Raw genomic sequence first — 144,179 nt, 5'->3', positions numbered from 1 at the left:
GAAATTCTGGGCGAGGTATAGAAATTCTTTTTTCTTGGTAATATAATTTCTGGTTTTGAATAATTATTTAACTAATATGACTAGGATTATTTAAAATTTTTAATTGAATATGATACACCAACCCCAGCTAATGTATAACTAAGGTCACCATTAAAATCACAAATTACACATTACTACAAAATCATGACTACTTTAAAGTTCAGTTAGCTTACTATGATATAATAACAGCAGGAATATATTCTGTGACAGTCCACATACCTTGGTTCATACGCTCCAATGGGAATAGCTGCAAGGTCAAAAGGTCCGAATCTTTTTCCTATCTCTTGAAAAGCAGGGCAATACCCAGTGTCTCCTGCGAAAAAAAATCGATTCCAAGGGCCCAACACAGACCAGCTGCCCCACAGAACCTTGTTGTCATCCATTAGAGTCCTTTTACACCAGTGCTGGGAAGGTGTAAAGACAAAAGTGACCTTATCATGTCCTGGGACACAATTCTCCTCCCACCAGTCCAGCTCAATCACATTCTCACAGCCACATTTCTGCATCCAGTCGAGGAGACCCAATGGCACAAACCATCTCAATTCATTACCAAATCGCTCATTCAAAGCGATGACAGAATTGTAGTCCAGGTGGTCATAGTGGTTGTGACTGATAAGGACCGCATCTATCCGGGGGAGTTCACTTATAGAGCATGGGGGATGCCGAAAACGCTTTGGGCCCATGTGCTGCAACGGTGAAGCACGTGAGCTAAAGATGGGGTCTGTGAGAAAGATGAGCTCATCCATTTCCACCATTACCGTTGCATGTCCCAGCCATGTGACTCTTAAGCCAGCTTCACTCACTCCAGCTGCTTCAGGGTCATCGATAAAATACGGCTTAACCACTGGGAGTTCTTTATCAAGTTCCTAAGTGTATAAAAAAAGAAAAGCAACTATTAGAAAAAAGCAAAAGATATTATGTCATCACAGAACATATTTCACATAAATAATAGAAGAGCTATTTGGGGAAAATGAAGTCATTCAATAAATTTGCTATTTTTGCTTTTCTCTTGAAAATACACACTTCTTTCTGAATCTTCCCCATTAATCATGACAATATAGTAATGTAAGATCCTCTTAGCCCCAAATGCAAGTAAAGGAAATATTAAATTTAAAACTGAGCACTACTGAATGTACTAAATATTTAAAGCTCTCCTCTGTAACTACTAGTGGCAGACCAGCCTAACTGCAGTCACTTTGGTACTGCCATTTCAGCTGGCTGGTGCAGCTGCTGCTTAAAAACTGCCTCAGACACAGGTCAGTCCCTGGAAACAGTAAAGAAAACTTACAACCCTTTATATACAGATCTTGGACCTCAGCTATGAATCTGACTTTCTGAGTACATAGAATTCAAAGCAGAGCAATGTGATGATTCCTGGGCAGATCACAATCACAGAAGGTTCTCCTCATTCTTCCTCTTAAAGTTTTCTACCATTGATCTAACCAAAGTAAAACATGGTCTCTACCTGGGAGAAGTTGATCATTTTGGGGGGTACACAGATGTAAAACAATAACTACAACAAAATGTGGTACATTACTCCTTTGGTTATTCCACATTTTATGCTTAAGCTAGACCAAGAAGCAGGTGGGTTGTAGGGCCATAACAATGGCTGTTATAAAACTGCTTTTATAAACTGTGCTTTGGTATCATGCTATACAGCTCCATCAAGGTCTCTGACGAAGCCACCTCATGAAACTTGGCTTGGTACCACCTTCACCTCTATCTTTCCACTCACTCCAGAAACATTTCTCTCAGTTCTTAGTAACAGGAAAAGCTCTTCTCCGGAACAACTGCCTTTATGCACTGGACTGTCATTAGGGAAACTCCAAGTTCGCGGTTCCCTTTTCACTTTGAAAGGATGGATGTTCAGAGTAAAAGCTGAAGCTGCCTCTAGCAATGTGCAGGCCATGATGGAACATATTTCTATACTAACTTTATTCTTGACTTTATTTTTCTATCCTCATAGTCCATTTGCTCTTATATGTTCATCCATCTTTTACTACTACATGTATTTTTGTAAGTTGTTGCAAATCAGTTTTGAAAAGCATATGGTACTGGATAATTAAATATAAGACATGCTATATAGCCTAATAAGAAGAAATGAAGAGCCCTATTGCCACAGGCATTGCAGACACAGTAACCTGTGTGAGTGCCTGAAGAATGATGAGAAGTTCAAGATGCAGAGAAAATGGCATTTCAGGTGGAGAAAGTGCCCAAGCAAAGGCAAAGAGCCAAAACAGGAACTGGTGTTTTGGGGAGCAGGAGAAAAGCTAAATCTATAAAGGATCAGAATACAGTAAGAGCCCTGAATGCCATACTTTGCCCAGAGACAATAAGAAAGCATCTTAAAAATACAAAAAGACATGACCCAATTTCTGTTTAGAGAAATCACTGTCAGAGTAAAAATGATGACCTTGGAGCATGTCACAATAGATGCCATGAGCAATGAAGACCTGAATGAAGGAGATGGCAATGAGCAGAGACGAGACGGCAAATGGAGGAGATGCTGGTAAAGGCAAACTGAGAGCTCACTGAGATAGTCTGAGGGGGAAAATGGCCTGGACAGAAAAAGAGGAGCAGCAGAACCAGACAATAAACATTTCTCTTACCCACCCTAAGTCTTAGTTTCCTCATCTGAACAATGGGTACAATTGTCCCTACACATTTCATTGCTGTGGGGACTGAACTACTGGTGGCTAGCACTCTACAAGTATTCCAAAAGAAGAAAGCCCAAACCCTGACAACCAACCAGGCACCAACCCTACAGATCTCTTACAGCTTACCTGTTTCCTTTCTCATAGTTACTAACCTGCCTAAGATCCTAAGTAACATCCAGACACTTTAAAGTCCTAATTGCTCAACTGTCTTCCTGTCAACTCAATCCACACAGGAGTCACTTCAAAAGCAATCTACATATGGTATAACTTTCTCCCTGCTGAAAAATCTTTCCTGTCTCTCTACTGCTTGACAATACACATCTCACCTCCTCAGGCCAGCAGCAAGCCTGTTTGGACTGCCCCAATCCCCCTTTCCAGCTGTTTCACTCAACTCCTCACTGCTCTGTGTCCCAACTACACCAGCACTGCTCTCTGTTCCCAAACTGAACCGGAGAGCCATGCATAATACTGACCCCATTTCTCAGGTTAAAATGTCTTCCCCTCCATCCCCATGAGTCCTTAATAAAATGGCACACCCTTCATGAGACCATCCCTTGGTGTCCACTACTAGAAGCAAGCATTCCCACATCTCAACTTCCATAACACTTTGTTCATGCATCAGCAATGACTATTCTGTCTTATACCCTGGCTAAATATATACAGGATGTATCTCATGTCTTATTCAACTCAGAATCACTCACAGTAGTGGTTCAGTAATGAAATACAACATGTGTTAATAAAATTAGTTGGATGAATGAGTGAATGAATGTAAATTTTTCAAATCAGTTCTCAAAGTTAGTAGTCAGGGTTAGTGAACAATAACAAATGCTATATAGTGTACTTATCAAGAGTTAAGGCCCTAGCTGGTCTTACTCAGTGATTAGAGCACTGGCCTGCAGACTGAAGGGTCTTGGGTTCGATTCCGGTCCAGGGCACCCGACTCAATCCCTGGCCCCAGTTGGGGCATGTACGGGAGGCAACCGATCAATGTCCTTCCACCCCCGCCTCCCGCACTCTCTCTAAAAATCAATGGAAAAAATATTCTCAAGAATTAACAAAATAAAAAATATATCCTCAGGTGAGGATTAAAAAAAAAAAGAATAAGAATAAAGACACTTCAGACAAGCAAAGTATCAAAAGCTGACTTCCCAAGTACCCTTTTCTCAGGAAGCTCATTAAGAATGTGCTCCACCAAAATGAGAAAATATCCAAGAAAGAGGAACAAGTGAGATGCAAGAAACGGCAAACACTGAAGTGGTAAAGGAGCCAGGATGATGGTGAAGGAAGACCCTAGAACAGAAGCTGGCAGAGCCTGGCGGGCTGTCAGCCCAGATTATAGCCCTGTACTGAAAGAACAGTTCAGGCTCTCCCTCAAGAAAACTGTATGGAGGAGGAGAGAAATGATAAGTCAGAAAGTTAAGCAGATGAAAAAAGAGGTATCATTAAATCCAGGGGGGACAAGTATATAAGAAAGGAAACATAATCATAGTACATTACTCAATTAGTTCATCACTGAAAAATATTGAAAACAATATATACAGTAAAGGGAAAGTCAAATAGAACCAAGCGAGAGAAATAGGGAGGGGGACAGAGTGAGCTAAATCCAATAGAAAATATGAAGGCCCACAGAAACACAAATACTGCACAATTCCACATATCTAAGGTATATAAAATAGTCAAATTCATAGAATCAGAGAGTGGAATGGTGGTTGCCGGGGCTGGGGGGAGAGGGAAATGGGAAGCTGCTACCAGGGAGCACAAAGTTTCAGTTAAGCAAGATAAAGCTCTAGAGACTATTGTCAACTACAATGTACACTTAAAAATTCAAGACAGATCTCATGTTAAGTGTTCTTACCACAATAAAATTTTTAAAAATATGAAGGTAAACTCTAGAGGAAACAATTTAAAAGGGTAGAAAGTTGTTGCACCTGGGGACGGAGATGGAGTAGCAGGGGCTGATTAGGAGACGAATATTTTTCTAATAAGCCTTTCAGTACTAAGACTTTTTAAAAACTGCATACATGTATTTTTTCTCTTCATAAAAATAAAAGAGCAACCCGTTAGCATACTACAGTATAAATATAAAATAACTGGTATGTTTCATTTTTCCAAAGGGCACCCTATTCTTCAATATCATACAGCCAGATTGCATTATATTTTCAAAGTACTTTCATGTGCCAGGTGAACCAAAAACTACTGCAGTAACCTAAACTGTCTTATCCTAACTTTACAGACAAAAAAGGAGTTCCTTGAGGGATTGTGACAGAAACAAGGTCACAGACTGGGCAAGGAACCCTGAGCCAGAATCTGGCTTCCACACTCCTGGTGTCCAACTTTTTCTACCAGGCCATGCTGTGCAGCCTCAGTTCTGTCTCTCACACCCCAATTGACAGTCTCCTGCTCACTTCTATAGCAATAACTAATAAGGACAACCTCCTTCACCTAATAAAACTCAGGAGGTGCCTGGTCCCTCCCTCTTTGAGATTCTCTGTCTCTTTTCCTGGCTGGTGACAATAACAATCGGGCAAGTCACTGAGCCAATTGCAGCCCTACAAAACAATGACAGCATCTGAATAATGCCAAGCCTGTGCACTGCACACTGCTCTACAGGCCCAGAAAAGGAAAATATCAGGAACTGCCCAAATAAAGAAATATCATCAAAACAGAAACAGAAATTTATGTCCCACTCCTCAAATATATAAAATTTGTACAAAAATACTGTCTATGAAAATGATTTTTAATCTGTAGACTTAATACCTGGGAGATGTCTTGATATATGAATCCCATTTTTTGAGGTGTGGTTGTTAATAAATCTGATCTTTAAAATTAAAAAAAAAACAACCCACACTATTCTTCGAGAATGCAACTAAACTGCGTAGCTCTGCTAATGACCCCTTTTCATTTTACTTATACCTGTTCTATTAGTTATATTATACTTTAATCATTATTTCTCCCAAAGCATTTTCATATTTATATACCTAAATATAATGGTATGAATTCTATAATATATAGTGATTATAACCCTGCATATATCATAAAAAAACCCTGAAAATTCAAGCACCTTCCTGGCACCAAACAGAGACATTACAATATTATTGACTATATTCCCTATGCTATACTTTACAAATCCATGATTATTTTGTAACTACCAATGTGTATTTCTCAATCCCTTCACCTTTTTCACCCAGTCCCCACACAACTCTCCCATCTGGCAACCTTCAAAAAGTTCTCTGTATCTATGAGTCTGTTTCTGTCAAAACAATAATTTGAAGTTGCTTTTTATTAAACTCTAGCCTCCCAATGCCTAACAAAACAATTCCCAGAAATGTGATTAAATTCTAAACTGACCCACCAGGCCGGTGTTGCTCAGTGGTTGAGAGTCAACCTATGCACCAGGAGATCACTGTTCAATTCCCGGTGAGGGCACATGCCTGGGTTGCGGGCTCAATCACCAACAGGGGGCGTGCAAGAGGCAGCTGGGGGATGTTGATGTTGATATCTCTCTCTCTCTCTCTCCTCTCTCTGAAAAATCAATAAAAACATATTTTAAAAAATATATTTTTTTAAATTCTAAACTGACCCAATTATCTGAATCAGGTGTTCTTTACATGGTTCTTAATATGTTTTGGTTTTTAGATTTTTTCCCCCCCAGAAAATGTATGACTATCACATTTAGAAGCTGGTAAAAGTTAACAATTTGGGCAATTTAAAGGAATTAAATATGGAATGAATTACAGTTACCTATGAAAATAACAAGTCAACATGCATTGGATCTAGTTCTAGGCTTTTACTGGAACAAGATATAGGTAAGAGAAAAGAAATAAAATATAAACTGGAATAGGGCAAAAGTGTCCTTTCTCCTTTTATGTGATACATATGTAAGTGGTACATATTGAGATCTCCTTTGACATTTTCTTTAAAAAGAAAATCTTCTGAATTAAAAAAAGTTTAAACTTCATTAAAGAATGCAGCTCCTACCTCCATCACCCCTAACTTCCTCCTCTGCTTTATTCTTGTTCAGAACACCAATCATCTTTTAATATACCACAGAATTTACTCACTTGTTTACTGTCTCTCTCATCCACTAAACCAAAGGTCCAAGGCAGTTAAGGGTGTTTTTCTGCTTGGTCACTGCTCTACGTATAGCACCTAGACATTTCTTTAGTTATTGAGCACCTGCTCAGTAAATACTTACTAAATAAGTAAATGAATAAATGAGCTAATGGACTGCCTTAAAAGCACCCAAGAACTCCCTACAATTATAGTAAAAGGCAATGTGTTTATGTGCATGTGTATATTTCCCTAAGAAGAGGGTCTACAGCTTTCATCAGATTTTCAAAAGGGGCCAGTATCCAAAAGAGCCTAAGGACCACTGGCCTGGCGAGTTCTCAGAGATTCAATATTTTCTAGAGTACTGTATCTTCAAATTACTAGACTGCAGAGATGTACTTGTTTTCACATGGTCACTCACTTCCTCTTTGAAATGAAATCAAACTAAAGGCACCATTGCTATCTCTATTTTTACAAGCCGTGGCTCAAAAACCAGGAAGAATTTACCGCAACAGGCAGCCTACCCATCAATGGCCTCCTGCCTAACCCTTCTCTTCACGGTTCGACTCCATGTTTCTCTACACATGGGGTTCTCCAGAAAAAGATTTTTCTTGTTCCTCTCATCCTCAAAATTGAAATATGCAATACGGTTTTATCTATTAATGTCCTAACTCATTCTTAAAAAGTGCTGGTAAGATATTCATGTTAATCAATTATGTCTATTAGGATTAATACTTAGCATCTAAGCAGTGTCAGGTTTTTTATCCCATATCCTTTTAAGAAAAATGGACACACATACCCAGATATAATATCTAACACTACCACCACCCACCCACCTCCTCCCCTCCTGCCTCTTCAGGGCTGCCACCACTCCCAACATCAAGTTCTTTATCTATCAACTCCCCATAAATCCTGGCAGGATATGGGGTTAGTGGAAACTGGCTAGGGGAGATAGGACATAAGAGAGGAAAAGGAATTTAAGAAAGGAGGAAAGAGAAAAAGGTGCTGCTACAATTAGGAGCCACCCATCCCTGCCAAAGTATAATCTCATTCAGCTAATAAACCTTATGAGAAATGTTAGTAAGTTTTAGTCTAAGTAAAATCAGCATATTGAAAGGCCAGTAACCTACTGTCAATTTTTAAAGGTCTGAAAAAGTTATCTGAAGATTTCTTTTACAGATTTAGCAGCTTTATCCAAGGATAAAATACCAAACGCCCTTGGGCCACACCTTAACCCTCATAATTCATATTCCAAACACAGGTTACTACTTTGTGGAACATGCACTTTCTTACCTTCGTGACCTTGTCCATGCGACCTGGAAAACCACTTCCAAATACTTTTTCTCTCTCTAGGCCCACGTCAAATACCACCTCTTCTATGAAGACATTTCCAGCCCCACCAGTGAGAATTAACTGCTTCCTCCTTGTACTTCTAAAGTACTCTGTTCCTGCCACCACTGCCACCAGATCAGTATTCTGCTGCTAAACCATGAATGGGAAGGCACTTTATTCACTTCATCTCCCGAGAGCCTAACCCTCTGCTTTATCATATAAAAGGGACTCAACTAACTTCAGTGTCATAACACAATTCACAGTAAAGTTTTTATATAAAGAGTAAATACAGCCCGGCCTGGCGTGGCTCAGCAGTTGAGCATTGACCTAAGATCCAGGAGATCATGGTTCGATTCCCAGTCGGGGAACATGCCCGGGTTGCAGGCTTGATCCCCAGTTGGGAGCGCACAGGAGGCAGCTGATCAATGACAACTCTCATCATTGATGTTTCTCTCTCTCTCTCCCTCCCTCCCCCTTCCCCTCTCTGAAATCAATAAAGATATATTTATTTAAAAAAAAAGAAAAAGAAAAAAAAGAGAGAGTAAATACACAGTACTCGAAAGGGCCAAACACTACCTCTTTGGAACAAGGAATGCTGCTATGATCTTTCTCCATTATCAGCCATCTTAGAACATTTGGGATAGAGAGACTTTTCCACGTTGGCCAAGGATTAATGAATCTCCCATCCTTTCCTTTCTTTGATTTAGTTACATCTTCCTCTAGTCTGTAATCCAGTTTGAAACTTCTCCTAGAAAACCTAGAAGAAGTACTTCCTCCAGAATTCCGTGCAGCATTCTGGCGTTTTCTTACTGCTTCTTTAGGATATTGGCTGTCTGTCATCAGGGACTGGTTGCTTTCATTTTCATCCATGTCCTTTGGAGAACTAAAAAAAGGAAGAAAAATACTGAGTTTAATATAAAGGCATTAAAACATATTACATAATATATTTCTTAGTCAATAAAAATTTCCTCAAATTTATAAAAACATTATGTCCCTATTAGCTCAAACTGTCTTGCTGTAAAACACAAGTTTAGAATCTAGTATTACTGCATACTATAAAGATGTTTACCTATTCCTGCCAAACCTTTTAAAAATTCCTTATCAGCTGTAATCGAAAGAAACTATTCCACCACCCAGCATTTAAACAAGAAATTTTCCATTGCAATGACATCTTGTAGAATAAATTAAAGCACCTTCATGAATGTGTAATATGTTCATACCTGAATTTTTAAAATATTATTGTTAGTAACACATAGTAAAGAGTACCTTAGTTCCTTGAGGATACGTCAGTAATTCAAGTGATTACATATAGCCCACTAGGCCTATTCATTTTTACTTTGAAGATAATCTGTTTCCATGCCCCTAAAAAGTGCAATGAGTCCAAATCACAGGAGGGAGATAAATAAGGCATTTCAATAATGTAGTTAACTGGTGAACAATACAAATTTGAATTAACTCAGATTTAGAACTGCCAAGTCAGTGCAGTGTGTATCCTAGCTATGCGACCTAAGGTAAGTTTCCTAATCTCTCTGTGGCCCTATTCCCTCGTGTATAAAATGGAGATAACACTACCTGCTGTGGGGTTTATTCAGAGAGAATTTAAAAAGCTATAAAAAGCTAATACAAGTAAAATATTTAGAAATGTGTATATAACAAATGTAGCACACATGTACGCACATGATAACAACTGTTGTTGCTGACCTTGTTATTACTGCTATCACCACCACCACTTAACACAAGGCACTGAAATCCTTGATTTTGAACTATGTATACAGGACTCCAAACACATAAAATAAGCAATGTAATAAGAATATGCACTCATCTGCCATGAATTTCATTTCTTTCCTATTGTACTAAACAAATATTTGCTTTCTGTCTAGTTTAAATACAATGCATACACTTAATACACATAACCCTAAGAAAATAAGTGCAATAACAGGAAGCCAAATATTATTGTTTATGACTTCAATAGTGTTTAAGTAGAAATACTGTCCCAGAGAAAAGGGGGAAGAACACAAACCATAGGATGAACACATTCACTGAACCATTCACTTATTTTTTCAAACTATCCGGAGTAAATAGTCTGCATGTCTAGAGAACAATCCGTGTTCAGAAAAAAAAACACAGCTGACAAAAGCACTCACTGTTGCTGAGCCTTCACTGTCTGTGGGAGACAGTAGCTAAGAGAGTCTAACAAGTTTTATATCTTGAGCAAGTAACTTAACCTTTCTAATCCTCAATTTTCTCATCTGTTAAATACCTGCTTATCCCATAGGGGTTTCAGATGATTCAACGACATAACGCCCATAAAGTGCTTGTCATTCACCAAATGTTAATTCTTTTTTTACTTTCCCTGCTAACTAGCGACTCATCTAAATTCTTTAAATTCTATTAGAAAGCAAAGGGTCTAGGTGAGTTATGTCAGTTATCCTCATAGAATCGATCCACCTGGGTTATTAAGTTCAGGCCCAGGCCTTTACAAAAGGCAGAAACAAAGACCATCCATTTTAACCCCACTTCTTTTAACAGAGGTAGACACACACATTTAGAGACTAAGTTATTCTCAAAATAATATGTCTAACAGATGGAAGAGACAACTTTATGCTACTCCTTGTGATGATAGTTTGAGGCACGTGCATATGTCTGAATATATACACATATATTCATAGTCATAGTGTCCCAAAAATATATATATACACTTTTACAGCTGATAGCTCAATTTTGAAAATGAAATGTATTTTAATAAATGCTGCCTTTATAATTATTCCAAATGTGTGTGTACATTTTTCAGGAGCACCCTATATATAAATACATATATAATTCTACCAACTATATAATAAACTTTGGGCTCATTTTTTCAAACAATCAGGGGATAGGGAGAAAGGAGAAAAGGGCACTCTGAATCAAAAACCACAAACGCAAAGTCAAAATAGGGCTTTTAGACAACATCTAGTAGTCTAATGCAGCTGGGACATAAGCAGCAAGAAAGTCCTGTGAGAGTCAAGATGGTAAAGGTAGGAGTAAAGGATGGGGTCATTAAACAATGGGACTAGATTTGGGGCCTGGACTGAGACGTTAAGGAGGTTTGGCTACACTGTAGGCAATGGAGAAAAACTGAAGGTGCTTAAAAGGGGGCGTATTTAGAGAAGTCCACTCTAGCAGCAGAACAAAAACAAAAGGGTATGGCTAAAACTGGAGCCAGGAAGATAAATTAGTGAGTAGAAAACAAGCCCAGAACATCTACTAATAGTGAAACACTATGCTACACATTCTACACACTTGATTTAAACTACTGCTCCTAGCAAAATTTCAAGGTGGGTAATGTAATCCCCAGTTTTTAACTGAAGCACTGAGAGGTTGTCTTTTTTGTATCAAATTTACCTTTAAAAAGATCAAAAAATGATGAGGCAGTGACAGTGAGAAGAGAAAGAAGAGAATAAATCCAAGAGACAATACAGCCAAATCATTAAGACTACAGAGTCTCTGGATAGCCCCAAACTTTGGACAATTTGTAGGGCAGATGGGAGTGGGGTGGGGGGTACCAAAGTGGGAGGAGTCAGAAGTGGCAGCACCACTAACCAAGTAAAAGAATAAGGGGAAAGCAAGTATTTGGAGTACAGAAGAGAAGAGAGGACTGATTCCCTTTGGTCACAGAATGAGAGTAAAGGTCAGTAAGATAGTGTGTTTCTTACTGACCATTGCATCTGGGGTGGGGGTTGAGATCATGGGGAAGCAAGAATTCAAGCATAAGTGCTCACTGATACCCAGTGGACATGGATGCCCCTGGGATCCAGGCTGCTGTGGGGGAGATAAAAGTGAGAGTAAAATAACAGCAGTTTCCAGGGGCCTAGAGAGTAAAATGAGAGTGAGAGTTCAGTGCTCTGTTTTCTCCCTGAACAATAACCTTCCAAAGTTGTTTATTCATACTATCACCATTTTCTTACCTTCCATCCACTTAGGTTCTCATCCCAAATCAATCCAGGGGAAAAGTCTCTTTATCAAAATAGCCATCCTCTCCTAACATACCCCCTCATCCAACACACACAAAATCCAGTCTTTCTGGAGTGATCTTTTTAAAGGTAAATTTGATACAAAAAAAAACAAAAAGGGGAAAGACCAGAGGATTCCTTTTGGTCTCAGAATGAGAGCAAAGGTCAGTAAGATAGTGTGTTTCTAGCCCTGCCCACACTGGCCTCCTGTGCTCCAAACAGTGGCCTTGGTCTGTTTCCTCAGGGCCACCTACTGCTATCACAGAGCCTTGGCACAAGATTTTTTAAATATCCTTGGGATGGGAGGAGGGAATGTATGGACATGGATTATTCACAGAATTATGAACTACTATGAAAGTTGTTCAAGCAACAAAATGTTGGCACTAAGATGCACCATTTCACAGAATGCACTGTTAACTGTGAAATGTTGGGAAGGAACAGAAGGACATAAAAACCTGAACCATGACAATCTGGACTTGTTCCTTTGGAGGAAAAGTACTGGAAGTCCATTCAGTGAATATGGAAAAGGTACTCCAGTGACAAAGCAAGCCTCAGCCGCTGGGCTATATGGAGCCAGCCTGAGGGCTGGGTCAAGAGATATCAGCCTTCTGGTCACTCTGTAGTGGATACAGCCACAGTCTCACAAGGGTCATCCTTAAACATCAAAGAGAAAATGATAGGAAAACTAGAAATGGGGTGGACAAAAAGGGGGCTACATACTAAACCAAACAAGCTCAGGGGAGGCCTGCATGGTGGGCCTTACAAACTCAAAGAATAAAAGTAATCACATTAGAATAGTCTGAACATAAAAATTCCTAACTAAAAATGAGTCATGGCTGACAGTCACATCCTAGGCCTGTAGCTTCCTTGACAAAGGTCAATCTTTACCGTAAGTAAGGCTGTGCACTGTTTTTTTTGGATCTAAGATAACATACCCTTGGAATGTCAAAGGAGTTCCCTTTTTTCAGACCCCTCAGGGTACACCCACAGCACCAGAGCAAGAGACCACAGAGCCCCTTATTGTTCCCACATACCATCTCTATGTGCTATAAACGTAATTGTTAACTATCCTATACGCACCCATGTAAAAGAAGTATTTGTCTCTCCGTTTTACTCTTTATCCAATCTCAGAGATTTCCCCACTTTGCTTTTTCCTGCCTCCATAATCTACCACCAATGAATCTCATATAACCTCCCTTAGGTCTGTCTCCTCCTTTGATTGTAATGTATGAAATAAGCTGCAAAACTGCTGACATTCTCTAGAGCATTTTCTCAATCCGTTGAGACTTTGCTTCCTGGCAACCGTCATCAGTTTCACTCAAATAACTCAAAAAATTTCGTACAGGTGTGGACGTTTCTTATATCCACATGAGAAACCGCAGGTGCTATCTGTGGTGCTATTAACTAGATTTCAGCCTTGCAAACTCAAACAAACCCCTTAACATATCTAGGCTGGTGTTTCTTTAATTAAATGTAGCAAATTCCCCATTACTTTTGTTATATTCCTGTCTCCAAAACTAACAATGTAAGTGAAAATTCTGCCTTGATTTTAGGCCAATGGTAAGTGAAAGATGAGCACACTTATGAGTACATGCAAACTGTAAACAACCTGTGTATCAACAGGGAGTTTCAAACTTGATAAAGATCTTTACATTTTACTGATTTTTCATCCAATTTAAAACAACATGAATTGTAAGGTACACTGTTATTTATGTGCCACTAAGAAAGTAAAAATGTTATTAATTTAATTATATCATGAATTATGACATATCCTGATAGCACTGGTGTTCAAATGTAAATAAAATGCATGTCTTAAAATTGATGAAATACACCATTTTATATATGAAAATATGTATTTTGGAACAGGAGTAAAAACATTAGCCTTGGTAATTAAATATAATCAGAACCATAACCATAATTTGCTGACCCTCCTTTTCTCTATGAACAACAGCTAAGTTTGAACTACAAAGCTAGAACCCAGAAGCAAATTTAAAGGTAACAAAGACCTATTACAACTGATAAATATAAAAAAATAAATGTTCCTTTTTAAAGAACAATTTGTTACAAAAAGGACAACATAAATTCCACCTAGTAATTATAAACTACATTCTCTACATTTCTTTGAAGATTAATTGCCTACTTAATAGCAGAAGGAATTACCCCATATCTCCTCTAACCATATCTCTGTGACACTTGGTAAAGACAAGTCTTCCAAATACAAATATTTTACTTCAATAACTTGCATACATGGGAAAAATGCTTTCAAAAACCAAGAATTCTCTATTTCAAAAGGAAATGTTTCATCCTTCCTTTCTTTGGCATTTAAGGTTTGCCAGTTGCCTAGAATTGAATGCATTGCTTTATAATTAAAAAAAAACAGGGGGGAAAAACAGCATTACAATGTATGTTCAAGACTGCAACATATTCATAAATCATGACATTGCAAATCATCATTCCTAGAGTTGACATTTAATAAACACTAACTGAGAAACTATCCATTACATACCAACCAAAATAGTTACATTAATTCTGGAAAATATTCAAACTGTATTTTCAGATATCTAAAATAACACTTAATTTAAAATTTTATATTAGCTCTCCTGTCTCTAGTAAAGAAAAGGGAGCTTTGAATATAATGCTAGAGAACATAGTCAATGAAACTGTTTCAATTCACTGAAATGTCTGCAAAGGGCTTTGGTAGGTTAAATTAAACTGTCCCCATTCTTCACATGCAATACAGATTTCCCTTGAGATTGCCATTAAACCCCACAGGCATTTAGGAGACCGGTGGGAGAGTAGATACGTCCAAGCGTGGGAAGTCTACTGAATAACGAAAGGGAGAATGTTCTGTGGGAGGTTATGTACACAACATACATCATAAAGAAAGTACTGCATTGTTTGTCATCACTGAATTTCATTTTTAACTAACATTACTGACTTAACCAATTTTGCCAAAAAGCTAAAGGCAAGGAAAATAGCTTAATATACAGAACCTAAGAGCACACTAAAAATAACATTTAATAATAATCGTTGAGACAAAAATATTAGAATATACATGTATACATAAATAAATATACATTTAAGCATACGTATATATAATATAAATATACATATCTCACCAAACAACTTCTCTTCACAAAAGTGAAAAGAACTTAAGTTGGGAGTCAAAGACAGGACTCCAATTCTAACATTAATCAGAGGTATTAGTTTGGGCAGAGTAATCTGACCTTTCTAAACAAGGGCTTATTCATCTATTAAATAAAGAAAACTCCTAAATATCTCCATGAAGAGCTATAATGCAGAGAAATGAGATCCTGGGTTAGTATTTCAAAGCGCTACACAAATGCAAACAGTTATTACTAGTATTTATGTTCAGTAAAAGAGTAAATAATAACTAGAACCTTTTGATCCAATTGAGTTGTTTGCAGGTAAGAAATAACACTCTAGAGTTTCAGACAGATTTATATTTTTATTTATTTCAGAGAGAGGAAAGGAGAGGGAGAGAGAGAGACAGAAACATCAATGATGAGAGACTCATTGGTCAAGCCCACAACTGGGCATGTGCCCTGACCGGGAATCGAACCCTGATCGCGATTCGAACCCTGATCGCCCGGATCCCAGGTTGACGCTCAACCACTGAGCGACGCCCAGCTGGGCCAGACAGATTTAAAAACTCAGATCACTGAAATTTTTTTCCTTAAAAATATTATGTTAAAAAAAAAAAAAAGGGTACTTTGGTTCCTCAAAATATCAAACTACCATATGACCCAGAAATTACACTTCTGGTTGTTTATCCAAAGAAATCCAAAACACTAATTCAAAAAGATATATGCACCCATATGTTCACTGCAGCGTTATTTACAATAGCCAAGATATGAAAGAAACCTAAGTGTCCATCCATAGACATATAAATAAAGAAGATGTAGTACATATAGAATATTGCACAGCCATAAAAAAGAATGAAATCTTGCAATTTGCAACAGAGATGGACCTAGAGACTACTATGCTAAGTAGAATTAAACAGAAAAACACAAATACATTATGATTTAACTTATATATGAAATCTAAAACAAAATAAATGAACAAACAAAAACAGAAACAAAATAATAGATACAGAGATCAAACTGATGGTTACCAGATGGGAGGTTGGAAAGTGTGTGAAAAAGGGGAAGGGATTAGGAAGTACAAATCACCAGTTCTAATAACAGTCATAGGGATGTAAAGTACAACACAGTCAATAATATTGTAATAACTATGTATGGTGTCAGATGGGTACTTAACTCATTAGGGTGATCACCTTGTAAGGTATATAAATATGTAATAACTATGTTGTAAACCTTAAACTAATATAATAATGTATGTCAACTATAATTGAAAAATAGTTATTTTAAAAGTAGTTTTATAAAAAGTCTAAGGTTCCTTATCCTTTATAAAAACACAATATATTCTCATGTTTAAAAAAAGAACTTTAGGGGATTCCAAGATGGCAGTGGATTAAATGGAAGCTACCCTGACATTCTCCAGGGCCATGCAGGAATTACAATTAAAATACAGAAAAATCGCTCTCAAGAACCAACTGAAGACTAGCTGGAGAGAACCCTTAAAACCAAGGATGTAAAGAGAAGACCATATCAAGTCTGGTAGGAAGTGCAGAGGTACAAGATGGATGGCTGGGTTCCCACAGGCAGCAGCTGAAGTTCTGGGGGGAACTCTCACCTGTGGGGGGGTACTCCCTGAGAAGTCTGGGGTCTAAATCTCAAGCTGGGCTCCCCAGCCCAGAGAAACAGAACCGGAATGGTGCCCACATAAGATGTGCCAATAAAAAAACACCAAGGGTTCTGTCCAGCAGGGAGAGATGGCCAGAAACAGAGACATTCCCTAAAAGGAAGGGCCAAAGCACAAAATTGCATTTGGAGCCACTCACCTTGGGCTCCAGCAGAGGGAGGGCAGGGTGGACTAGAGCTGGATGAGGAGAATCTGGGGTTGGTGGCATGGGGGAGAAAGCTGAGAGGACAGCCACCAGGATCCCTGTGCTGAGTCATTCCCCCATGCTGCAGAAACCATCTTTCTCAAGCAGAACTTTCCCATCAATGCAGCTTTTGCCTGGGGGGAAGCAATTGCTCCACCCACTGAAAACTGTCTCACCCCACCCTGTAGATTTTATGCCCTGCTGAGGGCTACAGCCTGAGGCTCATTAAGAGACTAACAATGAGCCTGAAGACAGAGGTGGTTCTCTGGGTTCTTTCTCTCTGTCTGATCTGCTCCTGGGCCCTGCTAGCAAAGGCAGACCTTCACGTGCAGCTTGATCCTTTCCACACACACCCAGCCTCAGCAGAGGGATCCACAAGCTGTGGATCACTGATAGGTCCAAACAGGGTACTCAGGGCAAGTTACAATCAGCATCTGACACTGGCCAGCACCAGAGACCCTCTGAAGAGGGCAAAATCCAATAAACCCAGTGGCCAGCTTGGGACAATAGAGCAGGATCCAGTAAGATGCACAAACAGTATATTAGCAAGGAGTCACTGGCAAGCTACAAATCCTAATGAGGTGAATTCTGCTTCACATGATATGCACTAGCACATCAGCCTGCACGCTGCACTGGGGGTTGAGCTAGACTGTCGGCCAATCTGAGGGTCCAGCCCACGCACCAACGAGCCAATAGCAATCAAGTCTCAATTACAAAAGGACAGCCCACATAACACACACCAAGGAGCATCATAAGTGCACCCAGGTTTGGTGATAAAGGAGACTGTGACACTGAGTCCCACAGGTCACCTAGTACATAAGGCCATCCTACCAAGACTGGGAGTTGTAGCACATCTATGTAATACACAGAAACACACCCAAACATGCAGCCAAAACGAAAGGACAAAGCAACAAGACCCAAATGAAAAAGTAAGAGCATTCTCTAGAAGAAGAGCTAAATGAAATGGAGATAAGCAATTTATCAGTTCAGAGGAATGATTATAAGGATGCTCAAAGGCATGTAAAAAGCTACAGAAACTGAAAAACAACCAGTCGGAAATAAAGAATGACATAGCAGAATAAAAGAATACACTGAAAGGAATAAACAGCACATTGGAGGAAGATGAGAATCAGATCATCAAATCAGAAGACAAGATGGGGGGGAAAAACTCAACCAACCAAAAACAAAAAACACTTAAAAACAGGACAGTTTAAGGGAGCTGTGGGACATGAAACACAACAATATGAGCATTACAGGAGACTCAGAAGGAGAAGAAAGTAAGCAAGAGATAGAGAACCTGTTGAAGAAATAAAGGCAGAGAATTTCCTAACCTGGTGAAGAAAAAAGTCACACAAGATCAAGAAGTGCAGAGAGTCCCAAGTAAGAAGAACACAAAGAGGCCCACGCCCAGACACATCATCATTAAAATGCCAAAAATTAAGACAATGAGAGAATCTTAAAGGAAGCATGAGAGAAAAAACTTGTTACATACAAAGGAGCTCTCATAAGGCTGTCAGCTGCTTTCTGATCAGAAATCCTACAGACCAGAAGGAAATGGCATGAAGTATTCAAGGTAACACAAAACAAGGATCTGAAAGCAAGAATACTCTATGCAGCAAGGCTATCATTCAAAATAGATGGTGAAATAAGAGCTTCCCAGACAAAAAAAGGCTAAAGGAGTTTATCACCACCAAATCAGCACTGTAAGAAATGTTAAAGGGACTGATGTAAGAAGAAGAAAGAGAGAGAGAAACATGGGCATAAAGAATAAAAATGACAATAAATGAGTACCTATCAATAATAACTTTAAATGTAAATGGATTAAATACTCCAATCAAAAGACACAGTGCCTAGTTGGCATGGATCAATGGATGAGCACTGACCTATGAACCAGGAGGTCATGGTTTGATTCCCAGTCAGGGCACATGTCCAGACTGAAGGCTCCATTCTCAGTGGGGGGCGGCCAGGAGGCAACTGATCAATGACTCTCTCTCATCATTGATATCTCTCTCTCTGTCCCTCTCCTTTCCTCTCCCTGACATCAATAAAAACGTATTTAAAAACAAAAGACACAGGGTAGCTGAATGGGTAAGAAAACAACACCCATATATATGCTGTCTATAAGAGACCCACCTCAGAACAAAAGACTCACAAGGGATGAAAGTGAAGGTATGGAAAAAATGTTCCAAGGAAATTAAAACAAACAAACAAACAACAAAAATTGGGTAGCAATACTCTTATCTGACAAAACAGACTTCAAAATGAAGGTCATTAAAAAAGACAATGAAGGTCACTACATTAACACTAAAGGGATTGATCTAAAAAGAGGGTAACTGGTAAACATATATGCACCTAAAATAGGAGCAACTAACTATACAAAAATACTTCTGGAGGACTTTAAGGAAGAGATCGACAGCAATACAGTTACAGTAGCAGACTTGAACACTCCACTGATTTCACTGTATAGATCTCCCAGACAAAAACTAAACAAGGAAACAGTGACTCTAAATGATATACTAGATCAGATGGATTTAACTGACATGTACAGAACATTTTGTGCCAAAGCTGCAGAATATACATTCATCTCAAGTGCACATGGGACATTCTCAAAGATAGACCACATGTTAGGACACAAAACAAGTCTCTACAAGTTCAAGAAGATCTGAATTTATATCATGCATCTTCTCAGTTCACAACAGCATAAAACTAGAAATAAACTACAATAAAAACACTAAAAAACACTCAAATACATGGAGGCTAAATAGCATGTTATTAAATAATGAATGGGTTATGAACAATATCAAGGAAGAAATTTAAAACCTCATGGAAATAAATGAACACACAACAACCCACAATCTATGGGACACAGCAAAAGCAGTCCTAAGAGGGAAGTTCATAGTATTATAGGCCTACCTCAAGAAACAAGAAAGTTCTCGAATAAGCTAAACATAAAACTTAAAGAATCAGAAAGAGAACAAGAAAAGTCAAAGTAAGTAGAGGAAGGAAATAATAAAGATCAGAGCAGAAAGAAATGACATCAAGACTAAAAAAAAAAAAAATACAAAAGATGAATGCAACCAAGAACTGGTTCTCCGAAAAGATAAACAACACTGATGAACGGCTGGCCAGACTCATCAAGAAACAAAGAGAGAGAACACAAATAAATAAAATCAGAAACAAAAGAGGTGAAATAACAACTGACATCATAGAAATACAAAGGATTGTAAGAAAATATTACAAACAGTGATATGTCAACAAATTAGACAACCTGGGAGAAATGGACAAATTCCTAGAAACATACAATCTTACAAAATTGAATCAAAAGGAATCGGAAAATCTGAATAGACCACTAAGAACTAATGAAATTGAAGCAGTTATCAAAAAAACCAGCAAACAAAAGCCCAGGACCAGACGGCTTCACGGGGGAGTTTTACCAAACATTCAAAGAAGAACTAATACCTATCCTCAAACTATTCCAAAAAATTCAAGAGGTGGGAAGATTTCCAAGCTCTTTTTATGAAGTCAGCATTACACTAATTCCAAAACCAGATAAAGACACTACAAAGAAAGAAAATTGCAGGCCAATATTCCTGATGAACATGGATGCCAAAATCCTCAACAAAGTATTAGCAAATCAGATCCAGCAATACACTAAAAATCTTATTCACAGTGACCAAGTGGGCTTTATTCCAGGGATGCAAGGCTGGTAGAATATTCACAAATCAATAAATGTGATACATCACATAAACAAAGAGAAAGATAAAAGTAATATGATCATATCAATAGATGCAGAAAAAACATTCAACAAAATCCAACACCCATTTTTGTTCAAATCTCAGAGCAAAGTGGGAATAGAGGGATCATACCTCAACGTAATGAGGGCCATATACAACAAACCTACAGTCAACATCATACTCAATGGACAAAAACTAAAACCATTTCCCTTAAAAATAGGAACAAAACATGGATATCTGCTTTCACCCCTCTTATTCTACATAGTACTGGAAGTCCTAGGCACAGCAATCAGACAAGAAAAAATAAAAGGGGTCCAAATTGGAAAGAAGTGAAATCTGTCATTATTTGCAGATGACATAATACTGTACACAGAAAACCCTAAAGACTCCACCAAAAAAACCACTAGATTTAATAAACAGCAAAGTAGCAGGAATACAAAATTAACACACAGAAATCAACGGTATTTTTATACACCAATAATGAACTCTAAGAAAGAGAAACTAAAAAACAAGCCCATTTACCACTGCAACAAAAAAAAAATTAAGATACTTAGGAACAAATTTAACAAAGGAGGTAAAAGACTTGTACACAGAAAACTACAGGATATTGAAAAAGAAGTAGAGAACGATACAAACAAATGGAAGAATATATCGTGTTCATGAACTGGAAGAATTAACATCATTAAAATGTCCATACTACCCAAAGCAATCACTAGATTCAATGCAATCAGCACTAAAACACCAATGGCATATTTCACAGATCTAGAACAAACACTACAAAACTTTATATGGAACCCAAAAAAGACCCTGAATAGCTGCAGCGACCTTGAGAAAGAAGAGCAAAGTAGGAGGGGATCACAAATACCAGATATCAAATTATATTACAAAGCCATTGTAATCAAAACAGCCTGGTATGGGCACAAGAACAGGCATGTATATCAATGGAACAGAACAGAGAACCCAGAAATCAACCCAAGCCATTACGCTCAATTAATATTTGACAAAGGAGGCAAGAGCATACAATGGAATAAAGACAGTCTCTTCAATAAATGGTGTTGGGAAAATTGGACAGGTACATGCAAAAACATGAAACTAGACCACCAACTTACACCATACACAAAAATAAACTCAAAATGGATAAAAGATTTATTTATTTATTTATTTATTTATTTATTTATTTATTTAATTTATTAATATATCTTTATTGATTTCAGAGAGAGGAAAAGAGAGGGAGAGAGAGATAGAAACATCAATGATGAGAGAGTCATTGATCAAGCCCACAACTGGGCATGTGCCCTGACCGGGAATCGAACCCTGATCGCCTGGATCCTAGGTCGATGCTCAACCGCTGAGCCACGCCCGGCCGGGCAAAAGATTTAAAAGTAAGTCATGAAACCACAAAAATCCTAGAAGAAACCATAGGTGGTAAAATCTCATACATCTCTTGTAGCAATATGTTTGCCCATACACCTCTTAGGACAAGGGAAACAAGGGAGAAAATTAACAAATGGGACTACATCAAAATAAAAAGCTTCTGCACAGCAAAAGAAAGCATCAACAAAACAAAAAGGGATCCCACTGTATGGGAGAACATCTTTGCCAATGATACATGTGATAAGGGATGAATTTCCAAAATACACAAAGAACACATACAACTTAACAAAAGGAAGGCAAACAAACCAATTAAAAAATGGGCAAAGGACTTAGACACTTCTCCTAAGAGAGCATACAGATGGCCAAGGTACACTTGAAAAAATACTCAAAGTCACTAATCAGAGAGATGCAAACTGAAATGACAATGAGGTATCAACTCACACCTGTCAGAATGGCTGCCATCAACAAATCAACAAACAAGTGCTAGAAAGGATATGGAGAAAAGGGCACCCTAGTACACCACTGGTGGGAATGCAGACTGGTGCAGCCACTATGGAACGCAGTATGGAGTTTCCTCAAAAAGTCAAAAATTGAACTGACATTTCACCCGGTGATCCCACTTCTAGGAATATATCCTAGGAAGCTCAAAACACCAATCAAAATGAAGTTATGCACCCCTATGTTCATAGCAGCGCAATTTACAATAGCTAAAATCTGGAAACAGCTCAAGTGCCCATCAGTAAATGAGTGGATTAAAAACACTGTGGGACATTTACACCATGGAATACTATGTAGCTGTAAAAAAGAAGGATCTCTTACCCTTTGGGACAGCATGGATGGAACTGGAGAGTATTACGCTAAGCGAAATAAGCCAGACAGAGGAAGACGAGTACCACACGATCTCACCCATATGTGGAATATAATGAACAAAAAAAACTGATGAACAAAATAGACTCAGAGACACAGAAGCATAGAACAGACTGAAGGATCTGACCCATATGTGGAATATAATGAACAAAATAAACTGATGAACAAAATAGATTCAGAGACACAGAAGCATAGAACAGACTGAAGGATCTGAGGGAAGGCGGGGGTAAGGGAGTGGGTGGGGAGAGATTAATCAAAGAACTTATACGCTTATATGCATAACCTATGGACACAGACATTAGTATGAGGAAGGCCTGGGGTGGGGCAGGGGCTGGGAGGAAGGGGGCTAAGAGGGGGGGAAATTGAGGGATACCTGTAATACTGTCAACAATAAAAAAAACTAAAAAATTTTAAAATATTTTTTTTAAAAACCTTTAAATTTGTCTTATAAAGTGCTCATCTGATTATATGCAGAAAGTTACTTTGACAAATAATAAAGTTAATTTGTATATCAGGAACCACAAAACTGGGGCTGCCCAAGTGGCCTGGCCCATTTAACAAAACTAAACCTAAGTTAGCCTGCTCTTATGAGAAACACCTGTCAAGGAAACCTAACAGCTCAGCTTACCTAGCTTACCTTATCCTAGAAAACAGGACAGGTCGGCCTTATAAGGAAAGCCTCAACCTCCTAGCCAATCATGTCCTGTCCAATCATATCTGTGATGCCTCTTCTAACTCTATAAAACTCACTCTTGCTCCCAAACCCTAGGGAAGGGTGCTCTACTGCTTGTGAGGCACTGTACTCCCCCAGCGCATGAGTTGTTTTCCCTTGAATAAAGGACATCAAACTCATTACTAAATTGAGTAATTTTTGTCATTTGACATAAATAATTCACAAAGCAATGTTGACTTACCAAAGCATCATAAACTTTGAGAGGAATGAATGCAAAACATAATCAGACTCTTCAGGACACAAATTAAAACATATGTTTTCTTGCCCAGCCAGCATGGCTCAGTGGTTCAGCATCAACCTATGGTCCAGGACATCATGGTTCAATTCCCTGTCAGGGCATATGCCTGGTTGCAAGCGAGATTCCCAGTGGGGGCAGGAGGCAGCCAATCAATGACTCTCTCATCATTGATGTCTCTCTCTCTCTCTCTCCCTCTCTCTCCCTCTCTCTGAAGTCAATAAAGACATATTTAAAAAAAAAGGGGGGGGAATGTTTTCTTTTCAAAAAGCAGTCAAAGACTTGCAATAAATGTTCTTGATCACAGAATGCCAAAGTCTTGGAAAACTCTTTGCTATTCGACAGAATTCAGTATATTGAACTAAATCATTTCACAGGCTATTCACAGATTTTAAGTCACCAAAATACATAAACAATGTAGGTCATTCCTGTACAGTAAGTTTTTCCTGCCTGGCTGGGCGTGGCTCAGCGGTTAAGTGTCGACCTGGGATCCAGGCGATCAGGGTTCGATTCCCGGTCAGGGAACATGCCCGGGTTGTGGGCTACAGCCGATCAATGACTCTCTCATCATTGATGTTTCTCTCTCTCTCCCTCCTTTCCTCTCTCTGAAATCAATAAAGACATATTAAAAAAAAAAAAAAAAGTTTTTCCTACGTGTAAATAAGCAAGCAAAGCTTTGATTAGAGTTAGAAACAATAAGGAAAACATTCCGCTTAACACCAAAGCCCATTTTAAAATATTATTTACATACTGCAACTAGAATCCTTAGGATAATCAAATGGCATGTTATAGCAAATTGAGAAAACATGGATAAAATAATATGTTTGTTGAAATGACATAGTTATCACCTCCTTAATATTGTAAAAAATACTACTAAACAAGTACAGATTCATTCCTGGTGAAATCAATACACAACTGTTTAGTTGAAATGGCTGAGGAGAATGGGAGGAAATAGAATTAAATTGGTGAATGACTATAAAACTTAAAAATGTATCCTAAATATGTAAAATTATCTCAAACGTTCATTTACTATTCCTAGAGCCAAGAATTAAAAATATACTTTCAAAATGTGCCTCTCTCATTCCGATCTCTGAGTCAATTATAAAAAACAAAACCATGTTTTTAAAGTATAATCCATAAAGAAAATGAATGAAGAAACATGTGTCTTCATAGCTCCTGGACAGAAAGGAAGGACAATGAGGGGAAAAGCATACTCTTTTACTTCTGACTTCAGTTCTGATTCCAACATTACAGGTACTAGATTCTGTAACCTTTAAAAAATCATTTACTATCACTGAGAATCACTTTCTTCATCTGTAAAATGAAAGGACTGAGGGACACTGTTCTTCCAGTGTCTTTTCCACCTCTAAAATTCTAAAAATCTTTGGCTGCACCATACAGCCAGCTTAAGCCACCAGAGCTGTCCCCTCTAAAACAGCAAGACAGCCTTGGCCTTGGGCTGTGTCCGTGACACACACACAGACACCCCTGGCCGAAGTTCCACTCCCTCCTAGGACGTAGCCACTCAGATCCAGCCACTTTCCCTAGGCTGGGTTAGAAAGGGATAAGCACAGCACTTTTCTCCTGAGAACAGCAAACTATTGGCACAAAGTATACAGGGTGGGGCAAAAGTAGATTTACAGTTGTTCCTATGGAAAATAAGACAATAATTAATAAATAATACAAGAATAAACTCTGTTTTGTGTACTCACGACTATAATTCTACCTTTTTTTTTTTTAACCCTCATCTGAGGCTATTTTTTCCATTGCTTTTCAGAGAGAGTGGAAGGGAGAGAGAAAGAGAGAGAGAGAAACATCAATGTGAGAGAGACACATCGACTGGCTGCCTCCCGCATAGGCCTCGATGAGGGTCGGGGATCGAGCCTGCAACCAAGGTACATGCCCTTGGCCGGAATCAAACCCAGGAACCTTCAGTCCACAGGCTGACGCTCTAGCCCCTGAGCCAAACAGGCTAGGGCTGAAATCCTACTTTTGCCCCACCCTGGTAGTTTCCCAAATTTACCAGGAGGTTATTCCAAGAATGAAATAATTCAGGAGAGATTTCATGACAAACCTGATACATTAAACATCAGACTTTCAACCATATAAGATTTCAGATATAATTTTTAAGGACCTCTAATGAAATCACAGTTAAAGTAGTATTTAACAAATGCTGTTTGAATGTCTACTAAACCTAAGTTCTAGCTCTTCAGTCACAATGAACAATGCAAGCATCTGACCTCCAAAGATTTAAAATCCTTTAGGGGGGAAAATTATAAGCAACAAAACAGGCTGATTTTGGCTCAGTATCATGTTTACAGAAATATCAGCTCTAAATAATAAAAATTGTATAGTCTTTAGAATAAGGCATTTCCAAAACACACTGGCCCAAATTCTTGAAATGATTAATACTTTTCCTTATACACTGAGTAGTCCACACTGACAAGAAAGTCCTGTGATCCACGAGGGTCAGTAACACTGAAAAGGCTTCTAACTTCTGAATTTGACCAACAAGTTAAAGGGCCCTGATGTCAACAAAGCAGGGAATGGAAAGCAAGAAAGTCACTAGAGAGGTTACCTGAGCCGATTCATTTATGAATGAATGTGGCAAGAAGGGCAGACATTATCTGGATGTCAGCCTTGCCAGTCCTTTGTGAGAAAAAGGTAAATGACAACAAAACAAACCAACAATGGGGGTTTTTACAAGGAAGCAAAACCCTGGGGCCTGACCTTGTTCAGCCCATCTCCTAACAGTGTAACACCAGGTTCAGAGTGAAGGCCTTAAGACATCCTCAAAATGTCAACTAACAGAATATTGAGGTTTAAAGGAACTTTGAGATCCCTGAGTTCAATTCAGTATATTTTAAGAATACCAGGAAGTTAACTAACATTTGACAAGGGAGCCAAGAATACTTAATGAGGAAAAGACAGGGTTTTCAATAAACGCTGCTGAAACAGTTGGATATTCACTTGTAAAAGAATGAAACTGGACCCATATCTTATACCACTCACAAAAGTTAACTCAAAATGGATTAAAAGACTTAGGTTAGACGTGAAACCATAAAACTTCTAGAAGAAAACAGAAATAAAGTTCCTTGACATGGGTCTTGGTAATAACTTTTTTATATGGCACCTAAAGCACAAGCAACAACAAAAATAAAGCAAGTGAGACTGCATCAAACTAAAAAGCTTCTGCACAGCAAAGGAAACCATCAACAAAGTGGTAAGACAACTTATGGAATGAGAAAAAATAATTTCAAATCATATATCTTATAAGGAGTTAATATCCAAAATAGATAAAGAACTCATATGCCCTAGTCAATGTGGCTCAGTTGGCTAGGACACTGAGGTGTTGCCAGTTCAATTCCTGGTCTGGGCACATGCCAGGGTTGTGGGCTCGAGAGGAGCCAGCCTATCGATGCTCTCACATCGATGTTTCTCTATCTCTCCTTCTCCCTTCCTCTCTCTCTCAAAATCAATTAAAAAAAAAAAATCTTTAAAAAGAAAAAAAAAGAACTTATACAACTCAATAGCAAAAAAACAACCCAATTAAAAATGGGCAAAGGATCCAATTAGATACTTCCTTGAAGATATACAAAAGACTAATAGGAAAATGTTCAAAATCATTAGTCATTAGGGAAATGCAAATTAAAATTACAATGAGATATAACCTCACAGGTTAGAATGGCATCAACAAAGACAAGAGATAACTAATGCTGCTGTGGGTGTGGAGAAAAGGGAAGCCTTGTACATGGTTGGAGGGAAAGTAAATTGATGCAGCCACTATGGAAAACAGTATAAAGGAGCCTCAAAAAATAAAAAATAGAACTACCATATGACCCAGCAATTCTACTTCTGGAAATATATCCAAAGGAAACAACACTAATTTGAAAAGATAGCTGCACCTTTCATGTTCATGGCAGCATTATTTACAATAGCCAAGACATGGAAACCACCTAAGTGTCCATCGGTAGATGAATGGATAAAGAACTTGTGGACCATACTTACAATGGAATATTTAATCAGCCATAAAAAAATTAATCCTACCATTTATGACATCATGAATGGACCTAAAGGCACTATGCTAAGTGAAATAAGTCAGAGAAAGTCAAATACTGTATGATCTCACTTATATGTGGAACCTTTTCTAAAAAACCCAAACTCATAAAAAAGGAGATCAGACTTGTGGTTACCAGAGGCAAAGGGTAGGGGGGAGGTAAACTGAAGGAAGATGATAAAAGGTACAAATTTTTTCCAATTATAAGATAAATAAATACTAGGGATATAATAAGTAGGGATGACTACAGTTAACACTACTGTATGATAAATAGAAAATTTGTTTAAAAAGTAAATCCTAAGAGCTCTTATCATAAGGAGAAATTTTTTCTATTTTATTTTTAAAAAAATTTTTAATTCTCACCTAAGGACATGTTTTTATTGATTTTAGAGAGAGAGGAAGAGAGGGGGAGGGGGGAGGGGGAAGAGAGACAGAGATAAAAACATCAAGAAGTTGCCTCCCAATCTGTTGCCTCCAGTACGCACCCTATGGATCAAACCCGCAACCTAGGTATGTGCCCTGACCAGGAATCAAACCCACAACCTTTTGGTGTACAGGATGACACTCCAGTCCACTGAGCCACACCAGCCTGGGCTCCTTTTTTATTTTTATTGTATTTGTGGTAGGCAGTTAGACAGACTTGAGCACAGCAAAGACGATGGGCTAGATACAAAAGGTCACCAGGGTGGAACACCCTGGGTGCCTATCAGACAATTGTAGGGTGGGACCTCATCCCCAGGGTGACTTTTCTTCCCCTAGCACATTGCTAGTCATGTGGTTTGGATCCCCTGACTTTTCATATGGCTGGTCATTAGGTTTCGACCCCCTGACCTTTCCTCCCTAGAGATAACATCTAGGCCTCAGTTCTGCTTCAGCTCCAGGCCCAGAAAAGCAGCAAAACCAGGCAAGTGATGCCATGGCTGACCTCACGACCAGCTGCATTGACTACTGACCCCTCTGCCCTGGTGCCAATCAATCAGTGGAGACAGGACCCTGAAAGGGAACACCTGGAAAGCTGCTGTATTCTATTGAGATCTTCCCCTGGAACCTCCCTTAAAAACCCCACCCTTAAAACCCTCAGGAAGGTAGACCCAGCACCTCTCCTTCACCCTCCCAGAAACACACCCATGCCTTTCCCTTCCTCCTCCCCCTCCCCATCTCCCCAGGCACATCACCTTTACCTTCCTCACTTCTAAGCTCCAAGGGACCTTCCTTTGTCTCTATAACTTGTTTCCTAAGCCCATTTCTTCTACGAATTACTTCTTCTACCTGTGTGATTTTCTAAATAAATGTTCTCTTATAGTTTGAGTCTTGGCTCTGAATTCTTTCCTAGCCAGAACTCAAGTACCAAGGTTGCTGAGCCCAAGTCAGGTCTGACCTCACTGGTCTAACACCTGGTACTGTTCTCACTGCCACCAACAAACCTATATAAAATTAATGTTAGCTGAACATACTGGTGATCATTCCACAATACATGTAAATCAAACCATCATGCTGTACGTCTTAAACTTATACAGTCATGTCAATTATTTTTCAATAAAACTGGGAGAAAAAGAATGCCAAGAAGTATGTAGTAAATTATAAAAGCATATCAAAAACGGATATAATTAAAATATACTTGAATTGGTTATCAGGGAAAATCACACTACCAAGAAAAGGAGCACAAGGGATTTAAAACATTTTTAAATAAATACTTCTCAGCTTGGCACCCTTGTCATCCTTTCTAAGTCTTGGTTTCCTTGTCTGGTGCCTATTCACTGGGCTACTGAACAAACTGTACATAATCCTTAGCCCATGTGTGGCACACAGTAAGCCCTCAATTACTGTAAGCCACTGTTCAATTATGTTTTAAACACTGTTTAGTAAGGGTTAGTGGAATACATATTCCATTTTGGAATTTCTACATTGAGGGCAATAGCATAAATAAACTGAAATGGAATAACTCTGGAATGTGTTTTCTGTTCTAATATGTGAGTAGAAGCCCTGGTCTTCCTGGATTTCATACAACTCTTAAAACAAATAGGAAAACACAATTCTCCACAGGATTCCTATCTGATCCCACAGCTCCTTGCAGCTTTGTCAACTCCCCTGGATTCACCAGAAGGTTCTCATAAACTTTGAGAGTGGCCTGGTTCTGAAAATAAAAATCTTCTCTACCCTCATGCCCTTCCTCTCCCCTTATTGCCCCTGCAGGGAGCAAAAACGTGCAAACTCAGGATACTAACAGCAGCCATATCTACAACCAGCACTGTCCCCAGAGCCTGAGACTATTACCAAGGTTCTTTGGCTCAAAGGGTAAATTTCCTACAAGAACAGGCAAAATAGGCAAGGAAGGTCAGTTTTAGCTAAATGTCCCCTAAAGCATTTGTGTTTTACATCTCCCACTTGAGTGATTACTAATCTCAGAGCTCTCTCACCTCCTCTCTTCCAGTCCTCAAAACAGATTTTCAAGGAAGGATCTGATCTCCAGTAAGACTGATAAGGACCAAGTGGGACTCCTCCCTAGAGGAGTACAGCTGGGTACAAAATTTAAACCTGTGATTCTCAATGCTAGCTGCATATCGGAATTACAGATGCTCCTTGACTTACAATAGGGTTACATCCAAATAAGCCTACTGTCAATTGAAAATATCAGAAGTCAAAAATGCATTTAATACACCTACCAAACATCATAGCTTAGCCTGGCCTACCTTAATCTTGCTCAAAACACATTTGCCTACAGTTGGGCAAAGTCAACTAACACAAGCCTATTTTATAATTAAGTGTTGAATATGTCATGTAATTTATAGAATACTATACTAAAAGTGAAAAACAGAATGGCCGGTTGATTACCTACCATTAATGTACACAGCTGAAAGCACACTGACCCTAAAGAATGTTTGAAGCACTAAACAAACAACAACAAAATGCTGCTAGTCAGGAAAAAGATCAAAATTCAAAATTCAAAGTACAGTTCCCACTGAGTGTGTATTGCTTATGGATCATACCATTATAAATCAAGAACTGTGTACCTGTGGAGCTTTTTAAACTACACCTGAATCAAAATGTCATGTGGGAGCCCCCTACGTAGTTTTGATACTGAATCAAAATGTCATGTGGGAGCCCCCTAGGTAGTTTTTAAAAGCTCCGGGGGTGATTCTGATATCTAGGAAACATTGAGAACTACTACTTTGAATCAGTCATTGGCACAAAGATAGGGCAGGCATTTAGGAAGGACCAAAGGGACTTTCTGGTACCCCAAATTTATGCCAGCCTGGCAGCTGCCAATCATAAAGCCTACTCTTCATCCCTGTCCCATACTCCAAGTTACAGAGGCAGCTATGCAGGTCTGGGACTGGGAAGACTACATTGCTAAGGACAAAGTTTGGGAGGTCACAGACTTGTAAGCAGTCCAACTGAGTCACAAATTTGACTCTGCGCACAGGAAGCCAAACCAAGAAAAGGAAACACAATCAGTGATATTCACATTGTCTATAATAACCCCACAGCAGCCTGTGCATGATGAGTAGTCAATAAATACTTATTGGATCAATAAATAACAAACAGGAGCTTAAACTTCTAATTACTTTTCATTGGGATAAAGTTAACTGCTTTTGAAAAGCTCTGTTGGGAATCAAATTACAGCAGAAGCAAAAGTGAACAAAGGGCGGTGAGACAAAACTCAACAAAGGACATTCCAACTAACTCTACTAATTATAGAAACAAAAATTGAAAAGTCTTGGGGAATACTTTATTTGAACTCTATGGTGGTAAAGTGCTGACACAGTCGTAAAAACTAGAAGATGCCTACCATAAAATCTAGTCTCCCTTTTCTCCTCAGTAACAGAACTCCAGTTTTACTTAGGACAGCTATGCACCAGCTAAATGACATTTCCCAGCCTTCCAGCTAGGAATGGCCATATTGACCATGGTTTGGTAAATGTGATACAATGAAAAGTTTTATATGGTGCTAATGGGAGTCTCCTCAAAGGGAAAGAGAATCGATTATTCCTGCATCCTGTTGCCTAGAGCCACCTTGAGCGGAATGTGAGGGCTACTTCCTAGGAATGGCACAGATAACTAGGACTTGGGAGGCCACCCCACCAAACCCGGACCTTCTAGCTCTGGACCTCCCAAAACTAATCCTAACTGATACAATGACCATAACTGGGAAGTTCATGAAGTTGTAAAAACATAAAAGGCAGTAATCCAAAATACAGTCTTTGTAATACAAACATGGATACGCTGCGCAGCACATGAGTGCTATAGTTTAGACGTTTGTATACATTCATTATCACATTTAATCCTCACAACATTCCCAGGAGGTAGATATTATCCTTATGTTGCAGGTGATGTAACAAAGGTTCACAGAGTTTAATAGTTTTCATAAAGTCAAAAGCTAATAACAACTGGACCTAGAGATCCAATCAGAATCCAAAACCCATCCTCTTTCCACTAATCATGTTGAATCTGCAAGAAAAACTCTATAAATTTATCTTCAATAGGTATCTAGGTTCTAAAACTAGTGTATAGCCAACAGCTTTGGTTTCAAGGAGAAGACTAGCCATTTTTGCTTTCAACAGCGTCCTTTTTTTCCTTTTTCAAAGTAAACAGCACTCAGTAAATAATAAATATTAGTTCCCTTTTAATATAATTGCCCTTTTAACTTTACATGAACATTTCACACGATGTAACTATTCTATTTAATTGTAAATTGTTCTGTTAAACAGAAAAGAACCAACAACAAATAAAAAATTAGTCCTAGCCCTGGCCTGTGTGGCTCAGCTGGTTGGAGCATCATCCCATACACTGAAAGGCTGCAGGTTTGATTCCTAGTCAGGGCACATGCCTAGGCTGCCTGTTCAATCACGGGTTGGGGTGCATCCAGGCGGCAACTCCGATTGATGTTTCTCTCTCACATCAATATTTCTCTCCCCCCGCCAGAATCAATGAACATATCCTCGGGTGGTGATTAAAAACAACAATTAGTTCTATATTTCAGTCAGATAAAAAGAAAAAATACATGGGGCCTTAAGGATATTTTCCTTGCCTTGAAAGATGTCTAAGTTCAAATGGAAAAACTTACTAATCAAGTTCATTGAAGAGACACATTCAGGCAGGTGGACCAACACATCTGGTGTGCCCAGGGCTTTCCCAGTTTTAGCACTGAGAGTCCTGCATCTTGGGAACCCCCTAGTCCCAGGAAAACCTGGAGAACTGATCACTCTCTGGCCTCAGGGTACCACATAAATGCATGGTTATGTCTCCAACAAAATGTAATAAAATGTAGGCAGTGTATACTAAATTGGAGGTGAGCATACTATAAAGTATGATTTTAAGATATTTGAGCAGCTAGCAAAAAGAAATTATGCTTAACCGAGAATGTTGCTCAGAAAGTTGCTCAGTTTGTCAAATCCTTCACTGTGATGATATTCAGTATATGCAGCCAGTTAAAAAATGGGCTCCGAACAGCACATACACACTTACACACATTGGATATTTTGTGTACATATAAAATTGAGACACTATATAAGGAAAGAATGAGAAAGGAATCACATTTTATCCAAGAATTTTAAAGTATCTCATCCCTGTGAAAAGTGAAAAAGTCTAATTTTGATGTTTCAGTTTTGTGGCATGACAGGTAAAAAGCTGTCGTAAAAGTCGAAAAAAGAAATCTTAGGGTTAAAGAGCTTGGACTGGGCACATACTCTCAAAGGTCCTTTCCAACTTGAACATTCCATGACTCTGTGACCCCTTTACAGATGAAGTCAGTTCAGATTTACACCATTCCAAAGGTCCAGTTCTGGCTGGTGATGGAGCCTAGACTGTTTATTAGCCATGCTCTCATCTTAGGTATGCTTAGAAACACTCAGAACCAAAGGAGTATATGGTGAGCATGGAGAGATAAATGACACATTTCACCTCATGTGGGGTATTTTACTTAGTTTAGATCATAAACAGATAAACTGGCCTCTAGTTTAAAAGAAGGACTTTGAGCCCACAAATTCCTTAACCTGTCATTAGGTATTTCAACCATAAAATTGCACAACATTCTGAATATACATAGCAGTTGTTTCCATGAACTCTCTAAACAAGCCAAAAAAATGATCACAGTAACTTGAAAAGAGGACAAACATCTTTGTAGTTTGAAGGTCCTTCAAAATTCAGAAAACAAGTTTCATAACAAATTATTGCTGTTGTCCAGTTGTCCAAGCATTGGGTCTTGTAAGCAAAACAAGCCCATAGTTGTTTAAAGAGGGCCAATGAAAGCTTTGTGTTTTTCTAATCTGACTTTATTCTTACCACTGAGATTACAAAAAGTCTACAGGCATTTACTGTTCAATCAATATGTTAGCGCTCCTTAATCTGGAAAGGACCCCAAATAAGATAAACACAAATATCTGATGCCTTCAAGGGGAAAGATGGATTGTTCAAAGTAGCAAGTACATAATGAGTTGTTTTTCAATCATGCTTTTGAATTTATGCTGATTTGTCTATATGCCAGCCCTGTACCTGCACAACCAATGGTACAGACCATTTACAACTGGTTTAGGGGCACAATCTTATGGCTGTGATACAGATCAAGGCTTGCTGACCCATACCACTCTACCTTGGCTACACTGGTACCCCTTTCCAAGGAGAGGCAACAGTGTATATATTCTGCCAAAGGACAGTGCTGCTGTGCTTAGGGACCTTAGACAAATCACTGAAATCTCCAAGGCCCTCAGTTTCCTGTTTCCAAATCTGTAGAATGGGATGAATAATCTCATATACTATATGTCTATAAAATCAAACTAAATATGGTTAAAAATACTTGAAGGAGCCCTGGCCAGGGTGGCTCAGTCATTAGAGCATTGACCTGTGTACCAAAGGGTTGCGGGTTCGATTCCCAGTCAAGAGCACATACCTGGATTCCAAGATGGTGGCTGACTGACTGGAAACTACACTGACACTTTCATACTACAAAACTGAAATTACAACTAAAATATAGAAAAACCATCCTGCCTGGCCGGGCGTGGCTCAGCGGTTGAGCATAGACCTAGGATCCAAGAGATCGGGGTTTGATTCCCGGTCAGGGCACATGCCCGAGTTGCAGGCTGCATTCGATCAATGACTTCCTCATCATTGAAGTTTCTATCTCTCTCTCTCCCTCTTCCTTCCTCTCTCTGAAATCAATAAAGAAATATTTAAAAAAAAAAAAAAAGATCAATGAAACCAAGAGCTGGTTCTCTGAAAGGATAAACAAGATTGATGAAACTAGTCAGACTCATCAAGAAACAGAGAGAGAGAACCCAAATAAACAAAATCAGAAACAAAAGAGGTGAAGTAACAACTGACCCAACAAAAATACAAAGGAGTGTAAGAAAATACTATGAACAACTATATGCCACCAACCTGGACAACCTGGATGAAATGGACGAATTCCTAGAAAAATACAACCTTCCAAAACTCAATCAGGAAGAGTCAGAAAGCCTGAATAGGCCAATAACTGCTGAGGAAGTTGAAGCAGAAATAAGAGGGCTCCCAGCATGCAAAAGTCCTGGCCCTGATGGCTTCACAGGGGAGTTTTATCAAACATTCAAAGAAGAATTAACACCTCCCCTCCTCAAACTATTTCAAAAAAATCCAAGAAGAAGGAACACCCAAACTCTTTTTATGAGGCAAGCTTAGCCTAATTACAAAACCAGATAAAAATTCACAACAAAGAAAGAGAATTACAGGCCAATATCCCTGATGAACATAGATGCTAAAATCCTCAACAAAATATTAGCAAATCAGATCCAGCAATATATTAAAAAGTTCATACACCATGACCAAGTGGGATTTATTCCAGGGATGCAAGGCTGGTACAATATTCTCAAATCAATAAACATGATGCATCACATAAACAAACTAAAAGACAAAAATTACATGAACATATCAATAGATTCAGAAAAAGCATTCGATAAAATCCAACACCCATTTTGATAAAAACCCTCAGCAAAGTGGGAATAGAAGAATCATACCTCAACATAATAAAGGCCATATATGACAAACCTACAGCCAACATCATACTCAATGGGCAAAAACTAAACCACTTCCCCTAAGAACAGGAACAAGACAGGGGTTTCCACTTTCACCACTTTAATCAACATAGTACTGGAAGTCCTAGCCACAGGGGTCAGACAAGAAGAAAATATAAAAGGCATCCAAATTGGAAAGGAGGAAACAAAACTGTCACTATTTGCAGATTACATGATATTGTACATAGAAAATCCTAAAGACTCCACCAAAAAACTACCAGATTTAATAAATGAATTCAGGAAGCCAGCAGGATACAAAATTAACACCCAGAAATCAATGGCATTTTTATACACCAATAATAAACTCTCAGAAAGAGAAACTAAAATAACAGTCCCATTTACCAATGCAACTAAAAAATAAGATACCTAGGAATAAACTTAACCAAAGATATAAAACACCTGTACTCGGAAAACTATGGGACACTGAAAAAAGAAATAGAGGAAGATATAAACGAATGGAAAAATATACCCTGTTCATGGACTGAAAGAATTAACATCATTAAAATGTCCATACTACCTAAAGCAATCTATAAATTCAATGCAATCCCTATTAAAATACCAAAAGCACATTTCACAGATCTAGAACAAACACTTCAAAAATTTATATGGTACCAAAAAACACCCCAAATAGCCACAGCAATCTTGAGAAAGAAGAACAAAGTTGGAAGGATGACAATACCAGATATCAAGTTATACTACAAAGCCACTGTAATCAAAACAGCCTGGTCCTGGCACAAGAACAGACTTATAGATCAGTGGAACAGAACAGAGAACCCAGAAACTGACCTACTCCATTCTGGTCAATTAATATTTGACAAACGAGGCAAGAACATACAATGGAGTAAAGACAGTTTCTTCAATAAATGGTAATGGGAAAATTGGACAGGTATATGCAAAAAAATGAAACTAGACCACCAACTTACACCATACACAAAAGTAAATTCAAAATGGATAAAAGACTTAAATGTAAGACATGAAACCATAAAAATCCTAGAGGAAAACAAAGGCAGCAAAATCTCAGACATCTCTCGTAGCAATGTATTTGCTGATATATCTCCTAGGGCAAGAGAAACGAAGGAGAAAATAAACAAATGGGAGTACATCAAAATAAAAACCTTCTGCACAACAAAAGAAACCATCAACAAAACAAAAAGGGAGCCCACTGTACAGGAGAACACATTTGCCAATGACACATCTGATAAAGGGTTAATATCCAAAATATATAAGGAACTCATACAACTTAACAAATGGAAGACAAACAAACCAATTAAAAAATGGGCAAAGGACCTAAACAGACACTTCTCCAAAGAGAACATACAGATGGCCAAGAGACAATAGAAAAACTGCTCAACATCCTAATTATCAGAGAGATGCATATTAAAACCACAATGAGGTGTTACTTCACACCTGTCAGAATGGCTACCATCAACAAATCAAGGGAAGACAAGTGCTGGTGAGGGTGTGGCGAAAAGTGCACCCTAGTATACTGCTGGTGGGAATGCAGACTGGTGCAGCCACTGTGGAAAGCAGTATGGAGTTTCCTCAAAAGATTAAAAGTTGATCTGCCACTTGACCCAGCGATCCCACTTCTAGGAATATATCCTAAGAATCCCGAAACACCAATCACAAAGGATTTATGCACCCCTATGTTCATAGCAGCACAATTTACAATAGCTAAGATCTGGAAACAGCCTAAGGGTCCATCAGATGAGTGGATAAAAAAGCTGTGGCACATTTACACCATGGAATACTATGCAGCTGTAAAAAAAGGATCTTTTATCCTTTGGGACAGCATGGAGGGAACTAGTAAGTATTACACTAAGTGAAATAAGCCAGTCAGAGAAAATCAAGTACCACATGATCTCACCTATATGTGGAATACAATAAACAAAATAAACTGATAAACAAAATGGAGACACAAAAGCATGGAACAGACTGAGGGATCTCGGAGGGAAGGTGAGGAGGGGAGAGTGGGCGGGGAAGAGATTAATCAAAGAACTTACACGTTTAGAAGCATAACCCATGGACACAGACACTGGTCTGGGAAAGGCCTGAGGGTGGGGTGGATTCGGGGTAGAGGGGATCAATGAGGGTAAAAAGAGGACATCTGTAATATTTTCAACAATAAAGAAACTTAAAATAATAATAATAATGAGATACCACTTCACATCCTCTAGGGTGGAATTTAATGAATTAAATGTGGATAAATTGGAATTGAATTGATTGTATAATGATGAAGCTGCTGTGGAAAATAGTTTGGCAAGTCCTCAAACCACTCCTAAGTATCTACCCAAGAAAAATTAAAACATAATCCACACAAAACTTGTACCCAGATATTCACAGCAGCATTATTTATAATAACCAAAAAGTAGAAACAACCCAAATGCTTATTGACTGATAAATGATTAAAACATGGCATGTCAATAAAATAAAATATTATTTGTAAGATAATATTTTACAATCTGTAAAAAATAAATAAATAAATAAGAGCAAATACCTGGCCCCAGTCAGGGCTTGTGCGGGAGGTAACCAATCGATGTGTCTCTCTCACATTGATGTTTCTCTCTCTTTCTTTCTCTTTCTCTCTCTCTTCCCCCCTCCACTCTTTCTAAAAAAAAAAAAAAAAAAAATAGGAAAATATATCAAGTGGGGATTAACAAAAAAAAGAAAATGCTTGAAAGAACTTTGTAAACTATAAAGTTATAATACATTACTTAACCAGCTGAGTTGGCAAAAGACTATATCTCCGCAATAACAAAACTGCCCCCTAAGGAAATATTTATAATACACAATAAATAGCTATTAAATTAAAAAGACAACCCATGTAAAGCACTATAAATTATAGATAGGTAGAATCCTTTAGTTTTATAGCAGTTAGAATGGTGTATTACTTGAACCTCATGCTGGAAATCACATAGGTGATTCTTTTAATGCTCACTTTATACATGCCCTCAAAAGCCTTCAGGACAAAGGTGCTTGTTAACCATTAACTACGTGCAAGCGCAAGTTCATTTCCCCAATACTTCAATGAAAACACATTTTTACTTGTACGCATTTCAATCTAAAATGCCCAGACCAAACAGCCCTCCAGCTACAGCCATATTCTAATTTACATAAAGAGTGAAATGAAATGGGGAAAAAAAACCACCATTATCCACAGCTATCTACCACTACAAAGAAAAAGCAGAATGAAACAAAATTAATGCAAATAGTACTTTTCCAAAGAATGACAAAAATGTTCTTAAAAATCCCGTTTCCCAAACTCACAAATACCCAAAGTAACAAAAACACCCTTTTCAAACACAACGATGACTGTAACAATAAAGCACAACCAAAACCCTTTGATGGAATACTTCTATTAAAATGTCCTTCACACATTTATAACTGGACTAATTTTAAAATTAAATTTTGCAATAAAATATCTATACTGTTTAATATAATTTGGAACTGTCAGTGAAAATAAGGGTATGAGAAATACACTAAACATTTTCATCTCTTGGAGACTTACCAAAATTCCTGCAGCAGGAAAGCCTGCAAATATAATGAAATAAAGTCTTTAAAAATTGTGACTATATTTTAATTTGTTTAAAAGTTTTCACTGAAGTCAACATCTCCCTTAAATTCTTGTTTTAAAGAAGTACACTTGTCCTAAATTTTCTCTAACAGACCTAATATTTTCCTGCAACAAAATCAGACTACTGTGGGATATAGGCAATCCTTTCTTTTTTAAAGATTACATAATTTCTTTCTAAAAGACATCGGTGTCTGAAGCAAAATCAATATAACTGAAACTGAAATGAAACTGCTTGATATCCATTTTTAACAAATATGGAAATTATTCTTACTTTCAGAGAGCTGTATGCCAGGATTAACTTTCTCCATAAATTTATCAGAATTACGTTAAATAGCAAACACTTCATGTTAAGCGAAAGTAAACCAGGTGAGTCATATTGTAACATACACAGGACAACCTGCAGTAAAGGCAAGTACAAGAACTAAATGACGTTTTAAAGCTTAACTTTCCTCATTCTCTTAATACATATTTTCCAGGTTCAACTGAAGTGTGATGATGCATCAGACTCCGGAGCCTGTGGAAGCGAATTTATCTCAACTACCAGAATCCTAGCGATTTCTACTCAAGGGGTGGGGGAGGGACACGTATCTGAATACCTGTTTTGAACAGCCTGCCATAATACCCAATTTACCAACCAACCAACCAACCACAGTACAGAAAACTCAAGAAAGCACCGGCTTCCACCACCCCGGCCCACCATGCTCCATTCTTTTACTCCGCATTTCCATTCCTTGGTTAATTTTCAAGATAAAAGAGGAGAAACCTGTGGGAATGGATTTTTAGAAGATAAATATTACAGATAAAACAGAAATAAGTTGCTCCAAGAAACCCATTCATTTACATACAACCAAAAGACGATACGCCCACGAGTATTCCGGTCAGTGAAGATGCAACCTATGATTTGCGAAGAAGATGGGATCTAAAACAAATCCCAGAGACGGTTTCTTTCCCAAGGGAAAAAATAATAATAACGTGGCTCTTCACCCAGGCAGCTTTAGACGCGGGCTCCGCAACTCGCGAGGTGCGGAAATTCAAACGAAGCCCTGGCGCTCACAAGTGCAGCATCTCCACTAGGAGGCAGGACGCGGGACCGAATCCCACGCACAGCCTGCGCTACTCGGCCGAGTCCACACAGCCCCAGGCCAGGGTCCCACCCGGACACCGAGGAGAAAGCAGCTGCGCGACGAAAACGAACAGGGGACGGAAGAAGCCGCCTCGCGCGAGACCCCAGAGGGCGCGCGGCGCTGGGGCGGCTGGGGGCGCAGTGCGGGCTGGGGGCGGGGGCCGCGGGCTCACCTAGCGCCTGGGACCGCAGGACGCGCGCGCCGGTTCCGCTGCCTCCGCCGCTCCTCCGCGCCGAGACACAGCGCCCCCGCGCCGCGGGAGTGGCCGTAGCGGCAGGTGCTCGGGTTCCTCCGCCCCCGGCTCCGTCGAGCCGGCTCCTCCGCAGGAGCCAGCAGCTGCAAGCAGCGCCTTAGCGCTCGCCGCCTCACCATCCTTGGAGCGAGCCTGTGTCGAGCCCGCGGCTCGCCCGGCGCCCCGGGGCGCGCGGGGCCCAGGCCCCAGCTGGGTTCACTCCACGTTGTCCGGTCCCTCACCCACTGTGACCTTCAAATCTGGTAGCCTTGCCAGCGTCAGCCTGGCGCTGGCAGCGGCTCCGGCCTTTACAAAGATGGCCGCCCCCGTGGACCCCGACGCTGAGGCCATCTTGGTTAAGAGGGCGCCTCGGGGCGTGCATTAGCCCCACTCCCGACCCCGCCCGAGCCCCAGGCGCACTCCGCTGGAGCCCGAAGACCACTTGGTTACGTACGGGTGCTAAACCAAAAGCCAACTCTCAGTTCGCAGGAACACCTTCCTAGGCACCATCCGTAATTGCTAAAACTGAGACCGTGGCGGCCTCTGGCAGCCTGCGCAACCAGTAGCTAAGCACTTGGCGGCAGCATGCTTGTAACCTAGGGCGCCGCGAGCCTGGTGCTGAAGAAACTGAACGGCAATTGAAGTTTACAGTAGGTATTGAATAATAGTGGCAGCACTGACTCGTCAGTGTGCTCATTATCCTTTAAAATGATGTCAGCCTTCTGGTACACATGGTTCTCATCAAAATTTACTTTAAAATTTTTTTCAGGATAAGAGCATAAAATTGTGATTCTGAGTTTCTCCCAGGATTTTATTTTTTAACTGCAGGATGAGATTGTGTGTTTCAAGAAATAATTTAAGTATAGTCAAACCAGAATAGAATTCAACAATGGTTGGTTGGGCAAAAAGATTCCTCCATAAAGTCATCTGGGGTGTGACCACCCGCTAGAAAGAAATGCCCTCTGAATAAAATGTTAAATTAAAAAAGAAATGCCCTCTACATGGGGCTTGAGTTTATTGGCAAAAAGGAAAGAAATACAGGTCCCAAAATGCAGATATGACTGCTGGAAAAGGCAAACCAAACTAATTTGCATTTTGAAAGTGAACCTGACTGAGTAATACTGTAGAAATGTAAAAAAGACTATGCTTGGTGTGACCCTTTGCCCCTCAAGCTAGCTTGCAGTTGTTGCTGACTCTCTTGAACTTAAATGTGATTAAGAACTGCTTGCGCCTGAATGGGGCAAAGACTGCACTGGCTGAATGGTGCCGGAGGTGCAGCAACAATCAAAACAAAACAGCGATACAAACCCAAAGGGTATGATGTTACTTGGCTAAGGAACTTTAAAAAGATGCCCTTTGTTCCTTTCACCCCAATTATTTATTATGAAAATTTTCAAAAATACAGAAAATAGGCATGTTTTTTAACTAGGATACTGTCTATGGCCAAGTATTGCATTTGCTTATTATGCTTAAGAAACAATTTGAAATGTTCACTAGATAACTATTTTCTTTTTTTATGTTTTTATTTATTTTTAGAGAGAGAGGAAGGGAGAGGGGGAGAGAGAGAAACATCAATTGTTTGCCTCCCACACACACGAGACAAGGGCAGGGAGAACCTGCAACCCAGGTACCTGTCCTTTGGGTCCACGGGCCAACTCTCTAACCACTGAGCCAAACTGGACAGGGCTTTTATTTTGGAAAGAGCAGTTTTTAACACCACATTGAGGCTATAATTGAGCTGTATTAAACAGTAATGTTTATGCTTTCTTAACTCCTGGAATACATAAACTTAATGGATTATGTTGGAATCTCTACTAAACCTGCCTTTTAAAGTTCAATGATTGAGTTTTTTTCTAGACAATGAAAAGAAGCCGTTCCGTATAATAATTTATATCACTCCAGACAAAACCTCTAGCTTGTCATGCTTCCCAGTGCAGAACAAAATGAACACTGCACCCTCTGCAGTTTACTCATGGTTTAATTTTAGATCCTGACCTGCTGAACTGGGTTTTATTTGTCCTTTCCTTTTATGCATCCCTAGGAAGTCAGGAACTCAGCAGATAATGGTAACTATTTGTCCTTTAAGTTATTTAATTTTTAAATGTTAATTAATGCTATAAAGAAGAGGTACAAGTTTACACAATTCCTCAAAAGTGACCAGTCAGTGTAACTTTTTTCTGGAGACTAGAATTAAATAAGATTATTTTCATACTTCACAAAATATTAGGTGCTACTTAAACTCCTTCTGGAAAACCACATTTAAAAACAATTTCAGCATAATAGCTCCCATGTTTTAAGTAAGTTCTGTAATCAGTACTGTTCTTCTAGCTACAGGCCTAAAGGGACAGAGGTCTGAAGTAATATGTGACTTGTTACTAGAGGATTTCCGTTCAATTCATATTTATAGCAGCATCTGTGGAAGTCACTTAAATACTGTGTTCACCTCCAGTTTAATCAAAAGTTGTTTTTCTGTCCATTAAGAATCTATAGATAACTCCAAATAGCAATAGGAAGAATCTTGGAAAGTTAAATTGTACTCTGTGCCCTACCATTCTCTACTAGGTACTCTTTGACCTTGGAAAATACCCCTTTCACCTCCCAGTTCCCTCACTCCTACCGTCCAAAATGACTCTATAAGTTTCTGTGGCCATTTTTAGTTGTAACATTTGGAGGCTCTATAAAAAAGGCTTTGGGGAAAATATATGAAGATAGGGTGCTGATTATGTTACCGGACAAGACTGATCCCAGAGAGGGTCTGCCTCAGGCTGGCTGGTAGTGTGTGGGTTCTTGACTGTGCAGGAAAAATTTCACAAGAGTCCAAGTGATTTTGAGAGAATAATTGAAGCTGGGGACAGTGAAACAAAGGAAGGGCTTAAGGTAGAAGAAGCAACAGGACAGCCTAGGAGGGGCTGCTTTGGCTCATTAGAAACATTATAGAAAAGAAGTGGGCCACGTGGGCTGTTGAACTCACTAAGAAGTAAAAGTCACATTGACAGAAGGGAGCCAAGGTGGGGCTGTTGTTAGCTCACTGGAAAGTCAGAGTAAAGGGGGCCTTAGAGAAGTTCAGGGGAGTAGCCTGGGATGCGCTGTTGCTTCCCGCTGCTCCCCTGGTTGCAAGTCTGGTGGGGGCGTGCTTAGAGAGAGGAAAGGGGGGGGCATGGATCGGTTACCTTCCATAGGCACCCCAACTTGGGATTGAACCCTCAACCTAGGTATGTGCCCTGACCAGGATGAACCTGCCACCTTTTGGTGCACAGGATGACACTCCAACCAACTAAGCCACACGACCCAGGGTAGGATTTCCTTCCTTTTTTGAGACTGAATAATATTTCACTGTATGTATATACCACATTTTATTTATTCAGTTATCCATTGATGAATACATGTGGGTTACTTCCACCTCTTAGCTATTGTGCATAGTAGTGCTATGAACATGCGTGTTCAACTATCTCTTTGAAACCCTGCTTTCAGTTCTTTTAGTTGTATACCCAGAAGTGGGATTTCTGGATCATATGTGAATTCTAATTTAATTTTTTGAGGAACCTCCATACTGTTTCCATAGTGGCTGCATCATTTTACAATGCCATCAACAGTGCACAAGGGTTCAAATTTCTCCACATCCTTGCCAAACCTGTTATTTTTCTGGGTTGTTTTTATTTTTTAAGAGTAGCCATCCTGATGATTGTGAAGTGATAACTCATTATGGTTTTGATTTGCATTTCCATGATGATTATCGATGTTGAACATCTTATTCTTGTTAGCCACTTCTACACAATTTTTGGAGGCATGTCTAGTCAAGCCCTTTACCCATTCTTTAATTGGGTTATTTGATTTTTTGTTGAATTGTAAAATTTTTTATATATCCTGGATATTAACCCCTTATCAGATATATGATTTACAAATATTTTCTTCCATTCTGTAGGTTACCTTTTCACTTTGTTGAGTGTGTCTTTTGAATGTGAAAAGTTTTTTTAAGTTTGATATAACCCCATTTGTCTATTCTTGCTGTGTTACCTGTGCTTTTGGTATTATATCCAAGATTATTGCCAAGCTCAATGTCATGAAACGTTCCTGTTTTCTTCTAGGAGTTCCTTAGTTATAGGTCACCACCTGTTTTTGTATGGCCCATGAGCTAAGAATGACCTTTATAGTTTTACATAGTTGGGGGGGGGGGGGAGGGAGTCAAAAGAAAAATAATATTTTGTGACAACTGAAAATTATGTAAAATTCAAATTTCAGTGTCCATAAATAAAGTTTTGTTGGCACAGCCACATTCATTCATTTACATGTTGTCTATGACTGATTTTACACTGTAAGGGCAGGACTGAGTATTTGTGACAGAGACATATAACTCACAAAGCGTAAAAAACTTACTTCTGACTTGAAAGAAAAAATTTGCTGACTTCTGTGTTAGGCTACTTTTTCTTCTAGTCTCTTAGTATCTGAGATGGGCCAGAAAAGGAAAGGTAAAGTATAGAGTCAGATACTTAAAAATAAAAATTGTATTCTACCTGAAGGAAAGGGATATTTAAGAAAAAGTTCCCCAAACCTTCTCTACTTTTTAAAAGCATAATTAATAGCCAAGGGAAATTCTTTATTGAGTCAGATTATGTCACCTTACAGCAGTGGCTTCTGAAGTGGGTTGCCCCAACCCAGTGGGTATTAAAAAAAATAGAACTTCTATCTGTTTTACTTTCTGATTTTGAGTTTCATAATGAACATGTATCAGTACATTAGAACATTATAAAATTTATAAACAAACATATATAGGTGAGATATTTTTATGGCATTCACAAAAATATTTGGAGATCACTACAGATCTCCCAATTAAAGGATGGTGTTAGCAACTGGAGGAGGCAGCTGATCCAAGGAAATGAGTGAAAATTAAACCGCTTTGCTTCTTAAGAGTAATTTCACACACAGTAGTTGTGAGGGCATACTTTGAATTTCATCTAGCATTTATCAGACTAGAAAATATAGACTAACTAGATACAGTATTTCAGTTATGGGAAAAGTAATATTTTTTTTTTACTGATAGTTTTTTGTTTTGTTTTTCTGTAAGTTTGTACCTTTGACCACCTACCTAAATTTTTTTTTAAGATTCCACATATAAGTGAGATTATGCAGTATTTGTCTTTCTCTGTCTGACTTAGTTCACTTAGCATTTTGCACTCAAGATCCATTCATGTTGTCACAAATGGTAAGATTTCCTCATTTTTTACAGCCGAATAATATTCTGTTGTATATATGTACCACAGCTTCGTTATCCATTCACCCATCGAAGGACTCTTAGGTTTTCTCCATGTCTTGGTGATTTTAAATAGTGCTGCTATAAACATGGGGGCATTTTGAGTTAGTGTTTTCATTTTCTATTTTATTTTTTTAATCTAAAAGATTCAGGTGAAAGGCAAAATCTAAGCTCCAGATAGTTAAACTCAGTAAGTAATGCTGATTGGTTTGATAATTTTAAAAACAGGAATTCTAGCTTCTTAGATATAGTGCTTTCCATGTGGATTAATAGCTACAAAAATACAGGAGAGAACTTCAAAAGTGGAGAGATTAAGATGAGTCTGCCATTGTTAATATATATTCTACCTGGAAAATAATCAGGTATCTGATTATCTGTAGACTGAGTAACTAAGGAGGATTACTTGTCCTAGCCCTTCCCGTCTGCCCTTGAATTCCCATGTCCTCTGCCACAAACATCTGCATGACATCTGCATGCTTCCAATTTGGGGACAAAGAATACTGCTCTCTGTGGTAAACTGAAGAATTCTCCCTTCCCCCTAAGATATCTACCTGCTAATCCCCAGTATCTATAAATGTTATTTTATATGGCAAAAGAGACTGCAGATATTATTATTTTTTTAAATATATCTTTATTGATTTCAGAGAGAGGAAAGGAGAGGGAGAGAGAGAGATAGAAACATCAATGATGAGAGAGCCATTGATCGAGCCCATAACCCGGGCATTGCCCTGACCGGGAATCGAACCCTGATTGCCTAGATCCTAGGTCGACACTCAACCGCTGAGCCACGCCTGGCCAGGCTGCAGATATTATTAAATTAAGGATCTTGAGGTGGGGAGAGTAACCTGGATTATCCAAGAGGGCTCTAAATGTAATCACAAGGTCCTTATAAGAGGGAGGCAAGGAAGTCAAAGGAAAAAAGGCAATATGGTAATAGCTACAGAGACTGAAGTGATGCAGCCACAGCCAAAGAATGTGGGGAGCCTCTAGAACAGGGGTGGGGAACATCTGGCCAGCAAAATCATTTGGTATGGCCCTGCCACGGCAACTGCAGGTGGGACTCAAAATTCAGTAAATCTAGGAGCTATTTTCGTAGCTAGTTTTTAAGTTGATCATTTTATATGGCCCGCGAATAATATTATAAATGTCCAAATGGCCCTGGGCAAAAAAAAAGGTTACCCACCCCTGCTCTAGAGGTTGGAACAGGCAAGGAATGGATTCTCCCCCAGAGCCTCTAAAAGGAACCAATCCTGCCAACACCTTGGCTTTAGCCCGGTAAAACTGATTTAGGCTTAAGGCCTCAAGAACTGTAAGAAAACAAATATGTGTTGTTTTAACTGACCAAATTTATGGTAACGTGTTACAGCAGCAATAGAAAACAAATACACTCTCTTTTAAGCAGTCTTTGAAGTCTGGTGACAATATATATAAAACATTTGTCAAGTTAGCATAACATTAATGAATGGACACAGGACTATAGATATAGGCTCCATACTGTGACTTCTAGGTGAGCTCTGAGAGACCAAATTCTCGGGACTTACAGGATCAGTTTTCCTGGTTGGTGCTAGCAGTAGTGATTGGAGGCTTCTGAGAAAGGAGCAGAGGACCTAGTGTTGACAGAGATTGCTTCTGGTCCTGTCGAGAACAAGTCATTAACTGCCCTAACCCTCTGTGAAGTCAATCTACATGACCACTAAGGTCCCCTCCCATTCTAAAATTCTGAGCTGTTGCAAAACATATTTTACCTTTCAATTTCACCTTCCCATGTTACTGCTATTACAGTCTCTCTCCAGCCTACCTACCCAGCCTCCCTCTCCACCACAAAGTCTACATATCAACCATAAGCACGTCGAGCTTGTGCACATGTTGTTTCTTCCCCACCTTCACCCCGAGCACTCAGAATTCATCCTCAACACTCAAACCTTAAATCACCGACCTTGAGAAGCTCTCTCATCTTCCCAAAGCAGAGTGGTCATCTTTGCCTTGGTGCTTTTGGAAAACTAAAGCAGTTATCAAATTATAGTTGAATATTTATTTCCATTTCTGTTCCCCAAAATCAGAATGTGAGCTACTCATATGCAAATATTCTGTCAGATTCATATTTATATCTCTAGCACCTACTTCTGTACTTGGCACACAGCAGACACTCATGTTTGTGGACTGAATACACAGATGAATAATTATTCTCTAAATTCTGAGAACCTAGTTGAAGGTGGGCAGGGTGGGGAATGGGAAGGGATGGAGGTAAAGTACAAGAGGACAGGAAATTGATGATTCAGCAAGACATTCAGAGCTCTGGAGGAAAAGTTGAGGCAGATTTGTATGATGATTCAATTCAAAGTTATCCTCAGATACTTATTGTACATGCAATTTAGCATCTCTCCTGACCTTGCTTCAAAGTCAGTTTCTAAGTGGAGTTAACAGTATGAGCTACTTTGCACAGCAATCTGCTGATTAGAAGCTCTTAACTGAGGCAGATGGCAGGAAGCCACACACAATTTGTCAGCGGCTGCATCTTTGCATGCCTCTAGGCAGAGGCTACAACTTTAGAATTTTATGTTAGCTACTTAACAACTGTCCTTCATAGACCATTCTGAGTAACAACTCATAAAACTGTCGCCCTTCAGTTTTCCTTCTTAAGCATAAAAAATACTCCCCCACCCTCACTCCTCGAGTGCTTCAGATATATCTTCCATTTTCTTGATACAAAATACAAAAAACAAACCTACTCAGAAAACCTCCTTTAAGTGGAAATGAGGCTATCATTTCCACACACCTAGAAAGCCTATTAACTCACTTCTCACAATATATAGACGGATGTTAATTTACAGTGTGCCTTTGATCATTATCACTTTTATGATGTAGTCATCTCTGTGTATTCCTTTGCTATTTTATACTATATACCTATGTCAGTTTAGAATTTTACATTTGAGATTCAGCTTACTTTTTTAAAGTACCACTTATTGTACATTTTCCATGTATCAGACACTATGCTAAATGCTTTACAATCCTCATAACAAACTCAGGCACTAAGCATTATTACACCCTTTTTATGGAGGAGGAAGCCGATTTAGAGAAGCTAATTAACTTTCCTGAGGGCACAAGGATAGTGAGATGCGGAGACAAGGCTCAGGCCCACTTCTGTTGGATGGAGAGATCTAATAATTAGATGATCTTCTTACTTGCTTTTTATAACGCTAATGTGACATTATATTGCTTAAGAAATACCATTTAGCAATTAACAATAGTTTGTGGGTGGAAATAAAAAAATGTAATCCTTATTTCCAAAATCAAAATTTCCACAATTTACACTGTGGAAAGCACTGTCTAAAGGCATCCCATTAGGCAATATATATTTACCATCTAGGTGGGTAGAGCTGTGCCCCACTTGTGCTCAGACTTCCCCCAGCATCAAAGCTGATAGTTAACCCTCTTGTAAAACAAACTATTCTCTGTTTCAATTCTTAAAGATAAAGCAAGGCTAGAATCCTAAGGATTCCCTACATGGATCCAGGCGAAACATGAAATAAAGGTTTATCATATACCTGTCTATGTACATTGAGGGGGACATTAGTGGAAATTACAGTGTTCTTTAGAAATTCAGATTAACCTACAACCTCTGTCATGTTCTGTGCTATTAGTAAGATGAAATTTTGATTGTGAATTAGTTTTATTTCTTTTTTAAAAAAAAAAACAAGATTTATATAGTATCCTGCAACCTAGGTCTTCTATGGAAGGATAAGGATTTGTGTGATTTCCAGTGCAATCATAGTGAGCTTAGGGTTTACAGAATGTCCCAGATTTGCAAGGACAGCCTGAGATTCACTCTTGGATTGGCCATGGTTGTTATAAGAAGATACTCAATGCCCAAAGAGCAAAAATCAGACTTCAGTGGTTTCCCAGTTGTCTATGGATAAGCCCAGGTGATTGCATAAAAATCACTGGAAAAGTATGTTTAATGTACAGACAGATGGGCTTCACCCAGGAGAAGTCTTAGTAATAATAACACATATTTATATAGTGTTTACTATGCTCCAGGCACTGTTCTAAGCACTTTACATTTACTCATTTTGCCTGCTCAACAACCCTGTGAGGCAAATATTGTTATCATCACCAGCTATTGATGAAACTAAGGCACATAGAGGTTAAAGGACTTGCCCACTGTCACCTAGCCAGTCAGAAACTGAGCCAGATAACATAAGCTGCCTGGCTTCAGAGTCTGCGCTTTTAACTTCTGTGCTATGGTTCCCCTAATTTGTATGTATAACAGGTGACTCTGATACACAGCAAGGCATGGAAACCCTAACAACCATCAACTGATGTATGAGTCTTCTCTTATAAACTCACACCTGGCTGTCTCTGCATTAGGGTTGGGAACCAACCACCTGAGACCAGCCTATTTTATTTTTTAAATTTCTAGTCATTAGCTATTGCATCCTCTGTTCCATGGAGACTAAATCTGATCCTGGGAAGAAACTTGATTTGGGAGTAATTAAGGTGGTATACTGGATTGTCTCATACAGCTTGGAAGAACTGTTCGTGTGCATCTCTCCCAACCTTGTGTTTGATGATGTTATATTGGTAGCTTGAAATCCACCTTGATGGGAGTTTTAAACCACAGAAATCAGCAGACACTACAAACCAGGGTTTCTTTACCCTAGAGAGCTGCTGGTTACATTTGCCAGCATGCCACTGGATTTATGGCATGATCCCCAGCTTAACCACTGATTGGCTACATTACCTCAGGTACATGTTTTAAATTCTCTAAGCTTCAGTCTTCTCATTTGTAAAAACAGAAGGAATGACAACTGTAGAAGTCAAATGAGATATTTCTTTTGAGATAAATCAAAAGAAATGCAGAGGCATTTGGCATTATTCTGAAGAGATGAATGAAGAGTAGGCACTTGACAAATAGTTTTCCTTTTCTTTCCATTTCCCAATTGCTCCCAAACAATGAAAGACCTCTATCGTGTTTCTCCATGTCTCTTTCCCAAGCTAAATTTTTTTCAATTATTACTCATTTGTCACTGTTTTCAGACCCTTTTTCATATTTCAAGATATATCACACACAGATCACAACTCTAGCCTCCCTTGGGATGTATTGCAGTTATTTCTCTGAGTCCCCAAGAGGCATCTCATTTGTGCTCTCAGTCTGGTCAGCTGCCCTTCCTGCTGCTGCTTGTTCGGCTGTCACCAGCTCTGCTGCTTGTGCCAGACACCCCTCTCACTATGGGAACCATAACTGATATACCAGAGCCCAGTAAAGGCCATAAGTACATATGGAAGATAATCAACCATATGGGAGTAGGAGTGGGAAGACTGCTCCCATATGGTTGATTAGCTTCCACAAGGACCAAAGATGTGTTGCTTAGACCTCAAAACCCCCAAAGTCTTGAAGAATTTTGGTGAAACTACAGTTTAATTATTTTACTCCTGTCTCCTCTCTGTAGAAATCAGTTATTAATTTGAGGGGGGCAGGGGTGATTGCTTGAATCAGAAAAATTCAAACAAACAAAACTTATGCCCAGACCATTTCTTCCTTTAACACTTAAGGCTTTGTAACCAGGCCAGGGTTAGCCATGTGACTCTTCCTTTTGGTTCTGTTCTATCCCAAGAGGCTCATTTGTCCATCAACCAGCCAGGCACAGCAATGCTACCCAAATTCCAGCGGTGAATTCAGATAGACTTAGCCTGGGGTCTCCTATAAAATTTCTCATAAAGTGTGTAGAGTTGGATGTGCAGAATGAAGAGGGAAGATCTCTTCTTCAGGGTAGAACACTGTAGTGTTATAAAAGTTGCCTAAGTGAACCTGGATGGGTAGCTTAATTGGTTAGAGCATTATCCTGATGCACCAAGGTTGCGGGTTCGATCCTTGGTCAGGGTACATTCAAGAATCAACCAATGAATGCATAAATGAGTGGAACAACAAATTGATCTTTCTCTCTCTCAAAAAATCAATAAAAAAATTTAAAAGTTGCCTAAGATGAAATTATTATTTTCAGTCATCACATTATTAATATAAACTGAACTTTCAATTTGCAAAAAGATTGTTTTTAGGTTGCCGTTTAGTCATATCTTCCATTAGTCTTGATATTTGTAAGTTGCTTCTTTGAACATAAAGGGAGAGCCTATACATATGAAATCACCCTAGCCTGTTGAGGGCATTTTGCCTTTCATGTGGCAAAAACATGAGGAAGGTGATAAACTTTTATTGAAAGATATAAGGAAAAAAGTCCTCATGGAAGACTGGACAAATTTTTATCATTTAGGATACAGCAGTAACTCTCCTGGCCCAAAACATCTTTGGTAGCCCAAAGCAATCCAAATGCGAATGCCACCAACCAGTTTCGAGACCCCAAATTTGTCTTTGTTTCTTTCTCTATCTGCTTTTCTATTAACTTTGCTTCTATTTCCCCTTTTGCTGCTGTTTATTTCTACTGCCTTCCTGCTATATCTGGGATGCAAAATGCCCTTAATGTGAATCCGATGGGATCTGAGAGGCACCACATAGTCTGTAGCACACTGTTGGGCAGATTTCTCATGCAGACTATTCACAGGCCACTGCTCTGCCATGACTAGCTGAACAGATGATTTTGGCTAGAATGGCAATTCCTACTCCATTCAGATGTGGCCAACACAATGGGGTCACTTGACAAAAATGTGTTCGTTTATTCAATAGATATTAATTGGTCACCAATTATGTGCCAGATGTTGTTATAGCTGCTAGTGATATACACTAAGTCTCTGCCCACAGGGACCAGTCATTTTAATGGAACAGAAAGACAATAAATAAGTCAAGGAAAATTAATTTAGTGATAAATACTGTTACGTAAAAACAATGTGATGAGACAGAGCAATCCTGGGCTGGGGGCAAGAATTAGATAGAGTTGACAGGGAAGGCCTCTTGAAAAGATAAAATTGAAATTGATACTTGAATATTGAGAAGGAGTTATTTTTGTCAGAATCTCTGCAAGAGCATTCCAGCACATTCCAGAGCATTCTAGCAAAGGCCTGGGTATAGGAATGAGGTCGGTGTTGTGGAACAGAAAGAAGGCTGGGTTGGTGGAACTATTGGGAGTAAGGGGAAGAAATTAGAAGATAAAATTGGAGAGGTAGGTAGGGCCCTGATCATTTAGCAGTGGCACTAGAAAGCCTCTGAGGAGTTTTAAATATGGAAGGTGTGTTGGGGCTGGGGATAATGATCTGGTTTTAACAAAGATTAGAATACAGTAACATCAGAAAGTATTGCCTGAGGATGGTTTATTCAAGGTGTTTGGGCCTGGCAAGCACTTAGCATTTCATAAATTGTTCATTCCAGTCAGTCATCCAGAAATTTCTGTCCCTTCATCTTTCTGTCATTTATAACTTTATAAGCATGCTTTCAATGTTCTTGTTTGGGTAATAGTATAAACATTGCTTCAGAGAGAGCAGCTGAAGGTCACAGACACCAATGATAATCGTTAAGGTCCAAAACCAAGGTCGAGATCACAGTACAAAGGAAGGTCAGCTGAATGACTAAGGAAATTACTCAACTTTCCTTCCCATATTCTCCCCTTCAATTTCCCCATTGAAAGAGTAAAAGTCTGTCTGAAACTAAAGGACAAAAAAATCAGCTCAAACTGAAAAAGAAAAAAGCAGCCCTGCTATTCTTTTTTTTTTTTTTTAATCAGTGGATGTCCTCTGTGCCTCCACCTATTGCTGTTGGAAGTGAAGCTCTTGGGGTGCCTGGGGAACAAGAATTTCCTGAGGCCCCCATAGGATGGTGAGGTCTTGTGGAAAGCTTTATTGTTGATATAACATTAAGGGAGTTCCCCTCCAAGGTCCCATCTCCCTTCGTTCCACCATGGAAAAAGTCCCATTTTGTCTTCAACAGAGCTAGAATCAAAGCCACTGCCCAGAGTTTCTGCTCCATGTTCAAGTTCAGTCCAGTCCAGTCCAGCATCTGGCTAGCTTAGCTTGTGTTCCCAGCTGCAATCTTTTGTGTGTGGGGTTTGTATGGTCATGGGCCATGCGGCTGCTTAAAGCCATATGGCAGGCAAGTGCATGTGACAGAGCAAGTGAGTGCAAGGAAACGGGAGCAATGTAAGAAGAACAAGAGACAGAGGGAGATTATAACTAGTAACTTAACCAATCAACCCTTCAGGATTTCATGTACTTGCAGTGGCTCCACCCCTCTAGCCAATTATCTTTTCCCCTAGTAGACTGACAGGTAAGTATAGAGTATACTTAATTAAGGCCATTTAGATGTCATTGAAAATGGTGTCAATGATTCTAATGATAGAACTGTTTCTTTGTGTAAGGACCAGTATGCTAGGCCCCATTAAGCTGAGTTGTGCTAGTAAAGACTATTCCATTTTCTACATTGATCCTCTAATGCAGAACAGGAAAGATATCTTATGGAGAATCTCTCTGAATAAGTTTTCCTTCATTGCATTAAATTAATTCATGTCTTTAGTACCATAAAATTCAAGGCCAAGGTTGCTCTGGGAAATTCCTTCTGCAGACATCTTGTTAAGATAAAGCCTTAGAAGAGTGGAGTCCATAAAGCATAGGATTTGGTCAGAGCTCCAGGTTCTTTTCAGCATCTCACCTCGATTTCTTACAAGCTATGTGATCTTAACTTCTCAGAGCCTCAATTTTCTCATCTGTAGGATGGCGGTGATCATATTACCTGATTGCTAGGTAATTGTAAGCACTAAAACAGAAAGGTTTTGTTACCATTGTAGCTAGCTAGTTGGCATTGATAATAGAAAGAGAGCGAAGGGGAGGCCAGACATTATAAGCATGGTCATCTGGGCAGCTTCAACAGGAAGCTGCACCTTTACACTCCCCAGGGAACCACTGGTCCATTCCCTACAGATCACAGGGGAAAGGGGTAAAACAAAGGGGGGAGATGGCACAGGCACAGTGAAGTTGGGATGACATAGGGAAGGTGCTTACCTGTCAATCTAATCTGGGGAAAAAGATAATTGGCCAGGGGGTAGAGCACTGCAAGCACACAAAATCTTGGAAGGTTATAATCCCCAGACAAAGAATTCTCTCTCTTGCTTGCACTTCTGTTTCTCCCTTGCCTGTGCATCTCCATAACAGTGTAGTCTTAGCAGCTGCATGGCCTGTGGCCAGGCAGATCCCACACACAATGGACTGTAGCTAGGAACACAAGCTAAGCTAGCCAGATGCTGCACTGGACTGTGCTTTGATATGGAGCAGAAACTCTGGGCAGTGGCTTAATTCTTGCCTTGTTTAAGACAAGATGGACTTTTTCCATGGCAGGATGAGGGAGACTGGACCCTGGAAAGGAACCACCTTAATTTTACATCACCGATAAAACTTTCCATGATACCTCATCCTCCTTTGGGGGCCTCAGGAAATTCTTTTACCCATGGCACCCGAAAAACCCCACTTTCACTGGCAATAGGTAGGGACACAGAGAGCACTCCACCAATAACAGTTTCATGGGAAACTGTAAACTTTCATATAAACTAATTATTAGTTATATATACAATCATATATACAATTTAGTTTTATATTCTATAATAATATATGGGCCTAGTTCTCCATAGAAACACAACCATATTACCTGCATCCTTTGGCAGTAAGTTGGTCACAGACACCTAATAAAGCTCCTAAGTGTTATGGGACTGAAAATACAAATGTAAAAGATGACCATTATGAAGTTTAAAACCATAACATTGACCATATTTTAAGATAATGTAACATCTCTCGTCAACCAGAAAGGCATACATTAGTATAATACATGAATGAATGTCCCCACCTGATTAAAATTAAAGGTATTATCTTCGATTACTGCTACATCAATGCTATTCTAAATGAAAATAGTTTTAAGAAAAATATACATATATAAGATTTGATGTGAGATAAGTACAAGTAATTGTCTAAAAACAAATAAAATAAACATGTTATTAAATTTAGTCCCATATAAATACTAGCTTTAAAGGAAAATCTCTTCTTAGAGTTGTAGATGAGAAAACGTCAGGATTCCTTGTGTATGTTTGTCTATGTGCATATACACATGTGCACATATCTAGCATATATTTCCCCAAAGAGATTTCCATTTATTTGTTGCAAATAAATGAATCATTTTGTTTGTCATTCCCCTCATCCCTTTACTTTCAAGGTAGGGAAAGGATTTCTCCCCATGAACCATTCAAACTATCTTTTTATGCCTGAGAAAGTTCCTGCTATCTTAGAAGCAGACTGATTTGAGACAAAGTAACAGGTCTGCTTTTTGTGTGTCTTTTAAAATTCTTGTAGCTAATGTCTAGAAGCAAAAACTGTGTGTGTAGACCTTGAGCCTGATGCTCCCTGAAGGAAAATCCTAATCACCGATTTCAAAAGTATGAGTTTTGCTAATGAGCAACACTGCAATCTGCAGCCATTGTGTCTTTCTTTAAAGCAGATTTCCCTCACAAGTCAAAAGTACAAAGACTCAATCTCCATGCCATGAAGACTCTTCAAGCTATTGCTCAGCTATTAATCATGGGGGGGGGGGGGGGGGGGACGACACCTTATTTTCACCTTAATTGGTTGGAGGACAAGCTATAGATATTTTTAAAAATGCAATTCACAGCCCACTAATGAACAGCTTATTCAAGAAATGCACACATTGAAAACTTTATATACAAGATAAGGAATGTATAAAGCAGAATACTGCTTAATTCCCATAAAATCTTTCTGGTCTTATTTGCTTGCTCTGTTTTTTCAGTTCCTATCTTCTGCTTCGATAAGTAAAAAGAACTTCTAGGCTAAAGTATTAAAACACTCACCCAGTGTGTATTGTTATTAATATTTCAGGCTGAATCACCAGTGCTAATGCTGGCAAAGTAGTTACAGCAGAACTAGGGGGAATTTTAGGTGCTTCATCTTTTCAATACTTCTTTATTACTATTGTTATAAGCTTTGGGGAGCAGGTATGGTTTGACTGCCTGTGTAGCCAGCTTTTGTTATGTTTCTTTATATTTCAAAAAGTGGTTGGGAAACTCACTATCAAGGCTTAGAATGATAGAATCTCAAGTTCAGAGGGACACTATATCAGTGACGGTCCTGGCGGAGTTCTATGCAAAGTGTTTAAATGAAGATAGTTTTAATTGCAAGGTGGTTTACAGGGATGTGGGTGGGGCTAAGGGACCGACAAAGGATGAGGAAGCACCCAGGACTATCAGTAGAGCTGTTACTGCCCTGGGTCTGAAAGGCAAGGGCAGAAGACAGTGTTGAGCACTGGGAGAGCTGGAGCTATGCAGGGAGCTATAGTCCTACCCAGAGGAAGGTACAGCCACTGCTGGAACCTAACTGGGGACAAAAGCAAGAAGCAGGAAGAAGAACCTCTGTCTCCCTCTTCTCCCCCTGTTTATCCCCTGGCAGTACTTCCCATTTGATAAACCCCGAGAGAAGCCAGAGGTGGAGAACCTGAATGATCTGTCAGCAGACTCAGCTCCCTCCTGAGTATCCAGATCAGATAGAGAGGGACAGAGAATCGCTGGGGTGGGGGAGGGCAAACAGAGACTAACCAAACAGACCCTTAAAGACCCGTGGGTCTGGTGGTTCTCAGACCTGTGCAGGTGGCAAAGCACATAGAGATTAGCTTACTCCTTGCACAATACCTTCAATCCAACCAATTTAAACTGCATACCTATCACATGCTAGGCTCTGCTAAAAGCAGGTAAATTCAGAGATGCATAATGCATCATTCCCTCTCTTAGAGAAACTCCTAGCCCAATCCAGGGCAGACTGATAATGAGATCATTTCAATGTAACACAGCTTGTACTAACCGATGTGTGTGCAGTCATCTACTGTAGCATTGTTTACAATAGCAGGAAATTAGAAATAAACTATCCATCAATTGGGGATTGGTTAAGTAAATAATAGGACATCAATTCAGTGGAATGCTGTGTCTTTGTATATTTAAAATGAGGATCTTTATGTCATGCTATAGAGTGATCACTGAGATATATTTTAAAAAGCATAAGCTGAATGTCATACAACATGCTAACATTTGTATAAAAGAGAAAGGAAGGGAGGGAGAAGGAAAGGAATAAAGACTATAGAGTCTACCTACACATATGTTTGCTGGTATATACTGGTCAACCTCTCAGAAGAGTCATGAGAAGGAGTCATTGGTTGTCTTTGTGGAAGGGAAATGTGTGGTTAGGGGGCAAGGTTAAAAGAAGGCATTTTATTTACTTTCTGGAGCCTTTTGAATTTTGAACCATGTAAATAAATAACCCATTAGAAATATAAGCTAATGAAAGTTAAAATTTAAAAGTCAATGTAAGAGATTAAAGATGGTAGCAGACTTAGTGGAAGCTACACTGACAGTCTCCCAGGACCAAACTGGAATTACATCTAAAATATAGAAAAACCATCCTGAATAATCAACTGCAACTAAAGACAAGCTGGAGAGCACCCTCATAACCAAGGAGGAAAAGTAGAGACCATGTAGAGACTGGTAGAAAGTGCAGAGGAGAGAGAGGGCTGGCTGGGCCCCCACAGGCAGCAGCTGAAGGTCTGGAAGGATATCTCTGCTGTGAGGGGTTCCCACTGAGGACTCTGGGGCCTAAACCCCAGGTGGGACTTGCCAGCCCAGAGCTCCAGAACTGAGAAAGGTGCCCATATAACATCTGACTGTGAAAAGCAGCCTGGTTTCTGTCTACCAGGAAGAGACAGCTAAAAACGAAGGCACCCTCTTAAAGAGCCAAAGCATAAAGTTTCCTGTGCAGCCACTTACCTTGGGCTCCAGCAGAGAGAAGGCAGAGTGGACTGGAACTGTGTGAGGAGAGCCTAGGGTTGTGGGCTCTGGAGATTGAGATCAGAAGGCATTCTTTTGGATTCCTGTACCAAGTCATATCCCCTTACAGCAGAAGACATCTTTCTCAGACAATTTGCTGCCTTTGCCTGAGACAAGGGAAGAAATTGCCCCACCTTGCTGGAGAACCTCTTGCCCTATCCAGAGGAGTTTCTACAGCCTGAGGCTCATTAAGAGAATCAGATTAATCATCCTGCAGCCAGAGGCAGACCTCAGAGTGCTTTGAGTCTTTGCCTGATCTGCTTCTGGACCCCAGCCTTGGAAAAGCAGACTGAGGTGTGCATCTTGGTCCTTTCCAACCCCACCAGCCCCAGCAGAGGAGACCTCAAGCCGAGGGTGTTGATAGGTCCAAAGAGTGTACTCAGGGCCAGTCACAAACTGCATCTGACATTGGCCTGTACCAGAGACCCTCCAAAAAGACTGAGAGTACTAGCAGATCTACCTAATACATAGAAACAAACCCAAACAGGCAGCCAAAATGAGGAGACCAAAAAATAAGTCCCAAATGAAAGAACAAGAGAAGTCTCCAGAAAAAGAGCTAAATGAAATGGAGATAAGCAATCTATCAGTTACAGAGTTCAGAATACTGATTGTAAGAATTCTCAACAGCATGAAAAAAGATATGGAAACTATGAAGGAAATTAAGAATGACATAGCAGAAATAAAGAATACATTGGAAGGAATAAACAGCAGATTAGAGGAAGCTGAGGATCGGATCAGTGAATTAGAAGAAAGGGTAGAAAAAATCAATCAGAGACCCAAAAAGAAAAAACAATTAAAAAACAGGAGGATGGTTTAAGGGAGCTGTGGGATAACATGAAACGTAACAATATTTGTATTATAGGAGTGCCAGAAGAGGTTAAAAGTAAGCAAGGGTTACAGAACCTGTTTGAAGAAATAATGGCAGAAAACTTCCCTAACCTGGTCAAGGAAAAAGTCATACAAGTTCAGGAGGCACAGAGAGTCCCAAGCTAAAATGCCAAAAATTCAAGACAAAGAGAGAATCTTAAAGGCAGCAAGAGAAGAGCAATCTTTTACCTACAAAGGAGCTCCCATAAGTTTGTCAGCTGACTTCTCATCAGAAACTCTACAGGCCAGAAGGGAATGGCATGAAGCATTCAAAGTAATGCAAAGCAAGGATCTGAAACCAAGACTACTCTATCCAGCAAGGCTATCATTCAAAATAGATGGTGAAATAACAAGCTTCCCAGACAAAAAAAGAGGCTAATGTAGTTTATCACCACCAAAGCAGCATTGCAGGAAATATTAAAGGGACTGCTATAATTAGAAATAGAAATAGAAGCACTGCAAGAAATGTTAAAGGGGCTGCTGTAATAATAATAAGAAATAGAGAAACATAGGCATAAAGAATTAAAATGGCAATAAATAAGGACCTATCAATAATAATCTTAAGGACTTTCAAAGAGATATCGATAGCAATGCAGTCATAGTCATGGACTTTAACAACCCACTGACTTCACTGGATAGATCTTCCAGACAAAAAGTCAACACAGAAACAGTGACTCTAAATGGCACACTAGATCAGATGGATTTAATTGATATTTATAAAACATTTCACCCCAAAGCTGCAGAATATACATTCCTCTAAAGTGCACATGGGTCATTCTCAAAGATAGACGACATGTTAGGACACAAAACAAGTCTCTACAAGTTCAAGAAGATTGAAATAATATCAAGTATCACAGATCACAATAACATGTTATTAAACAATGAATGGGTTACCAAAGACATCAAGAAAGAAATCAAAAACTTCCTGGAAACAAATGAAAATGAGCACACAACAACCCCAAATCTATGGGACACAGTGAAAGCAGTCCTAAGAGGGAAGTTCATAGCACTACAGACCTACCTCAAAAAGCAAGAAAAATTTTTAGTAAACTAACCCTATAACCTAAAGAATTAGAAATCTCCCCTGTGAAGCTGTCTGGACCAGGGCTTTTGTTTATTGGGAGTTTTTTTTATTACTGCTTCAATTTCATTAGTTGTTATTAGCCTATTCAGGTTTTCCAATTCTTCCTGATTTAGTTTTACATGATCTCACTCATATGTGGAATCTAATAAACAAAATAGACTGAGGAACAAAATAGATCCAGAGACATAGAAGCATGGAACAGACTGATGAATCTCAGTGGGAAGGTGGGGGTGGGGGAGTGGGTGGGGAGAGATTAATCAAAGAACTTATATGCATATATGCATAACCCATGGACACAGACAGTAGTGTGGTGAAGGGGTGGTGGTGGAAGGGATCAATGGGGGTGGTGGGAAAGGGGGATATATGTAGTACTTTCAACAATAAAGATAAATTTTTTAAAAATTAAAAAAAAAAAAGTCTCCTTGAGAATGTGCTGTGTGAACTGAACCTCGGAGGAAGCACAGTTTTCAGGAAGGGCTCTGAGGCAGCAGAGGTGGTTTAAGAAAAGGCGCAGAGTCCTGGGTAGGTGGGGGAGGGGTGTACCTCAGAGTGTGAGAAGTTATGGGTGGGTGACTAGAGTCAAAAAAGTGAAGTGGAAAGTGACAGGAGACAGGAGAGCTGGCAAGGCCAGGTTGTGGGAGCCTTGTGGATTCTGCTATAAAGTTTAGCTCTCATCTGGAAGATGATAGAGAGCCACTAAACTTTGGGGTTAAGGATGGGTTTGAGGAAGACGAGACTGAAGATAGGGAGGCTATTGTCCTTGAAACACAGGTACATTTCATCCCATCAGGTGAACTTGGAACAACTGGGCCAGGAGAAAATACAATTGTTTGATACAAATCGACAACGAACAAAAGACAGTTTCCTAATAATATCTTTATTATTTTAATATTAAACTAATATTTGCTTGCTATTGGTTCATGCACTTTGACATGTTTCAGAAGAGAGTTCCTAGAGAAAACTGGAAATGGAGAACATTTTATCAGTTAGCTTAACCTTGCCGACCAGCCATTTCGAGCCAGAACTTGCCTGTGCGGCCTGCTACTTTTCCTTCGTGACCAGTCAGCAAGGTGTTTAAAATCACTTAAATCAATGTAAGTGCAGACACGAGTTATCTCTTGACCAGTCAGCAACCTTTGGACCTGGAAACGTGTATACTTGACTGGTCGGCAAGATGTGAGTATTGGGGAAGATGTTTATATTGATTTCAGGGGTAGAACACCTTGTTAACACAGCACTACTTTTCTGAGGGGCCCAAGGTGAGAACCACAGGTCTCATCTAACCCCCCACAGCTCCTGTGTCACCAAACTTGAGCGACTCAGCATTTGCTGGGAGGGGGAACCATCTGAGCCCAGAGCAACTACCTATCCTCTCCTCAAGCCGTGTGGGAGTGAGGGATGGCTGGATTTAGAGTTACAACTTCAGTTCCTTTTTTTTTTTTTTTGAGAGTATATTTAGTAAAGCTGGGTACAGTGAAGCAAAGAAGGGCTTAGGATAGAAAAAGCAACAGGAGAGAGCCTAGGCGGGGCTCTCCACAGATGTTATAGGAAAGAAATCAACCAAGGTAGGGTGGTTATTGGCTCACTGAAAAGTCAGAGGAAAAGGGCCTTGGAGCCAGGTTCAGTTGTTTTGCTGCCCACTGTTCCCCTGGTTGCAAGTTCAATGGGGGAACCCAGAGTTGTTTTTTTTAAAAGTACATGCCTGAGAGAAGGGCACAGGCATGCTCCAAAGAGGGCACACACAACTTCAGTTTCTTGTCTTAGATTTCTTCCTCACTAATTATATGAACTTGGGCAAGTACTTCGTCAGTCAGGGTCCTAGTTTCCTTAACCATAAAATGGGGATATTTACACCTGCCTTAAGTATCTCACTATTACAAAGGTATACTGCAAGAAGAAATAGAGATAATGTATATGCATTTAATAAGTTTGTCATTATTTTAAAAATATTCACTGGTGACTATCAGACACAAAACAGACTGTTAGGCTCATAAGCCCTGACTTATTAGGTTTCCAATGAACAACCCAAAACAACAAAACATCTCCAATTCATTTCCCTTCTAGTCACGATATTATTGTCATTAGCTAGTTTATTAATATTAATAATAGGAAGAAAGCAAAGGGGAAGTTGGGTGCATGTGCAGTGAAGTCAGGGTGATGTAGGGAAGGTACTTGTCTATCTGTCTCACCTGGGAAGGAGATAATTGGCTCGGGGGATGGAGCCATTTAAAGAACATGAAATCCTGAAGGGTTAATTGGTTAAACTCCTAGTTATAATCCCCAGACAAAGACTTCTCTCACCTGGCCAGAGTGGCTCAGTTGGTTGAGTGTCATCCTGTGCACCAAAAAGTTGCAGGATCGATTCTTGGTCAGGGCGCATACCTGTGTTTTGAGTTCAGTCCCCAACAGAAGGCAACCAATCGATGTTTCTCTCTCTCTCTCTCTCTCTCTCTCTCTCTCTCTCTCTCTCTCTCTCTCTCTCTCTCTCTCTCTCTCCATTCCTTTCTCTAAGCATGTCCTCGAGTGAGGATTAAACAAGAATTCTCTCTCTTGCTTTGCTCCTGCTCCCTTGCTCTCTCTTGCTCTGTGACCTGCACCCCTTGCCCATGCACACTCTCACCTGCCATGCGGCCTTAAGCAACATCTACTACAGTGTCTGGGGAAGCTTCTCTCAAGAAGTGACTTTTGAGCTAACACTTGAAGGATTAGTAAGAGTTAGGCAGAGAAGGGTACTCCAGGCTCAGAGGCGACATGTGCATTACCGGAGCCCGCCGGCAAAGTTGAACAGTCCTGAGGAAGGGGTGAGGATTGAGAAAAGACAGACACAAAAAAGATGGGATCGGGAGGACTGCAGCTCGTGACTGCAGCCCCGAGTTTATTTTCCCAGCTCAATTTATACAGACACTGTTGATTTTGCTGAATAGCACCCCGCCCCGCGTTCCTTCAAGGCCGCATGAATGCTCTTCCAGAGTAAACACTCTGCCACCTGCATGAGCTCAGACCTTGGTAACTATCTTTATCTCAGCTTCTAATGGGAACTTTTGGGGAGGATTGAGTCCTTGGCTTGGGATGTGGCTTAACTGTCCCTTGACCCTACAGGCCAGGGCCAACTTCCTGATAAGCCTTTCTGGAATTTCTGGCTGCAAGCTAAGTTAGTACTGCCTTGGTGCCTCAAGGTCTGAGTCAGGGAGCAGGAGAGGAGATCTGCAGCTCACCCAGGCAGCTCCTCCGTGTGAGGAGCAGATCCTGGGGGCACAGCAGCTCCCCACAGTGCGTGAAGAAAAACAAAAAGATCAGTAGGGCTGGAGAATTGGGAGGTAGAGGAAAAGTGGATCAAGATTATTTTGGGGAGAGCCTAGATCATTTTGGATTTTATCCTAAGGAGAGTGGGAAACCATTGAAAAGTTTCAAGCAGGGAAATGACATAACCTTTCCTCCAATATTTTGCTATCAGTTTGGACTGGTCAGAAATGAGTTAGAAGTGGGAAAGGGGAGATACTGGGAAACCAGATAAGAGCTGGTTTGTAGTTGTCTGGGCTACAAGTGATGGTGGTTTAGACTAAGGTGGAATGGGAATTGAAAGAAAAAGATGGGCTCAGGGTATAGTTTGGATGTAGAATCAACAAAATTTGGTAATGGCTTGTGTGTGATGGGAAAAGTTTTATATTTTAATGGAAGATCAAGGTAAGAATTTATATTTATACTATTTCCCCTCTTTTTGTCTATTGTGTGAAAAACACTGTTATAAAACCTGGTGTTAGGGGTACTTTTTTTCTGTCTATCCCTGTTGGTTGGTAAGGCTACTAAAGAGACTGACAATAAAGCAAAGTAACAAAATAGCCACTCTGCAACGGCCAGCTGAACTTCTGGAGATTAAATTATGTATTAGTTTTCTATTGCTGTATAACAAATGAACACAAACTTAGTAGCTTATGACAACGTATACTTATCTCATAGTTACCATGTGTTGGGAGTCTGAGCATGGTTAACCTGAGCTCTCTACTCCAGGGCCTCACCAAGCTGCAATCAACGTGTCAGTCAGGGCTGGGATCTCATCTGAGGCTGGAGGGTCCTCTTCCAAGCACACATGGTTGTTGGAAGAATTAATTTCCTTTGGCTATACAACTATTGGCAGCTTGCTTTTTTCAGGGACAGCAGGAGAATCTCTTACCTCTAGACCCTTTAAAAGGGCTCAGCTGATTAGGTGAAGCCCACACAGAATTATTTGATTAACAAACTCAACTGATTAGGTACTTCAATTCCATATGAAAAATCCCTTAATCTTTGCCATATAATGTAACCTAATCACAGAAATAATATTCTATGTGAGGGGGATTATACAAGAGGGTCATGTGGGATAATCTTAAAATTCTGCCTACCACAAACTGAAACTAAGAAGAGATCAATAGAAGAAAGTTTCATAACAGCTTATGGATAAGTATCTTTATCATTAAATTTCTTCTTCAGGATTAGAGATCTCTACCCAAATCTGATGAAATCAGCCAGGGGTAAGAAGGAAGAGGGGCATACGGAGATCCAGGTAGGTAGGTAAATACGTAACCAAACTGACTTGACTAAGCTTCTCTCCTTGGAAATCTAAGTTGGTTAATTGGCAAATCATCATCCCCACAGTTTCTGAATCACCTGTTCTTTTCTCTGATACCAGATAACTGAGCAAATGTTGAAAATAGGTTCAATCTACTTCTGTAAGAATCTTACACCAAGAATCATACCCACATCTGAAGAATCACATCTTGGCACCCAAGTGATTTCATATTCTTGCAAGTTTGTTCTGAGGTCTTTTTTGCTCTCCTCACATTAAATTAGAACCTAGACTCTGTCTTTTTTGTCCCCCCTCTACTTTACCGAGCACCACGGACTCTTCTCTTGAACACTGATCAAGTTTAAGTGTATCCTAAAGGTACCACTGGGGACAGATAGAGCAGAACACTTGTCTAGAAGGCACTGAATGCCTCCACTACAGGAAGAGTCTCCAGGAAGGTTTGTGGAGTGAACAGAAACCAGAGGCAGAAACCTTCATTGCATGTTAATCCTGTGTGGATCAAGGAGCACTGAAAGGATGAACAATGGAGAAGCACAAAATAAGGAGGCTATCCATGATTTAAGGACCCCAGAAACACCACTGGGTGCAGCAGGATCCTCCTAATTTGGGGTCATCTAGACCAGGAGGAAATGAGGCTGAGGAAGACAAAAGTCAGATTTTGCTAGCAACATAAATCTGGACTTAGTTTCCCACAGAGGAGAAATGGTGACCTGCATGGGGGTAAGGAATTCAGATTTAAAAAAAATTGCGTTCCCTCTATTATATTAGATTATAATTGATTTTTTCCCTGGCTAATAAGCACAAACCAGAACTTTGAAGGATGTGAAGTTATTTGTATAAAATGTCCTACATTTTCTTCTCCCTTTGTCCTCAAGGACAAGTCAGTTAACCTGTAAAGATTCACACAGGCACACAGGCACACACTCACTCAAACTCAGAAACATTCAGAACATGGAAAAGTGCACAAGAAGGACCATGGCAATAGACATGTGGGGCCATGAGCCACATTCCCAGGGACTGATTGTGGCCTCAGTTCCCATGGCGATTATACATTCAGCTCAGGGTCTGCTTCCCATTCAGTCTAACCTCCATTAAGAGGCAAGAGACAAAAAGAAATAAAGCCAAAGCACTTCAATGAGTCCAGACTGGGCTCAAGGCTGCCAGCACCACAGCTAGACACAGGGAGTTACTTAAACTGTCACATTATGCACTGATCACTCCCTCATCACCAGGGGCCCATTGTAGAAAAGGCTGAATCAGGAAAGCTTTATGAAACATGCAAAGATTTTTTGCTCCAATTCATTTGCAGTTCTCTTTATGACCTTATTAGTTATGGCTAGATGAACAGTTCTGAATTTCTCTTCCTATTTCAATTTGCATAAGAACCTCTGTGACTGGTGTGTGTGTGTTTGTGTGTGTGTTTGAATATGTGATTGTGTAATTGTGATATATGATGATCAATAGATAGAAAGTGTACTTTTCCCACACTCTTCTTCTCTCACAATAAAAAAAATTGGGGGGGGAATATTAACCTCACTTTTTCTTTTAATTCAACCTTTTATTTTGAAGTAACTGTAGATTCACATGCATTTGTAAGAAATAATACAGAGAGATCTCATGTACCCTCCATCTGTTTTATCCGAATGGTAACATCTTGCATAACTATAACACAAAAGCACAACTAGGAAATCAACATAATTCACTGACCTTCTTCAGAGTTTACCAGTTTTACATGCATTTATTTGTGTGTGTTTAATTCTATGAAATTTTATCTCATGTAACCATCACCACATTCAAGATAGAGAATAATTTTATCACCTCAAGGATCTCTCATGCCACCTTTTTATACCCATACTCACCTCCTTCTTTTCTCTGTCCTCCTCTCCATCCCACATCATTCCCTGGCAATCAGTAATCTCTTTTCTATCTCTATAAGTTTGTCATTTCAACAATGTTATATAAATGGAATCATAGTACATAACCTTTTAAGATTGATATAATTCATGTTGTTGCATTTATCAAGAGTGCATTCCTTTTTAGTGCTGAGTAACACAGTTTTGGGCTATCATGAAAAAAGCTGCTATTAATATTCATATAGATGTTTTCATCTCTCTGGGATAAATCCCAAGGGTATAATTGCTGGATTGTGTAGTAAGCACATATTTAATTTTCTTTTAAACCTGCCAGACAATTTTCCACAGTGACTGTACCACTGTGGAATTTTACATTCCCACCAGCAATGTATAAGAGACCTTGTTTCTCCTCATCCTCACCAACGTATGGTGCTATTGCTATTTTTTACTTGAGCTCTTCCGCTACATGTCTAGTGATATCTTGTGATTTTAATTTACATTTCTCTAATGGCTAATGGTGTTGAACATTTTTTCATGTGCTTTTTTCTTCAGGGAAATGCCTGTTCATGTATTTTGCCCATTTTGTAATTGGATTGTTTATTTTTCACTGTTTTGAGAGTTTTTAAAATATATTCTAAACGTACATCAATTGCTCTATGTGTCTTTAGCTCATCTTTTTAAAAAAATTAAATTTAGCCTTGGCCAGTGTGGTTCAGTTGGTTGGAGAGTTGTCCCATGCACTGGAAGGTTGCAGGTTCCATTCCCAGTCAAGGCACATGCCTGAGTTTCGGGTTTCATCCCTGGTTGGGGCACACGTGGGAGGCAACGGATGGCAACCAGAGGCAACCGATAGCTGTTTCTCTCTCACATTGATATTTCTCTCTTCCTCTCTCTGAAATTGATAAAAAAATGAATTTATGGGGGTGACACTCACTAATAAGATTATATGTTTCAAGTGTACAATGCTATGATACATCATCTGTACATTGCATTGTGTGCTCACCATGCAAAGTCTAGTCTCCTTCCATCACTATATATTTAACCTCTTCAATTTCCCCCCACCCCACCCCCTTGTAGTTAGTCTTTTCTTCCTCTAACAGTGTCTTTCACAGAGCACAAGTTTTTAATATTGATGAAGACCAGTTTATCACTTTTCCTTTTATAGATTATGCTTTCAGTGTCAAGTCTAACAGACTTTGCCCAGCCCTACAGTCACAGATTTTATCCTGTGTGTTTTCAAAAGTTGTAGTTTTACAACTTATACTTAAGTCTGTATAACTCATTTTGAATTGATTTCTGTATAACATATGAGGTTTAAGTTGAAGTTCATTTTTTGGAGGGAGGGGAGCCTGGGAATATCCAGTTGCTCCAGCACCATTTGTGGAAAAGGCTATCCTTCGACCATTCACTCACTTTTGCATTTTTGCCAAAAATGTGTTGGGCAAATGTATGTGGGTCTATTTCTAGTTCAAGACAATCACAAAATATATGAAAATGACAAAGTTTCAAGAAATTAGAGAGATGCTAATAAATATAAAAGACAGATAAAGTAATTTAGCATAAGTATAACAGCTATCCTTGAATAAAAAAACCCACTGAGTGGAATGCCAGAAGATTTATTCAAAGAGAATTTTCCTAAAATGAAGGAAGAAGTGAATCTCAGCCCTGACTGGGCAGCTCATTTGGTTAGAGTGATGGCCCAATATGCCAAGTTTTGGATTCCATCTCTGATCAGGGCACATACAAGAAGCTACCATGAATTCATGAATAGGTGGAACAACAAATCTCTCTCTCTCTCTCTCCCTCTTCCTCTCTCTCTCTAAAATTTATCAATTAATAAAAAATAAAAATTAAAAAAATTTAAAAAACTAAGTGAATCTGCAGATTGAAAGAACACGGTGTTCCTTGAAATCTTGATAAAAACCACTTGACAGAAAAAGTACTCAAATTTCAAGAATAAAATAATTTTATATGTATTCAAACAGATAAGGCAAGCCATATTTAAGGTTGGTAAAAAGTGTGGTTAGCCTCAGACTTCTCCAAGGAAATATTCAAGAAAATAATGGAGCTATGTTTATAAAATTCTGAGAAAATGAAAGGGGACCTGAGATTACTCAGCCCAGATAAAATATTATTCAAGTATAAAAAAGGCAAAGGCAGACATTGTCAAACATGAAAAATTAAAGAAATATAGCACCCATGATGTTATATTCAAAACAAAAATAGCAATAACTGTTTGACAATAAAATTCGGTCAAAAGATTAATGAACATAAAGAACTCAGTAATAGAGAAGTCACATAAAAGGGCTGGTGATAAACACTGATCCATTTAAATATTATGATGAGTACCAAACAATTATGGGAATGATGGTTACAGAAGAGAGTATGAATGGGATAATTTTTTTCTTTTATTTTTTGAGGGATAAATTTGAGTAATGCAAATAATAAATAATCTAACAAAAATCAGAAGATGAAAGAGTGATGTCAGAGAAAATGTGAAATTTCAAATGCATTTCTCTTTCAAAGCTGAGAGTTAAGAGCTTCTGTTCAGATTGAAACATGTATTTAAAAATCTTTAGAGAAGGTTTAAAAACATATGTATTTCAATCTAAACAATAGCTTTTCACCTCTAACAAAGTAGTTTTTGGGAAATAATATCTTTTGTGGTAAGGAAGTTTTTGAAATTCAACAATTCCTTCAGTTTCACTTTAATTTCTTTTTTCTTCTATTAAAGTAAAATAAAATACTGATTGATAATACTGCTATCGAATCAGTTTTAATCCTAATACAATTTAATAAATATTAAATGTACTGCTAATTTATACTAATACTGATTAACACAAATTTAAAACGTTGTAGCAGTCTAGTTCCTGACATGTTAAAATGGGGTAATTTTGAAACCGGAAAGGCCGGTGTTTGTGCTGCCCATCACTACCAGAACCAATAAGCAGAGACCAGAATTGACTCTCTATGGGCCCTTTATTCAGATGGCCGGCGATCTGAGAAGATGGCGGGTTATGTACCCCAAAGACCATCTTACATCTCATCTCAAGTCTGCCTTTTTTATGAGGAGAAGAAAAGTGTAGGGAAAGGGTTTGGAATTCAGGAAAAAGTAGGTAAGGGGTTTGGAAATCAGGTAAAAGGTTACTCAGATAAAAGGTTACTCAGATAAAAGCTGCGGTCTGGTCATTTTCCGAGCATCCCTTCCTCTGCTGACCAGTGATTCTTTATCTGCATCCTGGGCAGTGGACCTTCTCTCCCTGGAGCACAAAGGGTCAGATCCCATCTTGGTAGCTTGCAGTCCTTCCAGGGCACAAGGGTCGAATTGCTTGCAGGCCTCCCGGAGTCTGCATTGGTTCAGTCATAGTTCCTGGAACAGTAACTTTTTACATGCATTAATTATCAAGCCTATTACCCATATAATCAAAGCTAATTTTTTTTTAACTTCTTTGAGTTCCCCATCAATTTGAAGAGGGGTTAATAAAGGAACTATTTACAAATGTAGGGGCAGGGTTTAGAGAAACCAGCGAGGGGGATTACAGTATTGCAGAGGTAGCAATAGCTGAGACCTGTATCCACTTAGTCTCAAAGGTAGCTGGGAAAGGAAAGGACGCTTGAACAGAGAGAGGATAGCTGTGTGAAGAAGGCTGGGCCCTTCGTAGAGAAATGCATCAACCGCCAGGGAGAAAGCTGAGGAATAAATGTACCACCTCACTTCTCCAGCCTGCTGTGTCCTGTGGTCGCTTTTACTGACTAAACCCAACTAGAAGCCCAATGAATCAAGCAATCTATGTAGGTCACCATCCTAAAGCACAGAATAAAATGGATAAAGGTGAGGGGTGGGTATAGCCAAGCCCCTTGTGATTTTAATGTCCCTAGTATTTTTGTCAGCTAAAACAAAAGAATTTGATTCTTAATTAGGCCTTTGTTCACATGTTACCCGCTCTTCCTGCTCAACTCTTTTTGTTCTCATGAATCTAGTCATAAATTGCTGATGTGTGCCCTGTTGTTAAGCAGGAGGAGATAATTTCAGGGTCACAAGGAGAATTTATGAGTTTGTTTTGCAGAAATAATGTTTTCAAGGTTTCTGTCACCAGCTGCTGAGTCCCAGGAGTCTGATGTGAAAAAAGTGTTGTCTGTGAGTTTCCTGGAACTCCTCCCACCCCCCAACTCCCATAGCTGCATAAAAACTCCCTACTTTTGCTTTTTTGAGAGAGCTGGATTTGAGAAATTTTGTTCTGTCGTCTTCTTGCCTTAGCCAAATCGAATAAACCTTTCTCTGTCTCCAAGCACCGGTGTTTCAATGTTTTGGCCAACTAGGGCATCAGGCACATAAACCTGAATTTTGGGAGGTGATTCTGCAACATGGGGACAAAAGGAAGATATCCAGATACTTTTTAATAAACATAGTGTCTATTGTATTATCTCATTCTTTTAAAGAGCATTTATTATACACTCAATCAATATAGCTATCCACCCATCTATCCATCCATTTATTCATCCATCCATTCAATCTACCTTTCTAGTCATATACATGCATAGAAAGATATCTGGAACGTTACCATAATATTAATGGCAATAATTTTTGGATGGTGAGATTTGGGGTATTTTTTTTTATTATGTCTTTATTGATTTCAGAGAAAGGAAGGGAGAGGGAGAGAGAGATAGAAACATCAATGATGAGTCATTGATTGGCTGCCTCCTGCATGCCCCCCCACTGGGGATCGAGCCCACAACCTGGGCATGTACCCTGACTGGGAATGGAACCTCGATCTCCTGGGTTATAGGTCGATGCTCAACCACTGAGCCATGCCAGCTGGGGCATTTTTTTTTATTGAGATATAATTTATATACCATAGGATTACCCCTTTAAAATGTAAAATAAAATGGTTTTTAGTATATTCATAAGGTTATACAACTATCACCACTATCTAACTTCAGAAAATTTTCATTACCTCTAAAAATAAAACCATATCTATTAGTAGTCATTCACCATTTCTCCATGCCCCCAGCTCCTAGTAACCACTAAACTACTGTCTCTGTGGATTTCCTATTCTGGACATTTCATATAAGTGGAAAATATAATATGTGGCCTTTTGTGATTGGCTTTTCTCATAGCATAATGTTTTCAAAATTCATCCATGTTGTAACATGTATCAATACTTCATTCCTTTTTGTTGCTGAATAATATTCCTTTGTACAGATATGCCACATTTTGTTTATTCATTTGTTAATGAACATTTGGGTTGTTTTCACTTTTAGGCTATTATGAATAATGCTATGATAAACATTTGTGTATGATTTTTGTGTGGACATATATTTTCATTTCTCATGTATATACCTAGGAATGGAATTGCTGAGTCAAATGGTAAGGAGTTGCCAAACTGCTTCCAACAGCAGTTGTATCATTTATGTTCCCATTAGCAATTTTAAGGGTTGAAATATCTCCAGATTCTTGTCAACACTTGTTACTGTTTGACTTTTTCATTATACCCATCTTAGTGTGTGTGAAATAGTACCTTAGCATTAGCTTTAACTTGCATTTTTCTGATGGATAATGATGTTGAGCATCTTTTTATGTGTTTATTGGCCATTTTTATATCTTTTATGGACGAATATCTATTCAAATCCTTTGTCCAATATTTGGTAACAGTTGTATTGATATAGTTCACATGCTATATAATTGACCCACTTAAAGTATGCCATTCAGTAGCTTTCAGTATATTCATAAAGTTGTGTCACCATCACCACTAATTTCAGAACACTTAAATCACTTCAAAAAAGAAACCCCATTCCCAGTAACTGTCAACTTTTAACCCTCCCATATTCCCCAACCCTAGACAACCACTAATCTACTATAGATTTGTCTATTCCATTTCATATAAATGGAATCATAAAATATATGGTCTTTCATATATCATCGAATATACTGGCCTCTTTCACTTAACATAATGTTTTCAAGGTTCATCCATGTTGTCGCATTTATATGTTCTTCATTTTATTACTAATTAATATTCTGTTGCAAGGATATACCAAATTTTACTTATCCATTAATCTGCTGATGAACATGTGGGATGTATCCAACTTTTGGTTATTACGACTTATTAGTACACAAGTGGATATATGCTTTTATTTCTCTTGGGTAAACACCTTGGAGTGGAATTGCTGGGTTAAATAGTAACTCTATGTTTAACTTTTAAAAAATATATATTTTTATTGATTTTGGAGAGGCAGGAAAGGAGAGAGAGAGAGAGAGAGAGAGAGAGAGAGAGAGAGAGAGAGAGAGAGAGAGAAACGTCCATGTGTAAGAGAAACATGCCTCCTGCATGCCCCCTACTGGGGATTGAGCCTGCAACCTGGTCATGTGCCCTGACTGGGAATGGAACCAGGGACCTTTTGGTGCATGGGACAGCATTCAACCAAGAGAGCCACACTGGGCAGGGCTATATTTAACTTTTTGAATAAACACCAGATTCTTTCCAAAAGTGGTTGTATCATTTACATTCCTCCCCACCCCCCGGCAGTGCATGAGGGTTCTATTTCTCCATATCTTCAAAAATTGTTGATATTGTCTAACTTTTTTATTTTAGCCTTTCTAGTGTAGGTAAAATGGTATCTCATTGGGGTTTTAATTTGACTTTGACTTGAGGATGAAACCCAGGTTTCTGGTTGGAATGTTTGGGTGAATGGAGGTATCAGTGGCTGTTTTGCATTGGCTATTACAGGAAGAGACTTAGGAGCAAGACAGTGAATTGCATTTTGGACAAGTTGATATTGAGGCGACAATGGGATATTCAGATGTAGTTGTCTAGTAATTGAATGGTTAAGTGAGCATGGAGCTCAAGGGAAAGGGATAGTTGGCTAGACAGGGAAGTCCCTAGGTGGAAATGGAAACCCTCAGGAACAATGTGCAGTAGAAGAGGCCTAGGTCTAGAACCCTGGGGATACCAATCTTTAGGGCAAATTATTATGCTATTTAAGAGCACAGCCTTTGGAGCCAGGCAGCTTGTTATCAGCATTGTGACCTAAGGCCAGTTATTTTACCTCAGTTTCTACATCTGTAAAATGAGCATAACAATAGCACAGTTAGAACAGTGCTTGCTATTTTTAGTTTCCTTAAAAGATCTGTGAATAAAGAGCTGCCCAAGAAGGTGAAGAAGGAGGAGGAGGACCTCTAACATGCTATAAGAAAATTTCAGAGGTCATGTCAAATTCTGCCAATACAACTGTAAGTAAGGTCTGTAAAGTGTCCATCTTTCAGCAATTAATGGCCTCACCAAGTCCAATTTCTATGCAATGCAATAAGCCAGACTGTAAAGGGTTGAAGAGTAATTAGGGGTAGACACTGATACATCCTTCCCTGCCCTCACTAGCCAGTCTCTCCCATTAGATGCTTCCTTTCAGGATAGTCAGTTATGGATCTTATCTCACTTTTCCCAGTCAATTTCAGCCACCAATGGCATAATATGTTGCACCAGGTTATCTTTTTTAAATATATATTTTATTGACTTTTATAGAGAGAGGAAGGGAGAGGAAGATGGAGAAACATGGATGTGGGAGCAAAACATCCATCGGCTGACTCCCGCACGCCCCGCCCCCTACCTGGATCGAGCCCACAATCCAGGCATGGGCCCCGACCAGAATCCACCTGGAAACCTTCCAGGGCAGGGACAGTGCTCAAACAACTGAGCCACAGCCGCCAGGAGTAACTGAAGACACGGGGGCTTCTACAGACTCCCAAATGCATTATTTCCAGTAGACCGCTCAGCACCAGGCGCAGAAAGATTCCCGCCGTGACCACTTCCGGGAGTGTCATTCCCGCCTTGGCCACGAGGTGGCACCCTCTCTCTCCTCTGGGCTGCCCCTCCGCCCCCGCCTCAGGTCACAACCCCGGAAGCACATCACCCACCGAGCGCCCAGCAGAGATGGCAGCGGTGGCGGCCAGAGCGGTGTTGTTGCCGGCGCGGCCGCGGCTCTGGGGGCTCACTGAGAGGTTCCTGGTCGGAGGCGCTGCCGGAAGGGTGAGCTGCTTTCCACTGGTCTGGGTGCCGCCCGGGAGCGGGGGGGGCCTCTCCGGCGGGACCCCGCGCGGCGGACTTGGGTCGCAGCGCCCTTCCCGGCCGCGGGCGTCAGCGCCGCCCACCCCGACGGCGGGCGCCCCGCCCCGCCCCTCGAAGGGGACCCCCGGGGCACCGGAGGGCCTGGGACCCTAACTCCCGCCGGGGCGGGGCTGGCTTTGGTCGCCCGCTGCGCGTGACCTGCGGTGACGTGGGGGATGACCCTGGTTACCAGCCCCTCTACCGCCGGTTACTGAGGAGTCGTCTTAAAGCGTGCGTGTTGGTTACTAAAAACAGTAAATTGGGCGAAAATGAAAGAGTGAGATGGTTTCTCTCCCCAAAGTCCTGTTTTTGCCTGAGACTGCACTTTCATCCTCAGCTGGGCTTCCTGCAAACCAGGGTAGCTAAAGGAGAGTTTTGTCTGTGCATTTTTCTGAGAGCCTCTGACTTTCTTCAAGGCATGTGGGACTTCAGCATATGTATACAGGAAAAGAAAGACTGCGGACTGGCTAGCGGTCAGTGTCAGCAAGTCTGTCAGCCCGTGATACCTTGAGCATCTGCCCTTCTTCCTATCTTCTCTTTTCCGAACTTTTTCAAAACATTTTGCTTTTCTCGAGCAGTGAAAACCTAACTCATTTCTACGTTGTGTATAAGTATTTTTATGTTTTACTCTCCCTTTCTTGGCTTTCCCCCTCCTGCTCGTTCCCTTTTTAATGACTATCAAACATTTCTGTGAGAGGTGTTGAAATAAAAGAAGTTTCTCTCTGGATAACAATAATAAGTGCTCCTTTTTCCAAAGGGAAGGACATGCTGGTAGGCATGTTTCTGGTTGTAGGAGAGGGGCAATTAAGGAACCAAAGAAAGCTCCTAGGCCAGGCAAAGGAGTGGGTCCCAGTGGAACAAAAGTTGATAGAAGAGTACTGTATAGAAAGAGCCTCTTTGAGATGGATTTAGGTTTTTAATCAACAGTGACTATCAGAATAATGATGTGTTTTGGTTCTTCCCTCCTACCCCTCCAACTCCAACCAGTCATTGTATTTTGGACGGAACAGATTGAGAAGTACACAGGCTGCTACACAAGTTGTTCTGAATGTTCCTGAAACACGAGTGACACGTTTGGAGAATGGACTCAGAGTGGCCTCTGAAGATTCTGGGCTTTCAACATGCACAGTAAGTGATTCAGGCAGCCACTGTTTGAGTGACTCCTCATGAGGAGAGAGCAAATTGTTGGTTTTAAGCTAAGCTTTTTTAGTTGGCTGATAGTTGAAAAATAGTGGCAGTTACATTGCCTTGACAGGTGACGCTTACTTGTAAATATTTCTTCCAGTGATACTTCCATACTGGGTGCATGTGTACCTTGTTTAAGTGTCTACATCTGTTTTTTGTAGCCTATTATTATATTATTTATTGTTGGTAATGTTGATAGTAATGAAAGAGTTATATTTGCTGGGCTACTCTGTGCCAGCTGTTTGTACATACTATATTTTATTTGATCTTTAAAACAGTTCTTTCTATTAGACATAATCATCCTTTTTATAGTTGAGGAACAAGTTCAGACAAGTTAAATGGTTTTGTCTTAGGTCATACAGCTAATACATGACAGAGCCAGGATTCGAACCCATATTTGACAGTCTCTGATGTTCTTTATACTGTAGTTGTTAATGGCTGTAGCACAAGTTGGACTAAGAATCTGGGTTCTCTGTGAAGCATCCAGCAGTCTGGATGACCAAAATTTTTAAATTTCATAGTTCATAGGAATATACTATCAATCCACTTAAGGGAAGAAAACTTCAGTGTTGGGACTAGAAGCATTTGTCAGAAAAAGGAAGGAACCTTCCCCCTCATCCCCACTACCATTTCCCTCAAAGAAAGAAAATGATTCTTAATTGCTTACTTAATTGTTCCTTGGTTGCATTAAGGTTGGGCTCTGGATTGATGCTGGGAGTCGATATGAAAATGAGAAGAATAATGGAACAGCTCACTTTCTGGAGCATATGGCTTTCAAGGCAAGTTATCAGACATACTTTATAAAAATGTATTTTTTTTTAAGAGACAGTAAGCACAACATTTCATTCTAAGGCAGGAAAAACGATTTCAACAGTATAGCATGTTTTATTTTAAAAATCTTTTCTTTTTTCCAGAATAATTATCTAAAATAATTACTTACAATTGCTCTGTTTAGTTGAAGCAAGGATTTTCTCTGGGACGTAAGGGTTTTCTGAAAATATATCACGATTTCTGAAGCCTAATGTACTTTTGAAACCGAATTTGGTCCTTGTGTGAAACTGACATAGGCTTATGTTCTCATACTCATTGTCTGAAATGTTTAGAGCAGATAGGGGATAAAGGAAGGTATCATAATATTTTCCCCCCTCTTTTATTTCAGGGCACCAAAAAGAGATCCCAGTTAGATCTGGAACTTGAGATTGAAAACATGGGTGCTCATCTCAATGCCTATACCTCCAGAGAGCAGACTGTATATTATGCCAAAGCATTTTCTAAAGATTTGCCAAGAGGTATTGTTGTTATTTATACTGGAGATGTATAATTTTCACAAGAGTTAAGACAATTTAGTACTGTTTTTATTATGTCTGTTGTGAAAGGGTAACCCCCAGAAATGTAAAAAATATTTTTATTTTATTTTTCTCCCAATAGGACAAATGATATCAAATATTTTTAGGCTCAAAACTTGTGTAAACCAGGCCCTAATGCTTGATTCAAAAATGCTTCCTCCAGAGCCATACCTGTGTAGTGAAATAATTTTAATTGTTTGTATTTATTTATTTATTACTGCCTACTGTTTTTTACCCCTCTCACTTTACCCTGTTATCTGAATTTTTTATTTCTATACACCTGAACAGGTTTTATATCTACTGATTGCTGGACTTTGTATTTTAAACAAAACTTTTTTTTTTTCATCCTCACCGGAGGATATGTTTTCACTGATTTTTAGAGAGAGAGACATCGATGTGAGAGAAGCATCAATCAGTTGCCTACCATATGTGTCCCAACTGGGGATCGAACCCACAACCTAGGTATGTACCCTGACCAGGAATTGAACCTGCAGCCTTTTGGTTTGCAGGATGATGCTCTAACCGAGCCACCTGGCCAGGGCAAAACTTGCTTACTTCTTTATTGTATTTGTACATTCTAGATTCTCATCCTGGAGTGTGGTTCTTTCTGACCTTTCTTTCCATTAATTTCTTTTTTTAGTCATTTTAAACTAAAACCAAAAAATAGTTCAACCATCTCTCCCACTGTCCACTTCTGGCAACCACCAATCTATGAGCCCAGGATTTTGAGGGTTTTTTTGGATTTTGCCTATAAGAGAGGTCATGTGGTATTTGTCTTTTTCTGTCTGACTTATTTCACTTAGCATAATGTCCTCTAGGTTCATCCATGTTGTTGCAAATGGCAAGCTTTGCTTCTTTTTTATGGTTGAATAATTCATTCACTCCTTGATTGACAGGTTGTTTCCATACCTTGGCAATTGTAAAAAATGTGGCAGTGCACATGAGGGTGCATATGTCTTTATGAGTTAGTGTTCTCCTTTTCTTTGGGTGAACACCCAGAAGTAGAATTGCTGGATCATATGATAGTTCTATTTTTAATACTTTGAGTAATTGCCATACTGTTTCCACAGTGGCTGCACCAATTTACATTCCTACTATCACTTGTTATTTCTTGTCTTTTTGATGGTAACTGTTCTAACAGGTATGAGGTGATACCATTGTGGTTTTGATGTGCATTTCCCTGATTAGTGATGTGGAGCATCTTTTCTTGTACCCATTAGCCATTTGTATGACTTCTTTGGAAAAATGTATATTCAGATCTTTGGTCCAGTTTTTAATTAGATTGTTTTTCTGCTATAGAGTTGTATGAGTTTTATGTATTTTGGATATTAGTCCCTTATCAGATACATGATTTACAGATTTTTTCTCTCTCATTCAGTAGGTTGCCTTTTGTTGATGGTTTCCTTTGTTGTGCAGAAGATTTTTAGAGGTAGTCCCACGTGTTATTTTTGTTTTTGTTGCTTTTGGTGGCAGATTAAAAAAATTATCACCAAGACCTATGTCAAGGAACTTACTGCCAGTGTTTTCTTCTAGGAGTTTTTTCAGGTCTTATGTTTAAGTCTTTAATCCATTTTGAGTTGATTTTTGTATATGATGTAAGAGAGTGGTCTAGTTTCATTCTTTTTTATGTATCTGTCCAATTTTCCCAGCACCATTTATTGAAGAGATTGTCCTTTCCCTGTTGTATATCCTTGGCTCCTTTGTTTTAGATTACTTGACCATATAAACATGAGCTTATTTCTGGGCCCTCTATTTTATTTCATTGATCTATGTCTGTTTTTATGTCAACACCAAACTTTCTATTACTGTAGCTTTGTAATAGTTTGAAGTCAGGGAGCTTGTTGCCTCCAGCTTTGTTGTTTCTCAAGATTGCTTTGACTATTTGGGTCTTTTGTGGTTACATACAAATTTTAGGATTGATTGTTCTATTTCTGTGAAAAATGCCATTGGAATTTTGATAGCGATTGCACTGAATGTGTATATTGCTTTGGGTAGATGAACATTTTAACAATATTAATTTTTCCAATCTATGAACACAGAATATCTTTCCATTTATTTGTGTCTTCAATTTTCTTTCATCAATGTCTCAGTTTTCAGTGCATAGGTCTTTTACTTCCTTGGTTAAAGTATTCCTAGGTACAAAATTCTTTTTGAAGCAGTTGTAAATGAGATTTTCTTAATTTTTCTTTCTGATAGTTTATTAGAGTATAGAAATGTAACAGATTCTTGAGTGTTAATTTTGTATCCTTCAACTTTATTAAATTTATTAGTTCTAACAGTTTTTTGATGGAGTCTTTAAGGTTTTCCATATAAAATATCATGTTATCTCTAAATAGTGACAATTTTACTATTCCCTTCTAACTTGGATCCCTTTTATTTCTTGCTCTGACTAGGAGCATATTTTTTATTCCTTGTTTGCTACAGAACCTCTTGGTCAAGAGCAAAATAAGCAGGTGTTCACTTTTCAGTTATTGGTTATTTTTGTAACAATAAAATATATTTTATTTTTACTTTGTGGAAATGAAATAATTATTCTGACAGCATAGCATACCACTTTGTTGTAGTTACCATGCTACTAGGGTGTTTTGAATTTCTTTTGTTTTTTTAAACGTATTTTTATTGATTTCAGAAGGAGGAAGGGAGAGGGGAGAGAGAGAGAAACATCAATGATGAGAATCATTGATTGGCTGCCTCCTGCATGCCCCCTGCTGGGGATCCAGCCTGCAACCTGGACGTGCCCTGACGGGGAATCAAACCTCAGTCTCCTGGATCATCGGTCGATGCTCAACCATTGAGCCATGCTGGCTGGGTTGTTTTGAATTCCTTAAAAGAAATGTTTTATTACACAAAACATTTTCCCAGTGATAGAATTAGAAACAAAATTTAGCAGTTTTAGTGCTAACTGGTGAAATTATTAATGTTTAAGGGTCTGTGTAGTTGTAGTTAATTTTATTACTTTAGGGTTTTGGATTCCTACTAATAGGCTTTTATTAATGATATTTGAATGAGACTTTACACAAGTGTGTACATATTATTGTACTTGATCTGCATGGTTATCATGTGTTTGAAGCCAGTGAATGAAGTAGGTGTCTTCACTTTGCAATTGTAGAAATTGAGGTCCGGACTCTACCTTGCCCAGGATTATATAGCTAGTAAGTGGTTTACATGTCTTCTCACTCAAATTCACTATGCCAGGTTGCTTTGTCAAAACAACACATAATAACAAAAAACGGACCACCTGCAGATACCTGCATGGTAGCTTAACTTCTGCACAAAACCAATAAAAATGACAAAAATGGATGGTGTGTTGGTTTGAATTGCACAAATCATAGGTAAGGTTTTTAATGATTTCCTTAGAAACCAGTTTTGCCCCAGGACTTCCTAGAGACTAAGAACAAAGGGCTAGGCCAGGCTACTTGAAAGGGTTGTTCCTTTTAGCCTGTCCCTCTATTTTTTTTTTTTACACAAAGAACTGGAGGGAAAACAAAATGGGTCTAGAGAAAGGAAGAGAGAAGGTGGGAGACTTTTTTTCCTCCCTGGCTTCTGGCTGAGAAGGACAACTCCTGCAAGTGGGATTGGAAAAGCAGATGGGCTCTTTGAAGAATTCAGATTGGAAGTGCTTTCTGAAGCAGCTCCCTCTTTGGGGGTTTGCTTGAGTTTTTATGCCCTTAGTCCGGTGAAGCCTCCTGTATGAGGTAATAATTAGATGTTTATTTTGACTTTCATGTTCACTCATCCTTAGCAGAAAGAGACTTGATCATACATTCTCAATATAGGTATATTTGTAAATTAAATATATGTACTATTATACTAACATATATAATATTAAATATACATTCAAAAGAAATAAGGAAGATTGTGATTAAATCATAAATACTGTGCAGCAAGTACCAGTCTAAACTACCAGTCCCATGTAAAAGGAGGGTTATTTGTCTGACTTTGGGCTCTTCACCCATCTTGGCCTCTGTTTCTCTTGTCTGGACAAATGGATTTTGTTTTTATAGATAATTTTTTCCCTTTGGTCATGATCTTAGCCTCAGCTTACTCCAGCAATATGTTTTGCCATTTGGGGCAGTTTATAGAGGTAATTACAGGGAGTACTTAGTATTTGAACATAATTTCGTCTGAGACAAAGCCTCTTAAAGTGAACTTAAAACAACAGAAGTTTATAATAGAGTAAAAAAAAGAACTAAAATTATAACTTTGTTTTATATTTACTAAAATTTAGATTGTGATTGCAACTACATACTAATTCTTCAAGAATAGATTAGGTTTCTCTTTTTTGAAGAGATACGTAACTTTTCTGATAAAATTGCTTAATAGCATGGTATGATATCCTTCAGTTCATTTTTTGCTATTTGCAAATTAGGGTTATTTTTGTATAAATATTTGAGGATACCACCAGTTTTTCCCCAGGGTCACTTTTAATCCTTTGATAGTCATGCGTATCTCTTGGCACCCTATCATCAAATGTTAACTGCTGCAGCTCTGTTAGATCATCATTTATCAGTGACTTTGGTAATGGTAAGAATTTAGCCAACATTGACCAGATGGGTGGGAAATAGACACAGGCATTAAGTTAAGTGGGGAAGGATATTTGCGAGGACACTAATTCTGTAAATGGTTCATTGGGGCCATATTTTAGATTATGATGATTTTTGGCTTGTTTATGTAGCAGCCTCATTGCTGTGGGAACTTGGATAGTAAATACTTAAGTGGTATGAACTCTCTGTACATACTTAGATATTCTGACTAATATGGCTAATTTTCTACTTTGTAATTTTCATATAATTTACACATATGCAGATGTCCATGACATTTTTGAAGTGGTTGTAGGTAGAGTCATTAAGTGTTGTGGGACCTCTGGCAGATTTAGGAATTTTCTCTTAAGCTTTTGTATACCACAGGGTATATTTTACATTTAAAAATTTTTAATATTGTCCTTTTACATCAGGGGTGGAGAACCTTTTTTCTGCCAAGGGCCATTTGGATATTTATAACATCATTTGCGGGCCATACAAAATTATCAACTTAAAAATTAGCTATGAAAAAAGCTCCTAGATTTATTCAGTTTCAAGTCCTGCCTGTGGTTACCTTGGCAGAGCCAGACCAAATGATTTCTTGGGCTGTATACAGCCTGAGGGCTGGATGTTCCGCACCCGTTTTAGATATATCAAGTGTATAGAAAAATTTGTTTCTTTTCAGTTTAAGTATTTAGTCAGTATTGAGTGATGGTCAGTATCATGGTTTCTGGTGCTAGTTTACTAGATTTTACTAGTGAAAATTAAGATCCTTAGTGTTTCTTATGTTTTATTTTCAATTAGCTGTAGAAATTCTTGCTGATATAATACAAAATAGCACATTGGGAGAAGCAGAGATTGAACGTGAACGTGGAGTAATCCTTAGAGAGATGCAGGAAGTTGAAACCAACTTACAAGAAGTTGTTTTTGATTATCTTCATGCCACAGCTTATCAAAATACTGCACTTGGACGGACAATTTTGGGACCAACTGAAAATATTAAGTAGGTATAATTGTCATGTTTTGTTTTTTGAGAAAAACTTACGAATTGTGAAAATTAACATTCATAAACATTCAGAAAGTAATTCCCCCTCTCCCCTGATAATCTGAATGAAACTGTAGTTAGCTATACTTTAGCCCCACCTAACTCCCAGGTGTCTGAGCTCCTAACTACTTATGGAAAAAACAAGTGATGGTATAAAAATATTTTTTCTTGATATAAAAAAGTTGAAATTCTTTGATACTTGTTGCCAATATCCGTTTTCTGACTGTATTTAACTTAGATTTCCTTTAAGGTCTAATTTAATTTTAGGTATGTTATGTGACGATCTGTGCTTTTTAATTTCCTTTTAATATTGCTTTTCTTACTCCATTTTACAGATCTATAAATCGTAAGGACTTAGTGGATTATATAACCACACATTATAAGGGGCCAAGGATAGTACTTGCTGCTGCTGGAGGTTAGTCGATTTATATTTCTATTACAGTAAAACCTCCATGTAATGGACTAATTTGGGCGAGGGGGTGTCTAGTAGCCGAAAGTCCATTATGTAATTAAGTAGGTTTTCCCAGTGTGTCTGTTAAAAAATTGACAAATTAGTTCATTTACCTATTTTTACTTATGTAGACACGTTTGTGTAATTAAAATTATATATGAAAAGTTTAATTTCACAGAAAAGTTTTTTATATGTATTACTGTAATTTTAAATTTATACTGAATAGGTGTAGTAAGTGTGTGCATTCACCAGTCACTGCAGGTAAACAAATGCACACAGCTGGGGTGTGGCTTAGCACATGTGGGAACATTGGCTCACTTGTGCTAAAAATAAGCCAGGCAGAGAAAGACAAATATCACATGATCTCACTTAGATGTGAAATCTAAAGAACATAATAAACTGACGAACAAAATAGATTCAGTGACATAGAAGCATGGAACAGACTGATGAATTTCAGAGGGAAGGTGGGGATGCGTGGGTGGGGTGAGATTAACCAAAGAATTTATATGCATATATGCATAACCCTTGGACACAGACAGTAGTGTGGTGAAGGCCTGGGGCAGGGTGTGGGTGCAGTGTAGAAGGGGTCAATGGGGAAAAAAGGGGACATCTGTAATACTTGCAACAATAAAGATAAATGAAAAAAAAAAACAACTGCAGAAAGTCACACCATGTGACAACAAAACCAGTTACTCCTCCTGATGCAGTGTGATTACGCTAATCATTTGCCAAACATTGTTTATGAGCAGTGATTCTTGGATTTAAATATGTAGACTATAGTTGTAGATGTGTAATATTTATATGTGTCAGCGAAATTACTAGTTTTTTCCAACATATGGCCTATTTGCTAAAATTTGTTAAAAGTACTTGAATTAATAACAAGAAATAACCTGTTAATTGTATGCAAATCTTTGTTAAAAGCATTTTAAAATTAACAGGGTGTTAATTTTCACATATGACTTACCAGAAATATTGTCCATTAAATCTGAAGTCTGTTAAATTGAGGTATGCAAAATCGAGGGTTTACTGTACTTTTAAACAGTGATGTGGTTATTAGTTTGATCCTGTTGGGGGATGTCCTAAGAGTATTTACAGAACATATTGTTTACTGTGTTGTGTAAGGGGAACCAGACTTTCCCTCGATCTTCCTTAGAGTTTTTTAATAGAAAAATGTATAAACTCTCTGATGTACACATAAGTGTACATACATAATGGAATTTACTTGCAAAAGAAGGGCATGAGTAAACTGGGAGACAATGACACTTGGAAGATAGTGCTCTACAGTTTGGGAATCTTTTGAGATTTTAAATTATTTCTTGAGAACCAGCTTCATCCTTGGTCATGGAATGGATATGTTATGTTCTTTAATTCTTTCATTTGCTCATTCTTTCGGTAACACTAATTACTGAGAAGGGGAAGTACATAGGGAACCATGAGAATGTTTAATGGGAATACAAACATGCAAGTGGCCGGCACTAGGACATAGCTTCTTTGGGGACATGTTTGAAGCCAGTGAATAAGAAAATTCACATTAGATTCTGTTAGATTTCCTGGCAGTCTGAATTTAGGCAAATAGTGCATTTTATTGGTTTCTAGTTTTTTCTTTCTTTCTCTTTAGGGCAAAGTGAAGATAGATGGAGTATAAATATTTAATTTTTTCTCCCATTAGAAGTGACAGTAAATTAAAATTCTAGTTGTTGTGGATAGACTTCTTACTTGGAAATAATGAAGATGAAAAGGAGGGTTAAATATCTCAAACATGTTATTCATTGTGGCTCTCAGCTAAATTATGTTACCTTTGTATGGCAAGCAGTGTGCTTCAAAATTCTCTTGGGAAACGGGAAGACTGTTGGTTAGGTGGGACCTCAGCAACCAAACTGTCTGGAATGTCTCTGCCATTGGTGGTGGCATATGAACACAACGGGTTTTATTGTAGTTTATGAGTCCATTTTGACATTACTTATAGTTAATGGCTTGTCTTAATTAGCCTTTTGTCTTACTGATATATTAATAATGATGTGCCTTGTAAACAATGGCATCTTGAATTCAGTGAAATAAGTCAGACCTTGGCTTCTTTAAAAAAAAATTATTGGCTCTCCTGCCTTTTGGATAGAGGTAAGTAGAGTTGGTGTTGGAGCAGCTGAGTCTCTGAACATCCAACCAGGAGGGCTACAGATGAAGGTAAGAAAACAGTGGAAGCAGTTGTCATCAGGTGCTGAGAACTGTGTGCATGTTCATGGTTTTTCAGTCTCTGCTTGTCATTCTTGTACCACGAGGATTTTCCTTCTTTTGTTACCCTCTGGATTGGTATCCAAGGTGGTTCTCCTATATAGGGATTCTGAAAATGTACAAGAATGTACTGCCTTATCTTATACCACAGATTTGTTTGGAAAATATGGGTGTAAGTTGTGCTTTTATATTTTAATAGAATGTTTTACTTAAAGAAATTTCGTGGCAATATTTTTTAATCCACTTGCACATGCCTAAATTTGTTTTCTAAGTTTACATTTGTGTTTAAGAATCCTTCTCTAAGATTGAATCTGTTAGGGTCCCACATTTGGATAGTAAGGGGTATAGAATCTAAGTAATTCTTAAGTTTTGGATAGCAAGTAATAAGTGTTTGGAGAGCTAGGGATTTATTCCGAAATTTAGATGAAATTATTTTGTTCCTGAATTCTGATAGCAGAGCTCAGAGAAAAGCATATCTGTGTATCCAGCTTTCTTTAAGCATTAGAGCTCATATTCTTCTCCACTTTAGAAAATTTAAAAAGTCACTTTTTTTTTTGCTAGTTTGCATTCTAGGATTTTTAATGACTTAGTATTAACATGATTTTGTATGGGATATGTGGTATTTTCAAACTGTCTTATTATCTTTTCCTGTGAATCCATAGGTATTTTGATGAAAACTGTCAATTGCTCTATAGAATGACAGAGCTGTGCAACCAAAAGCTTTATAACAACAACAAAGGAAAAAAGTGTGCTGTATGAAGTTACTCTTAAATGGTTAAGTGAGGCAAATAGTTCATGTGTAATCTATGTCATATTAGATTACCTCGAGTTATTGTAAACTGAAGTATTGCCAGTTTATTGTCTGCTTTAGATTGTACTGCTGCTAGATATGTGAAATATTTTTCTTTAATTTAGGAGTTTCCCATGATGAACTGCTTGAGTTAGCAAAGTTTCATTTTGGTGACTCTTTGTCCACACACAAAGGAGAAATACCAGCTCTGCCTCCCTGCAAATTCACAGGAAGTGAGGTAGGGCAAGCCTCCTAAGTAGTAGTTACCCCTCAGAGTTTCTTATGCTGTATTTAAGAATGACTTTACAAAATGTGCATGTTTTTAACAGGAGTAAAATGGAGGAAACCAAAGGCTTAAACTGAAACACAGAAAAAGGAAAGAGGATGGGCTCATCTGCTTATATTCCTTCCAGTTCCATGTTATTTAACCATCTATTTTTCCTAAGCAGAGTTTTAAGGGCAATGTTATAATTTGGTCTTTTTGTGCTTTTCTTTGGCTAGATACCCGTTTACATATTGTAAGGTATAAAAGTAGTCTTTTATTTTAAAAACATCCCAAATTTTTACTTTCACATTAGCTTTACTCTTGGCTAAGTGCTTTCTTCTGCCCATAGAGCCAGAACCTGCAGAGAATCTGCTGCTTTGTCAGCTATAGCTTTAAGCCTCATTAGGAATGATGCTCAAAGTAGTGTCTGGAAGGAGGCCTCATGTTGGCAGTTACATAGAATTATAGCATTGGCAGTACAATATTAGCTTAAATTTAGATAAAAAAATTCTGATCAACAAACACAAAAGATTGATTTCTACCAGTGAAATAATACAATCCTCTTTTACCAGGTAATCATCTAGTGGCTATGTCTGTAGTGTTTTAATTGGAGACATTTTGGTAAAAGTCTTCTTTCCCTAACTTACGAAATTCTTCTAGTTTAGACTGTACAATGTAATGAGGCCTAATAGTTTAAAACAAAGTAAGAGTCATGGTAAGCATTTTAACTTTGCAATTAACGGGACTGGTGAATTTGTTTTTCTTGTTAAGTGTGTTATATAGTGGTAATCTTCACTACGTTTTGTTTTCTTTTTCTTAACTAGATTCGAGTCAGAGATGACAAGATGCCTTTGGCACACCTTGCAATAGCTGTTGAAGCTGTTGGTTGGGCACATCCAGATACAATCTGTCTCATGGTTGCAAACACACTGATTGGCAACTGGGATCGCTCTTTTGGAGGAGGAATGGTAAGTGATTTTAAAAGTCTTTTTCCATAATGACAAGACAGAACTCTGTACTATGAATTTTGACCATTAAAATACAGATTGATCTTGATTGCATCCTGGGCCAGAATTTTTTTTTTCTTTTGCCATAAAGTTTATTAGTGGGATGATTGGCTAAATTTGAATAAGGATAGAAGAAGTTGTTAATAATACTATATCAATGTTATATCCTTATTTTAGTAATTACTGTGAAGTTAAATTTTCTTGTTTTTCATAAGTCCCACTAAAAAGTATTTAGGGATAAAAAGCATCACATCTGCAATGTACTGTCAAATAGTTGAAAAAATATGTTAAAAATGATAAAGCAAACATGGTAATATAAGAATTGTTATGTAATTTGGATAAAGGGAATTCTTTTTACTGTTTTTGTAACTTTTGTAAGTCTGAAATTGCTTCAAAATTGAGTATATTTGTACTCAAAGATTTCAACAAAATACATTTTATATCTTAGGTTTCACATGCAGTATAATTTAAAGTCTTGAAGCCCATATAGCTAAGAACCCTACAGATTGGGTTGATAACAACAATGTATTGTTTTAGAAGTGAGTGTAATTATGTTAATTATAGGGATTCATTGCTTTTTACATTATGACTTTCTCTGGGGATACATTGGGCTGGTGAGATAAGTATAATTCTTGGTCTCATTGAATTTTAAATTTATTATTTAATTGGTGTTGATGGATAAAACTGAGAAACTCAGCCTCTTAGGGCATTCACTATTTGCCTCATATCTCATTATTCTTTCTCGTAATTTGGACACGTATACCTACAGTTCTCTTGGACAATTTTTTTTTCCTTACAGAACTTATCTAGCAAGCTGGCCCAGCTCACCTGTCATGGCAACCTCTGCCACAGCTTCCAGTCTTTCAACACTTCCTACACAGATACAGGATTATGGGGAATCTATATGGTTTGTGAACCAGCCACTATTGCAGACATGCTACATGTTGTTCAAAAAGAATGGTGAGAAAATCTTGCCCAGAATTCACGTTTTAGCCTAGTTTGCTTTATACGCTGTTGATGGTGATTATTTTCTGATGGTGATGTTATTAGCATTTAATCAAAAGCACAAGACTAGTAGCAGCCATGTTGTTAAAGATCATAAATGTTTCTTCTAAGTCTTATGTGAAGTTGAACTGATTTCAGCATCAAAAATACTTTAAGATTACTTTAGAAAGGAGATCCTAAAAGTTTAAAATGTTTAAATGCCAACTAGAAGTTTGGAAAATATCTCTAAATGTTATAAAAATGAATCTGAAGTTGCCATTGCTCAAAGAAAAATGTAGTGTTTTGTAGTCAAAACTAGTACCTTGAGATAGAGGCAGAAAGGCCCACAGCTTCTTGGAAAACTTTCCTCCATTTCCTTTTCTCCACCATTCTTAAATGGCTTACATCTATCTAAATCTAATTGACTGGGATATAGTTATTAAGTGTCAGGTTCAAGTTAAATTGAACTGGATTCTTTTGAGAAACTAATTACCCAGGAAACTGACTTATCCTCTAGCATATCCTCTAGCATACCAGAGCCTAGCAGATGGGGATTCATGAAGACTCCAAATTGTTACAGCATTTCTCAAAATGTGGTTATCCTGTTTTTATATTGTACTAAACCTCTGTCTGCCAGTCATACTATTTTCAGAAATTAACAATTACAGGAAAACAATCAGTAATAGATTAGCTTTTGCTAAGCTATTGGGATCATTAGTAATTCCAAGCTTTTTTTGTAAGTTGAAGTTAGGTTGTAATATAATACATAGAATATAGCATCATGTCTTTCTTTAGGTTAACATAAAACATACCCAAACTACTTGACATTTTGATTTTTCCAATTGGTTTTTAGGATACGACTCTGTACAAGAGTCACTGAAAGTGAAGTTGCACGAGCCAAAAACCTTCTGAAAACAAACATGTTGTTGCAACTTGATGGTAAGAATAAAAATGTAAGTTCTATTTTCATATGGTTGATATATATTACAGTGCTTAGCTTTTTTTTCCTCTTTAAACAGGTTCCACTCCAATTTGTGAAGATATTGGAAGGCAAATGTTATGCTATAATAGAAGAATTCCCATCCCTGAGCTTGAAGCAAGAGTTGATGTAAGTTGTTCTTTCTTACTACTGGGTCTTGTGTAAAGGTATTCTTATTACAAAAGCTAAAAATGTTTATCATTCCAGGTACAGAATTTGTCTTTACTACAAAAAGTTCTGAATGCTAGTATCTTCTCTATTTCAGGCTGTGAATGCTGAGACAGTTCGAGAAGTATGTACCAAATATATTTATGATAAGAGTCCAGCTATTGCTGCTGTTGGTAAGCCTGGCCACTTTTCTCCTATGTAGAAAGTTGGCTAAGTACTTTCCTTTTAGTCAGTTTTAACTTTCTTTTCTTTTAATCCGTAGGTCCCATTGAGCAACTACCAGATTTTAACAGGATTCGCAGTAACATGTGCTGGCTTCGTGATTAAAATGCTCCTAATCAAAATATTTTGAACATATATATTTATAAAACTAACAGAGACTGGCAAGTTTTAAACTGTCAATCCCCAAAGAAAAAAAAAGTGAACATACATACTTGGAAATTTGAATGAAATACTGCAAGACTTTAAAAGGATAAGACTACCAAAGCGAATGGTAGATCTCTTGAGAAATTATGTTTGAATGGCATACTTTCAAAATTTCACCATAAGTATAATTTTAAGAATGAAAATTTGTAAGGTATTTTCAGTTTTATTATAAAAATGCACACACAACAAAGATTGTCTTAAGTCATTTCTTGGCTCTACTCGCATTCAGTACTTGCTCTTGAGCAGCTTTCTTTGCTTTTACCATCTCGACAAGTTCCTAGGAAGGGAGAAAGTGTTATTTAGAATTGGTACACGTTTCTAGTGTTTGGGATAAATATGGAAAACATTCAAATTGGATAAATCTATAATTAAAGATACTACTGAAAGGTTGATTTTACTAACTCTCAGAGCTCTGAAAGTTTCTGAGATTGGTCATGTCTTTGTAATTTTGGCCCACAACTACTGTGGTATTGAAATAAGTAAAAATCTATAAACTCAAAACATCTACAACCTTATATCGTTTCATGCAGTCCTTCTTTGTCCTGCCAGGCACTGCTTCTGCTATTTTTTCCCATCTTTCAGGTGTATTTACTGGGTATGTTTTCAAGGCTTGTTCCAGAAGCTTCTGTTCTTCTGTTGTCCAAGGGGTGAAATCTGTGCATGGGCCTGTGAGAAAAATTTGTTATAGAAAAATGTCTTGGAACACCTTTCCAACGAGTCTTTTGGTGCACAGGTATCTTGGTAAGTGCCCATTCAAATCTGTCATGTGTAATTTTAAATTTTTAGAGATGAGACACATAAAGGGAGAAAACATTTTAGATAGCTCACATCCCAGGAAAATATCTCAAAGGCTTTTTTTAATTGATTTTAGAGAGGAAGGGAGAGGGAGATTTGTTGTTTCCCTTATTTATGCATTCATTGGTTGATTCTTATATGTGCCCTGACCAGGGACTGAACCTGCAACCTTGGCCTATTGGGACAACGCTCTAACCAACTGAGCTACCTGGCCAGGGCCTCTCAAAGGATTTAAAAAAAATTATTTTTAATTGATTTTTTTTAATTTATTTTTAAAATATGTCTTCAAAGTTTTTGTTGTTGTTTTTAAGTATATCTTTATTGATTTCAGACAGAGGAAAGGAGAAGGGGGGGAGAGGGAGAAAAATCAATGATGAGAGAGTTACCGATTGGCTACCTCCTGCACACCCCCCACTGGGGATTGAGCCTGCAACCTGGGCATGTGCCCTGACTAGGAATCAAACTGCGATCTCCTGGATCGTAGGCAGATGCTCAACCGCCGAGCCACGATGGCCGGACTTTATTGAATTTTAGAGAAAGGGAGGGAGAGATAAAGAGAAATATCAATGTGAGAGCAGAACTTTGATTGGCTGCCTCCTGAATGTGGGCATGTGCCCTGACCAGGAATTGAACCAACAACCTTTTAGTGCCCAGTACGACACCCAATGAACTGATCCACGCTGGCCTGGGCTCAAAGGCTTTTTCAAAGCACAACAGGAAATATTTGCCTTATGTTGCCAGTCTCTTACCACCTAACATACTCACCAGAATTTTTTTATTTTTTATTTTTCTTCTTCTTATTTTTTAATATATCTTTATTGATTTCAGAGAGAGGAAAGGAGAGGGAGAGAGAGAGAAACATCAATGATGAGAAAGTCATTGATCAATCCAGCAACCCGGGCATATGCCCTGACCAGGAATCGAACCCCGATTGCCTGGATCCTAGGTCGATGCTCAACCACTGAGCCACGCCCAGCCAGGCTCACCAGAATTTTTTTAAACATCAGATTTAAATTATACTGTTGGGCTTGTGGGTTCAAAAATACAATCACAAGTCATTTGAGATTTCTGATAGATCTAGTTCCTTATAGGATAGTGAAAAGAGCTACGTTACAGTTACAAAACTTTGAACTACATGAGATCCTGGAAACCATTCCTATTTTACACTGGAGGAAACAACTTAGCAAAATTGAGCCAAGTGCCCAAAGTTTCAGTGCTGTAGAGGCAAGGAGAGCTTAGATTCTGTGTTGTGTGCACTTTCATACCTTCTAAAAACTAACTAAACCTTTTATTTTGAGAAAACGTACTCAGGAATATATTTCTTCCTAAGAAAATATATACATTCCACTTCAATAAGTAAGTGTTAAATGGGTAAAAAGCTGATTCGGTTATTCTATGTTAATGGGTACTTGCAGTTTATTTCAGACCACATAGTGAAACTGCAGTAGCAATTGAAATTGCTTCCTATGGGTTCTGGTACAAAGGGAAGCCTAGAAACCTAAGTTACTTTCCAATTCAAACACACACACATACACACACACACACACACACACTGTGACAAGTTAAACAATACCACCACACACCTACTCATAACAAGGCAGAGAACTTGTATTTGAAGCAAGATTAGGAGTTTTGAAGTTACAGAAAGCCGTTAGCAGAATTTCCTTTTTCTGGTCTGAAGCCCACATGTAACACGATAAATTTAATTCATTTCCTCTCTCTTGGAAATGATGTATAATTATTTTCTCCTGTTCTCCAGTTACTTCACAACACCAAAATAAATAGAAAATGTTATGATGTAAAATTCCTGAGAAATCACTATTCAAAACATGGTGACAGCATGCTGATTACAGGTGCAAATGAAGAGGGGACTGTCGTTTAAACCCATCAAAGAGGTTGCCCTGGCCAGTGTGGCTCAGTTGGGTATGGTTCAGGGCATTGAGGTGTTGCTGCTTGATTCCCAGTCAGGGCACATGGGTTGCAGGCGAATCCCTGTTAGGGGGCATGCAGGAGGCAGCCAATGACGTGTTGCTCTCACATCAATGTTTTTCTCTCCCTCTCTCTCTAAACATCAATAAAACATTATTTTAAAAAAAGATGTATCTTTATTGATTTCAGAGAGAGGAAAGGAGAGGGAGAGAGAGAGAGAGAGAAACATCAATGATGAGTGAGTCATTGATCGAGCCCGGAACCCAGCCATGTGCCCTGACCCGATATCGAACCCCCATCGCCTGGATCCTAGGTCGACGCTCAACCACTGAGCCACGCCTGGCCAGGCTCAATTAAACATTTTTAAACGAGGTAAAGGTGTCGTGGCCATCACTCCTGCTCTCACAGGGTCACCTATCTCTCCTCACAGAAAAGGACTTGGTTGCTTGCATAACCATCGGTGTCCGCCTCCAACAAAGAACAAGTCCCATAAGAAAGGGCTGAGAACAGAGCACTCACACCTGACTCTTGCATGCTATTCTGTGAAGGACAAAAGGGAGCAGGAGAATAAACCCCTTAAGAACTGCCCCTCCAAGCATTCTAAACTCCTACTTTGTTATCTTTCTTAAAGGAGCCACCCACTTATGAAAAAGGCTTAGGGAGGCTGGGTCATGACTTACAGTTAAACATACTGGTCCAGGGCAATAAAATTAGCTAGAATACCAAGACAATCTCAGCACCCTAATAGTTTTTAATTTTTTATTTTGAAATAAATCAGGATATAAAGAATCCCTGTATAGTCTATCCCAATTACCCACATGTGAAACTTTTACCATACCTGCGTACTCTTTCTATACACACATTTGTTCTGAACCACGTAAATTGCAGGCATGCTGCCCCTTTATTCCTAAGTACTTTCGTATGTTTTTCCTTTAAAACAAGGACATTTTCTTACACAATTACAGTGTATTTTTCAGTCAGGAAATTGACCTCGATAAAATACTATAATCTACAGACCTGCTCAAATTTCAATTGTCCCAATATCCTTTAGCACTGATCTGTAAAATCTGGTGAACAAAACAAACAGCCTCTCCCCTAATGACATCCAAAGTAGAAGAACTGCAATTCTCAGTGGTGTTAAGTAAATCTATGACTGTCCTGAAAATGCTTGCTTTGCATCTTCCAGTCTAACCACTATACTTCCCAGTCATTCTGAACACAGACCGTAGGTCTTGTATACCTTTACACAGTGTGGATACGTGGCTAGCATTTTCTACTTATACAAAAAATTTAATTACCTTCAAATCGTTCTGAAGGTGTTGCATGGTCTGCTTGAGGCACCACTCCATGTTCTTTTTTAAATTTATCAAAAGCCTTTTTGTTTATGTCATCTTTTTGATGAGGGTCTGAGGAATGAAAACATATATTTTACAGATCATCTCATTTAGTCTTTCATTAAATTGCATAGATTATCTTAAAATGCTCAAGGTATAGCAAAGAAACTGATTTGGCAAGACTAACTCACCAAGTTTTTGAAGACTCTTCGCTTTGCCAATAACATCTTTGGCGGTTCTCTTGACTCCAGAAGAAGAATGTATGTTCATGTAATTAGCAATAACTTCCCATCTAGAGCAATCGATACAATTAAGAAAAAAACCCTCCAAAACAAAAACCAGAATGACACTAACATTTTTAATGCAGAAGGGTTAGTTATGATATCTATAGAACTGGTTCTAAACTGGTGGTCTAATTACTATCATTATTGCCTGGACTATAGGTTTTGCTTTTCATATGTTTAAATCAACTGTATATAATCTTGGTTTCAAATCTGTACAAAACCTTATAGATCCTGTGTACAAATCAACAGAAATAAAACCACACATCTGTGTATCCCACCATTTGGACACATGCTTAAGGAGATAAATGATTATGAAAACACCTTTAGTTTACTGATTTACAGAATAAGGGAGTCTGGATCTCTAAGGCTTCTTTGAGTTCTAAACTCAAAACTCTGCAATAAGCTCAGGCTTAGGTGGGAAGCAACAATGAATTAATACTATGAACACAAAAACCACAATGAGATATCACTCCATATCTGTCAGAATGGCTCCCATCAACAAATCAACAAATCAACAAATGAGGATGTGGAGAAAGGGGAACCCTGGTACACTGCTGGTGGGAATGCAGATCGATGCAGCCACTATGGAAAACAGTACGGAGATTCCTCAAAAACTTAAAAATGGAACTGCCATTTGACCTAGTGATCACACTTCTGGCAATATATCCTAAGAAACCCAAAACACCAGCTAGAAAGAATCTATGCACCCCTATGTTCATAGCAGCCCAATTTACAATAGCTAAGATCTGGAAACAGCCAAGTGCCCATCAGTAGATGAGTTGATAAAAAAGCTGTGGGACATTTACACCATGGAATACTATGCAGCAGTAAAGAAGGATCTCGTACCCTTTGGGACAGTATGGATGGACCTGGAGAATATTATGCTAAGTGAAATAAGCCAGGGAGAGAAAGACAAATACCACATGATTTCATTTATATGTGGAATCTAAAGAACGTAATAAACTGATGAACAAAATAGGTTTGGTGACAGGGAAGCATGGATCAGACTGACGAATCTCAGGCAGAAGGTGGGGTGGGTGGGTAGGGAGAGATTAACCGAAGAATCTATATGCATATAAACATAACCCATGGACAGAGACAATAGTGTGGTGAAGGCCTGGGGAGGGGAGTGGGTGGGGGGGGAAGGGTCAATGGGGAAAAAAGGGAACATCTGTAATATTCTGAACAATAAAAAAAATGAAACCAAACCAAAACAAGACTATGAACACAAACTCTAATCACTAATACAAGCCATCATGGAATAAGCCAACATAACAGTCAAGGGTTGTCTCATGACTTTTTAATTTCTGAGTAACTGATGAAGCATACTGCTGTATATATATATATGTGTGTGTACGTGTATGTTGGTGTAAGCTGATAAACTAGTAGGTTCAAAATGCACTCTGCTTTTCACACTTCCCACTGTGGCACAGAATTTAGTAGAAGGCAGCTGTCTAGACTCAAGCATATCTCTGGAAGTTCCTGCTATAACCAGTGCTGTTTGATGCTTGTCTACATTATCCCCAGGCAACAGCATGGGTTGAAGAGAGATTTAATCAAAATCAGTACCTTGAATTTGTTCCAGCAGGGAAGAGGTTCACAGCTTTAATTAGTAATTGCAGATCATCTTCTGACCAGTTTTTACTGCCATTTCCACCTCCACCAGTTGACTTCTCTGCATTCTTAGATGCTTGTCGCATACGAGCCTCAGCTTCCTCTTTCTCTTTTCTAATTTGCTCATTTATTTCTTCTATCTACACAAATATAATAGGTAAATCAGGGACTTAAAGCATCTTGCTACTCTACACTCCCTTTCTGGCTGGGGTTTGTGGTTTTCAACTCTCAGTATTATCCTGACAATGACCCAGGCGAATCCCAAAACCACATCAAGCTTTTTACTCTGGCTTCCGGCTATAAAGCTCTGTTTAAGGAACTAAGAACTACCCTTCACCTGACCTACCCCGTATTTATATCATGTGACTTGTATTTGCCTTGGACACTACTTGTCAATTCTACAGTCACTGGGTTATTCACTCACACAAGATCGTTTCAAACCTCTCTTTAAGCTCATACCCACTCTTTCAGCAGATAATTTCAATTATTTTTCTACAAAAAGGTAACCACACAGCAAAGGGGCCTCTGTTTTATCTTGAAGTACTACCCTTTATATTGTCACTTACAATCTTTCATCAAACATGCACAAGTAAAAAAAGAAAATCTTTACTTGACCTTGTCGCTTCTGTGGTTGCTATCATGGAGTCCATCTTGGACTCATTTCCTCACTTCAATCCCTCAGAATCCCACCGAAATCCCAGTGATTCCAATGATTCCCATCATCTCTCTCTCAGTCCAAGCCCTTCCAATGAGAGTCTTATAACTAGTCACTTGCACTTACCTAATACATCCTGTCTATGAATGCCAGATTAATAGTGCAGTGTTAACTCTTTCCTACTCAAAGATCTGCAGTAATGGAAACTAGTCACCATGGTATTAAAAACATGCTTAATTTGGCACTACATTTCCTAACCAACTTCATCTCTCCCTAACTTTCTAATGCTACCTGTATTTTACAGTTCATGCTATTGCCGACATTCATTTTCACACTATCCATTCTTTCAGGCTGGATCAAACCCTTCACTAAGCCTTCCCTGACGACTCCGACCTGGGGTTGGCACTTGCTGTCTAACCTATAGCATTTACTGTGGGCCCTCCATCTTTGATCCTTAGGCCTTTTCTCTTCGGCACAATTGTTCCTGAACTCCTTTGTGGCAGCAATAGCATTGGGCATTTCTATGAATCAGCTGGGCATACTGCTACATATGGTAGGTATTAATACTTATTGCTTTGAATTGAATTTCTGGGCCTGTTTCCTCATCTGTAAAATAAAAGGTGCAGACTAGACAGAAAAAATATATCTTTTGGTTCTAAATATTATCCTACAAAACTGCTCAAGGAATGGCCAAAACAATTATTTTTTCTAAGAATGATTAAAAAACAACCACCTATGATTAATGTGATAGGATACCACAAATCAAACATATATTGTAACCATATCACTAAATGCAATTTAAATCAACAGTACCACTTACTATAAGCAAAGCTCTCTTTGCCCTCATAGTAACTTATATATTAGGTGGAGAAATACTGAGGTGAAAGCAATACTATAAGCAGAATTAAATGCTAAATATAAGTAGAAGTGATGTGTTCCTCCATTACCTGTTTTTCCAGAGCAGCCTTTCCTACTTCTTTCGTAGATGATATCAGTGTTTCATTCAAGCACTGTAAACTAAGGGGGAGAAAAGAGATGAAACTTTATCCGAAGCCCAGGAAAAGACTTCAATACATTTTTAAATTTTAATTATTATTTATTGACTTTAGAGAGAGAAAAAAAACATCAATTTGCTGTTCCACTTATTTATGTATTCATCAGCTGATTTTTTTATGTGCTCTGACTGGAGACTGAACCCGCAACACTGGCTTATCCAGGAGCATGCTCCAACTGAGCTACCTGGCCAGGGATGAAGGCTTCAAAGTTAGTTCTGTAATTATACCTTGCTAATTCAAGGCGATCACAAAGCTTTTCCACTTCTTCCATCATTTTAACACGCTCTGCCTCATTGTCAGAAAAATGATTCCAGGTCTAGAAGCACAAACACAAAAATTTTCATCTTTTATCTAATGACACTCAAAAATATATCCATAAGCACAATTACAAAGCATGAAGTTCTCAAGAGGTTCTTGAGGTGAACATATGGCCTTCTGACCATCAACTACCATACTTGAGGGACCTCCCAGAGGTCTCCCTGACCTGCTAGCAATAAAAAGGCATTAACAAGTGGGTGGGAGAGCAAAACAAAAATGGTGATGGTGCAGAAGACCTCTGGATGTTATAAAAGTCAGAATGATTCTTCTGAGAACCACTTAAAAATCAAATTCTGTATGACTCAAATTGAAATCCCTTTGTTAGGCTGCCTGTTCTATCTAGCATGTGCTGAACTGGAAATTTCCTAGAAATTTTAAATTTACTGAAATTAAAAAGATAATGTGTTAATAGGAGGTATTAGAAAAATTCTATTAACTAAAGATTATGCTTATAATAGAACACCGTGATATATCTGGATGTACAAGAATTGGAAAGTACTTCCCATGCTGCTGACACTTATGTCTCCCATTCCTTACTTTTCTAGCTTCCTTAAGCCATACAGTTTGGCTCTCAATAAGGTTCCACTGTGTCTTACTGCTGGTACTTGCATAGGCTTCCAGAAGCACTGATTTTCTTCCCATCTGGGTCACTCTTCCTCAGGATCTTCATCTATCAGTATCCTGACTATTGGTGTTTGCTAGGGTTTCATTCTCGATCCTCCTCTCTCCCCCCATCTCCCTGGGCCATCTCCTCTACTCATGCCACTGAAATGTGGATGATCCCATTCTTTCTTTAAATACGTTTTTATTCATTTCTTAGAAAGAGAGGAAGAGGGAGAAACATCGATGAGAGTTGATCGGCTGCCTTCTGCACACCTCCTACTATGGGACCAAGTCCAAAACCCTGGCATGCGTCCTGACCGGGAATTGAACTGGTGACCTCTTGGTACATGGGACAATGCTCAATCCACTGAGTCATATCAGCCAGACTGAATGATCCCACTCTTGAACTCCAGACTTGTACACACCAGCACCTATCTTCATTTGAGTCTCTCTGCACTCAACATGCCTGAAACTGAAATCATCATTTCCTCCAACATTTTCCTCCTCCTTTGTTTTCTATTTCATTGAATTATACCATCACCCATTCAGTATTCCATGCAAGGAACCAGGACATATGTAACTATCACTCCTCTACTACCTCCAACATATAATTGATACTCAACAGGCAGCAGCCTATTCTGCCTCCTCAATGTCAGTTCATTTCACCTACCTTTTTTAATTCCTATCATCTCTACTTTAGTTCATGCCACAATACTCCCACTTGGATTATGGCAAAAGACTGGCTTCTCTAACTCTAGTCTTCTCTCAGCATCCTGACTAAAGCCAACTCAGGATCAGATTTAAACTAGCAAGACATAGAATGTTCTTCAAGATCTGGTTCCTCCTGATCTCCTGGGCTGCCTCTGGCTCATTAAACCCCATACCTCTGAAACTCTGCATTCTCTCAATGTTCCTTGATCTCCCATTGCTAATGCCATACATATTCTGCTTCACCTGGCTAAATCCTACTAGATCCAGATTGCCTTCCCTGACTACCTTTTTGGTACCTTCTCATCTCAGTACTCATCTTAAAGTGTCAGAAATAGTTGTTTGTCATTCTCCATCATTAACCAGTGGATTCCTTTAAGGCAAGGACTGTGTCACCATTATATCCACATCAATTATAATTGCCTGGCACATAGTAAGTGCTCATCAGATATTTGATAAATAAATAAATGAACTCACACTGGAAAGGAGCAATAAAACAAAGTTACCATATGCTAGAAATTTTAATCTCATTTAAGCATCATCTCTAAGAACTATTCAAGGTTTTTTTCTAATTGGCCTTTTAAAATTTTTTATTGCTTTCACATTATACGCCAAATGTGCCAAGCACTACATGTAAATGATCTCATTTAACCTTCACAACTCTATTACTAGGTATTATTTCAGCTACTGTATAAGTGAGGAAATTGGGGGACAAAGGGGTTTGAAGCAATCTCCTGAAAACCACAGACAGTAACTGGAGAATGACTTCAAACCAAGGCAGCTTGCCCTGAGCCAATGTTCTTTACTACTACGATATACTGCATCCTTCTCAAAACAATTTTCTAGGTGAAATCTAAGAAAAATACTTCATATTTTCTGATAAGGAACAATACTAGTCTTTGACTCTACCAGTTTAAAATGTAAGAACATCTCTTGGACAAAACTACAATTGAAAACTTCTGGTATTTTTGGTCAACATTTTTTAGTGCAAACTGTACTTGAATGCGAACTACCAGTACTCACCCAAATCATATCCCTTTATTTAGATAAAAATGAAAGCTTTTAAATCCTTAAAAACACCGAAGTTTAACTTCTAAAAGAATGTTTTCTAAGATAAGAATTAATTTTACACCATTAAGGAAGCAACCAGCCAAAACCAGATTGTGGAACATTATCAGAATAAATGATCTGGTTTTTCCAACAAATGAATGGCCATGTGGGCAGGGAAAAAGAGTGTGATGACAGGGAGCTGTTACAGCCACAATTAGGAAACACATAACTGAAGCCTTTGTGATGATCTTATTTAGATTCTAATTTGAATAAACTATAAAAAGACATTGTTGAAATAATCAAGAAGACAAGAATATAGACTGAATATTAGAATATTCAATAAGTTTTTTTTTTAAATTTTGAAAATGGCATGGCAGTTATATTAAAAAAAAATCAGAGTTGGATACTAAAATATGCATGTGGGGGAAATTTTTAAAAAGTGAATTTAAGAACATTTACATTTTGAGATAAAATGTATACAACAATTTAGTTATATTTGCATGGTATAAGAAAAGAAATATTATAAAGTTTAATCAGCAACTTGATTTACTTGTTATCTACTTTGTTCAGTCAGTCTGACATACCTTGCATGAGTTTCGAAGTTTTTGTCTTTCCTTTTTTATGGCTTTTTTCTGGATATCTTTTTCTTTTTTTGCCAATAATGCTTGTTGTCTAACTTCCTCTTCTTCTTTTTCTTTAGCTAATCGAGCAGCCTCTAATTCAGCTTGTCTTTGCTTTAAATTGGGGAATAAAATAATTTTAATAAGAAAATTAGAATTCCTAAATGCTCTATAATCTTATTAAAAAATTCAATCTTTTAATAAATTAAATTAGAAAAAAGATGATACATCAACTTATTGAAGACTGAAGGTTGAACTGTAGCTGGTAAAGGGAAAAGTAGCTGGTAAAGTTCTACAAACATATTTAGGAATGCAAAACAGACATATTAGAAATAAGCATGGTATTAAATACATTTATATAACTTCATGTTTTTGCTCAAAAATTTCCTGGTAAGGAAGATCCTTCTAACTATGAATAGTACCAACTTATCATGATTCATTCATAGTAGCACCCACTTCTCTGCTTCCAGATTATAGTTTTCCAACTAGATCTGAAAATTAAAGATTTTAAGAATATTTAAAGTCCAACTTCATCAAATGTCATCTTACTTTTTCTTTAGCTTCTTGTTCCTTCCGTTTTGCTTCTGCTTTTGCTTTCTTTTCTGCTTCTTTCTTGGCCTTTTCTTCTTCCTTGAATTTTTTTATTCTTGGATCACAGCTATATGCATTGTCTACCAGAAAAAAAGTTAATCTTTGAATTTCTAACATTTAATTAAAAAACTTAAAAAACTTAATTACACTTACCAACTAATGTTCTTATTCTGTTCATTTCCTCTTTTTTTCTTTGTGCCCTTGTTGCTCTGTTCTGCTTTTCAATCCATCTCCTCTCATCACGACTATAAAATACAAAACATCAGAAACAAAATATTGCTCATAGATATGAATGAAAATGTAGTATAAATTTGTATGTAAATAATGTCTAATAAGGTTACAAAGCTATATGATAATGTTATTAACATTAAAGTGTGATTCTACTTGTAATTAATTTGGATTAATATTTCTGGAACATTTATGGCAAATAATGTCCAAGGGAAAACTAAAGTAAAATGTAGGTTAAGCAATCAAAAGGTAAAGAATTTACTGAATTGAGCTTTTTGGACAATTCTGTTCTGTGGAACTTTCTTAAGAATATCTTAGACTACTGATCTGGCTTCACGTAGCTTAACTTGTGAGAGGAAGTGTCTCAAAATATCAAAAACTTATTTCAAAAGAATACAAAAACAGAAAATATAAAAGTAAATATATGTAGTATATTTTTACATCATTACAAATACCAAAAAGCCAAATAAATATCTTCCTTTATTAATGATTTATATACATACCATTCTGCTTTTTCTTTTTCTTCTTCATCTAAATAAGAAAATTCTCTCCAAGAATCAAAATTATACCTGGAGACAGAAATAGGTAAAACAAAAACAAATAAGCTCTTTAAATTAATTTAGAGGTATACAATTTTAAAAAATATTAATGTCAAATGGATGACTTTGTTTTAATAGACCTCCTCCCCTCCCTTTTGGTATTGAATTAACACTATGCTCAAGTCTTTTCTTCTTTTCTGACACTGTAGTTGGTATGAAAATCTAAAATATAGTTATCATTTCTCCTGGTCAAAAATCAAACCTTCCTGCTATTAGGTTTCTCTCTCCCTGGGGACTTAAGTTTTCCTTGCCTTGACCTTCACTCTTCTGTCAACTCTTAAAAGTAACCATAGTAGAGGTTATTTTTAGCAACTACAACTGATAGAGCTAAATTTTATAATTTTTGTTTTACAGGGATTTTATGTTCTAATTTACCAAATACTTAATGAGTAAATACAGCACATATAAAGTAGCCACTGAATATCGTGCTTAATAAAAATTAAGAAATTAGCCCTGGTCGATTTGGCTCAGTGGTTAGGACATCAGCCCGCAGACAAAGGGGTCAAGGGTTTGATCCCTGGTCAAGGACATATACTTGGGTTGCAGGATCCCAGCCCTTGTTGGGGAACATGTGGGAGGCAACCAATCAATGTCTCTCTCTTACATCTATGTTTCTCTCTCCCCCGCCCTCTATCCACCCTTCCACTCTTTTCAAAAATCAATGAAAAAAATATCCTCACGTGAGGATTAACAAAAAATAAAATTATAAATTAGTTACAGAGACAAATAGTACTGTTTCCTCCACATGTAATCAAGTACTTATACTAGCAAGATAGCTAAGTAAAATGTATTTTTTTTTATTCAATTCAAATGACTCCTCAATTTTCATTTTTTACCACTATAGTGTGGTTGGCATCTAGAAATCTGATTAATAGAAAACATTGAAAAAACAATCAGAAAAGCCTAAATATCAGACAGGAGCTAATAGAGTGTGATGTGAAAACATTACTTTCTGAATAAAGTGTTTGTGATCCCTTGATTAATTTATGAACAGTCAATCAAGTACTTACTGAATACTTATCCTTTGAAAAAAAGACAAAAAAGACAGCAGCATAAAATCAGTGTATTCACTTACCAGAAAGAATAAAATGCATCTACATCTTCAAATGATGAATTCATATCACCAAGTTTAGGGACATTTTTTTTATTTGACCATCTGAAATATTAAAAGAAAAACTCAACTCAAATATTTAGTATAAAAGTTCACCAGTCAAATGAGTTTATGAAAAACAAGTTTTACTTATCCACTAAAATCTCTCTCCCCTAGAATCTCTATGACTAAGAGATGGAGCTGGAAAATTAGGAGTGATATGTTGAACAACGCAGGTGCAATAGAGGACAAGGATGGATGGGAATGGGAGAGAAAACAATGAGATGGTGTTTTAACCACCAGATTATCTTCAGGTCTGTAAATTACAGGGTTGTAGTAGCTGCCAGTGGCTGGCTAGGAAAAATAGATGCTAAGCCCCCTTTCCCAAGCACACTTGCTCCTGCCCATAAACAGGTAGTACAGAAGCAACCTGCAGGCTTAGCTATCCTTTTAAAAAATGCTAATACTCACAGAGAGAACAAATTTCCACCCCCTCATCACCGCCACATTCCCCCTAAGAGTCAGACTTTTAGGTTCAGCACCTTATCCATCACATACAGCACATTGTGAAAGAATCCTAAGGCTGTGTACTGACATGTTTTCCACTCTATAAAACCATTCCACACAAAAATAATACACTGCTTTTTAAAATTATTTTTACCATCTTCAACACTGTTACAAAACAAATGTGAGGAGAAAGATGAGAGGAAATATTAGGTCACACCAAATGGCTAATCAAAGAGGTTCTCAAGCATGACTGCACATTAGAATCACCTAGGAACATTAAAAACCCTACATGAATTGGAAAACAAACTGAAATCATAATTAAATCACAATCTCTTTAGATGAAACCCAGGCATCATGATTTTTTCACTCTCCAGTTGACTCCAATGTGCAGTCCAGATGTGCTCTATGAAAAAATCTTTCAATGCAGATGAAACCAAACAATTTAGAATACTGGTACATCCTATGTAAAAACTAATTTAAATGAAATAAATTACATATGCTTTAATCTTAAATGTAAGTCATACTTTGTCAGAGAATGTTAAGATAAACAAATGCTCAAAAGAATAGAACAAAAGCTTTTTTCAAATGTTAATGGGCCAAATACAGTAATGTGTTCATTAATAATAAAGGAGAAGCAAAAAATGGGAAATTACTGTCACCTAAGTAACAGTATTACGCTACATAAAGTCAGTTCTGTCCCCTACGGGAAACTCAAAACAAAAACATCCCATAAGTTACAAAAGAATTTCACTATGGAAAAGCAGAACTTCTGTTTAGAGAGCAAAACAGAAACCTAGAGACTATAAGAAGCAAGCCAATACAGGAATGATTTTCAACCAGTGTGCCACTAGAATTTTTAAAACATGCAATACCTATTTAGTCAGGGGCACTGACCTCTTTTCCCTAAGACTGTCAAATAAAAAAATGACAACAGCCAACAGCCAACACAATAGCCGTTTGGTGTGAATGAATCAAAATTAAACCTATTTTTTTTGGTCAGATCGGCAGAAAACAGTGCATTTTTTGGTGTGCCGCAGAATTTTAGTAATTAGTTTATGTGTGCCATGAGATGAGAAAGGTTGAAAATCACTGCAATAGAGCATAATGATCACAAGGGGATGCCTTAACTCACCTGGAATTCCTTTCAAACACTGGGGAAAACACTTCGAAGAAATTGTCCTTTGCTTCACTTTTAGAAGGAACTGAGTTATCAAAAGTAGGATCTACACTGTTAAACGCTCGTCTTTTCACTGGATCAGATAACATTTCATAAGCTGAGGAAAAAATGATAAGGTCACATTACCATGCTGTGACATTTTTTTCCCTGCGGGAGAAAAAAATTCCCCTTCCTTTAAAAGAAAGTTATTATTTTTCATTTAAAAATTCGGTGTGCTTGGGAGTAGACTTTAATCTATGCAGTGAAAACTCTAGCACTACTGGATATAAGTGCACTTAACTTCTTTAAGTGCCTCTTCTGGAAGGCAAATGATAAAACAATAGTTAAATACTCATCCTGTGGCTGCCGGTCAAGACGGCAACACAGGTAAAGGCGGTCTCACATTCTCCATCAACCACATTAAAATTACAACTAAGCTACAAAACAACCATCATTCAGAACTCCTGAAATCTAGCTGAACAGAAGTCCTATAACTATGGATACAAAGAAGAAGCCACAAAGGCTGGTAGGAGGGGCAGAGATGCAGAATGGGCTGGTACCACACTAACATGTGAGGGATAAAAATCAGGAGGGATAGCTCAGCTACAGAGGTACCCCTGAGGAGTGAGGAGTCCCAGCCCTATACCAAGCCCCCTAGCCCAGAATTCCAGTGCCAGGGAGAGAAGACTTCATAACTTCTGGCCATGAAAACCAGCAGGGACTGTGGCTGAGTGAGACAGATGGAGGCTGCTAGAGTCCCTGGTATTCCTCTTAAAGGGCCCACACATGAACTTACATGGTCTCACTTGCTATGAATTCCAGCACTGGGACAGCAGCTTGAAAAACATCAGGGACATAGGAGGAGGAATTATCTGGCATCAGGGTGAGAGCTGAAGGGGCAGCTTTCTCTTATACAGAAGTGCTGGCAGAGGCCATTGTTCCTTCGCTGAGGCCTAGCTCCATAGAACCAGCAGGTGGGCACCATATCTGAGTCTCCACCAACCTGGCAATACTGTTCACCCTGCCCTGGTGATTCCTTGAAACCCACCTTACCCAACTTGCAGGCACACCCAAGCTATTTCTTTCTAGTGGCTTTTCCATACAAACGGCCTGTCTTGGCTCATTCTTCGGACTTTCCTAAAATCTCTCGAAGGTTCACAAACCCCAAACAAGCAGCATCTGGCCTCAGTGTGCTTTGTACATGTTGCTAAGTGGCCCTAGGCTGGTTTTAGTACATGCACAGCTTGTCTTCTCCTGACACCTCCAAGTCCACCAGTCATCTGCAGATTGTTCTGTAGCTCATGCTGAGTGGCCCTGGGAAAGGCAGAGTGGAGGTTGACCTTGGCCGGCACCTCCCAGGAGGCCCCAGAGCCAGGGCACCTGGTGGATAGCTTTAGACCATGCCAAAGCACCACCCAACCACCTCCATGAGAAACACACTCAAGGGCAGACTCATCAGGCACTGGAGCCCCACAGAAGCCAGTCCTGCTCTGTGGTGTAAGCCTCTGAACAGCAGATCCTCTATGGTGATGGTGGCCAGTCCTCGAAGCCAATCTGCGTGGGGGTAAATCCCTCCCATTGATGTGCCAACAATAATCAAGGCTCACCTACAACAGCTGTGTGCATGCAGCCCACATGGGTTGAGAACCTGGAGCACCTAGCTCAGGTGACCCAAGAGACTGCATCATTGGACCCTACAGGACACCTACTACATAAAACCACTCTACCAAGCCCAGGACACATAAGAGCAGCTCTACCAAATACATAGAAACAAACACAGGGAGGTAGCCAAAAAGAGGAGACAAAGAAACATGTCCCAAATGAAAGAACAGAACTAAACACCAGAAAAAGAACTACGCAAAATGAAGACAAGTAATCGACTAGATGCAGAATTCAAAACACTGGTTCTAAGAATGAGAATGCTCAATGAACTTAGGGGAAGAGTAAACGAACTTAGTGAGAACTTCAACAAAGAGACAGGAAAAATAAAAATAGAGATAGGGCCCTGGCTGGTGTTGTTCCATGCACTGAAAGGTTGCTGGTTCAATTCCCAGGCAGAGTACATGGCTAGGTTGTGGGCTCGATCCCTAGTAGGGGGCACACAGAAGGCAACTGATAGATGTTCTGCTCTCACATCAATGCTTCTCTTTCTCCCTCTCCCTTTCTCTCTCTCTAAAAATCAATAGAAATATATTTTTAAAAAAACAGAGATAGAGACATTAAAAAAACCCTGTGAGAAATGAAAACTACATTAACTGAAATGAAGACTGTATTACAGGGAATCAGCGGTAGAGTAAATAAAGCAGAGGATCAAATCAGCTATTTAAAATATATAAGCAGAAAACACCCAATCAGAAGAGCAAAAAGAAAAAAGACTCCAAAAAAAATGCGGATAGTTTAAGGAGATTCTGGAACAACTTCAAGTGTACCAACATTCGCATCATGGGGACCCCAAAATGAAAAGAGAGAAAACAAGGAATTGAAAAGCTATTTCAAAAAATAATGATGAAAACCTTCACTAACCCGGTGAAGGAAATAGAAATATAAGTACAGGACGCACAGAGAGTCCCAAACGAGATGAACCCAAAGAGGCCCATACCAAGACACATCATAATTACTAATATAATGTTGAAGACAAAGGGAATCTTAAAAGCAGCAAGAGAAAAGCAATTAGTTACCTATAAGGGAGCTCCCATTAGGCTGTCAGCTGACTTCGCAACAGAAACTTTGCAGGTCAGAAGGGATTGACAAGAAATATTCAAAATGATGAAAAGCAAGGACCTACAACCAAGATTACTCTACCCAGCAAAGCTATCATTTAGAAACAAAGGACATATAAAGAGCTCCCTAGATAAGAAAAAGCTAGGCCTAGCCGGTTTTCTCAGTGGTTAGAGCATTGGTCTGCGGACTGAAGGATCCCGGGTTCGATTCCGCCCAAGGGCACGCACCTCAGTCGCAGGCTTGATCCCTGGCCCTGGTTGGGGTGCATGTGGGAGGCAACCAATTGATATGTCTATTTCCCATCGATGTTTCTCTCTCTCTTCCTCTCTCCCTTCCACTCTCTCTGAAAAGCAATGGAAAAAATATTCTCGGATGAGGATTAAAAAAAAAAAAAGCTTAAAAAAAAAGAAAAAAGAAAAAGCTAAAGGAGTTCATCACCACCAAACCAGTATTACAAGAAATGTTAAAGTGTCTTCTTTAAAAAGAAGGGGGAAAAAAGATTTAAAAATATGAATAACGAAATGGCAATAACTATATATATCTATCAATAATTACTTTAAATGCAAATGGATTAAATGTTTCAATCAAAAGACATATACATATAGTAGCTGAATGGATAACAAAACATGACCCTTACATATGCTGTCTACAAGAGAATCACTTCAGATCAAAAGAAATACAGAGTGAAAGTTAAGGGATGGATAAAAGTATTTCATGAAAATGGAAACAAACCAAACAAAGAAAAGCTGGGGTAACAATACTTAGACTAGACAAAATAGGCTTTAAAACAAAGGCTATAACAAGAGACAAAGAAGGACCCAGCAATTCCACTTCTGGATACTTATCTAAAGAAACCCAAAACACTAAATTGAAGACATATACATCCATATGTTCACTGCAGCATTATTTACAATAGTCAAGATACGGAAGCAACCTAAGTGTCCATCAACAGACGAATGGATAAAGAAGTGGTGTATATAGACAATGGAATAAGACTCAGCCATAAAAAAGAATGAAATCTTGCAAGTGCAACATGGATGGACCTAGAGGATATTGTGCTGAGTATGATTTCACTTATACATGGAGTCTAAAAAACAAAATAAATGAACAAACAGACACAGACTCATAGAACATTTTGACAGCTGCCAGATGGAAGGGGAGTTGGTGAGATGGATGAAAATGTGATGGGATTAAGAAGTACAAATTGGTAGTTACAGAATAGTCATGGGGATGTTTATAAAGTGCAGCATAGGGAATATAGTCATTAACATTGTAATAACTATGTACAGTGTCAGATGGGTACTAGACTTATTGGGGTGATCACTTTGTTAGTTATATAAAAGTCTGATCTTTGGGTTGTACACCTGAAACTAATATAAAATTGTATGTTAAGTGTAATTAAAAAATAAAAAATTATTAAAAAAATAATCATCCCTTAAAAAAACATGACTCTGAGGAAAAAGAAGTTGTGAGAAAACTGTTAGATCCCAAGGTTGTGAAAGATCAAAGGATCTCAGGCACCTTGAGCACTGCGTAAAAGTGGGCCAATAAGAATGTGTTTAAAAGGTATATATACAATTTTTAAAAAATTAGCATCAAAACGTAAACTCACATTTAGAAATGGTGGCACCTATATTAATTTGCTTAATGAGGATATGGTTATATAAATAGCAATAAACAGTTGTGGGTCTTTTCATTAGGATGTAAACAACTTCTTGATATAAATTAGCAAAACGTCTGAAGAACAGTTTAGTCCCATAAAGTATCTGAAACGGAGAAAGATTTTAGTATTCTCACCATTAGATGTAACACATATGAATTCACTCCAGGAAGAGCTAGCTTCTCATAAGAATCACCTGGTGATCTTATTAAAATACAGATTTGGATTCACTAGGTCTGCATTTCTGCATTCCTAAGCTTCTGACAAGCTGCCAGGTGTTGATGCTGTTGGTTGGGAGAACCTCACTTTATGTACTTTATGTAGTGAGGTTCTGGAGAAGATTACCAGAAATAACCACATGTAACTAAAAATATTTTTAATATGCTAGTATAGTTAAATGAATTACAGTATACATTGTAAAACCAACCCCAGCAATTAATAAATCATCACAATTAGAAATTCCTGACTCTAATATATTTTCTTACCTTTAGTTATGCAAGTAAAGTAGTCATTATCTCCTTCTTTTATTGGTTCACCAGCTGCTTTCCGTTTGTCTGGGTGATGTTTTAAAACCATTGCTTTATCTATAAAATAAACCAGATTTAGATTGTTACTTTAGACATCAAAACTAAAAATAAAGATGAGCTAAACAAATCATTTCTAAAATCGTAATGGTAATTTAAAAATATTTTTCCTATGACAAAACATAAACTTATTAATGTGAAAATTACAGAGAAACAAAGAATCATTTTAAGAAGTGGCCAAAGTGCCAGGACCTAAAGATGATTACTGTTAACATTTTAGTGTATTTCAACACAGACATATTTTTCCTTAAGCATATGCTTCAAAAATTTTAGGTACAATCATATCATATATACCAATTTATATTCTGTTTTTCAACTTAACATTATAGCATTTCCATTTCCCATGTTGTTATAAACTTCAAAAATTTTTTAAATGATTGCTAGTGCTTAGTACAGCATTTCAAGTAGGTTTACCATAATTTAACTCTTTCTCTAATGTTGGATACTTATATTGTTTCAAATTTTTCTCTATTATAAAAAAATCCCAATTTTAATCATTTTGTAGACAAATATTTTTCCATATTTAGGATTTTTTCTTTTTAGGATATATTTACAGACCTAGCTGGTTTTGTTCAGTGGTTAGAGCATCAGCCCTCAGACTGAAAGGATATATTTAAAGTGAAATTAGTGACTGAAGATGTAGAAACAAGTTCTCTTCTAAAGTTATACCACTTCATTCTCCTATGTGAACATCCTTTTCTTTTCACCACAGCCTCACCAGTACTGGATGTAATTATTTAAGACTTTGATTATCCCTTGTGTTCAACAATTCTTTTCTGTTTCTATCTTTCATCCTTTACCTGTGGAGGAAGGAGAGATCAGTTTTTCTTCTGAGTCTGTGAGTTACTTTAAAATAATGGCTAGCTGTTAACATCTATCGAGCATTTAATATGTACCAGGCATAATTTATCAGTTAATCTTTTCAATTGCCCCATGAGGAAAGTACTATTATTTTCTCCATTTTACACATGAGGAAAATGAGGCACAGAGATATTAAGTAACCAAGTGCTGTAACCTGTACAAAGTCCTGTCCAAGTCCGCTCCAACTCAGGCAGCCTGATGCCACACCCTGTGCTTGTATGTGCCTCTCAGTCCTTCATGCTTGGTGCTAATGCTTTCCCAGCTGCTGGAATGGAACTTACACTTTTAAAAAACATTCAGTCATTTTTATTTATATTTACTGATCATTTCCTTTATAATTTCTTCTAGTACTTATAAAACTAGAAGGTCCTTCATTCTCCAAAAGCTTGATATATGTTTCCAATTTCATTAATAGTTTGCATTAAAATTAAAAAAAAAAACTCTTTAAATCTTTTTGGAATTTTAATACAGTGAAGCAAACATCTAAACTTGTCATTTTTCAAAGTCCTAATCCCACCTAATAATCCTTTCCATCTCTACTCATTTATGACGCCTCCTAGTAAATTTTACAAGGGTTTGTTTCTGATTACCTATCATTGCCCCAGGATTTACTTTAAAAGGACAATAGCTTTCCAATATATTTGATGGTAAATTCCAAAAACTGCATATTATTTCTGCATACTTTTCCTGCATCTAACCATTGATATGACTCTCTCTGGTTTTCTAGGTAGATCCTATATTACCTACAAAGAATATATTTCTTCCCTTTTTTCCAACAGTCTTCTCTGTTATTTAATATCTAATTCACTGACTCACACTCACAACATAGTGTAAAAAATAATGGTCAAGTTAGCTCCCTCCATAGACTTTAATGGTAATATCACCAATGCCACACAGTTAAGTTTGTTGGCTATGGGTCTGCAATACTTTTCAAAGTAGGGAATTAACTACATTTCTTTTCCAAGTTCTATTTATCAAAAAGGAATGGATATCTACTTAAGGAAATCACATATTATCTAAGCCATAAACATATTTAGCCATATTAATGTATTTCCTATGTTAGATTCCTGAGAGAAATCCTACTTGTTCATGGGCATAATTCTTTTAGTAATGTATGGTTAAATTCAGTTTGCTATTATTTTAACTGGGATTTTTCTTTTTATTTCGTATGACATGCATGGATGCGATCTGTTTGTGGTTTTTTAAAGCTCTCTTCACTAGGTTTTAAAATTTTTATTTATTAATTATTATTTTTAAGACCTAATTTTTTTAGAGTAATTTTAGGTCTACAGTAAAATTGAGAGGTACAGAGATTTCCTATGCTCCCATACATGCATAGCCTCTCCCCATGCGCCCATTACCATCACCCACCAGAGCAATCTGTTTGTTACAACTGATGAACCTATACTGACACATCATAATCACTCAAAGTTCATAGTTGACATTATGGCTCACTCTTGGTATAGCATATTCTATGGGTTTGGACAAATGTACAATTACATGTATCCATCATTATAATATTATACAGAGTACTTTCACTGCCCTAAAAATCCTGTGCTCTGCCTATACATCTCTCCCTATTCCTGGCAACCATGATTTTTTATAGTCTCCATAGTTTTTCTTTGCCAGGCTTTCTTTTTTTTTGTTTTGTTTTGTTAATTCTCACCTGAGGATATTTTTTCCATTGATTTTTAAAGAGAGTGGAAGGGAAGGAGGGGGAGAGAGGGAGGGAGAGAAAGAAACATCTATGTGAGACAGACACATCAATTGGTTGCCTCCTGCACACACCCAGGATCAACCTGCAACCCAGATATGTACCCTTGACAGGGAATCTAACACATGACCCTTGAGTGTGCAGGCCAACACTCTAACCACTGAGACACACAGGCAAGGGCTATGCCAGGTTTTCATACTAGGAGTATATTAACTTCACAAAAGAAATGGTTCCAAAACAGTTTATGTTCAGCATGAAAATTTTAAATTCCTTGAACATTTGAAATAATTCACCTAAGAAATTACAAGAGCCTAAAACCATTTTTTAGGAGGTTATTCTTTTGTAACTTTTAATATTTCTTCCTCAGTTAAAAAAAGTTAATTTTATCAAAACTTTCAAATGCATTGCTACATTTAATAGTGTTCTCAATTCAAAATATCTTCTGTAATGATTTTCTTTCTGTATTTCACTATTTACTTTTTCTTCTTATAAATCCATTTTGGGATACTGTTTTAGCTCTTCTATTTTTCTCCTCCATTTTCCTTAGTGATATTCTTTTAAACATTTGAATTGAATGCCTATTTTATTTTTCCCACTTTTAAAAAACATAACAAGCCCAGCTGGGCGTGGCTCAGCGGTTGAACATCGACCTAGGATCCAGGAGATCGAGGTTTGATTCCCAGCCAGGGCATATGCCTGGGTTGCCAGCTCGATCCCCAGTTGGGGGCATACAGGAGGCAGCCGATCAATGATGACTCTCTCATCATTGATGTTTCTCCCTCTCTCTCCCCCTTCCTCTCTCTGAAATCAATAAAGATATATTTAAAATAATAATAAAAAAATTTTAAAATAAAAAAACAAAAAACATAACAATAGTTTAAGGCAATGAACTTATTTATGATACAACTCTAGTTGCCATCCCTTAAGTTTTGATAGGCAGTTATTGTACTTTCGTGAGAAGAATCTACTAATACAACAGATATCTGTCTAGGTCCAAAAGAACATATACTTAATTTCCCAAGTGACTGTTTTTGGGATTTGTTTAATCATATCTATTTTACTGAATTCGGATAAAATTTATATAGAAGATAATGTTCAGATTTTAAGTAAGGCTGTCCCCTTCATATCTGCAGGAAATTGGTTTTGGGACATCCCCTCTTCCACAATACCAATATCTGAGATGCTCAAGTCCCCTATATCAAATGGTGTATTATTTGCACATCCTCCCATATACTTTGAAATAAATCATCTCTATATTACTTACAATACCTAATTCAATGCAGATGCTGTGCAAATAGTTATACTGTGTCGTTTAGGGAATAATGACAAGAAAAAAAAGTCTGCACTTGTTCAGCACAGATGCAACCATTGTAGGTTTAACTACATAGTACATGTCAGCAACAACATAAATTTTTTCCGCCTGAAAATGTTTCATCCTGAGGTTGGTTGAATCCGCAAATGTGGTATGTGCAGATATGGAGGGCCGACTGCATTCAGTTCAATGAGTTTTGACAACTGTATACACCCAAGTAATTACCATCCAAAAGAAAATATAGACCATTTCTATCCCCCACAGAGTTCCTTCGTAACCTTTTCCAGTTAATCCCAACCCCCTACCACCTGAGGCAACCCCTTTCTGATTTCTATCACCATAGATTACTTATGCATGTTCTTCATGTAAATGGAATAATACATTATGTCTTTATATCTGACTTCTTTTGCTCAACATGTTTTGAGATTCACCACTATTCCCATGTATCAGTAATTTATTCTTTTCAATCTGTTGAGTACTATTTCCACCATATGAACACAGTTTGCTTATCTATTATCCTGTTGGTGAACATTTAGGTGCTTTCAGTTTTTGGATATTTTGAATAAAGCTGCTATGAACATTTTTGTACAAATGTTTTTGTCGGCATACTTTTACATATACTGCAAGAAACTGCGACATATACATTTTTGGGTTTTTTGAGCTTCCAGATTTTTCTTATAGTCAAGTATATTATTGCTACCACTAACACTGAAGAAGGGGCATTTTCACCTTTTAACTGGTTTAAGCAGAAAAATAATTTATTAAAGGTTATTAGGCAGCTCACAAAACTCTGTGAGAGCCAGACTATCAGGCTTGGAGGCTATGTAGCTAGGAATAATGTCATCCTGGACGGTTCAGAGGTATGATGACTGCACCATGGTTGGGCACTGGAGAAACTGCACACAGGCTACTTCCACTGCCAGGGCATGAGGGAAAGCCATGAGCTTCTCTCTGTAGTACTCTTCTACCCCTGCTGGCAAAACAGATTCTGTGCAGCTCAGGCCTAATTTAAACATTGTTCCCCTTTGAATTGCAAGTGTGTGCTGAGCAGGAAACCTAAATCATATGACTACAAATATCTTCAACTTCAATACATATCTTTTAAAAAAAATTGATTTCAGAGAGAGGAAGGGAGGAGAGGGAGATAGAAACATCAATGATGAGAGAGAGTCACTGATCGGTTGCCTCCTGCATGTCCCTTACAAGGGATCGAGCCCACAACCTCGGCATGTGCCTTGCCCGGGAATTGAACCGTGATCTCCTGTTTCACAGGTTGACGCTCAACCAGTGAGCCACCCCTGTAGGGCTCAATACATATCTTTTCATAAATCAGGTAACTTTTCTCCATTACTTGCAATTATTGTTACTGTTACATTTATTCTGCCTTCTTTCTTAGGAAAATCTGGCATCTATTCTTTTTCTCTGAATCTTGGGAACATTCCTCAAGGTTGTCCACTACTTTACTTTTTTTTCTAATTGTATGTCAGACTTTGTAATTCTAAACTCTGCTTTCATGTTTTGTTTCCAGGCAATTCTACTTATTTCTCCCTAATATCTTTCTGCAATGCCTACACTGCCCCCAAAGCAGTGTCTTCACATCTCACTGACATGTAATAGATGCTTAAATTTTCTTTTGAACCTTGTGATAAGTCTGAGCAAGATGATGTCTCAAGTTTTTGTTGGATAGTCTCCTCTAATGCTGCACTATTTTTTTTCTTCACTGATTTTTCTGCATAATTATCTTTAGTTGTTCACGTATATTAGGAGGTCCTGAGACTGTCCTATACTCTGTCCCTGAGCAGGCAAAATAAGTTACCTGGTATTAAAAATAAGGTAAAAACAACCAAGAATATTGTTGGTTTGAAAAAGAAACAAAGGTATTTTAAGAGCAGCTGTTATAAGTTTACTGAAATTTCAAAGATTTCTTTTCTTCTTTTCCCCTAACCAAAGACAGTTTCTGGAGTGTTCTAAGGACACATTAGCAAAGGGGCTTTTGTTGTACATTCATACTATTATAATAAAAAGTCTCTAAATATGATTTTTAATTTTAAAGAAGTTTAATGTGAAAGTTTTAGTTTAAAATATCAGAAATATTTTAAGCTAAAATTATTAAATTCAGAAAATTCAAATTACCAAAGACTTTATTTCCATTCAAAGAATATCAAACCCACATACATCATTTACAAGTGTGGCAATTTTACTTCAAGAATAAAATTATATAAGCAATTGAAATATCACCTTTAGTATTCAAGTACTTTTGCTTAACCTATCATTCAACTTTTCCAGTAATTTATTCTTTTCAGAAATGCAAAAAAGGAAAAAAAGACCACTAACTTTATTCACCCTTAATTGACTTCCTAATTTTCATTATAGCAATTCAAAATACATTAAACAAAAATAAAACTCTTTCATGTTTGTAATACAATGCAAAAACTCTAAGGCTCTCAAATGCCATCAGACTTACATTTTTATTTATTTATTTATTTATTTATTTATTTATTTATTTATTTATTATTATTATTATTTTTTAATATATCTTTATTGATTTCAAAGAGAGGAAAGGAGAGAGAGAGAGATAGAAACATCAATGATGAGAGAGTCATTGATCGGCTGCAGCCCACAACCCGGGCATGTGCCCTGACCAGGAATCGAACCCTGATGGCCTGGATCCTAGGTCGATGCTCAACCGCTGAGCCACGCCTGGCCGGGCAGACTTACATTTTTATTAGGTTTGTTTGTACTAACTAATAATTACAGATCTGAAAACACTAAGTGGCATTTTTACTTCTGGACAAGATTTCAGAAAGCACTAAGTAGCAACAGTCTATTTTATAGTGACAGAGGTCAGAGAACAACAGTTTCCTTCTGAATAAACAATAATATTCAACAAGACAGTGAATTATAACTCCACTTAATGTTAATACCCTGTGCACTGGGGTTGTAAAATTTTTGGCTACAGAATAAACAATGTATGTCAATAAAAAGAACAGACCTAACAGAAGCAAATGGATGTTTCCTTTACAACTTATTGTACATTTTTTAATCTTCAGAGAAAAAGAATTATTTCACCTAAAAACACCAACTATTTTCATAGTTTTAAATCACATCTAGCTCTGTCACAAATTCATATGTATCAAGACATATTTGGTATTGGTACACTATTTCATACAGTAAGATTTTGCAAATACTTTCCCACGACAAATGAATTTTCCTGGCATTTATGTATTTTATGACTATTCATGTGCATTAACATGTACTTAGTCTAAAATCATGTCAGCTTTTATTTATTTATTTATTTTAATATATCTTTATTGATTTCAGAGAGAGGAAAGGAGAGGGAGAGAGAGAGATAGAAACATCAATGATGAGAGAGTCACTGATTGGCTGCAGCCCGCAACCTGGGCATGTGCCCTGACCGGGAATCAAACCCTGATCGCCTGGATCCTAGGTCGACGCTTAACCACTAAGCCACGCCCGGCAGGGCAAAATCACGTCAGCTTTTAAAGAAACTCATTAATAGGTCTAAAATAATCTGATAAATTCCTCCACCTGGTTAAAGAATATTTTCTGTGATTTCCATTAATAGAGAAAATTTTGAGTTTATCATGTATACTTAGTCTCAACTAGCATTTTCCAACATGCGATAGGTCTCCTTCAACCATTTCCCTCTATGTACAATATTTTCTCTTCTTGACTGGCCTTGACTCCCTATTCCTTTTCCCTATGGCCACAATCTTCTCCTCTGACTTCAACATCCATTCTCTAGAGTAGAGGGTGGAATATTCTTCTAAGATAAAAAACACAGAAAACTAATCACCTTCACTCTTTCATGAAACTTTACTAATTAGTTGAATCGAAAGCTGTACAGGGAAGTATGTTCATAGAAATGCAAAAGGACAGGACATTTAAGAGCAGTAAGGTGATGGTGTTTTGTAAGGGATATGAAGACTGGCTTCCAAACAACCCTCCCCACCCCAAACTTTTAACCTTGTCAATAAAAATAATAATGAAGCATCGGATAACTCTTTCTTGGACAGAAGTAAATGGTGGTATCAACAAAGGTGTGACCACAAAATAACATCAAAAAACCCTAAATTACAATGCAGCTTCTACTAAATACAGGGGGCCATACTTCTAAAGAAAGGTGAAATATGTTTTAAAAGCTTGTCATTGGAAGAATGTTCTTTATCCTGTCACAAAACACACACACTTACCACCCTGATTTCTTATTCCTAGTGAAAAAGTCCACCCATGAGACTGATTGCTTTTTTCCTGGTTCTGAAAGTAAAGGAGTGTGGTCATGCATTGGTATAACCATATGACACTTGTGGTTCAATCTAGAATTATGGCTATAGACTAATATCCTGCACATTTTTTCAAAAGGATAACATTTCCTATACCAGATATCTGATTTCAAAATAACTAAGTACTTACGTGCTGCTTTGATCTGTCTCTGTGTAGCTTTGTATCTTACATGGCCAAGTCCAAGTACTGCATAATGATCTTGGTTCTGATAAAGACACAAAAGGGATTCAAGTATGAAATGCAGCAATATATACTATCCCTTGTGTTTTGGCACCCTAAAACAGTGCTTCCCAGAAGTGATGTTCCCATGATAGGAGTCCACTGAGACATTCTGTGTAATATGGGTTCTGTGGTCATTTAAGTTTGGGAAATGAAGACTCTTGTATAGCCTTCTTGATGATTTGTATGCATGTAAGCCTAATAAAGGCTCCAAGAAGTCCTGCAATTAAGAAAGCAGAAACCTGTAAAACCCACCATTTTCCAAACTTACTTGACCATAGAACCCCCTTTTCTCTTAAAACCTATTAATATCCTACGAAGTATAGCCAGGAAGATTTCAGAACTGAAGGGAGCATTACAGCAGCCCTACTAAATTGGGTCAGGCAGTGATAGGAAAGAACAAGAGTCATGTGGAACAAAGAAGGTAAGTTAAACGGAAATTCTGAGAAATTGAGGGATGAGGCTTCTCTCAATAGAAGTACATGCTTTCATTTCTGCTTTGGTTAACATCATTATAAATTTAGAAGTTCAGGTAGCAACTGGAGTGAAGGCTCCTTACAGAACTCAAAGGGTATATCTAGTATGGAAGATTGAGTGGGGAGGAAGGGGAGTTTGAGAACATAAAACATGGAAGAAAAAAGTCAAATAGGGCTGACTGGTTTCCCTTCAAACTCAGGAATGCAAACTTCACAGGGATTGGCCCCTTTATTAGAACTGGCAACCATACTTTGTTCCAGTTGGTTCACCTTTCCACTCACTAAGATTACTATTACCTTTTGTCTTTTAGTCTTTCTTCAAACCTCACAGACCGTTCTCCACCCTCTCATCAATGGCTGTGCCTCCTGCTTACCTAAAAAATTTAAATTACTCTACTCAAATTCTAGCATCTTTCTACCATTCTATCTGCATCCACACATTTTTCCTTTTCCCTTCATTCATAATTGAGAAAGCCTGTACTACCAAGACAAATTACTCCAACCTTCACCTTGGTTCTGAATATCACCTTCTCAGGCTACTCAAATACTAGCATCTTTCAGTTATCTACTAAATTTCAACTGGATTATTTCCATCTGTATGAAAAGATGCTCTATTATCTCCCATCTTTTTTTAAAAAAGGAAATCACCATTCTCTGACCCCTTTTCCAGCTACTGCCCCATTTCTCAGCTGCCTATCAGTGCTAAACTTCTTGAAGAAGCTGTCCCCTCTAGCATTAATTTTCAAACCACTCCAGTCTGGTTCTGCTCTGTCTACTTCCACCCCAGGTGCTACAAAGCTGCTCTCTTCAATATCAATTTCCAGGTACCAAACCCAAGATCACCCATGTACCCTCATTTGACTTCAATGTCCAGAGGCGGCACAGCTGACTCTTTTCTTGAAACATTATCTTCCTTTAGTTTCAGTGAATTCACTCTGTTTTCTTCACACCTCTCAGTAGCTTTTTCAGCCACTTTTACTGGTTTCTCAATGACATGTGAAGCTCAGTCCTGACGTTTCTTTTGGTCTCTCTCTACACTTTGATCCTAGGTGACCTGATTGAATGCCGGGCTGGAATATGGTAAGAACCCTATAAATGCTCAGACTCCCCATCTTTGCTTCTTTTTCCCCCTACTATGAAGTACTTAAAATTTGCCAGTGCTTCCAACTCTACAATGGCTTTCCACTGAGGACCACTACTCCTTACCTCCTCACCCCTCCATCATTCACTCTGCTCCAGCCACTTGCCATCTTTCAGTTCCTGGCACATTCCGAATTTCTTTCTGCCTCTGTACAAGCTCTCTGCCTGGATCCAGGTTTTATCTTAAATGTCAGTTCTACAGGCCTTCCCCACCTACTCAGTCTAAGGCAGTCATCTGAACACTCTATTACATCACCCTATTCTTCTTTGCCCGGCACTTAGTGGTCATGTTCTTGATTGCTTACTTATTATCTCCTCACTGGAATATAAGGTTTATGGAAGTAGTGATACTGTCTTGTTCAGCACAGTATTTTTAGGAACCAGAAGTATCTGACATACAGCAGGTGCTTGATCCCTATTTGTTGAATGAAACAAAAGAATATATGAACCCTGCCACCTTGCTCTGATGTCACCTACTCTTTTCTATATCAAAGACCTTCTCCATTTTTTCTTTCTTTTCTCTCCTGTAGATCTCAATGTTTCCCAATTCTATGTCCTCCTGACCCTTCCTTTCCCTCAGTTACTGTTTTCTTTCATTTTCTTTACAACACAGCTTTGAAAGAGTATTTTATATCTAGGTCTCTACTTCATCACCTCCTAATAATTCCTCAACTCACTGAAATTTCTTGCCATCCCAACTATTTCACTAGAACTGCTTTCATTGTGCTCAACTAAACATCTTTTGCCAACTCTGGTGGCTTTTCATCGTTATTTATGTTATGTGATTGACCTCTCTCCAAAGCAGTGACACTGGTGGCAGTGTTTTCCTTCTTGAGGCTTCCTTCTCCCTTAGTTTCTGAAAGAGTATAGTGCCTGATGTTTAATAAACCTTTGTTAAACAAATGTGTTTTTTTGTTTTCCTTCTACTTCTTTTACTCTTCTTGGTATCCTTTGCCGTTTCTCCTCCTCTGCCCACCCTTAAATATCTACCTGTGCTGTGCTCCTCAATGTTGTTCTTTTCTTTTAAAACTGATGATGGGAGGAGAATCAAGTCACACTTTCTAAGTGCTTATATACTTTTCTAAGTGCTTTATACATATGCCTTACCTCATTTAACATGTCAACCGATGAGAGAAACTCTTATTATCTACTATTTGTTTTGAATTTATCATGTGCCCAAGCACTAGGTCAAATGCTTTTATATGCATCATTTCATTAATCCTCACTATGATCCTTTGAGCTGTTAGCAATCTTGTGCCAATAAGGAAAATAAGGTGCAGAGATGTCAGATAACTTTCCCAAGGTTTCAGCACACAAAATGGGCAGAATCAGATCTGAACTCAAACACTCTAATTCCAAAGTATGTACAGCTAAATATTATACTAGCACCTACCTAAGCAATATAATACAGTACCTATTTGTCTATATTCTTCTCCTTGGCTGATGTCATTCAATTTCCCACAGCCTCAACTACCACCTATATGCCAATGACTTGCAAATATTTTTGGCTCTAATCTCTTTCCAGGTCACAGATCAGTTTCTAACCATCTACTAGACAACTTCTCCAGTAAGTTACTAGAACCTCAATTTTGACATAGCCAAATTTGAACACAAACACCACACTCCCCACAAACTTCTTTTTCCTGCATCCCAGTGTTGGTGAAAAGACCAAATGCACAGAAGTCCCTTCTCTTGTGACACACAGTCAAGGTCACCAAGGCTTCTCAAGTCAAGTCTACTTCCCCCCAAAATCTGTCCCTTCTTCCCCAAAATCCTGCCACAAATTTACTTCAAGCATCAGGTATTCATGCGAAGGCTTGGGTTATTATATTAGACCTATACTAGCAAACTATTCACTTCCCCTCCAGACCTGCCCTCCCTTTTCAAGCAATTTTCTGTGCTGCCAGGAGATTTACTTTTCCAAAATTAGCTTAAAACTTTTAATGACTTCCTACTGCCCTGAAAAGAAAATGTGAATTCCTTCCTTAGCATGGCATAAAAAGGACACTACAGAATTTGGTTTAGATTCTGTTTCAGGCAAAATTTCTCACCACTTTCCCTCAAGAACCCTACTCTAGTCTTAACTAATTTCCAAAAAGGTGGTGCATATTCTTTTACTCCTTCATGTCTTTGCAGATCTATTTCTTCTGCTCAGAATACCTTTTCTCTCTTCTCTGCTTCACAAACTGTTTCTCATCCTTTTAAGATCAGCTCAAACATCTTCTCTGTGAGACCTTCCTAGACTTCTCCAGCAGAGAGTACTCTATGCCTAGTACTATCCCACTCAAGTCTTAACAATAAAAAGGTACTCAATTCTAGTTACCTTATTGAAGCATCTTAAAACATGGTTTATTAATGGAGTAATCATGAGAAAATTGCCTGTGTGTAACAAAGCATCTGATTGAACAAAGGATTCAGCTATTAAATACCTTCCAGTCCTTAGGATCAAGTGTTTTCAGCATGGGAAATTCTTCTAACTGTAATTCTTCATCTTCCGATTCCTCTGATAACTCTTTCTTATCCTCCAGCTCCTGAAAAGAGGCAGAAGCATTTCTGTTTCTCCTCTTAACAAAAGCTTCAAACCATCTTCCCACAGGTTCAACTTGACAGAGTGTTGAGGCTGTGATTGAAAGTGTTAAGAGAGGCTTCAATGTATTGCATGGAATAAATCTGTTTCAAGGCAATAAATAAGATCAAAACAGTGATAGCATCAGAATGTAATTTTAAAACCATCAACTAAGAAAATAGCTGCAATAATCCAGTTAACACTCGGGTTAGTAATAAATAATCATTTCCTAGTATTTATGGAGTATTCAATCAAGCTCTTCCAATGAGCTGAGAAAACAAAACATTTATCAATGTCGACAATAAACCAACACTTTTCTGGGGATATGAGAGGAAGGCGAGGAACAGGGAAAAATGTTGCAAACTGTTTTACTTTTAGACCAATAATTGTAATAAAACAATAATGATAATCAAAAAGAGCTAGCCTTGTCAAAAACAAAACAACCTTCTAAAAACAACTAAAAGTACTGCCCTAGCCAATGGTTAGTGTTGGTCCATGGACTGAAGGGTCCCTGGTTCAATTCTGGCCAAGGGCACGTACCTTGGTTGCAGGCTTGATCCCTGAGCCCAGTAGGGGCATGTACGGGAGACAAACTGATGTGTCTCTCTCACACTGAGGTTTCTCTCTCTCCCTTCCACTCTCTCTGAAAAGCAACAGAAAAAATATTCCCGTGTGAGGATTAAAAAAAATAGTAACTAAAAGTATCTTAATTATTAAAACCTTGAATTCAAATAACTTTAAAAGTTTTTAAGAATTCACTAGGATTGATCTGAAAGACAGTTTTCCAGCGGCTAATGGGAACTTACAAATACAACTGTGCTATAGCAGACCAAGCTCAATGCTTCTGGACTGGAATCAGAAGCGCTGGATTTTTGTCTAGGTCTGACCTTTAGTGGCCATGTGAAATGAGTCAGAGATGTCTTCAACTCAAAATGGGAGGAAATATCTCTCTTAAATGGTTTCTTCGAAGATTGAATGACAAACCGTGAAAGCACTTTGAAAAATCACAAAATTGTATAAAAGTAAGGTTTTATTATTCTTTGGAAGTGAAGGTATAAATCACTGTACATTTGTATATTAACATTTCAAAAAATGTAATTCAGATCAGGGAAAAATGTTAACATCTTAATTTTGACTTCATATTCCACAGGAAAGCAAAAAGCTGTACTTTGTTCAGTTATCAATAACTCAGAGGTAAGTATTCCCTTGTACCTAAGGCCATGCTTTTCTAAAAATAACTGACTTTTCATGTTTTAATTAGTTTAGGAAATTAAGATTTCCTCTCCCATGCGCAGGAGAGGATTCAAACAGTATGTTCAATAAGTACTATCTGTGAGACGGTGACTTTTTTTTATTTTTTTACCTAGGTATACATGTTTTTGTGTGTGTAGTTTTTGTTTGTTTCTTTTTTAAATCCTCACCCGAGGACATGCTTATGGATTTTACAGAGAGGGGACGGGAGAGAAAGACATCCACGTTAGAGAGAAACATCCATCCCTAGCCTTCGCCTATGCGCCCTTCCCCCATGCGCCTCGCGGGGGATCCAGCCCGCGCCCTAGGTGTGTGCTCTGAGGGGAATGGAACCCGCAGCCTTCCGGCCGACCAGAGGCGGCTCCACCCAACTGAACACAGCGGGAATGCTTAAGACCTTTCAAGCCTTTCCCTCTGGTTTTAAGATTATACATAGAGACTTCTATGAGCACGAATGCAACATGTGCCACGATACGTTGAAAACCACATTCAACAAGCGCCTATATAAGCGGCTATGGTAATTCATGTAGGTCACTGAAACGGGGGACTCTTTTTAAAGTTTACAATATCCACCACTGTCCTGGGCTATAAATCTATGTACCCTCAGTAGCGGGACAAGTTTCACTTAATGACTGTCTTTAAAAGTCTTTCTACACGGATCTCACCGGCAGCACAGGCAAAGATCTTTTTATACTGAGCATGAAGATCAGTGTCTGAGTTGCCATTTAAAAAACCAAGCCGCAGCAAACGGAGGGGGGAGAAAGGTGTAGAGCACCAGCAGAAAGGTTTTCGTACGCCCTCGGGCACTGGGGAGCTCGCAGCGGGCATCAGGGTACTGGAGGGTTCGGTCCCGAACTGCTCGGCCCAACCCATGAGTCAGCGGCCGCGAGAGGAGAAAACTGGAGGCAGAAAATAGACGCCCCCTCCCTCCCAGTCTGGGGAAGGATTACTGTACAGCAGGGAGCAAAAAGACACTCGTCACGGCCGCACACGTCCGGCAGCTAGTCGCCAGGGGCTGCTGAGGCGAGACGGAGCCCGGATTGAGTGGACACGTACCAGAGGTCAGAGCGTGGGTGATGGCGGTGCCCTGGCCCTCCGCAGCGCTCGGCAGGAGCAGCATGATGGTGCCGGGGCCAGCCCCGCGGGCGCAGCAGCTCGTGTCCCTGGCGGAGCGCGCTTAGAGCCCCACAGTTCTACCTCCCGGTCCGAGCCTCGCGCCTTGGCTCTACGACGCCCCGCAACCGGCGCCTGGAGACAACCAGTAACTACTTCCGGGTTAGACTTTTCGAGTAGGGGCCATTCCACCCCCTAGCCAGCCAACGTGTGCGGCAGGCCTAGTTCTTCCAGACTCAGTTCCCGCTGGTACCAAGACTCATAAAAGAAAGGTTCCTAGACGCATCAGTTCCCCGATAAAAATGATTACAAATTTTACGCCTCCAGGTGCAATACGTAGAGCATAATTTTCTAAAGCAGCTTTTACTATATTTTTATTTTTTAAGTTACTTATACTTAATTAGTCTGACTCTAACCACTGATTTTTCCAGAAGCTATACTTGCATAATCAAAATGAAAAAGATAAGTATTCTAGTCTGTACATTCATAGGAATTCTGTACATATACCTGTAATGCATTTGTATTTTCCTAAATAATAATAGCAGCTAACATTTTTTGTGTGCTGTTACTAAGTAATTTACCTGCATTATCTAGTTTAATCCTTGTAACATTTGGAGAAGAAATTCTTCTCTAGCGTTAGATTCTAATCCAAGGCCAGCAACTTTTTATCCTGTTCCAAAGTGTGAAGTTTTCTGTAAAGATTGTCACAATTACAGGACTCCGGAACTTAATTTTTTAATGTATAATAAAATCAACTGTAGTCCTATATGATTCCTTCTTGGAATGAGGTCAAAAGGAAGAACTAACAAAAGGAAAACAGTGAGTGAAGATTCACCCCCTTATTCCTCTATTCGGTCTGGAATAGGTCAGGCAAAATAGAGGATATGACGTGCCACTCTTTGGGAAAAAGCACCAGAAATTAGCAAATTATTCTCTGTGAATTACATTTTCACTGTTAAATACATTGAATTTTCCCGCATGACAAAATTGTCACTACAAAATTGACATTTCAAAAACTAAGCTAATCATCTCCCCTAATCCTCTTCCTGACTCCTTTCTTTATTAATGCGACTACTGTTAAAACAGGCTTTAAGTCTCAAAATAACCTGACTCCACTTTCCTAATATTAATTTTTTCTCCCACTTCCCCCATCCATTCTCACTATCACCTCCAAGATCATGAAGGGTACTTTTTTTTTAAGTGTGGTAAAATGCACATAACAAAAAATTCATATCTTAACCATTTTAAAGTGTAGTTTAGTAGCATTTAGTACATTAACTATATTGTACAATCTCCAGAACTGTTTTCATCTTGCAAAACTGAATCTCTATACCTATTAAACAACTCCTCATTTCCATTTCCCCCTACTCCCTGCAACCATCATCTTACCGTCTCTATGAATGTGACTACTTTGTGGAATCAAACAATATTTGTCATTTTGTGACTGATTTATTCACTTAGCACAATGTTCTCACAATTGTATTATGTTTAGGAATGATATTGCTTTGCATGTACAGTATATTTTATTCATCCATTCATCTGTTAGTGGGTTGCTTTTGCTTTTTGGCTACTTTGAATAATGCTTCTATGAACAGGAAATGCAAATATTTCTTGGCGATCCTACTTTCAATTCCTTTGGGTATATAATCAGAACTGGAATTGCTGGATCATATGGCAATTTTATATTTAATTTTTTGAGGAACTGCCATACTGTTTTCCGTAGCAGTTACACCACTTTACTTTCCCAAGAACTGTACAAGGTTTCCATTTCCTCCACATCCTCACCAACACTTTTATTTTAATTAAAAAAAAATGTCTTTATTGATTTCAGAGAGAAAGGGAGAGATAGAAACATCAATGATGACAGTCATTGATCTGCTGCCTCAAGCACGCCCCCCTCCCCCCAACCCCGGCATGTGTCCTGACCAGGAATCCAATCAGCATCTCCTGGATCATAGGTCCAGGCTCAACCGCTGGCCCGGCTCTTTCTTGTAGTCACCATTCTAATGGAGTATAAGGTGGTATCTCATGGTTTTGATTAATTTTTCTCCAGTCACTAGTGACATTGAGCATCTTTTCATGTGCCTGTGGGGCACTTATGTTATCTTCTTTGGAGAGATGTCTATTCAAGTCCATTCCCCATTTTAAAAATCTGGTTGTTTGCTTTCTTGTTGAGTTGTAGTTCATTATATATTTTGGATATTAACCATTATCACACATATGATTAGTAATATTTTCTCCTTTCCTGTACATTGCCTTTTCACTTTGTGCCCACTAATGCTCAGAAGGGCTAAACTCTTCCCCCAAACTCATTTCTTTCAAAAAAACCATGCTCTTTCCCCTGACTTCCTTGTACCAGGATGGTACCACTCTGCTTTAGTAGCAGGCTCAAAAACTGAAACCATTTACCTCCTCATCCCTAGTTAACTCAAATTAATGACAACTGCTGTTTACCTTCACTGTACTTGTAGATCTAGCCACTATTATTGCATATCTAATATACTGTTACTTAATGATAAACGTTATTTAAAGCCTCCACATACACTGTGAAGTAAAGGGATAATTAAAGCATACGTAAAGAAGTTGCCGAAGAGTACAGAGTAAATAAATAACTAAATCAGGATTTAAACTCAGCGACTGGGCCACGGTTGGTCTTGAAATCTGTTGCGCAAGGAAGCTCGGCCAGGCGAGGGCCAGGGTTCCATTCTCACGGAATTCTTCCTCCTTCCCATAACCACAACCCTGACGTCAGCGCGGGTCTCCCAAGCCTCTCTTCCGCCTCCAGTGCGCGGAGTAAAGCGGCCCGCCCAGCCGGCTCTACTTCCGGGGGGGAAGAAAAAGAGGAGCACCAACGGAAGCGGCTAAGGTGCTGTGTAATCACTCTGCAGTTTGGGCAGTTGGATCTTCTAAAATGCCGGATTACCTCGGTGCAGATCAGCGGAAAACCAAAGAGGAGGAGAAGGAAGACAAGCCTATCCGAGGTCAGTTGACTTGGGCAGGAGATCCGCGCCGGGGTTAGGACCAGGCTTCGCCCGGGAGGAGAGCCTGGATTCATGTCCGGAGCTCGGTACTCGCTCCCTTTTGTGCCGCTGGTGATTTGATCTGGGGCTGAGGCTGGGTTAACCTGCCAGCCCTTCCTCTCTCTCTCATCCCGCCCCAAGTTCTATATTCATTTTCCGCTGATCGACATTTTTATTCACGTCCAGCTCTCAGGTCTTGAAGAAGTCGCGCACCCTGCTTGGCCTTGCGGGCCGTGAAAAGTTAACCCCGCCTGGCCGTGCGTGGTCACCTGAATCCTCTTTGCTGTCCCTGCGCCCCCTTAAGTGTGACAGCTTGGAGCCAGGACCCCAAAACATAATTTTCTTTAAAAAAACATTCCTTTAACTAGATAATACACTTACATACATATAACTTAAAAGGGAGAAAAAAAGATACATTGACAAGTGCCTCATCCTTGGCCCCAGCCACCCACCTATCCACGGAGGCAACTAATGGTGCCATTTTGCGTTATCTTTCCAGACGTTTTCAATGCATATACAATTTTGTTTATATATTCCTCTTATTTTTTACATAAATGCAGCATACTGTACATCTTGCTTTTCAGTGTTTACATATATTAGGGATACGTTCATATCATTATATAGAGCCAGTGTTGTGTGTTTCTGCATTGGCATAGTATTCCAGTTTTCTGGGTGTAATGTATGAAATTATTATTGATGGACATTTAGATTTCTCCCATTCTATTGGCCACTATAAAGAAATGAGTAACCTCTTTCATATAACTTTCACCACATGCACCAACACAAGCTGTAGGATAAATTTTAGAAATGGAGTTGTAATTTTGATAGGGCCAAATTACTCTCCTAGACTGTACCACTTTTACCCACAGTGCATGAGAGAGCCGCACACCGTTTTCGTACATAATTTCTTCCCAGTAGCCCCTTACGTAGTCTCATCTTTATGCTATTTTCTTCTTTTGTTCCTTATAGACAATTTTAAAGCATTCTTATGGTGTTTTTTTCTTCTTTTCCCTTACTCTTCCCTTCCTAAACAACTTCAACCTCTCCTAGCAACCTTTCCTCTCTTTCCAACCTCCTCCCAAAGGAAGGGCATTTCCTTTCTACTTTCATCCCATATTCTGCTCTTTCCTTTGAAAATATTTTAGGGCACTGTAAACCTCAGAGGTACTCAGTCACCTAATGGAAAACTTAGTTACGCAGATTTAACATTTCATCTGTGTATTTGTTTGGGTATTATTCTGTAAAAGTATTAATAAATTTATCCCTTGGATACAATTAATGCCTAATGCGTGTATAGCATTTTATGATCTTCATCCATATTTTATTTGATCTTTATAGCAACACTGTGAGGATAAATTATTACCTCTATTTTTCCTTTTTCTTTACTCATTGATTTTTTTTGAGAGAGAACGAGAAAGAAAAAAACATTGATTTGTTGTTCCATTTGTTTATGCATTCATTGGTTGTTTCTTGTATTGCCCTGACCGGGGATTGAACCCAAAATCTGCTGTTTGGGGATGACAGCCTAACCACCTGAATTACCCGGCCAGCGTGTAAAGTCATTTTTTCTTAATTTTAAATTTTATTTTAGGCATCTTAAGGCAGTGTCAGTGGCTGATAACTACTGGATAGTGGAGATCTGGGAACCCATGCGGACCTTAGACTTTAATTCTTAGGGAAGTAATTCCTTTTTATATGTGCTTTTGCTATAAACTATGTATTTTTAGATTTAACTTTATCATGCAAGATGAACTCACTGCAGAGGACTTCCTTTCTTGGATGAATGTATTTGATGGTTGAGTTATGGTGAGAGAACCCTCTTCCAGGTTGCAGTCAGTCATCTTCTGACTGTGTCTCTCACATGGTAGAAAAAGCCATTATCTCTGTTTTTCAGATGAGAAAACTGATGCTCAGAGATTAAATGTTTTTTCCTAGGTTACTTAGCAAATGCTTGACTTTCTTGGGACTGGTGCCAGTTGTTTTGATTCTCAAACTGTTCTTTGGCCTCCCTGTTTTTATTGGATCACATCACTTTGAGACTTTCCAGCATCTGTGTTGTGTATTTTTCTTTTAATCTGTCTTCACCCAATTATCCATGATTCCAAGTACTGTTTGAAGGTTGTATTTATATCATCATTGCAACTTTGTACATTTTTCCTCACTCAACTAATGAGGTTTGAATTGAACAGAGAATTGTTAGCTCTAATTTCTTTTGTTTGAATCTCATGTATTATCTCTTTTCTTTCAGCTCTGGATGAGGGTGATATTGCCTTGTTGAAAACTTATGTAAGTCCTTTTAGTGTCTACAAAATACAGATGTTATATGTTGAAATAAGAACTATTATTGGTATTGCTCTTCCAGAATAATTAGAAGAGCATGTCTAGAAGTTTATAGTAATCTTAACTGAAATAAAGTTACCTTCCTACAGTTTCTATCTAGAATAGATCAGAGTATTAATATTCATGGTGTCTAAGTTTATACATTATTTTTATACTATTTGTAATTAAGTGTGGAACTCTATAGAAAGATATTTGAAATAATTTACACAAATGTTTTCTGTACTTGAAATGTATGAACTGTTAAATGTTTTTGTAGTTCAATAAATTGATAATTTCCTGATACTCTCATTAAACTGATCTTTATCTCCTAGGGTCAGAGCACTTACTCTAGGCAGATCAAGCAGGTTGAAGATGACATTCAACAACTTCTCAAGAAAATTAATGAGCTCACTGGTATATATATTTTAATTCCTGTTTCCTCTCTCTAAATGTAATATGTTAATTATATCAAAGGATTTTAAATACAAATGTTGCTCTTTCATGAATTATAGATTTTTAGACATTATTATTCTTCCTGTCTTTTAAGAAATTGGGTCTCATTTAATAATCTTTTACTACCTTTTACAAACAAGTTTAATTCTCAAGCAGTTAAGAAACGACATCGTCCTTTAAGCAAGGAATGTTTCTATTCGTCAAAGCCAAGTTCAATAAACTCTAATAAATAAGTTAAAGTTTCTTATTAAATAAAAATATGATCTCACATGGTATTGCTTGAAGTAAGTGGGCTATTGCCTAGTAATTTTTGGGAATTTGAGAAGTGAAGTTTTATAGTATTTTACCACAAAAAATGTCAAATAGGGTATTAAATTTTTGGCTTGTGATTACTTCAGGGTAGTGGTTTTCAGCTGAGGCAATTTTGCCCCGCCCCCCCTCCCCCAGGATATTTGGCAGTGTCTGGAGATATTCTTGATTTTCATAACTTGAGGGGGAGATGGTGCTAGTGGCACCTAGTGGCTAGTGTCTAGGTATGCTGCTAACTATCCTATAATGCACAGCACACTCCCACAACAAATTATTCACTTCAAAATGTCAGTAGTGCAGAGGTTGAGAAAGCTTGCTTTAGGGTGATGTATTACCTTTTAATGAATTTTGTAATCTCTCTTTACGTAGGTATTAAAGAGTCTGACACTGGCCTGGCCCCACCAGCACTCTGGGATTTGGCTGCAGATAAACAAACACTCCAGAGTGAACAGCCTTTACAGGTTGCGAGGTATGTCCTATGGAAATTTATTTTATCTATTACAGGCACTTTTTAGAGTCTTGGGTATAATGCGATAGTTCATAAAGGATTTTTATTCCAAATTCCAAGTAAATAAATCTTTCTACAAAAGTATTTGGGGTTAAAATTTTATGCCTTAAACATTTATTCAAGAAGTAGGTGAAGACATAATTATATAAAAGATTCAAATGATACAGAAAAATGCAGGGCAAATGTGAAAATCTTTCTTTCCATCTTCACTGTCCACTGCCCCTTTCTCATACATAACTACTGAAAGTAGTTTGGTCCTCTTAATCCTGCTGTATATCTTCCTATCCCTACATACTCCTAAGATAATTGTATAAAAAGTTAGGTCAGATCAGTATTCAGTATTTTTATAATTATGGCTAAGTAAACCCTTTTCACAAAGAGCCAAGAAGTAAACTGTGATTACATTTCCATTCTTGTACCACTTTTTGTTTTCCTTGTCATAATTGTCTTGTTTTTTCATTAGCCTGGTTTTGTATGTATATTACTAACTCAGGCCCTCAATTTTTCCTGATTGTCTAAATTGCTCTTCAAATGCACTAGGTCCATCAGGTTTTCCCATGTATACCTCAGGTGCGCCATCTGCATCAATATCACGTATTCTCTCGGGTTCATCTTCCTGAAGGCGTCATCCCAGCACTTTCTGCCCTCCTTCAGTTTGACCAGTTGCCCTTCATTCCTCTTGAATCACAATCATCCCATGACTTCTGGGGTTTCCCTTTGCCTCTCTCCTATTGCTTGTGTACCAACTCTTTTTGGTTTACTTTCACTCTCATTAGATGGGCTTTATTCTCTGGTAGCTTCCTAAAGAGGGTCATTTGGAGGTAATATTTTGAGACCACATATGTCTGAAAATGTCTTGACTGGTATAAAATTCTTCCTCCAGAAATTTGAAGGCATCGTTCCATTGTCCTCTGTCTCCAGTGTTAGTCTGAAGCCATTCTGATACCCAGTCCTGTATATGTGACCTGTTTTTCCTCTGAAAGTTGTAGTGTCTCCTCTTGTTCTCACTTGCTCTGAAATTTCATGACGTGTGCCTTGGTGTTGGTCTGTTTTCATCCATGGTGCTGGGCTCATGTCCTTCAGTGTGGCACATTTTCTTGAAACTATTTGAATAATTTCTTTCCTTTTTTTTTTTTTTTTTAATGGGACGCTTCATGAATTTGCGTGTCATCCTTTCGGAGGAGCCATGCTAATCTCTGTATTGTCCCAATTTAATTTATTTATTTATTTTTAGTGTCTTCCATTATGTTTTTTAAAATTTATTTATTGTTGACAGTGTTCATTCCAGTGCTACTATATGTGCTGCCGAATCGAGCATACTTTCCATTTTCTAATATCCAGATAACAGAAGTCTGAAATATAATAGAAGTCCTCTATCTTGAACTTCTATTATTTGGATATTAGGCCATCAGGATTGCTCCTCTAATGTACTAATCTTTCTCTCTTGCTTTTCTTTTCTTTTTTATTTTTCTCTACTTTTTATGAGATTTTCTTAACTTTGTACTTGAGTCCTTCTGTTGATTTTTCATCTATTACTCTTCTCAAGTTTTTAATACCCAAGAACTCTTTTTTCCATTATTGTATGTGTTTTGTTGTTTTTTGAATGTTCTTTTGGCATATTATGGTTGTCGTATGTTTTCATCTTTAAGCAAATTAATGGTAATTGGAAGGTTTGTTTCCTCTGAGGTGTTTTTTTCTCCTTGCTTGTTTGGTGTCTGTCCTCTATGCGAGATGTCTGGTAATCTTACTTTGGGCTTTGGTTTTAGTGGGAGACCAAAAAAGCTATAGAAGCTCTAGATCCAATAGTAAAGCATGTTGATTCTAAGTTTCACTATTCCGTGTATGGTTGGATGTTTAGCTGTGGAATCTTTAGTATCAGTATCTTTATTTCTTTTTTCTTTTTACTTTTTGTAAATCCTCACCCAAGGATATTTTTTCCATTGATTTCTTTTTTTAGGGAGGGAGAGAGAGAGAAACATCAATGTGAGAGAGACTACCCAGGTACGTGCCCTTGACTGGGAATCGAACCCACGACCCTTTGGTGCATGGGCCAATGCTCTACCCACTAAGCCATACTGGCAAGGGCATTGTCAGTATCTTTAGATCTTTGCATTTGGATGGTCATTTTTCCCAGATCAGTTGTTTTCAGTCTCCTGTTGTCTGTAATCTCCAATATTTTAGAAGAACAGTGGAGATAGAAGGCTGGAGGATTTCAGCAACAGGTTCACTTATCCTTACTCACTCTTTCCCTCTCGCCTCCCCACCCTCCTTATTTTCATTAAAGTTATCACCACCACTACACCACCCCACCTCTTGCCCCAGTATTTCTTGATGACTTCTGTTTTACTCTTTCCAGAATATTTTCATCACCCCAAAAAGAAACCCCATACCTATTAGCAGTTCCTATTCCCCTTTCTCCCAGCAACCACTCATCTACTTTCTGTCTGTATGGGTTTGCCTATCCTGGATATTGCATATAAATGTTTGCTCTTTTGTTTCTGACTTCTTTCACTTAGCATAATGTTTCAAGATTCATCTATGTTGTAGCATGTATCAGGACATCATTTCTTTTTTATAGCCAAATACTGTTTCAGCCTAATTACTATCTTCATTGATATTCTCTATTTAGTGAGATGTCCATACACTCATTAAGCCACTGTTTAAACGTGGTTTCCTTCAGTTTTTAAAAAAAATTTTATGATACTGATTAAAGTGTTTGTTTAGTAAGACCAGTGTCTAAGCTTCTTCAGGGACAGTTTCTGTGGACAGCTTTTTCCCTATGTATGGGCCGTACTTTCCTACTTCTTTTTGTCACATATTTTTTTGGTGGAAATAACTTTAAAAAATTTTTTTTCTTTTTAAATTTATTGTTGACCATATTACAGATGTTGTTTTGAGTAATGTAATATGTTAGATCTGGAAATCAGATTTCCCCTTTCCCCAGGGTTTGTTATCATTGCTGTTTTTCCTTTGAAATATTTTGGTCAGGCTCTTGTTCCCTACATGGTATAATGCTGCCTCAGACAGTTGTGATGTTAAATAATTGTCTCTGCTTGTTTTCAACAACTGCCCTGTGGGTAGGGGTATTAACACAGAGTGAGCTCTGAGTCAGGTCAAATAAACACAAGTCCTGAACTGCCAGACAGGCCACATAGTGACAGTTCTCTGAGGGTTGGGCTTCCTGCAACTCCTCCTTCCCCATTTCCAGAGTTGGGGAAATGTTAATTTTTGACTGTATTTGCCAGTGTTCACTTTGCTTTCAAGGAGGAGTATATTTTCGAAGGCCCCTACTTCACCATTCTGGAAGTTGAGGTCCCTGTATAGTCTTTACTTTTTCAGCTGTGGATTAAAAAATCCATATCTATGCATATAGTGTTGGCAGGATCTGTCGGGTAAAGTAGTGATAAATACTTTTTATATATATAATTCTACCTCCTGGTAGACCTTGGCTAGGAACAGGAAACAGAGTCTTTCACACAGTTATGCCTCAAGGACAAAGTATCTTTACCTTACTTTCTGTGCTACCTACATACATACCCCAGAGATAGTTTTGTACTTCCCTGTATTTTCTGTCACAACTTATGACATGGGTTGTAACATGAGTTCTGTTTTCTGTTTTTGTTTTTCTTCAGTAGACAAATAATATAGAAGAGGAAAGGCAGTAGAGTATTTTCTATATAGTGTACGCACTATTACAAATTTGCCTTCATTATGTCACACAGGAAATAATACATTTAAGTTAAAAGTAGCAACAACAAAAATGGATTTGAACTATAAACTCAGGAAAGAATGGAAAAACATTTATTATTTAGTTTAAGACAATGACTGTTTTCTGATAGGGAAAATAAAAAGGAGAGTAACTTGAGACAGCAGTTTTCAACCATTTTCATCTCATGGCGCACAAACTAATTACTAAAATTTTAGTGACACACTAAAAAATATATTTTTGCTGATCTGACAAAAAAAGGTATGATTTTGATTCATTCTCACTGGATGGCTATTGTTGTGTTGGCTGTTGTCTTTCTTTTATTTGACAATGTGAGGGAAAAGAAGTCAGTGCCCCTGACTAAATAGTCAGGTATTGCATGTTTTAAAAATTCTTGTGGCACACTGGTTGAAAATTGCTGACTTAAGATAGAAGTATCACTAATAAAGGAATATAGTTATGAAAATCAAGAAATTAGAGAACTTCCTACTGATGAAATATTTGGGTTTAATTTTCTAGGGGTATGTATCTTTTGAAAATTCTATGGCTTGGCTTAAGTTAGGTGGACCCTTGAGATTGAGCATATTCTATAGAAAAGGATCTTTTAACAGTGGCCCAGTTTCTGCAGTTCTAGTTTACACCTGCTCATTAGTGTGTTGCATGCCCAGGGGAGACTCTAGTTACTTGAATTCGTTATTAGTGGTTTAGGTTCCTTACTCTAATCAAGTCTTTTGCTGTGTTAGATGTACAAAGATAATCAATGCTGATTCAGAGGACCCGAAGTACATTATCAACGTGAAGCAGTTTGCCAAGTTTGTGGTCGACCTCAGTGATCAGGTAGCACCTACTGACATTGAAGAAGGGATGAGAGTCGGGTAAGATTTCTACTTACAATAAATACTCGTCTTTCATTAAAGATACCATGTCGCATTCACACCCTTGGCTTTCTTTTGAATGAGTGTACTTACTGGTTGCCATGGAATACCAAGGAATAATCTAACAGAGTACTACAGTTGAAGATCCTTTCTTGTGCACCCGCTTCCTGACCTCCCATCTTCCTCTTTTTCCCCACTCCCACTATGGCTTTTTATGAATGACTTCAAATGTTATACTCAAAGTAAGTGCAGAATTTGAGAGTTGAGCTTGCCAGTCTTTTTAAGGTAACATGGTGTAGGTGGAGGAAGCACTTGCTTTAAGATAGTTATGAGGTTTGAATTAATGCAATTAATGTGTATAGAATGCGTAATAACTCACTTAGAACATTTTTTGAATGTGTGAGTGAGGATTTTTTTTACCCTTTTAGTGTGGACAGAAATAAGTATCAAATTCACATTCCACTGCCTCCTAAGATTGACCCAACAGTTACCATGATGCAGGTAAGAAACTATGGAGGGAAAAAGAAATGGCATGACTTAGAATACAGCTGCATCCATCTCAAAAAAATTTTAAACTTTAACTTATAAACTGTTAATATGTGGGTATATATTGATTTGCCCAAATTTTTAAAACCATGTTTCAGTTGAGAAAGTCTTTTTTAGTCTTTACTAGTTTGTCTCTCATTTAGTATCATAAATAATATAGCAAGTGGTTCTAACACTGGGCAGTATATTCCATTTAAAAAAATTTTTACTTGCTATAAGTCTGATTTTTCTTTTAGGGTATTGGGTCAGCTCTATTAGATAGAATATTTGGACTAGTATGCAAAAGTCTGTGGCTATATGTTGTACATTTTCTTCCCTCTTTTAGGTAGAGGAAAAACCTGATGTCACATACAGTGATGTGGGTGGCTGTAAGGAACAGATTGAGAAACTTCGAGAAGTAGTTGAAACCCCTCTACTTCATGTAAGTAACTGAGTCTGTTGCATTTAAAATTTCTTTGTATGATAACCTTTTGTACACTGTGCACTAAACTTGCCTATACATAAGGTAGCTTTTTAAGGTTTATATTTTCCTTAATGAAAATTTTTGAGGGGATAGAGGGTCAAGGTATGGAGAGTTGGTAAGTTCCAGAAGAGAAAGCAAAAGGATTGAGTGGTCAAGCCTATTCATAAAAAGAAAGATCTTCTATTTTAAGTGACACAGGAGGTTGAGGTATAACTTTTAGCAGTATGTTAAATATATTATAGCTTATTGTAGAAGATACCGTGTGTTTTAATGGTATCAAGAAGAAATGAGCTTAAATGGAATCAAAGTAAGCTTGGGACGATAGAAAACTAGTATGTTAAATACCAGAAACTACTTTTGTTCTTTAAACACTGTAATTTTTTTAAAATTAGGGAAAAAAATTTGTTGAGCCTGGATAGTAGAAATGCCTTTAAAAGCCATTCAGCCTCATGTATTGATATGAGCCTAGTTTACATCTTATACCTTAGAATAAGTAAAGTTCGTATTTAGATTAAGTATATAGATTGTGGACTTAATAATTTTGGTTTAAATATATTGATGTAGAAGTAGTCTTATTTTTATTATACAAAAGTGATAATGATAAAAATTGTGTCTCCATCACAGCCAGAGAGGTTTGTTAACCTTGGTATTGAGCCTCCCAAGGGTGTGCTGCTCTTTGGTCCACCGGGTACAGGCAAGACACTCTGTGCTCGGGCAGTTGCTAATAGGACTGATGCTTGCTTCATTCGAGTTATTGGATCTGAACTTGTACAGAAATACGTTGGTGAGGTAAAGTAAATTGATTGTAATCAAAGAATATGTAGCTCTGTAAAAGATATATAAGGCAGGGATGAAATTAAAATGGCAGTTTCACATCAAAAGATTGAGACCCGAAATTTCTTGACTGATGGATTGTAGTTGTAGAAGCCACCAGCCTTCCCTTGTAGTCATCTGGAAATAAATAACTGCTTAACATTTCTTTTTTTTTAATCCTCACTCAAGGATATTTTTTCTTTTTAAACATTTTCTATTTTTAAAAATTTATCTTTATTGTTGACAGTATTACAGATATTTTTTCCATTGCTTTTCAGAGAGAGTAGGAGAGAGAGAAACATCGATGTGAGAGAGACACATCAATTGGTTGCCTCCCATTCGTGCACCAACCAGGGCGGGGATCAAGCCTGCAACCGAGGTATATGTTCTTGGCTGGAATCAAACTTGGGACCCTTCAGTCCACAGGCTGACACTCTAACCACTAAGCCAAAATGGCTAGGGCCTGCTTAAGATTTTTAATAATCATGCTTCCTCCTCAGAAAGACAACATTTTCTACAGATTTGGTTTATAAGAGAGATACCCCAGAAATGCCTGATGAATACATTCCAAAGTATGCTTTTACTTTAGGGCCAGCCTTTTATGGTCTAATGAGGAAGAGGGAACTTGGAGTGTCTGTCTATGTGTGTGTGCGTGCACACACACACACACACACACACATTTTTTCATTAGAAAGTAAGTCTAGGGCTGTATATATTATATCTGCAACTTTAATGATTAGAATACTTACAGTAAGAATTAGAAAAGGAGCTCTGGGAATTGAGCTATACGGTATAGTACTTTTATTCCTTGAGCAACACTTACAAATCAAATTCAGTGATCAGAAATGCCAAGTGATAAATCAGATGCTTTTATTTCCTCAAGTGTTACTGATTGAAATTGTGCCTTTATTTTATTTAACCTAAATGTTAATTTGACCTCTTTGGGTTTTATAGTTATTGGCTATTTACTAGGTATGGAATCATGAAATTACTTAAGGCTAAAAAGGTTAATTTGAGGCTAATTAGATTAACTTGATGGAATAGGTAACAGACTTCAGTTTTTTGGAAAAAGCCTTAGGTAATAATGGTTGAGAATACTGTTAGCAATATTGAAAAGTTTCGAGTATAACTTCTTAATATATTTTTAAAGATTTTAAAACCAACTCTGAATTAACAAATTATTTTTCTCATTAGGGGGCACGAATGGTTCGAGAGCTGTTTGAAATGGCCAGAACAAAAAAAGCCTGCCTTATCTTCTTTGATGAAATTGATGCTATTGGAGGTATGGATGGTATTTTAGAGAACTACTTTAGGGTTGGGATTCATGAGAGTCCTAAAGTAGTATGATAGGTTCATCTTGTAAAAGTTTTAATTCCAACTCTTCTGTGAGCTCTGGCACATTGGTGCCACAGATCTGATAAACAGTAGGGCTATACCATAAAGGAAAAAAGAAATGCTATATAGCATTGCTATTTCTCAAAGTCTTTGTACTTTCCTAATTTTATTCATACAACACATTTTCACACTTTAACAATTCCTAACTTGGGATACAGCTTCACTGGGGCATAATTTTATTGGTGGTGGTATTTCATAAAGTGTACATAAAATATTGCTACTGTTGGCTTCATAGATGTAATGAAATAGAGTATTAGCTGTGCAATCTAGACGAGTCATTTTAGCTATCAGCAGTTTGCTCATCTTATAAAGGGTATGATAATTCCTGCCCTGTTTATTTCATGGGTTTTTGAGAGCTTTAAAGTAAGTAATGAATGTGATAAACTTTGAAAACTAAACTGTTCTATAGGCCTTGACTATTGTTATAGTCTGTGAAAGTAATAATACTTACTAGCTGGAGAAGTGTCATATGTCCAGACATTTGTTATTTAAGGAACATGGTGACAAAAATGACTTGAAAATATAGTGGACCTTGTAACACTGTTTGGGGACTCTGATTAGGTTACTTAGAACTTGCTTTTATACTGGATGGATGTTGTTGGGTTTGGACAGCCTGTAGTTAATGTCTTCAAGTAGTTAACCTGAGCGTAGTATATTGATGCAGTGTGGTGACTCTGAAGTCATTTTTATAGTATTGTTGGAATAAGCCTTATGATGGATGTCAGGATGCTCTGAAGCTGTGCTTTCCAAAGTGAGTTGTGTATAAAACAGTATTAGGGTGCAGAAAGAAAATACTAAAATTTTTCCTCATATTTAATTTTAATCTAATTTTTTAATTTTTCATTTTTGTGTTGTAATACACATAATGCATTAATAAACAGTATGTATTTATATAATTTAAAAATGAAAATATATATTTGAAGGCTTTTTTTGTTTTGTTTTATTTTTGCTATTTTGGTTGAAATGAGACATTAACTGAGAGTACTCTAATGTATTCAAAATAGTGTGATAGTGTAAGTTATATTTCTACTGTATTATTGATTTAGCCTTACTGTTGGTTTATTTTATTTATTTATTTGTTAATCCTCACCTAGGATATTTTTTCTATTGATTTTTTTTTAGAGAGAGTGGGAAGGAAGGTGGGGGAGAGACAGAAGAGGTAGAGGGGAGAGAAACATTGATGTGAGAGAGACACATTGATTGGTTGCCTCCCCCACCCGCCCCCACCGAGGCTGGGGATCAGACCTGCAGTCCAGATACATACCCTTGACCAGAAATTGAACCCAGGATCCTTTGGTGTGCTGTGGAAGTGTGTGTGAACGCTCTAACCACTGAGCAACACCAGCCAGGGCTTTAGCCTTATTTTTAAGGACAGTTTTGAGAAATGTAGAAGAGTGTGGCAGTTTCTCACATTATAGGGCTGAAGTTTGCATTTATTCTGCTGTCTAGTCCCTGTGTACATTGTGTTAAACAATGGAGGTGTTTTTGAGTGATTTAAAAACAAAAGTTCCTTAAAGAGGATTCAAAAAATACTTCAAGGGATCCTACGATAAATAAATCTATGATGAGTCTTTTGAAAGATTCACTTTCTAATTTGTTTTGTGTAAAGCAGGCAGGTCTTGTAGGAGTTGCTTAAACCTGGATATTCAGTTGCACTGGGGCATGCTTTGAGCTCAGATTTGTAGTACTTTCAGGTTATGCATAGTGCTCCTGTGACTGGAGAGATCTTTCCTTTTGTCTTAGGGGCTCGTTTTGATGATGGTGCTGGAGGTGACAATGAAGTACAGAGAACGATGTTGGAACTGATTAATCAGCTGGATGGTTTTGATCCTCGAGGCAACATTAAAGTGCTTATGGCTACTAACAGACCTGACACTTTGGATCCAGCACTGATGAGGCCAGGGAGATTGGATAGGAAGATCGAATTTAGCTTACCTGATCTAGAGGTAAGAAAATAATTTCTTTTTTAGAAACAGGATTCTTGAAATTTTTTCTTCCTGTGATGTTTTCCATTGTAATAGTATTCAATTCTCTATTTTTAGGGTCGGACTCACATTTTCAAGATCCATGCGCGTTCAATGAGTGTTGAAAGAGATATCAGATTTGAATTGTTAGCACGACTGTGTCCAAATAGCACTGGTAGGTTGAAAGGTCTTGTTTATATTTGCTGGTCTGTCTGTCCAGGCTGCTTTAATTAAGCCTATTTTCTTTTTGCTTGAAAGGTGCTGAGATTAGAAGTGTCTGCACAGAAGCTGGTATGTTTGCCATCAGAGCACGGCGAAAAATAGCTACTGAGAAGGATTTCTTGGAAGCTGTAAATAAGGTCATTAAGTCCTATGCCAAATTCAGTGCTACTCCTCGCTATATGACATACAACTGAGCCCTGAAGCTTTCATGAAAACACTTCTTTTCATTGGAATCGTAAGCTTATGTAGACTTGTTAATAACCATTGCACACAAAAAAATAAATGGTTTGAAAATTGTATGCTTTTTTTCAGACTTTTCTCTGTAGTACAATAAAAGGTGATATTTAATATTAGGCAGAAAAGCTTATTACAGTGTATGTTGTTTTCTGATCTACTATTTAAGTGTTCCATATGATAAAGTGCTTGTTTCGAGCATGTATGTCCTAAGCATATATTGGCTGGGTGCTATACAGATGTCATTGTACCCTCCCATCTGCTCAGTGAGGTAGATCAATGAATCTTGATCTAATGAATGCAAAAACTTTCCTATCAAATTAACTTGTAGCAGAGCTGGAATTGTCAGCTCTATCTCCTGTGCTCCTAACCAGTGTACTCTTCTGCCCTCATCAGTATAGCCCATCTGGCCCTGGCTGGTTTTCTCAGTGGTTAGAGCATCGACCCACGGACTGAAGGGTCCTGGGTTCGATTCTGAACAAGGGCATGTACCTGGGTTACAGGCTTGATCCCAGGCCTGGGTCAGTGCTCGAGCAGGAGGCAGCCAATCAATGTAACTATCTCACATCGATGTTTCTTTTTTTTTTTAACATATCTTTATTGATTTCAGAGAGAGGAAAGGAGAGGGAGAGAGAGATAGAAACATCAATGATGAGAGAGTCATTGATTGGCCGCCTCCTGCACGCCCCCAACTGGGGATCAAGCCCACAACCCGGGCATGTGCCCTGACCAAGAATCAAACCCGGACCGCCTGGATCCTAGGTCAGTGCTCTACCGCTGAGCCATGCCTGGCCAGGCGTCACATCGATGTTTCTATCTCCCTCTCTCTCTTCCTCTTCCACTCTCTGAAAAGCAATGGAAAAAGTATTCTCCGGTGAGGATTAAAAAAGGAAACTTAGAATAGCCCATCTGGGCAAATGACCACATGCATTTCGATGGTTTTTCCCTACTACGTTGACTAATAAAGCTTAGGCCAAACTTTTTTTTTTTTTTTAAATTTTCACCCAAGGATATGTTTTTGATTTTGGGGAGGGAGGGGCATCAATATGAGAAACATTGATCAGTTGCCTACCATACTAGAGACTGAACCCACAACCTAGGTATGTGCCCTGACCAGGAATCGAACCTGCAACCTTTTGGTGTACAGGATGACGTCCCAATCAACTGAACCAGGTGGCCAGGGCAAGGTCAAATATTTTTAAAGTGGAAGAAGCATCTGATGTAGTATGTTTTGATTTGCTATTTGACTTGATTTCAAATTAAGAAGAATTGCTGGTTTTAATGACCTGTGAAGTAGTAAAGCAGAAAGAAAAGTATGTATACACATAATTTAGAAAATCCAGAATTGGCTTCATACAGAGAAGTACGTA

At 38.3% G+C, this 144,179-nt stretch overlaps 4 protein-coding genes and 1 pseudogene across 5 annotated transcripts in view; 2 read left to right on the top strand and 3 right to left on the bottom strand.

The window, feature by feature from the left end:
* Positions 1-41,148, bottom strand: part of NAPEPLD (N-acyl phosphatidylethanolamine phospholipase D) — a 48,927-nt gene extending 7,779 nt beyond the window's left edge. Inside the window, exons 1-3 of one of the 2 annotated variants that reach the window (XM_087821110.1) lie at positions 40,949-41,148; positions 8,655-8,961; positions 259-905 (exon numbers count right to left, since the gene is read on the bottom strand). In XM_087821110.1, coding sequence (XP_087677236.1) covers positions 259-905; positions 8,655-8,961; positions 40,949-41,148 — 1,154 coding nt within the window. Of the gene's footprint in view, positions 1-258; positions 906-8,654; positions 8,962-39,586; positions 39,605-40,948 lie in introns of those variants that run through there. The other variant, XM_087821109.1, reaches the window with a different exon arrangement.
* Positions 41,149-75,340: 34,192 nt separating this feature from the next.
* On the top strand, positions 75,341-91,439 carry PMPCB (peptidase, mitochondrial processing subunit beta). Its single transcript, XM_016219591.2, has 13 exons — positions 75,341-75,451; positions 76,517-76,657; positions 77,407-77,493; positions 77,874-78,003; positions 83,385-83,583; positions 83,961-84,040; positions 87,221-87,333; positions 88,185-88,328; positions 89,167-89,327; positions 90,205-90,290; positions 90,371-90,459; positions 90,596-90,671; positions 90,761-91,439. Exons 1-13 carry the CDS (start codon positions 75,356-75,358, stop codon positions 90,823-90,825), a joined length of 1,467 nt encoding a protein of 488 aa, XP_016075077.2. The 5' UTR covers positions 75,341-75,355; the 3' UTR covers positions 90,826-91,439.
* On the bottom strand, positions 91,068-126,089 carry DNAJC2 (DnaJ heat shock protein family (Hsp40) member C2). Its single transcript, XM_016219589.2, has 17 exons — positions 125,926-126,089; positions 123,482-123,672; positions 119,347-119,422; positions 110,927-111,025; positions 106,037-106,178; positions 104,383-104,463; positions 103,212-103,277; positions 102,634-102,725; positions 102,439-102,560; positions 101,854-102,003; positions 98,818-98,906; positions 98,483-98,552; positions 96,836-97,020; positions 95,174-95,274; positions 94,947-95,054; positions 91,436-91,590; positions 91,068-91,201 (listed from the first exon to the last, which is right to left on the bottom strand). Exons 1-17 carry the CDS (start codon positions 125,987-125,989, stop codon positions 91,127-91,129), a joined length of 1,866 nt encoding a protein of 621 aa, XP_016075075.1. The 5' UTR covers positions 125,990-126,089; the 3' UTR covers positions 91,068-91,126.
* A 2,744-nt stretch (positions 126,090-128,833) lies between these two features.
* PSMC2 (proteasome 26S subunit, ATPase 2) lies at positions 128,834-142,874 on the top strand. Its single transcript, XM_016219594.2, has 12 exons — positions 128,834-128,963; positions 131,251-131,288; positions 131,654-131,735; positions 132,453-132,552; positions 137,041-137,172; positions 137,601-137,673; positions 138,044-138,139; positions 138,806-138,970; positions 140,189-140,276; positions 142,133-142,335; positions 142,432-142,528; positions 142,612-142,874. Exons 1-12 carry the CDS (start codon positions 128,894-128,896, stop codon positions 142,767-142,769), a joined length of 1,302 nt encoding a protein of 433 aa, XP_016075080.1. The 5' UTR covers positions 128,834-128,893; the 3' UTR covers positions 142,770-142,874.
* Positions 133,728-133,826, bottom strand: LOC148092254 (U6 spliceosomal RNA; annotated as a pseudogene).
* Positions 142,875-144,179: the final 1,305 nt, after the last annotated feature.

Source organism: Miniopterus natalensis, chromosome 10, assembly GCF_054644295.1.
Source record: "Miniopterus natalensis isolate mMinNat1 chromosome 10, mMinNat1.hap1, whole genome shotgun sequence".
Lineage (NCBI taxonomy): Eukaryota > Metazoa > Chordata > Mammalia > Chiroptera > Miniopteridae > Miniopterus > Miniopterus natalensis.
The sequence above is the reverse complement of the archived record's forward strand: the minus strand, read 5'-3'. Positions and strand labels throughout refer to the sequence as shown.

Excerpts from the sequence above, each read along its gene's own strand:
- PMPCB (XM_016219591.2), top strand. The coding sequence starts at position 75,356 with ATGGCAGCGGTGGCGGCCAGAGCGGTGTTGTTGCCGGCGCGGCCGCGG. Across the intron at positions 76,658-77,406 it reads CTGGGCTTTCAACATGCACA|GTTGGGCTCTGGATTGATGC; the intron begins GTAAGTGATTCA and ends GGTTGCATTAAG. Across the intron at positions 87,334-88,184 it reads GCAAATTCACAGGAAGTGAG|ATTCGAGTCAGAGATGACAA; the intron begins GTAGGGCAAGCC and ends TTTCTTAACTAG.
- DNAJC2 (XM_016219589.2), bottom strand. The coding sequence starts at position 125,989 with ATGCTGCTCCTGCCGAGCGCTGCGGAGGGCCAGGGCACCGCCATCACC. Across the intron at positions 119,423-123,481 it reads TTGATCCTAAGGACTGGAAG|AACCAAGATCATTATGCAGT; the intron begins GTATTTAATAGC and ends TGTCTTTATCAG. Across the intron at positions 91,202-91,435 it reads ACTGCATGAAACGATATAAG|GAACTTGTCGAGATGGTAAA; the intron begins GTTGTAGATGTT and ends CTCCCTTCCTAG.
- PSMC2 (XM_016219594.2), top strand. The coding sequence starts at position 128,894 with ATGCCGGATTACCTCGGTGCAGATCAGCGGAAAACCAAAGAGGAGGAG. Across the intron at positions 140,277-142,132 it reads TGAAATTGATGCTATTGGAG|GGGCTCGTTTTGATGATGGT; the intron begins GTATGGATGGTA and ends CTTTTGTCTTAG. Across the intron at positions 142,529-142,611 it reads ACTGTGTCCAAATAGCACTG|GTGCTGAGATTAGAAGTGTC; the intron begins GTAGGTTGAAAG and ends TTTGCTTGAAAG.